The sequence below is a fragment of the Staurois parvus genome, unplaced genomic scaffold (assembly GCF_062004578.1).
Source record: "Staurois parvus isolate SC_StPar_1 unplaced genomic scaffold, SC_StPar_1.0 ptg000287l, whole genome shotgun sequence".
NCBI classification, from domain to species: domain Eukaryota; kingdom Metazoa; phylum Chordata; class Amphibia; order Anura; family Ranidae; genus Staurois; species Staurois parvus.
In genome coordinates this window covers 29,184,827-29,329,005 of record NW_028318083.1, presented here as the reverse complement: position 1 = coordinate 29,329,005, position 144,179 = coordinate 29,184,827, and the positions used below count along the sequence as shown (strand labels likewise).

General features: G+C 41.4%; 1 protein-coding gene across 1 annotated transcript; it reads left to right on the top strand.

Moving 5' to 3' along the window:
* Positions 1-55,371: 55,371 nt before the first annotated feature.
* LOC149458470 (1,25-dihydroxyvitamin D(3) 24-hydroxylase, mitochondrial-like) lies at positions 55,372-108,928 on the top strand. The gene is made up of 11 exons (XM_089682356.1): positions 55,372-55,578; positions 55,840-56,030; positions 72,312-72,405; positions 73,955-74,051; positions 74,131-74,222; positions 76,490-76,601; positions 87,791-87,933; positions 90,960-91,126; positions 93,651-93,729; positions 105,193-105,390; positions 108,818-108,928. The coding sequence occupies exons 1-11, from the start codon at positions 55,372-55,374 to the stop codon at positions 108,926-108,928; spliced, it is 1,491 nt and encodes a 496-aa protein (XP_089538482.1).
* Positions 108,929-144,179: the final 35,251 nt, after the last annotated feature.

Below are 144,179 nucleotides of genomic sequence, written 5' to 3'. Positions count from 1 at the left end.
TCTAAGCATTTCTGGACCATATCATTTTTGAGCTTATTTGGGGCTATGTCAATACTATCTCCATTATGGACTTGAGCTCCCCCATTTTCAAACTTAGGAGAAATGCTGTTATGCGATCTCCACCTTAAATTGTCTCCTTGCTATGCACTGACTTTCTGCAAACTTAGGGTAAATGCTGTTATGTGATCTCCACCTTAAACTGTCTGCCTGCTACGCACTGACTTTCTGCAAAACTCAGGATAATTAGTCCTATATCTTTTTGTCTGTTTGTGGCAATTGATTCTCACCTCCTTTGCCTTTCTGTGATCAGAGAATCAATCATCTTTTATGACTTTGGCCTGTGTCTGTTGCTGGTCTGGTTTTGACCAACCTCCCCCCAAATTCATGTGATCCTTATCAGTTCCTAATTGGGGTGGAGTAGAGAAGAGTTGCTCATTCGATCATCTCCCTATAAACTTAGACCAGCTTATGGAAGAGGTCACAGTCCTGCTTGAGTGCATTTTCTGCTGGAGTGCAAAAAAGCAGTTGAACACAGCAGTTTAACTAAAGCAGGATGAGTCAAGCAGCAGGAAGATACAGCAAAGAACTCTACTGCACACTGGATGGACTGAGAGCAAACACCCTGGGAAACATCTCCTACAAGTTTGATTCCCACTCCATGTACCTTTTTAATATGCCCCCTCTAAGCCTCCTTTTCATATTACTATCCTCATTCTCAAAATATAATTTCTTTACCCCTCTGCTCCACCCCAAAGCTTATACATATCACCCTCACTTCTACCATCTCCCTACTATTGCTCTCATCACCTCCTGCTAATACGTTACTCACCTGCTGAGCCAAACACCAGGACAGGAAGACATGTGCGCTCATATACATCCCGCTCCCATCTTACTTTCCTCATCCTCCTTCTCCTAACCTCTGGGGATATCTCCTCGAACCCTGGTCCTCCAGTATTTCACCCCCACACCAGGCATCATCCTTCCTCCAGGAATAGCCACAATCCACTCAATTTAATCTCAATCCCCATGCTCCTAAAAACTACCCTCCCTTTTTCACGTGCACTCTGGAATGCCCACTCTGTCTGTAATAAGCTCACCTCTGTCCATGACCTTTTGTCTCCCACTCTCTTAACCTACTAGCAATTACAGAAACCTGTCTTCAAGCATCAGATTCTGCTTCTCCCGCAGCACTTTCTTATGGAGGCCTTCTCTGGACTCACCCAAACTCAGTGGTTGGAATGGAGGTGGAGTTGGTTTGCTTCTATCCCCACTGAGCAACTTTCAAGTCCTCCCTAACCCTTCCTCTCTATCCTTCTCTTCTTTTGAGACTCAATGCATTCAGCTGTTTTCTCCCATTTCTCTGAGGGTTGCAGTGATCTACCGGCCTCCTGGACCGCAGTCACGCTTTTTGTATGACTTCTCTGCTTGGCTATCCTACTTTCTCTCCTATGAAATACCCACTATCATTCTTGGAGATTTTAACATCCCCTATTAATGTGAACAACCCAGCTACATCCCAACTCTTCAACTTAACCTTATAATTTGCCTTAACACAATAGCTACAGTCCTCCACCCACTCTGATGGGAATATATTAGACCTTATTTTCTCCCAACTTTGCATTCCCTACAACCTTCCAAACACCCCCTTTCCTCTCTCTGAAAACAATCTCATCACCTTCACAGTGTCCTCATCTTCAAACACTTATCCCTCCAATCAGCAAACAATTACCTGCAGAAACATTCACAACTTAAACCCTTCTCTTTTCCACTCTGCAGCAGACCGCCTCTATGACAGAATCTCTCCCCTGTCCTGCCCTAACGTGGCCACTGCTGTCTACAATAGTTTGCTTTCATCCATACTAGACTCACTTGCGCCTCTAACTACACAAAGTATCAGGCTCTGACCATTACAACCATGGAAGACTGACGACACCAGAAATCTTAAGCGACATAGTCGTGCACTGGAGTGATTGTAGCGTAAAACCAAATCTCAGCAAACATTCACCCTATATAAATCTGCTTTCTTAACATACAATTCCTCCCTCCATGCTGTAAAACAAGCCTATTTTGTCACTCTTATTAATACCTTGTCAACCAGTCCTCATTGTCTCTTCTCTACTTTTAACTCTCAACTTTCTCCACCTCCACGTCCACTCAGTAACTCACTCACTGCTTCCGAGATTGCAAATCATATAAAAAATTAGATTGATGCAATTCGTAGGGGCATCTCCGCTACACAGACATCTATCCCACTTAGCATAGCTTATACTACACCTCCCTCAACACTTTCCTCTTTTGACCTTGCTACTACTGAAGAGGTCACTAAAGTTTTCTCAGAAGCCAGTCTCACAAAGTACGCTCTGGATCCTGTCCCCTCTCAACTACTATGGTCACCCTCTTCTTCTGTCCTATGCTCCCTCACTCACAACTTTAATCCCTCTCTCTCTAATGGTGACTTCCCCACCCCTCTAAAGCATGCACAGATCACTCCCATACTTAAAAATTCCTTGCTGGACCCCATCAACCTGAACAACCTAAGACCCATCTTGTTGCTCCTGTTTACCTCTAAACTCTTAGAGCACCTAGTCTACAATCGCCTGAGCTCCTATCTCACTGACAACAACCTTCTTGACCATTTATAGTCTGGCTTTCACTCACTAGACTAAACTGAAACTGCCCTACTAAAACTCACTAATGATTTACTAACTGCTAAAACCAACGGCCACTACTCAATACTCTTACTACTTGAGCTCTCTGCAGCTTTTGATACTGTTAATCATCCCCTCCTCCTCAAAAAACTCCACTCTCTTGGCCTCCGTGACTCTGGTTCTCCTTCTACCTATTGCAGCGCTCCTTCAGCATTACCTATAACTCTGTCTCCTCTTTCTGTAGGGGTCCCTCAAGGTTCTGTCCTTGGACCCCTTCTCTTCTCCATCTACACCTCCTCCCTTGGTCACTCGATAAACTCCCATGGCTTTAAGTACCAACTCTATGCTGATGACACACAAATCTATCTTTCTACTCCTAACTCACCTCTTCAGTCTCCTCTCACATTACTAACCTACTAAGTGACATATCAGCATGAATGTCACTCCACTTCCTCAAACGAAATATTTCCAAAATGGAGCTCATACTATTCCCTCCAGCCTGTGCCCCCTCCCCTGACTTCTCCATCAATAAAACAACCATCGTTCCCTCCCCTCATGCCAGGGTACTAGGTGCAATCCTAGTCTCCCATCTGTCTTTTCAGATTCAAATCCAATCACTGTCCAAACCTTGTAGACGTCACCTCCGCAACATCTCCAAGATATGCCCATTCTTAAACTCTGAAACCACTAACAACTTATTCACTCCCTTGTTATATCTCGCCTTGACTATTGTAACTCCCTCCTCATTGGCCTACCTAATTGCAGGCTATCCCCTCTTCAGTCTATCATGAATGCTGCTGCCAGACTCATCCACCTTACTAACCATTCTGTATCTGCCACCCCTCTCTGCCAATCCCTCCAGTGGCTTCCCATTACCCAACAAAATATTAACAATAACATATAAAGCCATTTAAAACTCAGCCCCAAATTACAACATGAATCTTGTCTCCAAATATCACCCAAACCATTCTCTCTGCTTCTCTCCTCCTCTCATGCTCATCTCCAGGACTTCTCCAGAGCTTTTCCTATCCGTGGAACACTCTACCACAATCTATCCGACTATTGTCTACTCTGCCCACTTTTATGAGATCTCTGAAAACCTACAGTATCTCTTCAGGGAAGCCTATCCCACCTTCAGCTAATAACGAAATCTTCTATTCTCCTATCAGTTCATCCCCCACAGTTATTACCTTTTATACCACCAGCCCCTCCCTCTTAGATTGTAAGCTCCAAGGAGCAAGGCCCTCCTAACCCTCTTGTATTGAACTGCATCATTGCTGTATTGTCTTCCTTTATGTTGTAAAGCACTGAGGAAACTGTTGGCACTATATAATTCCTGTATAATAATAATTTTCCTTAGCATGCACAGAGCTGAATTTGTTATTCAAGTCCATCTAAATCTTCCAACACTACTCTATCACCAGACTAACAAAGCTACTGTCCAAGGGTGTCTGCTTTGCTACTTCAACAAGGATGCAGACACACTAAGACAGGAAGTGTCACTGGCCAGATCACCAGGTGAAATAAAAGAGAAAAGCAGCCTAAAAAATAAAACTAATGCAGCCACCACATCTAAGGATTGGTTAGCTGCAATATACTGCAATTTTTGTTTTTGAATTCAATACTGCTTTGAGCAAAGTCCATTTAAAACCACATGTCCATCTGAGTCTACAGTGTCACAATGCTGTTTTGTGATTTGAATGCAGAAAAAACAGTGCTGCCTCCCTGATACAGGAATTGGAAAAGTAATGGATCTACTGGTAGGGTCAACAGGTAATAAAACTAAAATTACAGAAAAAAAAAAACTAAAAACAGTATGTATAAACCCCCAAACAAAAATGTAATATATTTCAGCTTACCAGTCCTTGGATGTAGTGGATACATTAATTTTCCTTCAGGATAAGAAATTTTTTTCAATAGTACATCAGATACTTGTTGATCCCACCAGAAATGTGGCATACTTGTAATTTTCTGTGAGCTTAAAATAAAACCCAAAACATCCCTATTTTTCTTATGTAAACTACTAATTTTATCAATACACTATGTAATGGAGATGAACAAAGTGTCAGGAACCATAAACCAGGCGGAGAAAGAAAGTGCAGTTAAAAATCACACCTTTTAATGAAATGGCAAAAATAACAGTTCAGGAGAGTAGTCAAAACAAAAGCCAGGGTTTGGATGCCGGAGCAGGTAATCAGAGGAGCCAAACCAGAAGTCAGCAAAGTTGGGAGCCAAAAATTTGCAACAGGAATCAGTCAGCCAGGCTTAGCTGTAGGCAGGAACACACTGGAGAACATTTTTTTTTTTTAATTCTTTTATTTAAAATATCATAAAAATCAGCCATCAATACATATAACATGAAAAGAAAAATTTTCCAAAGGACACTTTACAAAAAGCCAACAAAAAAAACGGGGCTTCCCCGACATTCAAAACATAAACATATTGCATATAGCGAGGAACACTTCAAAATAAAACAGGATTCCACAATTAAATAAAATGTTCCGTAAATCCATTGTCATCCGGAATTTTCTGTATCATTCCTTTTTCCAAGTGTCTCCAGGCTGTTTCTCTTTGCAAATGTAGAAACACTAAATTGCCATCCTACACACTATACAATAAACACACCTAGCACTAAACCTAATATCCCCAAGACCCCCCCTCCACCATCCACACGCTGCCTAAGGAAGGCAAAGGAACACATGTTAGTATCATCATACATATAAACAAAAAACTTTTTTATTTCTTGTTAAAAAAACAAACTAACTAAGAGTCGCCAATCCCTCACGCTCAAACGCCTGGGCAAGAAAACTAACAACCCATAGCACTCGAGCGCAAAGGAGAGTCACCATTACTAAAAAAAACCCAACAAAAACAAAAACATCAACATAAATTTACTCCATAATCATGAAAAAGGACTCATATGACCACCCATCTCTTCCAAGACCCAAAATGCCAAATCTTCTCCGCATCCTCAGCACCCATTTTTATTATATCACAGTAACCATATGTATACAGCCGTCCGCGGACCATGGCCGTACACTCCCTTACACTCACACATTCCCTCTTAGGAACACACTGGAGAACATAGACCACGCAAGAGTAATAAGGAAATGAGCTAAGCTGCTAAAGTAGAAAAAAGGGCTGGCTTTAGGCTGGACTAATGAGGCAGGTAATCGTATCCAGGTGAGGCACTGAAGAGGCTAGTAATTAACTGACAGCTGAGCAGCTTCTGAGCACTAAAAGAAAAGAGCTGCTTGTTAAGAGCCCAGACCTGACACAAAGGCAGATTTGTTTAAAGTCCAGCCAGTGTGAAAACCATGGCTTCCTCCAGAAGTGAGTGGTAACTGTGAAGGGACAGGAAGTGTATTTATCTTATAATTACCAGTTGATAGTAAATGAAAAAAAAATTAAAAAAGAAAACTAATGTAACCACCAAACTAATGTAACCACAAAACTAATGTAACCAACAAACAGCTGTCACTAGCAGCAATTGAGTATTTCCTTGAAGGATACATCAACTTCTAAAGGTAAAGACATGTATCTGGCCAATCGCTAAGGGCTCCATAGATCAAATTAGTGAATCCATACACTGGGACACCTTCCTCCATTTTGCTCAATTCTTACAGAATTAATTTTAATTTGATCATCCTAGGTAAATAGCATAGCCATCATTTGAGCTTTTTAAATACTTTTTGCTGTTTTGCAGGGAGCTCTGCAGGATCTTTTATTTTAGGGCAGCTTTACAAAGGAAGGGATCAAAATCTGCTCATAGGTCACCCTCCTCTTTTCTCAGAAGAGTCTGAAGAGGGTTGATTTGCCTGAAAAGGATCTGAGACTGATCTACTGTTTCTGGAAGGGAAAATGGACGTAGTCACTGGTTGCTTGAACAAAGCAGAGTGCCTGCAGTTGTGCTCATCCGCATCTTCTTCAGAAGAGTCTACAGATGGATGATTGGCCTGATAAGGTTCTGAGACTAGTTCTGGAAAGGAAACTGGATTTTGCCAGAAGAGATGGCTCCTGCACAAGGGGAATGGGAACAACACCTTTAGAGTGTCTTAACCACATGCTTAGGAAATATGGCAACCTGTTAGTTGTCATCATATTCATCCCTGGCTGCTTGAACAAAGCTGAATTCATACAGGGGTTTGTCTTCCAATGCATGAGTAACACAGACCCAGTTTAGAGTGTGCACAATGCATGCAGATCTGGAGGGGCTAAATGGCAACAAGCTCATTAGCCAACTTCCCATACAACTGAAAGAAAAATCTTACCTGAAAGATGCCTTCACCTTCTTGGCAATGGCTGACTACAAAGATAGAGTGACAAAATCATGGCTCAAGACAGCAGAAAAACAATTCTGTTGCAAATTGACAGTAAGGAAAACAAGGAGGTAAAGAGTAGAAGGTCCACAGAATGACTAACAAAAAATATCAGAAAGGAAGGCAACTGCTCCCACCATCCACTAGACTACATTAAAGCAGACACAGCATACAGCGATTTGTGCATGCTATACAAAGAACTGTCTTGGTAAAAAAAAAAACAAACAAAAACAAATCACTATATAAAGGGATATACTGTATTCCCTTTATAAAGGGAATATAAAGCAAGTTTACTTTCAATCAATTTTATATTGAAAAAAAAGAAGCAAATGTACAAACTTCCAGTAATTCAGCAAATGATATAATGCTTGTTACGTATAGCCTACAACAGGCCTACCCACAGTCCTGATAACAGAGTCTATCTAAACAAAAGAAGCTGTAGAGTCTATCATATCTCCTCAACATTCTACGACTGTAGGACCAGTCTTTTCCCAAGAGTGTCATTAGGAAGTTCTCTAATCAGAATTAACAATATCCATATAAACCATGGAGTCCAAAAAAAAAAGAGTTGAAAGAGAAAAAGGGAGGGGATAGAAAGAGATGAAAAAGAAGAGAAGTGTAGACCAAAACAGAAGGAGGAGCTCCAGAATATAGATCCAAGGACATGTGCATGTATTGTGCCCATGGATCCCAAGTCTTTTTGAACTGAGTCACGGTATCTTGAAAAATGCTAACAATTTGCTCATGGGTCCAAGTAATTCTTATTGCCTGTGAGAGTGATACTGATGGTTGTTTCCATACCCTAGCTAAGGTCATTTTAGTGCCAAAGAGGATAAAGAAGATTACCCACTAGGAATATTTAGGGGTTCTGTCAACGGGTACATTTAACAGTGCGATTTGTCATATTTGTGAGACATGTCTTCCATTAATCCTATGTAGCAGAGCAAAGATGCCATTTCAGAATCCTCAGTTCTTAAGGCATTCCCACCACAGATAAAATTATATTCAAGATTCCCCTAAATGATCATAGATAACAGCCTTACCATTCCTCAAGATCCCTTTCTTCAAAGAAATCCTCCCATTCCAACATATAAGAGAATTTCATTGGGGTACCATGTATCAACTTATAGATTAGAGATATGCCCCCTTCCCCCTTTTGACCTGCATCCTGTTTGCACTATTTTTCAACCTTTGACCATTCTGTCGCCTCTGGTTTAATAGAGTGGAGAAAATGGGTAATTTGGAAAAAGCAGAATTGCTTCAATGGGGGCATTTTCTAAGGATTCCTCACCAATGTAAAAGGGACCCTATGTGTAAATAAATGACCAATTCTATATACCCCCTATATCTAGCTGACACTGGAAGGCTTTAACATCTAGACCTGGCGGAAAAAGTGGTTTATTAAAAATATGGGCTAAATGAAGAGACTAAATTGTGGTTACGTCAGAGCTTGTCCCACAATACAAAAGAATGTAATAAGGTTGGAGCAGGAACTGGGGGGAAAACAATTGGGCGTGCACCATATTAAACAGTCAAAAGTAGGTCTCCTGTCTCTCCATCTGCACCCAAACGGGTTTAGAAGTACTTGAATTGCGCTAACTGACGATTGGTAGTACATCAGGAGATTGGGTAGCCCAAGACCCTGTGTGTCCTGAGAGTAAATAATATCTTTTTTGCTAACTGATAACTCTTACCACCCCACACAGACTGTACAATTTTGGACTGAAGTCGAAGCAGGTCATTACGAAGGATTTCTATGGGCAAGGAATGAAAAAAATATAAGAGACATGGGAATATGGTCATTTTGGAAGTGTTAATCCTGCCTAGCCATGAGAGGGTATATAAAGACCACTGATATACAGGTGAAACTCGATAGGGGCGTTGGTGTGGCTAGCGAAAAGGAACACTGTTGCTGGCTGCATTGGTCTGGTGACATTGTTGCTGGTGTTGCAGTGATCAAGAACACTCTTGCTGACTACACTGGTCCGGCAACACTGTGACTAGAGTGAAGGTAATCACGGACACTGTGACTGGTTGGTCACACTGTCTGCATTTGGGGCCTTGCACCCACACACTGCACCGATGTCAGATTGGGAACAGTCTTTACAGCTGCTGGATCCACTTAGACATCAATGGGACTGCTTGCATGGGGATGCAGAGATGTTTCATGATGGTGACACAGCCCTCACATAGGGTACACATTGATATGCCCCGTGTGAACGAGGCCTTATGGTGATTGTTGTGGCATTGTTAGGGGACACTGTGACTGGTCATGTTTTTAGGCCTTGTTCCCACGTGGTCTATCAATGCATACCCCGTGCGTGGGCTGTTATTATCCATATAGGGATGCACAGGTGTTCCTATTAATGTCTTTTAGAACACAGTGGTTGCATGGATACAGACACTTCTCCCGATATAACATCCATGCAGGTGTGAACAGAACACCTGTGTGGGTAAATATCATCCTCACCCAGGGTACACATTGAAACGCCTCATGTGAATATGGCCTTGTGGTGACACTGGAACTAGTGTGGTGGTGGTAAGGGACACTGACTGGTAGCACTTGTGTGGTAAATGTGTAAAAATTAGAATATCGTGCAAAAGTTAATTTATTTCAGTAATGCAACTTAAAAGGTTATACTAATATATGAGATAGACTCATTACATGCAAAACAAGATAGTTCAAGCCGTGATTTGTCATAAGTGTGATGATTATGGCTTACAGCTCATGAAAACCCCAAATCCACAATCTCAGAAAATTAGAATATTACATGCAATCAATAAAACAAGGATTGTACATAGAACAATATCGGACCTCTGAAAAGTATAAGCATGCATATGTACTCAGTACTTGGTTTGGGCCCCTTTTGCAGCAATTACTGCCTCAATGCGGCGTGGCATGGAAGATATCAGCCTGTGGCACTGCTGAGGTGTTATGGAAGACCAAGATGCTTCAATAGCGGCCTTCAGCTCTTCTGCATTGTTCGGTCTCATGTCTGGTCATCTTTCTCTTGGCCATGCCCCATAGATTCTCTATGGGGTTCAGGTCAGGCGAGTTTGCTGGCCAATCAAGCACAGTAATCCCACGGTCATTGAACTAGGTTTTGGTGCTTTTGGCAGTGTGGGCAGGTGACAAATCCTGCTGGAAAATGAAGTCAGCATCCCCATAAAGCTCGTCTGCGGAAGGAAGCATGAAGTGCTCCAAAATCTCCTGGTAAACGGCTGCATTTACCTGGGACTTAATGAAGCACAGTGGACCAACACCAGCAGATGACATGGCTCCCCAAATCAACACAGACTGTGGAAACTTCACACTGGACTTCAAGCATCTTGCAGTGTGAGCCTCTCCATTCTTCCTCCATACTCTGGGTCCTTGGTTTCCAAATTAGATGCAAAAGTTGCTGTCATCAGAAAAGAGAACTTTGGACCACTGAGCAACAGACCAGGTCTGTTTTTCTGTAGCCCAGGTAAGACGTGTTGTCTGGCGTTGTTTGTTCAGAAGCTACTTGACAAGAGGAATACGACATTTGAAGCCCATGCCCAGGATCCATCTGTGTGTGGTGGCTCTTGATGCACTGACTCCAGCCTCAGTCCACTCCTTGTGAAAATCCCCAACACTTTTGAATGGCCTTTTCCTGACAATCCTCTCAAGGCTGCGGTCATCCCTGCTGCTTGTGCACCTTTTTCTTCCACACTTTTCCCTTCCACATAACTTTCTATTAATGTGCTTTGATACAGCACTTCGGGAACATCCAACTTCTTTTGCAATTACCTTTTGAGGCTTTCCCTCCTTATGGAGGGTGTCAATGATGGTTTTCTGCACAACTGTCAGGTCAGCAGTCTTTCCCATTATTGTGATTCCTACTGAACCAGACTGAGAGACCATTTAAAGGCTCAGGAACCCTTTGCAGGTGTTATGGCTTAATTAGCTGATTAGAGTGGGACACTTTGAGCCGAGAATATTGCACCTTTTCACAATATTCTAATTTTCTGAGATTGTGGATTTGAGGTTTTCATGAGCTGTAAGCCATAATCATCACAATTATGACAAATCACGGCTTGAACTATCTTGCTTTGCATGTAATGAGTCTATCTCATATATTAATTTCACCTTTTAAGTTGCATTACTGAAATAAATGAACTTTTGCACGATATTCTAATTTTTCGAGTTTCACCTGTATATCCGCCTCCGACTTCTTGTATAATGATGGATAATTAAGCTTATAAAAGACTTCAATGGAGGAGGAAAGCTGAATACTTAAATATGGGATATGAGTTTCACTCCACATAAAGGGAAAATATTTTTTGAGGTTATCAAGCAGGGTTGTGGGAACTGACACATTCAGAGCCATAAACTAAGACAAATTAATTTAAAGCCAGGACACTGCTCCAAAATCTCAAAGCAGGTGGAGAATATTAAGGGTGTAAGTTAACAGTGACATTACCAATAACAGGAGGTTGTCCACTAAAAATGCACATTTATGACTCTGTGCCCCACAGCGCACCCCCTAAATATCCGGATCTGTCAGTTAGGGCTGGGGTTCGCTCTTGCGAAAATCAGTGGAGAAAAAGGGGGGAACCCTTGCCATTTACCCGGAGCAGTAGCAATAGGGTGAGATAGTACCCCTGCATTGTAACTTGTGCCTGTGGGTTGGAATACAGGGTGCATACAATCCCCATAAAAAGAGGGCCAAACCCTGAATGTTGAAAAATAGCAAATAAGTAAGGCCAGCGAACCATGTCAAATGCTTTTTGGAGATCAATGGATAACAGAAACCCCTCCTGAGGGGGACCACTATCCCACTTGAACTACAGCAAGGAAATCATGTTAATCATATGCTGAATTTGGTCAGGGCCCTGCCTCCCCATGATGAACCCCACTTGGTCCTGATGAACATAAACACCAATAAACATCAACAGCCAATTAGCTAAAATCTTCATCAACACTTTTAAATTGTTTTCAATCGGACATTGGCCTATAATTGCTTATTTCCCCCAAATCTTTTGAAAGCTTAGGGACCACAGTGATATACACTGTATTCAATGTGGAGTCCAGAGCATCCCCGTCTCACAAAGAACTGAAGAAGCATGTTAAATATGGAGCTAGCATGCCAGCGAACTTCTTATAATATGGAGCTGAAAAACCATCTGGTCCCGGGGCAGACCCCTGCTTCACCTGCTTGAACACCCCAAGAATCTCCTCTGAAGTAATAGGGACCTCTAACCGATTCCTATGTGACAATGTTAGTTTAGGGATGGATGGCAAGGCCATCCACTAATGACTCCACATGCAGATGAGGTCAGACTATAAAGCAGAGAATAGAACTTATAAAATTCTTCCATCATCCGTTGCGGGTTCTGAGTATAGAGCCCAGAGTTAGTATGGATTTTCGGCAGTGCATAAGTACAAATGTTTGGAGTCATCTTAGTTGCTAACATAGGGCCAATCTTATCTCATAAGTAATAACTTGGCGCCAATCAAACATAAATTCTTTGCTGATCTAATAGTCAAGGCTGGATTTAAGGAAATTTCTACCTGGTGTTCTCTTTTAATTTTGGGCTGAGATCTGTAGAAGATGCTTTATGGGCTGCCCACAAGGTACACATAGACACATCATATGAGTCATTCAACTGGAGGTATTCCACAATGGATTTTTCAGTCTCCTGACATCACACTGGATCACTAAGTATCAATTCATTAAGGAAGGGCCCCTTGGGCCCCTGTGCCTGGGACAACACCAAGCAAACTAGAAAATGGTCAGACCAAGCATACAAATAGAACACACCCACTCAATACAAAGATATGATCTATCCTAGCATATATAGTATGAGGTGCAGAGTAGTGCGTGTTGTCCCTAGATATGGGATGTGTTTCCCTCTAGATGACAACTAAATGCATAGTATTTAGTAATTTAGCTATAGTCAAGCTAGATTTAGGAGAGCATTTCAAAGGAGAGGCAGCCTTCTGGGACTTATCTATGTCCAACTCAATGTTGGAATCTCCTCCATAAATTACTGTGCCATCTACATGTATTTATTTATTATTTATTTATCGAGTTTATATAGCGCCAAAGGGTTTGCTCAGCGCTGTACAATAGAGGGGGGACAATACATGAAACAGTACAGTAACATCAAACAGCACACAAGGGGTAAGAGGGCCCTACTCTTTCGAGCTTACAATCTAGGAGGGAGGGGGTAGAGGTACAGGAGGAAATGGCTGTGGGGGATGGAGTGGAAGGAGGAGGGAAGGGCAGCGGCTGTTAGGTGAGGGTGGGGTAGGCTTCCCTGAAGAGGTGGGTTTTCAGGGAGCGCCTGAAGGTGAGGAGGGAAGGTGACAGTCTGATGGGTTGGGGTAGTGAGTTCCAGAGGATGGGGGAGGACCTGGAGAAGTCTTGCAGTCGTGCGTGGGAGGAGGAGACCAGGGAGCAAGATAGAAGGAGGTCCTGTGAAGAGCGAAGGGTACGGGTAGGGTGGTATCTGGGAATCAGGTCGGTGAGGTAGTTAGGGGCAGTGTTGTGAATGGCTTTATAGGTCAGAGTGAGCAGTTTGAATTTAATGCGTTGGGCAATGGGGAGCCAGTGGAGGGAGAGGCAGAGGGGGGTGGCAGAGGTGGAGCGGCTGGTGAGGTGGATGAGTCTGGCAGCTGAGTTCAGGATGGTCTGAAGCGGGGTGAGTTTGCACTGGGGTAGGCCGGTGAGGAGGGAGTTGCAGTAGTCAAGGCGTGAGATAATCAGGGAGTGAACGAGTAGTTTAGTGGTGTCTGGGGTAAGGAAGGAGCGTATCTTGGAGATGTTCCGGAGGTGGAGCCTGCATGAGTTTGTGAGAGATTTGATATGAGGTTGAAAGGAAAGGTTTGAGTCCAGAATGACGCCAAGGACCTTGGCTTGCGGGGCGGGATTGATGGTGGTGTTGTTGGTAGTGATGGAAAGGATGGGGGGGGGGCACGGGAAGGGGGAAAGACGAGAAGCTCGGTTTTGGAGAGGTTGAGTTTGAGGAAATGGAGCGACATCCAGTCAGAGATGTCGTTTAGGAGGTGAGTGATGCGGGCGGAGAATGTGGGGGTGAGGTGGGGGGTGGATAGGTAGATTTGAGTATCATCAGCATAGAGGTGGTAGTTGAAGCCGTGGGAGTGTATGAGTTTGCCAAGGGAGGAGGTGTAGATGGAGAAGAGAAGGGGTCCAAGGACAGAGCCCTGGGGGACCCCAACAGAGAGGGGGAGGGAAGAGGAGGTGGCGCCGTTGTAGCAAACGCTGAAGGAGCGTTGGGATAGGTAGGAGGAGAACCAGGAGAGAGCGGTGTCTCTGATGCCAAGGGAGAGTAGTTTATTAAGGAGGAGGGGGTGGTCGACTGTGTCATGTGGGGCTAGCTAGCGAAAAGATTTGGTTAAAATATAAAGTAAGTTTAATGGAGAACTCCACATTGTTAAGAAGAATTATATAATATACAATTGTTACTAAAGCCATCTAATAATTTAAAACTTCTCCAAACTGCAGCTGCTGAAGTTAAAAAAAGCAGTCTAAAAAAGGATCAGTGCAAAAGGAATTTGCACGTGTTTGGGAAGAAAACCCCTTAAGGGTTAACTACTGCTAAAATTATGCTGATAGTGCAGCTTCCCACACTAGAGCACTGAGATTTCACCAGATGGCTAATGAACCAGATCCTGCCATACAGAATACCAATGATGAAAAAATTCTATTCATAGCAGAAACAAAAAGGTAGTAATTTTTCAATCTTCAGCAATGTAACTAAAAGACCCAAGGGAATTGTCAACAAAACTGAACTTTCACTTTCCACATGGACACAGACAAACAAACAGCTATTTCTTCAGAATAACAAAAGGTAAGACTTTGCAACAAAGTTTGTTAAAATCCTTCCAATGTACATAGATCACCCAGAGGGGGGATTTTTTTTCTTAACAAAAGTGAAGTTACTCTTTAATGCACATAAAGCACTAAGTGATTTCAATTACCACCTTAATCAGCCACAGAACCTGTGTGATTATTATGTGTTCAGTATTAGAGATGAGGTGGCAACTTTAGTTATTTTATTTATTACAGGTACTTATATAGCACCATCAATTTACGCAGCAATTTACATATATTGTACATTAACATCAGTTACACTTTAAATAGCCCCCATGTTTCCAGGCCAGTGTTTTCATTCCACCACAAGCTGCTCTGGAACTCAGAAAGCATTCCGGCTGCCATAAGGGGCTCCAGTAGATCCAGCACAGTACCACTTAGGAAAAATCAAATGCAGAACTTACATTCTTAGAGGCAAACAAAAAGGAATTAAAATCAGGCATAATATATATGCTAGAAAGCTTCACAGCCAAGGGGTAACCCTTGGGAATAGACCTGCATTTAGCAAGATAACAATCCCAAATTCCATCCATACAGCAGGGTCTGCACCTAGGGAGCAAGAGGTGGATGGCCACAAATTGCTTTCAGCCAGGTAAAGGGAGCTCCTTGAACATCTTGCTTGGTCCCACAAGATGAGGAGAAAAAAAAATAGGTACAGATGGACTGGATCAGCCCCAAATGGTCCTATGAGGTAGGAGCAAAGGGGGAGTCTACTCATTCATAGACAGCCATGGAGTTAGAAAACCTTGTATGTCAATTTTGATTTTGCCTACAGTTACACTCGCTATTATTTTTTCATTGTAATTTGTAGGATGGGGTAACTGTAGTTACTTGTAGTTAGTCACCTAAGTTTATGACTTTTATTATGGTCAGTCTTTCTCAGTGTAACACATGTAGAATTTAAAATACACATTTGATGTTAAAGTAAATTAGAATTATGTTATCAATGCTTGGAGCTATCATTTGTCTCGGCAAAAGATAATTACTAGCATAATCATTAAGAAATTCAGAAAGTGTTTTCAGCTTAATTAATCCTCTCAAGTGAGAAAGTAATGAACCGGATTTCTAAGATGAGTGAATATCAAAAACATGCAAATAAACTTTGAGCTATAATTTTATTTTAAACAATATTTTGTAACAATCAAATGCAGCTTTATGCTGGCAGTCAACCATATCCAATGATACTTATTAGGAAATGAACATTTTATCTTGAGTTATACTAAATAAATTCAACACATTAAAAATAATTACTGTAATTTGTTTCAGAGATGAAAGTGATCACTTTTTCAGATGCTTATGGCATTAATCACTTTGGTAAGTCTGTTCATTATTGTTGACACAGAGCTTTTATATTAGAGATATATTTTTTAGGGAAATATGCAAAATACTTCTGCTCTAAGGTACCGATCCTTTTGGGAAGAATTTCTACCAGGTAACCGTCTTCCAAAGAAACACTTGGCCTTGCTGCCCTCTTCAAACTGGGGGATCCATGAACACTAAGCACAAAAAAAACAAAATAGGGTACATTCACCTTGTGCATTAATCAAAATACTATTTATTTATATTTTTAAAAGTGCTATTAGTTGAACTCAATGGACTGTGGACATTACTCTTTTAATTAATGTACATTAGGATGCCTATGCAATATGGAAATTGAAGTTCATTTTCTAAAGGCAAATAAACTCTTCACTTTGCAACATAATTTGCCCTAAACTTAGTGAATGCGGTGAACTCTTAATTTGCAAAGAATACCCGATCAGATGCAAGGAAAATTAAACTAGTATTTTTACTTGCACGTCATTGAATGATGGAAATCAGCATAGCTGCAGCTCAATAAATAAGCAAAGAGAAATCTCTTTGCAGAGTGAAGATCCCTTGAAAGGTAACAGCCTATTTGCCTTTGGTAAATCAACCTCCATGTCTCTGTAGTACAAGTTATCACGATATGAAAATAAATATATATTTACCTCCTTTCAGAACTTCTTTGTTATACAGTTAATACCTTATACAATATCCACATTATTTACAGGTAATGCCAAAACATATTGTAAAATATTTTTTTACATAAGGACCAGTGTCAATACTTCCCACCAAGAATTGCTTGTAGTATTTCAAAGGTGTAGAGGTCAGCTTGAGAGAAAAAATAAGCATGTACAATTATTAAGAGCTCATTAACATGTATACAGATTCCCGGTATCTGTCACCCTAGAAAAAATTGGATATTTAGTGTTTCTCAAGCTGTTTTAGAAGGTCTGGCAATGTAACTATCAAAAACTAAAAACCATATCTTACTATTTTCTTTCAAGAAAGATGATAGCTTGATGATTCATCTTTCAGTCTATGGACATCTTAAGGTTTTCTTTTAAAAAATTGTCCTCAGTTTTAAAATATATCTAGGCAGGCTCAGATCATTAAGTTGGCCATACACTAGTATATTTTTAATCAAATATAGAGAGATGCTGGCTATATCATTGTGCCATTAGGGACATTTATAGTTGAGACTATGGCTAATCCATCTTCCCCTAGAGCCCAGTACTGGGACTGCTACATCAATTCCTTTTAGCAAAGTGGATTCAGTTGTTCTGACAGCAGATGATCTTGGGACCTGTAGTCCTATAGCCAATACATCCTGTTTTCCTGAGTGCTGATTGAACTTCAGCTGCCAGAGAGCTGGGGAACGAGAAAGATTCTTGGAAAGCAGATATATTCTACAGCAAGGAACTGGCTCGCTCTCTTGGCGTGGGATTCAGAGCTGAATACAGGGGGACTGTTCTCCTCCAGAGACAGATTGCTGGTCTACTGCTGCGGGACTCTGCACATCACATCAGCACAGCCGTGATGCCGATTGCCACACCAGGATTGCATCATAGGCTTTTCTACATCAGGACTGTCGCTGTCCGGTCTTCGCACAGACATCTCTGTTCACCACGCTGATGGGCTGTCAGGCTGTAACTTTGCACTTCCCTGAAAACAACCAAGAGCTTGGACAAGAACTCTTATTCCTAGGAGGCCATGCTATCCATAGGATTGGTAAGCGGGTGGATGCTTAACCCCCTTCTGTCATCACACTACAGTATATTCTGTTGCCTTTAAACCTCAGTTACCAGGAGTCCTTTGCTTTGAGCAGTACCACGGCTTATTTTTTTAACTTGATTGAATTACCAGTATTCACTAATGCTTATGGGCCCCACCATATCAGGAACTTTAAACATCGCTGGACTCAAGTTGCAATCTCTAGTTAAAGGGACCTTTTCTCTTCTAAGGCCATTGTTATTCAAGTTAGAGTATTTATATCTATTTATGCCAAAGTATACATTTACATAATTCTCTGCATGCCCTTTTGCAGCATCAGTGGCATGGAGAGAGTTGATAAGTCAACAAGGTTTGAGATGTGCAGGACAAGCAAGGTGGACTAGCTCTCCTGACTCTAACTGACATATTTTGAGAATAACCCTGTCTACCTGGTTGGATTGATCTATAAACCTGAGAAAGTGATATTTGGTAGAGAAGATGGTGGAGAACCCATCCCATTGTCCTTTTTAGGGTGTTCAACATGTTGTGTTAAGAAGCAATGTGATTGGTTTGGTGAAGGATTTTCTTCCTTTATTCATCATTCTCTGACCAGCAGCACCTACTGACCAGCTTACCAAAATTTCCTAGGCGGACATTTTTTCTCTCTTTCAGCTGACCTACGTTATCTGTTCGTTTTGAGGGCCTTTTCACTTTACTGGTTTGCAATTTATTTATTATGTTTGAAATGTTTTATTGCGTCATCTGCTATTACTAGCACTTCATTGTTTGTATTATTGTATCCTGCAATATTGTGCTAGCTGCTTGTCTAGATTTAATATGAAATTGCATAACCTGTTAAACATTGCTAATTAATTATTCCTATTTTACCAGTGTTCTGCTTTTATGCTTTAACTGGGGTTATATATCCTAAATCCATTGTTTTTGTAGCCCACTCTTTTTCAACAAGTCTGGGGCTGAGAACAAGGTGGTTGAGATACCAGGAATTGAGTGGACTGAGAGGGAAATCTGTCAGTTGGTAAGGAATCCAGTGCCAGATCAGGTGGACTATCTCACTGAAATGAGGACTTGCTATAGACTGCACTTGTGTATTACTAAAGTGGAAGGAAGTTATACTTGCTTGTTTCCAGAAGGACAGCATGCATTTGGTAAAAGGGGTTGAGGCCCAAGTGATCCCATTGCTGCCCACAGGTGAATCATTGGGGGATCACCCATGTGCAAGAGCTGAACATTTGGTGTCGGTGGATGCTGACCCAACCCCAACTGGGTTTCCCCCTGCCTTGTTCTACACAGAAATGAGCAAGCTCTTTGAGAACTTAGTAAAAATAATTCTGCTTCTGTCAGTCAAGGATATCAGAAGCTTCACTTATTCTTGGGGTGGATTCCAACCCCCGCAGGAAAAGGAAAAGTTTGAAACCTGGATGGATCAGGTAACTCAGGATGTGGAAGAATGGTATGTCCCAGAAGTAGTCAAAAGAGAGAGATTAAGTGAAAGTCTCAGAGGGCCCACAGCTGGAGTGATTCACAGTCTGAGGACGGTAAAGCAATGAACTATATTGATGCTTTTTATGCTATGTTTGACCGAGTGAAAGAAGTTTCAGACCTTTTGTATAAATTTGAGAACACTCATCAGCATAGGGGTGAGAGGCCTTCTGAGTACGTTACTCAAGTAGATAAAATTCACCATCAGATTATTCTAAAGAAGAGGATCTATCCCCAGGATGCTGTTAAAGTCTGATTAGAGCGGAATCTACAAGGTGGCCGGACTAATCACCTGATTGTACTGAAGCTATTACTCAAGGTATCGCAAGCGACTTTCCCTGAAATAGTGACCAAGGAGGAAGCTTCATTAGAGAAGTATCAAGAATGAAATCCTCAAACTCAAGGCAATACACCCTCAATAGCATCAAACCTTTGGACTGGTGGTTCAGGAGCAGAAAGCACCAACAAGCACCAAGGAGCAGGAAGATTGTGGACAACCAGAGCTTTATTTTGGTGGTATTTAATCAACACTGGGGTTTTTATTTTTTGCTAAATTAACAAAAAAATACCGAAACTTTTGAAAAAAAAAACACGTTTTTCTTTGTTTCTGTTATAAAAATTTGCAAATAAATAATTGTTCTTCATAAATTTAGGCCAAGATGTGTTCTACTACATGTCTTTGGTGAAAATAACCCAAATTAGGATGTATTATTTAGTTTGTAGGAAAGTTATAGAGTTCACAAACTATGGTATATATCTGAATATTGATCAATCCTGAATTACTGATGGCCAATCTAATTTCTTGAGGCCCAAAAATGTCAGAACAGTAAGATATCCCCCAAATGACCCCTTTTTGCAAAGTAGACAGTCCAACGTATTTCATAAGCAGCATGGCGAGTTTTTTGAAGTTGTAATTTTTTTTCTCATAATTTTTCGGAAAATGAAAAAATTAAAAAAATTATTTTCAGTATTTTTTTTTACATACTATCACCAGTGCAGTACAGCATCATCATATAACTGGCATGGCAGTGATCAGGGACACTGACTGGTGACAGTACGAAATTTTTTTTTATAATTTTTAAAAAAATGTTTTAATTTTTTTATTAATTTAAATTTTTTATTAATTTATTTTTTTTTTTTTACACAATTTGCTTATAGCAAAGACTTACTTTGCTATAAGCAAGCATTTACCTGAATGACATCAATTCATTCAGGTTTTTTTTTGTGCTTAGCTGTGATTTGGCCACGGCTAATCACATGACATAGCTGGGCTGTGATTGGCCCAGCTTGTGCATGTGATCGCTGTGACCATTCACAGCTAGACACACTAGTATACAATGGATGGCATGAAAGGAAGTCATCTATTGTATACAACTATCATGTGATTGGTCACAGCAGATCACATGGTACTGGAAACGGGGCCGGTACACAGATCATCGGCCGTGTCCGAGGTACACCGCCGGCAACAGATCGCGCCTCAGAGCGGCCCTGCGGGCAGGCAAACTGCGCATGCCTGAAAGGACGCCATGTGGCGTCCCCCCGGAAGGTACGAGGTGTTTTGCTGGCTGTCATCTGGCTATAGGCCGGGCGGGAACCGGTTAACTAAACCTTTTTCTAGTTTATGGCCATATGTACTAATGCTTGGTATAGTAGAAAGATTATGAGATTGGCAGACAGGCTAAAAGTACCAATTCACATGAAAGGAAAATAAAAACAATATTTTTGCTTGCACGTGATTGAATGATGGCAGTCAGTAGGGCTTCACTTAATTCACTAAGTTATATGAACACTTCTCTAATGAAGGGGACATTGCCCTTGAAACGCATAAGCTACGCCCCTATGGATGAACAGGTACCAGCGATGGAACTGGATTGATATACAGTATGCTCTCTACAGTTTACCTTTTTGTGAGTAAGTTGAATATGTTTTTACAACAGAGGATCCTAAAGCAGAAAAAAACATTCCCTTCTGAGTGATCTATGTATATTGCAAGGGTTTTAACAAACCTTGTTGCAGAGTCCTACTGTTTGCTATTCTGAAGAAAGAGCTGTTTGTTTGTGTCCATGTGGAAAGTGAATCTATTGGGAGTGGTTTCATAATTAAAAAATAGCTGCTGCACCTGCAGGACTCTAATGAGGAAACTTGCAGGGTGTGCATCCCTTTAGAATAGTGTTTTCCTATAGAGAGTATCTCACCAAAAATGACGTATTTGTTGCAGGGGATGCCTGAAATCTGACTTCTGATCTCTCATCTTAGTGCAGACTTCTGGGAAAACCAGTGAGCCAATCACACGAGCAGGAAATGATGTTGCTGGGGGGCGTTCTGTACACCATCTGTGTACAGAACACCTCCAGGTAGCCATTTTGCATTGTATTTTACAGAAAATTACAGCACTGCAGATTGAAAAGGAAAAGTAATTTTTAATAACATTCAATCACAAAATGACTTTTGTCGTAATTGTATATGCTATATATATTTTTATTTGCTATTTTTTTCCATGAAAAATATAACGTACTAAGCTGGTGCCACTTCTTCCTATGCTTTTGTGTTAATTTGGATTATCCCATATCTGAAGTGGGCAGCCAGGCCCGAGCGGTGTTTTGGTTTCTGGCATTAGTGGGCTCCGTCCTCATCTACAAGTTTGAACAGAAGCCTGTTCTGGGATCTGCAATTAGACTCACAGTTTGAGGACCTTCCTCTTGATGCACTGATGTGTGTCTGCAATGTAGGTATGCATATTTCATACCTGAGCGATCACAGTGGAAGCTGCAAACCACTGTAGTAGTCAGTGCCACTATAATGATAGCAGTGATCTTCTGGGTTCTGTGCCACCCAGCTTCCCTTCTGCATAGTAGTCACAAGGGGGATTACTTGTAGGCACTGCCACCATTCACAGAAAAGTAAGGTGGAGAGGTGGAATGAGGACATTATGATCTCCACCTCATCCAATTAGAGAACTCCTTGAATTCATTCATTGTATTCATTGAAAAAATACAAGGCATTCTGTGAATGGCAGCAGTGCTGAGTGAGTGCCCCTCTGTGGGTACAGAAGGGAAACCACTAGCCACAGGATTCTGAAGATCACTACTATTACCATAGTTGTTCTGACTACTAATGTGATCTGCAACTTCCACAGCAATCACTCAGGTATGAGATGTGCCTATTTTACATTGATGCAAGTTGGACCAATGTAACTATGCAATAAAAATCATACCTAGAGCTCAGCTTTAAGATAGTGTAACTGCTTTAATTCCCAATTTTGATATCAATTCTTTAATTTCCATGTTCTAAACGTAACTCTATCAAAAGCAATGGTGATTAGAATAACAATTAGATATACATTTGATTTTTCTATTCATAAGTTATGTATGCTTATGGTATTTCTTTCCAATTTTAAATATAATTTAACTTAAGCTGAATGGAAAAGTATTCTCATAGGTATAAATGTGAGATATAATTCACGTTGCTATAATATATACTCTGTTCTTTTCTGTAAGATTTTAATAGAACATGTCACCATTTACATTTTCTACAACCTCTTTGAAAAGTATTATAATTTGACAGAATGTATTGTGAATATGTATTGCTTACTTAAAGCTGAACTCCAGGCAGAAATAAGAGACACAAAAGAATGGATCCCTTTATTCACTAATACATCCTTCTATGTATTTTATTTAAATTCAAGCAGTATAAGTATCTGAATTTTGTTTGGTATTAGTATCCTGCAGTCGCTGTAGAGCAGTGTCCAGACTGGGAGCAGCACAAGGATCAAATCAGTTAGCTAAAGGACAGGAATGAGAACATCAGTCTACTGCTTCTTCTTTACCAAGGAATTGAAGCGCCACATGACTGTTAAGAGGTCCAAATACAATTTTATTCCATTAAATGTTAAGGGTACAATTCAAAAAGTAGCCAATGTGTATTGGGGGTTCAAGCACCCCCTTCATCAGGGCTTAACTGGCAACAATGTCAACAAGCCAGAAGTAAACTGGACCTACAATGATATTTTTCCAATGTGAAATATAAATGCAGTCTTATCAGCAGCTTGCCAGTCAAGCTCTGATGAAGATGGTGCTTGAACCCCCGAAATGTGTTGGATTTTTTTTTTTGTTTGTACCCCTTAATTTTAATGGAATAAAGGCCAAGGAGACTGTGGAGATCCTCTGGGGTGTAAAAGCTGGCTGCCCGGGAACCAGATCATTTACACCAACAACAACGCCAGTAGGATAACCCTATGAGTCCAACTCTATCTTTCCACTTTCCTCAGCTTTTTCTTTACTGTCCAGCCACAGGCTGGAGGTGGGTAGGATACCTGTCAATATTACTGAACTGCAGCAGAAAAATATCAGGTATCCTCCCCTGCCTTTTCATCTGTATATTTAGTTGTTTTGTTGGAGGTCGGCTTTAAATGTCGTATTACCCATATTTCACTTTCTCTATTTAGGATAAAGGACAGTATTTCACTCATTTAAACATGGGGTAAACATTGACTTGTCTATAAACATTAGTTTGACTGAACATTTTCTGCAAAAAGATCTGTCAATTTTCTGGCAACAATAAAGAAGATAAAAAAAGAAGTAAGATAAAGCCAAGAATCTGACTGGATGTGATAAGCAACATTGTACTTTTCCTTCACTTGTACTTTTATTTATAAAAACCCTCAAATACATTTAAATTAGTTTGTTCTCCCTTTAAACTAAAGTACATTAAATACAATTGATTAATACACAAAGTTATAAAAATGAGTTAAAATCCAGTAACAAATTAAAGTGTCACATTTTTTGACGGATATTTGCACATTAATTTATTAAATCACGTTGTCATTAATATCATCATTTATTGGCTGCACTTATACATGATCAAATACTTTTAAGCCATTTCACCACCAATATTTTATCCACGTAGAACTAAATAAAAAAAAAAAATTGCCTCATCTAGACTTGACATTTCTATAATTTGCTTTCCTTTCATGTCTAAATGGTCTTTAATTTAATTAGGATAACACTAGTTAACACTGACACATTCTGGCTAATGATGAAATGATACTATTGTTCTCTATAATAATCATATTTTCAAAAGAAGCATATCTTTCAGAAACAGATTGTATTCAAACTATCATAATACTGTTTAAATCCTTGCTATATCTTAAAAGGGGGCACAGTGCCACAAACACCAGGTCTCATTCAGATCCATGACTGCATTGTGCCATAAAATGATACATATTTTTATGTTTATTCTTCCTGTAGCTTCATTATAGTCTGAAGCCCAGTTTATGGGTGTTCCCATGGGAGAACCATAGCACAGCACTGAGCCCTAACCCTCTCTTCATTCTCCTCTATAATGAACATGAACACTCACAGTGTTGTTGATCAGCTATATCCACCCAAATAGAGAGACTAAAGACAGGAAGGCAGGCATGTCCACATTACAGTTCTTCATAACATAGAGACACATAAAGCTAATTGCCACTGACTGCATGCTTTTTGGTACAGTGCTTTCATCAACCTTTCTAGGGATGGATTAGCCACTCAGGGGCTCTATATGCGTCTTAAAAGAGATCCAAGGGGAGGGCCACCAGGCAGTTAGGACATCAGAAGACATAGGGACAGTCAGGAATAAAATAGCCATTTTAGGGGGGAAAGTAGTGGATTGTGATATACAGTCCACGTTTTATTAGATGATCAGTAAAATTACAATTTTATAGTCTTGCTACTTTCTGCTTCTTGCTCTTTAAAATTCCTTACTCTCTTAAGTAAACAATCAGATATAGGTTGACAGAACAATGATGATAATTAAGATGGCGCCTTCATCCGGAGTCTCACCCTAGGAGACTCATTAGGAGAAAAGTATCTTTTAATGTAAACAACCCCCATAAAAGGGAATGAGTCTTTTTGGGGAAAATGATTGGAAGATATCAACACGGATGGAAGAACACTCAGAAACCCAGTGGACGGGCGCATGCGCGGCCAGCTCTGAAGGTGGACGTGCAGTGAAACGGCTCCGTCCACCCGCCAGACTCAAAGCGGCACACACCGGCCCTGGGACTCAGTAAGGGCACCGCACCGATCCCATACCTTACCCGATCCTCTGCAGCCATGCCCAGGAGGAAAAAAATGGCGGATCAGCCAGGTAAACTGACCCTATTCTTCCCTGCAGTCAGGCCAGGAATCCAAGATGGCGCCCACGGCTGCAAAGAGGGAGAGGAAGGCAGAGACCAGCAGGAGGACTACAGGTCCCAGCAAAAAGATCCCAGGCTGCAGCACTTGCTCTACCCCGGGGACCCTGGTGAGTTGTCACCCCCACTATCCCCTACATCACGAAGCCCGGCTAAATCCAAGCCGCGGCTAGAGCAGGATCCCAGCACATTATTACAGGCCTCAGAAACCACAACACATATATCAGATATAGACGCATTCCCTGCGTCAGATATACCGCTCACAGAGATATGCATGAGAAATATGCTCACATCCCTGCGCCAAATGCTACATAATGATATCCTCACGTCACTTAGCCAATTGTCAAATATAGTACAACATCAGGAGCGCAGAATAAGCCACATTGAGAAAAACGTAGGAGACATCATCACGGCGCACAACAACTTAATTGACGCTCATGCAGATCACTCAGCTGACATAGAACAAATTAACCAAAAATTGGCCGACCTGGAAGATAGGTCAAGGCGCAATAATATTAAGTTCAGAGGAATACCTGAATTTGTAGCAAACGATGACCTAATCCCATACATACAGCAATTTGTCAAAATCCTCGTGCCATCAGTATCTGACCTGGAACTCGCAATTGACCGCGCGCACCGCCTACCCAAACCCTCTTTTTTACCAGCATCTACACCTAGAGATGTCTTAGCACACATTCATTTCTACCACGTGAAAGACAAAATCATGTCGGCAGCCCGAAATACGCCACCGATCCCGCCGTCACACGCCAATCTCCGCTTATATGCGGATTTATCTAAGACGACCCTCCTTAACAGGAAACGCATGCTGTCAATCACCAAAGCCCTCAGAAACCATGGCATAGCCTACCAATGGGGATTCCCCACCAAGTTAACGGTGCGACAAAATGGCAGGATCTTTACCATCAAAACATTGGAAGCAGGCCTGGATTTGCTAAAATCCTGGAATATCATCCCTGCGGAAACACAGGAACCTACGCATAGTTCTATGGACGCAACATAGCCCTTACAGGGCACACTTTTGTTTACCACTCAACATACTCATTCGCTCTCCCAGGAGCCATTCATACACTTAATTTGTCTGGTGCTTGGCCTAAACCCTTCAACTCTGATCAAAGGTTTTTTCCTTCTTGCAACTAGCCTGACCACCACCCGGCGGTCAAGCTCTCCTGAACCCCCCAGTTTAGAGGTAGCAAAATTGGCTACTCGTGATGTTTGCATTTTTCGCAAATAGTTTTTTATTGTTTCCCTTATCCTCACCCCTTCCTTACCCTGGCACCATTGGACATCCACTCCATACCCTAAGATCATCTACGGCGACACAGATTGGAATACTCTTTTTACCGCTCCAATTGAGTCACACATATGCCACATACATTCGATCACCTACCCTCATGGAAAAATATATACTCATTCGATTCTCCCAAATAACACTCCAATTAACGGAAAATCCTGGAATTACAAATACCAATGATTAACTTTCTGTCCTTAAACGTCCGAGGTCTCAATTCACCTTATAAACGGTCACTACTATCTAAAGAAGCACGGAAGTCACGAGCGGACATACTCTTCATACAGGAAACACACTTCGCTACTAATAAATCACCCAAAATATACCTTCATCGATTTTCTCAAATATTCATGGCGACCAACACCACTAAGAAAAATGGAGTGCTCACAGCCATAAATGACTCTTTCATTCCGTATTATTTCACAGACAGCGGATCCACAAGGACGCTTTCATATATTAGTGTGCCAAATAAATGACAAGACCCACACTCTAGTGAATGTTTATGGCCCAAACTGCAAACAGTTACGCTTCTACCGTAAACTTTTCAAAACCATCTCCCTACATAAACAAGGGAAACTCATTGTTGGTGGCGATTTTAACATTTTGGGGAATTCGGATATAGACTCATCTTCCACTACCACATATACTAAACCTACCTTTAACCAATTTCTTCACGAAAATGACCTCTATGATATTTGGAGATGTCAACATGGCTCTGAACGGGACTATACGTGCTACTCCCCTCCGCATCTTTCCTACTCACGAATAGACATGTTTATAACAGACAAATGGACACTACAACAAGTGACATCATCCAAGATAGGGACCATTACCTGGTCCGACCATGCTCCGATCCAAATATCCTTGGTTGACGATCAAAGAACAGCATTATCACCTATCTGGAGACTCAACTCCGCTCTTTTAGCTACACCGGAAAATTTGAAGCACATCCAAGAAGCTCACGAACTTTTCTTTGATATTAATTCCACCCCTGATATATCCATTACCACGCTCTGGCCGGCTTACAAGGCCTACATGAGAGGTATCCTCATCCAACTAAATTCCCGCATTAAGAGACAACGGTCTCAACAAATTGACCAACTTATGACTTCTATCCGCCTTAACGAAACACTGAATAAACAGCACCCAAATCCAGCCACAATAGCGACACTAAACTCTGATAGAAATAAATTACAAACCATTTTTCTACAGACATATAACGCCAATCTGCAAAGAACAAAAAACAGATTTTATGCACTAGGTAACAAAGCTAACTCACTCCTTAGCAAGACTATTAAACAAAAACGACTTAAAACCAAGATAGCCACAATCCGACACCCTACCTCACAAAACATCCTGACAAACCCACAAGACATTGCCAATGCTTTCACGGCCTACTACCAGACACTGTATAACCTAAAAGATGACCCTGATACAATCCAGCCAACAGCACAATCAATCGAACAGTTTTTGCTTAACACCAATCTTCCGCGCTTAACTCATTCCCAACTTGCATCGATCTCTGTACCGATTGACCCTCCTGAGATAGAGAGAACCATACGCACCCTGCCTTTAAACAAATCACCCAGGATCGATGGCTTCACCAATGAATATTACAAAACACTTGCCCCCAAACTCACTCAACCACTAGCTCTTCTATATAACCACGCCGCTACTTGTGGAGAATTTCCCCAAGAAATGCTGCAATCAATAATTACTACCATTCCGAAGCCTGACAAAGACCCTCAATTAGTACAGAATTACAGGCCAATATCACTTCTCAACACAGACATAAAGATATACGCTAAGATAATAGCCCTGAGACTACTTCCCTACCTACCAACTTTAATTCACCCAGACCAAGTAGGATTTATTCCTGGTAGACAGGCCCCTGACGCCACAAGACGAATCTTATCCCTAATACATCACCTTGAACTAAATCCCCAACCTTCGCTCCTACTATCGCTCGATGCAGAAAAAGCGTTCGATCGCATTCACTGGCAATTTATGATACATACACTGCAAAAAATTGGAATATCAGATTGGATGTTGTCAGCCATAATGTCCCTTTACTCTAGACCTTCAGCCAAAGTATTAACCAACGGCACACTTTCTCAACCTTTCTATATCTCTAACGGAACTAGACAAGGATGCCCATTATCCCCTATAATTTTTGCTCTTCTTATTGAGCCACTAGCAACCAACCTTAGAAATGACCCTAAATTCACAGGATTTAAATTCCTAAAATCCGAACACAAGATTAGTCTCTTTGCGGATGACATTATACTAATGGTCACTAACCCATACAAATCCCTCAACACAATACGAATGCACATCCAAAACTATACATCAGTATCTTACTATAAACTTAATGCACCAAAATCTTCCATACTCAATCTTCACACACCTGCGAACACCCAAAACCTTATTTCTAAACACTTCCCCTTCACTTGGGAAAGACTTAGCGTTCCGTACCTAGGAATTAAACTCACTCCACGGACTAACCAACTGTATAATGCTAACTTTAAACCACTGCTTGAATCTATCCCACAAGAGATTAAAGGCCTACGCACCAATACCCTCTCGACGTTAGGTAGAATAGCTACAGTTAAAATGTGTATCTTACCCAAGATACTCTACATCTTTAGAACACTCCCTATCCCAGTTCCTCATACTTTTTTTACCAAACTTCAGAAAATTTTGAATCAGTTCGTATGGAACTCGAAAAAGCCTAGATGTGTCACAAATCTTCTAATCCGCCTTCCCTCCAGAGGCGGAGCGGGCCTCCCACATGTGAAGTCATATTACCTTGCTGCTCTACTTGACCAGCTTTTCTTCTGGAGGCAGCCCACTGTTAGCAAGACCTGGACCCTGATGGAAACCTCCCTATTCCTACCACACGCCTTACCCAATGTACTATTCATACCACGTGGAGTACACCCCACGAATTTGCACTATAATCCTTGTATACGAGCTTCCCTAGCAGCTTGGGAGGATTTTCTTACTCTTACCCAATTACGCAAAGACAACCTCCAAATTCCCACTCCACTTTCGTCCCTACACTTTCTCTCTCCACATTTAAACCTAAACCTCTGGATAGACCATGGCATACTTCATATACAAGATCTATACGCTAACGATAAACTACATACCTTTCAGGCTATTCGGGACAAATACCGAATTCCGGTTACCGAATATTTCATCTATATATGCTTAACCCATACCCTTCACAAGACAAAAGTACCACTCAACATAAAATTCCCAGTGACAGCACACCACTTCTTACAAAAATCTACCTACCCAAAAAAAGGTATATCGACTTTTTACACAATGCTGGTTGACTCACAGTTCACCACATATACATCATCCCTAGCAAATTGGGAAAACATAACTCAACAACCGATACCTCCTTCCACCTGGGAGAGAACTTTCACCACTACGTTTAAGGCCTCAAAGTGTAGCTCACACTGGGAATCATACTTAAAAATACTCCATCAATGGTACTTAACACCTGTTAAACTGTCTTTATTTTATCCCCACCATCCCCAAACTTGCTGGAGACATTGTGGGGAAAGAGGCTCCCTTCTTCACTTGATGTGGGCGTGTAAATCCCTTACTTCCTACTGGAATCAAGTTTTCCAATTAATCTCCTCAATAGTAAAAACCCCAATTTCCCCAAACCCTGCTTTAGCGCTCCTCCATATTGGCATAGACAACATTCCATTGTCCTCACGCACTATTATTATACATGTCTTATCAGCTGCAAAACTGAACATCACCAGGCTCTGGCGTTCTAATACCACTCCTACTCTGTCCCGCCTATTGACCGATCTTAACTTCTCCTGCGAGATGGAGAGAAACACAGCACTCCGTAATTCCTCGTACTATAAATTCAAGACCCAATGGACTCGATGGTTACAGAATCCCAATTGTTCAATAAAATGATTTTACAACATCCCTTTATACTACAACACCTTGACAACTACGGTGCCTTCACCCCCCCCTCCTCCCCTCTCTCTTCTCTTTCTACTCTCCCTAAATACACCCACTAATGCCCCAACTGGTTCACATAAGGAAGCATACCTCTCATGTACTTTAACCGAAACTTTGCATAGTACCTCGGCCAGATGGCGAGGTGCCGTTAGCTCATTCTCTGAATGCATATTTTGCTTGTATTAATGTGAACTGCTTTATACCACTGTTTTAAAATGTTTTTGTATGTTCAAAAATCTTCTAATTAAAAATATCTGAACAAGAAACCCAGTGGACTTTTCACCCAATCAATGTATATGCTTTGCCTGCATCATAAGCCCTATAAATGATACTGTTAGTTCCTCAATAAAACAGAATTTTAGGAAGTTGACAAACTGCAACAGTGTCAGTGTCTTTCTTCCACGTGCACATAATTCTATATTAATTTGGCTCACTGGTAGATCACGGTAAATGGTCTGTAAGTGACCGTTTCCAAAACACTACTGCAGCACAACATGCGCCTCCTGATTTCCATAGCTAAGTTGCTGTCATCTTTGTCCCAAAACGCTCTTTCTCCCCTTATTGTCTTTTTTTCCTCCCACTTTCTTCTCTTTTTTTCTGCTCTTTTCCTTCACCCATGGCCCAGAAATCTCTCTGTTCCAGCACAGTGGCAGTAGAAAAGTAGAAGAGAGAATGCAAGTGAAAACATGGAGAAAACACAAACCACTAGTAGGCTGAGAAAAAGTATTCAGCTCAGATTGGCCTACTTGCTGCTGTAGGGAAATGGACTGGAGTAGTAGCTGCTGGCTTGTGTTGACTGACCACACTGGTCTACACCTGCCATCATTCACAACACAGGCTGTTACTTTAGTCCTCTCTCTGTAATAACAGGTGTATGCCCCTCTCCTTGTGTGCGTTGTCAATTTCACCTAATTAAAATATCTCCTTGTTAGCAGCATGGTTGGACAGCAGTGGGGGCAAGCTGGCAACCAAGCTAGCTCACTGTCAGGGCCAAAGATCAGAACAGGACCAAGTACTCTATGCACTAAGTCCCCTGGAGAATTCCACACAAAGTTAGACATTATAGTGATATTTCTGTAAGTTATTATTTTTTTCATCCATGGAATTAATAATCTGTTTTGATCGGAAGATTATAGACCAATTTGACATGGTGGGACTTTCAAGGCACAACAAAAATTATATTTAAAATATATAAAATGTATTTATACAAAACACTTTTAAAATCAATTCTGCAGTTATATATTGAATAAAATCATATTTGGGTTAAACATTTTCTGATCATTTTCCCCTAAATTACATTAAGCTCATTTCGACTAGACATTACATATGTGTAAATTAGTATATTCAGATATTGTTTTTCAAAAGCTCAATGAGTTTCCTGGAATGTATCCACTTCATCAGGAGCTATAAATGGAGTAGATAGAACCTCTCCGAATATAAACCAGATTAGGGGGAAAAAACAGCCAGAAACCCGAATGGGGGAGCAAGTCCAAAGGGCGAAGCCCCTCCCAAGGCACCAAGGTCTTCCTAGGCATGTTGCACATATATAATGTCTAGTCGAAATGAGCTTAATGTAATTTAGGTGTAAATTATAAAAAAAATGTTCAACCCAAATATGATTTTATTCAATATGTAACTGAAAAAATGATTTTAAAAGAGTTTTGTATAAATAAACCTATATATTTTAAATATAATTTTTGATGTGCCTTGAAAGTCCCACCATGTCAAACTGGTCTATAATCTTCTGAATAAAATAGGGATGTGGCACATCAAGGCCATAGATTTGTAATCAGTTTTGGTGTTGTTTCTAACAATTGTTTTGGAGAAAAAAATTATTAAAAACGATTGAGTCACTGACAGATATGTGTATGTCCAGAATTATATTCCTGAGCACGTGTTTCTGTAGATAATAGACAAATTGTTTTCATCGGTTGCCACTACACCCACCATTTCAATTCCAGTTTTCAGGATGGTATACTTGTTGTACTTTGGTGGCAATGTGTGGGAGATGTTTGAGTTATGATTTTCTCTCATCAAAAAAGTCACACGCAAGGCGCAAAGCTTTGGGGGTGATATCATCATGCGTACAATCCGGGATGGGTGACATGCTGTATTGCACTAACAACTGAATACATTCTGTTTCTGAGTACATGGTGATTTAATAAATAAGCAGTTTTTATAATGATAATGCACTATGGATCATCTTCTTTTTGTGGTAATACAGGGCTTCTTATAATAATGTGACCTAGATTCAGGTTGCCCTATTGGCAGCAATTAACTATTGCATTCTTGGAAGTGGAGCTCTGTATGTGGTGGCTTGATCTGGTGACCGTTGGGCTGAACCTAATTTTAAGTGCTTTAGACATCTTCAATTTTTGCAGGGTCTAATGTTTGAATAAGCAGAAACAGTTTGTATTTGGTGATGGAGCATGAGCATCACTAAAGATTGCTGGTACTTTTAGTCCAGGTTTCACAAGGACTTACTTATTGCACAGGATATTTCTGCATATTTTGTGTGGCACATATATTGTGTATCACATAATTCACTATTTGTTTGTATTATTTAAAGAGACAGCGCACCCTTTTTACACACAATTATTTTATTTTATGTTGTTTTAGGTATGCAGCATTTCTTGTCTGGAAAGACTGGTTTAAATAGTCAATTTGCACATTTAATATATTTGTTTAATTATACACTAAGCACAGAAGTGGTGTTATTTTATTTACAAAATATGTGTACCTGCAAAAGAAGAGAGGATATACTTACTTTCCCTGCCACTTTCCTGCCACCCAAAAGCTACTTCATTTAGAAGAAATCATCCTCTGAAGTCAGCAGTAAAATCAACACTTTCAAGAGTGTCAATCTTAGGTCACACTCAGCTCTTACTTTTTCCTCCTGCTGACTATACTCCACTGTAGGATACATAATAACAAGAAGGTCAGCAGGAGGTATCAGTGAGAGCTGCAGTGAACCCAGGAGATCAGCACTATGGAAAGCATCAGTTTCCTTGAAGACTTTGAAGAAGGAACCTACGCTGTACTGAACAGCGATAAAGAAATATTAACTCTTTTCTTTGTAGAAGTTTTGGAAAATTCTGTATCATAACAGGGTTACTTTAAGTGAAAGTCTGTATTATGTAAGTCTTCTGCTCTCAACAGAGACATTTTGTGTCAAAGCTCCCCCCCAACCCTCCCAGAGCATTAGTTTCTGATAAGCCTTTGTTTCACACAATATGCCTTTTAGCATTTGTAACCCATCCTAAAGTTAGATAGATGGACAGAGAGATAGATAGTCTTTTTAAGATGGATATTTGGTAGCAGATTTGTCTAAATATTTGTTGCCTTGTTTGTACTTTTAGTCTTACCCATTGGCAACAGGAACCTGGAGAACAAAGTAGAGCAGGACTACATTTCTGAGGTTGGACATTTGCCACATCCACTGATTCAAGCAGGAAGAGAGAGCCAAAGCTTCAAAGCAAAGAGAAGTACATGAGGTTAGAGAGCAGATCAAACAGACTGCTGAGAGGTAGAGTTCCAGGGTACAGAGCTTGGAGAGAGCAGCAGAGGTCTACTGCTCTGAGGTCTGCAGATAGAGGAGATAATTCCATAGATCATGCCTGAGAATTACTGTAAGAAGACTGTAGATAGAAAGCACAGGCTTGAAAGGCGTCTCTTAGTACTGCAAGTAGAGGAGATAATCCCGTAGATCCTGCCTGAGAATTACTATAAGGAGACCGGAGAGAGAAAGCACAAGCTTGAAAGGAGCCTCTTAGTGTGGCATAATCTCTTGCTTGACCATCAGAAAGGATGAGTGGACTGACTTCTGACCTGAGGACACCTATCCAATAACTTTGGTGGGACCTCTGGCCACCCTTATACAGTTTAGTCTTTTTGCCTTGGTGAGGATTTGATTGCTGTGAACTGGATTACTCTAAGGAGGCTGCTACACACAACTCGCATTATTGTGAATTACCATTTCTCTCCCCCAGAGAGTGAGCACACCTGGCACATTCTTTTCCATATTTCCACTGAGCAGTGGTTTAGTTATTCTGAGTCCTTATGGGACTCCTTGAAATTCACCCCCTTGATGATGTCAGTGCATACAAACCAAGTGCACCATATAGGCAGCTCACTGCACAAGTTGGTAGAACAGTAACACTCACAATTCTGCCCTGTTTATGTGGAGAAGCAGAGAAGTTACAACTGAGGACTGAATAAATGGAATTTGGGCAAAAAAATGACCAAACATGATTACAAAGACAATTATATTAGCGAATAATGGTCATTAGACTTTTTCTTTAAGAAGTGAGAGCATTCCCATTTTCATCACAGAACTGAGCATCCTGCTGTTACAGGTGGTGCAGAGGTACACATAATCAGTATTTACTATACATTTGGAAGATTAGGTTGCCACTAACACATAGTTACATATAGTTACATAGTTTGTATGTTTGAAAAAAGACAACAGTCCATCCAGTTTAACCAATGTGGGTATGTGTAAAAAAAAAGAAAAAGCATATCCCTGTATACTGTGTTCACTAAGATACCCATCTAAAAAGCTTTTAAAACTATCAATACTATCCGCTGACACCACCGATTATGGAAGTGAGTTCCACAGCCTTTCCACTCTTACAGTAAAAAACCCCTTACACAGTTTAAACCTCTTCTCCTCCAATTTCATTAAGTGGCCCTGTGTCTTCTTATACTCCATGAAACTGAATAGTTTATTCTTTATGCTAGAATCACCATTGATGTATTTTTATATCTCTATCATATCTCCTCTCAAGCGTCTCTTCTCCAGGGAGAATAAGTTTACTGTTTGTAGTCTTTCCTCATAACTGAGGTCCTCCAAGGTCCTTGCCCTTCTCTGAACTCTGTCTGGTTCCAGCACATCTTTCCCGAGGACTGGTGACCAGAACTGAATGGCATAATCCAGATGTGTCTGAACCAGAGTTTTATGAAGTGGCAGGATTATTGCTTTGTATATAGAAAGTGCAGCGCTGAATCAGATATGTACAGTGTACTCCACTGAAATATGCTATATTCAATATGTTCACAAAATCATATGGATAAGAGAAGTACCACCATAGAATATTAAAAACAATAAATAAATAAATAAATAAATAAAAGGTGACAGTTCGTGTTGAGTGAATTATTCAGGAGTTGCTAGTGACTTTCTGATCCTGTGGTCTGGTGACAAATAGTGAAAATGCACACTCACCAGATGCATATTTTCAATACGCCTGTGATACATAAACCAGAGGTCCCCCTCATAGGATGGGATAGACCAGCTGTGCCGTCTTAGCGGACTCTCCTTCCTCTGGGTGTAGGGCAGCCAAACCATTGTTTCCCTCTAGGAATTGGACTGGGTACTGGGCAGCTTACATCATGGTGTGCATCATCCTTAGGGTGATATCATGTGTCACAGACTCCTGATGCCTGGGCTTTGGAATGGCTGTGAAGCTCACCAGGAAGCCAGCAAAAAAATAGCCCATAGTGTAGTAGTTTAAAATTGGCGTTTATTAATCCACGTGGTAAAATAACTCAAGTATAAATAAAAACAAGTAAAAACAGATTACTGACCAATGTGCAGGCCCCTTTAACGCGTTTTGTGCGATAGCACTTCATCAGAAAGGTATGGCCATGTCTAATTGTGTGGAACATCTGCTGCTCTGAAGTAGAAATGAGATTCAGATTTGAGTCACACATGAGTTCGACATGAACCCAGCCTGTTTTCAGTTTTGCAACATCTGGTCAGTTTGTCTGCCCATATTCCTGGCAGCTAGAATTTACAAAATGAACAGTATATTCCTATAAGTCCCCCTCTCCTCTTGGGCATATGCAAATGGTGGGCTTATTGGAATTATCAGAATCTGGAAGCCGCTTTAGTAATAAGGGGGCCCCCAGATACCATCACCAACCACGTGAATGGGCATGGGGTACATAGCAGCACTACTCATTCACACCCAAAAAAAGTTGTACTGTAGTCTAGAACTAAAGCCACCCAAACATTTGATAAGTCCTCTTTTATTAAAAAAATTTAAATCCGCAGAAAACAACCCTCATAGTAAATTCGTCATTCATGTCATCCAGAGATCCAGATGCAAATGTGATCCATGAATTTATCTAGTAAATTGTACACTTATGTTCAATGTACATGTGTGGTTCAAGTTTGCCACACAAGTTGAATATCTAAGTGATGTTTTTTTCAAGCCTCCTGTTCAAAAAATATGCACTAAAGAACACACATCAATTAGACAACAGAAAATAAACAGGGACATAGTATCACAGACACATAGTAAATACTATAAGGATATGGTCTGGGTATCTGCACATCGATATATTGACACATGAGTATCTGCTTTAGTAAATCAGGCCCAGCATGTCTACCGGTTGTTTTTTTATCTGTATGTATAATCACACTTATGACATTTTGTAATGATAAATATATTTAGCATGTATAAAGCTGCTGCATATTATGGGATAGATAGTAATGTGACTGTGGAATACAGGACAGCAAAACCAACAACAAGCTTGCTGGAAATACAGTATGCTAGACCATCTGTCTGCCTCTTAGCGAGGTTTTAATAACACCATTTTAACCTGTAAATGATTTATATTAAAAATCTTCAGGAAAGATACATAAATATGCTTTAGGAACCAGTAAATATTCTTCGTTAATTAACTTGCAGAGATAAACCGTTTACAGTTCATTAAATCGACTCCTTTATAATAACAATATGAAAAAAACAAATTAAAAAAAAAAAGAAGTGTTGCTTGTACTGTATCTCAGGTGAAGAGGTAAAAGCCGCAGAAAAAAACTTAAACTCATCCCATGTAACTCTAAAAAAAAAGGATTATGGATGCGAAAGTAGAACTATAGGCATTTTGATTAGAGTAAGAGAGGGTTATAACCCCTGTCAGATTTTTTTTTATCATCTGTGCCCCCCCCCTTACAAAAAAATACTTAGGCCCATACCTCCAAATATATGCACACACAAATGTAAATGCATGCGTCGGGGGCACCTACACAATTGTGATACACGTTATATATCACCACGCACGCTGAAATGATAAGTAATAATTCTAGCACCAGACCTCCTCCATAACACTAAACTGATGACCTACAGGGGGCTTTTAAAGCATTGCCTATAGAAAATATAGGGTACTGGAGTTTGTCTGCATTTCACGGATGCAAATTTGGAGTTTGACATGTTAGTTATCTATTTACTTGGTGCAACCTCTGCTTTTATATTTTACCAGAAAATTGGGTAATTGTGTTTTTGTGCCCCCTAAAACTAACTTAAGTGTGTGTTTTACTAAAATTTAGAGTTTCCTTAACTTTGCAGTACAAATTGTGTGACACAAAAAATTGGAACTACCACTATTTTATTCTCTACCGTGTCTGCTTTCAGAAAATATATAATGTTTTGGGGGTTTTATGTAATTTTCAGGCCTAAAATGGCTTTTTTTTTTAAATGTGTGCAAAAAACCCCCGCAAAAACAGCTCTGGCAGTGAAAGGGTTAAAGGATAAGTTCACCTTTCAGAATATGTTACATGTTCCACCCATTTTTGTGAGAGCAGTACAGGAATAAGTTCCCTGTATCAGCTGTCACGTTTTGAAAAGAGCACAGCCGTATGGGGCTCTGCCCACGTTGCCGCTCCATTCATTCAGAGAATCTTTATTTATTTATTTCAGGTACTTATATAGCACCGTCAATTTACGCAGCACTTTACATATATATTATGCATTCACATCAGTCCCTAACCCTCAAGGGGTGTACAATCTAAGGTCCCTAACTCACAGTCATACACACTAGGGCCAATTTAGACAGGAGCCAATTAACCTATCAGCATGTCTTTGGAGTGTGGGAGGAAACTGGAGTACCCGGAGGAAACCCACACAGGCACAGGGAGAACATGCAAACTCCAGGCAGGTGGTGCCGTGGTCGGGATTCAAACCAACAACCCTAGTACTGCCAGGCAGAAGTGCTAACCATTTAGCCACTATGCTGCCCAGTACAGTATAGAATTAATCAACTATCTTTGTGGCTGTCAGCTTGTAGTTCTTAGTGAACTAACACAGCGCTTTTTAGAACTCTGGTAGTTCATTAATTCTTCCTTTCAGTGTGAAACTGCTTGCCCATATAATATATGGGCAGACAGATTACACTGACAGTCTGCAGGAGTCCTGCATGGCACACGCAATCTGCTGATCGCTGCTGCAATGCTTTCCAGGCTCCTAAAAAAAAAAAAAAAAATTGTGAATGCACATTTTTTTCCCTGCAAAAAAAATTAAATGTACATTTGTTTATTATTGTTCTACCACGTTTTTGGTAAAAAAAAATCTTTTTGGTGAGGTGTACAGATAAACGTATAGTCTTTAACAGAAGGTTGCAAGACCTGCCAAGAATCGTAAAGGGAGAGATCTGAGAAGCAGTTTTTAATGTTATGCAGAGCCTTAAAGGGAAGGGATGAGGTGCCGGTAGAGGAATCCAACAAAGGCATGAGAGGCACATTAAAATCGCTCCCCACCACCAGAAGACCTTCTGCAATGTTCGCCAACTCTATGCATAATTCCCAAAAGAAGCCCACCTGGCCTTATTAGGGCAATAAATATTGGCCAGTTAGTGGACGGTGGCCAATTTTGCCTTTAAGAAATAGAAAGAGCCCATTAGGATCCGCTTTTCTAAACCCCTGTTTTTAATGTAAACTGTTAGACAGGACAATTTGGTTGATTTCAGGCTGGTTGGTAAGTTGAGCTGGGAATTTTTCTTTGTGGTTCTCATCAGCTCTCAGCTGGTAGGTCAAACAACAGACAAGAAGAAGCCGCTACAATTCACACTGGCACTAATTATTATCTGTGTGAATGTAGCCCAAGAAGGTTAAACTTCAAAAAACCACAAAAAAGAACAAGGAGAGAGCAAATGGGTGAGCTCATCAGTCTGCTGGAGCACCCTCAATATACAGACAGTCTGGGGACAGGGAAGTGCCCATGTTGTATAGCTAAAATGTAGTAGAGAATAGTCAGGTCACCAATCTGTCTGTGCCTGGCAGGGCTGTGTAAGGGCCAGTTCTCACTACCTGCATTTCAGTGTGCTTTTTTCTGCATCCAAAACACACAGAAAGTAAGTTATATGTTTGTCAATGTCACAGTCATAGTTCACATCAGTACTTGCAGTTCCAGTGCATTCTAGTTGTAGAAACAAAGTTGAATATGCTACATTTGTCTTGCACAGAACTGTACTGGAACACAGTAAAATGCATAAAAAAAAGCACTGGAATGAACCAAAACGCTCTGGAACACACATGTCCCTTTTTAAATTGAAAAAAATAGGGGGAAAAATGAACTGGAAAGATTCAAAAACTCACCAAAAACACATGAAAAACGCACTGGAATGTGCCAAAAGCAAATGTAAAACGCACTGGAACGCGACAAAAACAATGCGCATGCAAAAATGCATCTGGAACGCATCTGGACTGCTTTTCTATGGTGTGAACTGACCCTTAATCTTAGTACTGACTGGACAGAACAGAAAACTAATTTCATCTATGTATTTCAACTGTATATGTAGCCATTTGGAATTTTCTAATTATTACTCATGAATTATAGTCATCACAGAGTCCAAACTCAAGAACCTTTCAAAGTAATTGACACATCTGTCAGATGTGGTATATTATTGCAAAGCTGTAGACATTTTTTTATTGAAATACAAACATCAAATTTGCATTTATTTTATAGTAAAACACCCAAAATTCAAACTGAACATTTGTATAAAATGATAGAGTTCTACCTTGGTTTTTTTTTTAAGTGACACTATATCACTTCTGATTACCGTATTTTACATAAAGGAAAATTGCTGTCATTTCATTGCATGAACTAGACACAGGTATTTTTCCAACACATGAATATTAAATTCTCACTCTTTGCAGTACCATGCTATATAGAGGGAGTACTGAGCAATGGCTGGATCCCTTGCTACAACTGTCTGGTTATAAAAAAAAAAACACATCTGCCTGAAGATGCAGAAGAAATGCAGACTTAACTTTCAATATTTAAAATATAAATGGCATAGGTAGCTAATGATGGGTTTGCCTATAGTTTGCTTCCAGCATTCCATCATATCTTTCAGCGTGATTTTAAAGTGCAATTACCAGATTAAGTTGATGATATCTCTGTGTGGCGTATATTTGGATTACTCATTCTTCAATGACAAGGTGATAAGTCTCAACAATTATCTCTGCACTTAAAATATTATTAATTCTACAGCTGTCAACCCTGGTGACTACTGTTTTTCTTGCTCATTTGTTGTTGATTCCTATAAAGGGCTTGCTGCATTCACATCCTCTGAACACTACACACTACCTGCAAGCTCTAGTGTCCTATTACATTAAATATTTATATGTACCTTCACAGTTTTCTTTGTGTTGTTGTATACTTTCATAAAAACTCAAAAATATTGGTATGGGACATTTTGCATTTTAATGTTGGCATTCACCTCATTCACCTTTCATTCTGGCTGTTTATACCTTTCCCAAATAAGGGGTAGGGTTACCTATCAGTAAAGCTAACCCTAAGCAAAAAATCTAACCTCTAACAGGAATCAACCCCTACATCAATTCTTAACCTGAACCTATACTTCAAGCCAAAGTTTTTTTTTTAAATGTAGTATTAATGTAATAACAACCAAAATGCACACATACAGGTGTGCTGAAACGCAAACACACACACATAACCACACATTCATGGTAGGAAGACTATGGGAGGGGTTTATCATTTAGTATTGCTACAGATTGGAGGTTGGTCCATTTCTTTTGTCTGTCTGCCAAGTCGAAACACATCAATCCATGCTCGCCAAATCATGTAAAACTTTTCAGACAGGACTTGCTGTTGTAAATTAATTTAAATTTAGGTGGGATACCATCAATATATTGTGCCTCACCAGATGGGTAAGTGGAAGAGGAGATGTGGCCCTCCAGTTTAAAAGAATCATTTTCCAAACATAGAATAGTACCAGGTGCAAAAAAGGTTTTTAGGCCTTTAGAGGGTTTATAAACATCTAACAGACTTAGCAGACTAACTTCTGAGGTTTCCCAAAACCTAGATCAGGCTTTATAAAATTAAAGACTTCCAGAGACTTCCAGAGGGCAAACCTCAACCTAGTCCTTAACATAAATGAATCTTAAAATCCACCCCTAACCTGAAAATATCCAAAAATCTAACTCTAAACATGAGCTCTACCCTAAATCCCCCTTTTATCTGAACCTACCTCAAAACCTAATTTCTAAAGTGACTATGTCCATCATTAAATGAGGTACTTACCTCTTCAGTGGCCTATGCCTCCTATTTTCACTCCATTAAATCACTGCAGCTTTAATTGGACAGCTTAATATTTAACAATTTTGGGTGGGTCAGATTTCTGTGTCCCAATGCATGCTGTGGTTTTATCCTCTGGATCCTATGTCACTGCTTTGTTCTGTAGTAACATAAGGATAAGAGGATTGAACTACAGCACATGGCAGGGGATACATGCATCCATCACTTTAGAAAGCTTTTAAATGTTATATCATATTGAAGAATGTTAAATAAATATACAGGTTCTTTGTGAGCATTTTTGTTGATTCAGAGCAACAGACCCAGGTTTTTATAAGTAAACTAATCTTGGGCCGGGATCACACCACTGTACTGTGGAAATGCATGTGTTACCTCAATGATTATTATACAGGATTTATATAGCGCCAACAGTTTGCTCAGCGCTTTGATTGAAAACCTGCATTGTGGTACTGCAGTGCAATTCATTACTACTGGCACCCAGACACATCACAATGCTTAGTATTACACTACCATGCTTTGTGATGTGCTGATTTAAAAAAAAAGTCCATTTAATTTTTTTGGTGTGTTTTGTTTATGAGCTGTTCTAACACATATTAATGTGTGAAGTATCTCATGTCAATGCACTTTATGTTAAAGCGTCGCAAAGGAGTGACTCTAGCCTTAAGGTTAGAGTCTCCTAGGTATTTTTTAAACCATCTCCAAAAAATACTATTTTTTTTTTTTTTGTAGCTTTGAATGGAGAAGGGGAGGGGTTAGACCCTATCTCAGATTTTTTAAGGCTGTCTGTACCACTATGGGGAAAATGATCTCTAACTTAATTTCCCAGTGACAGGGAGTCTGGGAAACAGGAGGGAAAGGGAAATCTCTCCAATGTTGACACAGACCACAATAAAAATATGTTTAGTACAGTGGGGAAAAGTCAGAACCTCATTCAGGTCCTTATATATATACATAGTGTGTACGTATGTGTGCGTATATATATATATATATATATATATATATAAAAAACTTTATAAGGGGAACAAGGACCTGCATGATGTATATATATATATATATATATATATATATATATATATATACACAGTGTATATGTCAGGGGCGGACTGACAACTCATGGGGCCCCCGGGCAATAGGGGATCATGGGGCCCCTGTGTCCTAAAAAAACCTATGAAAAAGGTACCAGGGACATCTCATTGGGCCCCCTACTGTCCCCGGGCCCTTGGGCAGTGCCCGAGTTTCCAAATGGTCAGTCCGCCCCTGGTATATGTATGTGTGTGTATATATATATATATATATATATATATATATATACATAAAATCTTTTTTTTTGTACAATATAGTAGAAAGAAAGTAAGAGACAGAAACCACACCTGCTAAACTGTACAGACCTCAAAAGATATTAGTACAATAATCTATATAAGTAAAACAAAGACAGGTTTCAGCACAACTTTCTTCCTTAATCAAGGAAACAATTGACAACAGCAAACAATCTTTCAAGTCAAACTGGTACATACTTACATCGCATCAAAGGTTTTTTATTTTATTATTATTAGCATGAGTTTACCAGAAATAGAAGAATTTCAAATTAATTAACCTGACACAAACTAAATAATACATTTAACGTTTAATTATATACTCTTAAATTTACAATATGCTGTATATAACAATGTTGCAGTGTTTTTAGAGGAAATTCCTAATGTGTTGCTGCCACCATGTGAGGTTTGCTGGCATTACAGCACAAATATTTTATGTTTTAATCATGTTATTGATCCACAGGGTGATTGCAAAGTCAGATTATAAATCAGTTTTACATTTTTATAACTTTGTATACATGATAAATTCAGCTTGTAAAAATGGTAAGTGAAATATGTATTTACTGTAAGGTTTCCATTAACGTGTTGCTGGCATTGTTTATTCTCAATATATCTGTGATCAATGCATACAAATCAGGACACAATTCTTAAACTAATTTTTCAGTTGATGTCAGCAATACCTTGAATCACATTAATTATCCTAGTCAACAAGAGTAAGAGCAAATTTTGCTGATTAAACAATAGTCTTAATATTGTTTGTCATATTAGTAAGAAATCCAAGGGGTCAACCAGGTGAATGTGGTAGCCACAATTAGTCCACTTCTTCTGCTACATCACAAAACTTTTATTGAGAAAGTGCCTGTCATTTTGCCAAAACATTGTATGGCCTGTAGGTGCTAAGTGCGCTAAATTAGGAATAAAGTAACTCAGCAAGATTTTTAAATAACGCTCATTATTACTAACCCAGCCTTTAAAAAAGAAAGAAAGACTTAGTAATGCAGTCCTTTCCTAGTGCACACCAGAAATCCACCTTAGGAAACTCCTATTTGATGCTCTTCAATATCTTGTGTACTAAAACAGAATACTATTTTACAAAATAACTAGATCACTCTTAGAACATACTAAATGTCACTACCAGACAAATGGATCATGTACTGATAAAAGGTATGCTGATAGGTAAAGAAATCAAAGTTGCAGAAAGATAAGTTCATCACTTCTTCTTTAACTATCCATTCACAGGCTGGTGTGGGTCCAGGACAACCTGGGTTCAGAGAAAGTGGGTTGAATGATGTTGACCATCAAACTCAGGTCATCTAGTGGAAGGAACAAGTAATCACAGATAAATTTAAATTTAAAGCGGAGCTCCACCCAAAAGGGGAAGTTATGCTTTAACCGTTAGCCGCCTGGCCAATGGCCGTTTGGCGGCTTGAAAAGCGCTGCAGCTTTCCGGGTGCACGCCATTTGGCGTGCTCCCGCACATGCGCGGTTTGCGCGGTTGCAGAGCGACGCAGCAGTGCAATCTGTCACCGCCCGTGCACCTCGGACACGGCTGATGACAGATCTGAGTACCGGCTCCCGTTGCCGGTACCATGTGACCTGCTGTGACCAATCACAGCAGGTCACATGACAGTTGTATACAATGGATGGCTTCATTCATGATGCCATCCATTGTATACTAGTGCCTAGCTGTGAATGGTCACAGCTAATCACATGCACATGTCATGTGATTAGCTGTGACCAAATCACAGCTAAGCACAAAAAAAAAAAAAAAAAAAAAAAAGCTGAATGAATCGATTTCATTCAGGTAAATGCTTGCTTATAGCAAAGTAATTCTTTGCTATAAGCAAATTGTGTAAAAAAAAAAAAAAAAAAAATACTGATCACTTCCCCAAAGTAGTACAGTGTTACTATGGTAACATTGTACTATTTTGGTCATAGTAAAATATTAAAAAAAAATCTTAAAAAAAATAAAAAAAATGTAATAAAAAATTAAATATAATAAAAAAATAAAAAAAAATAAAAAAATATATATATATATTTTTTTTTCATACTGTCACCAGTCAGTGTCGCTGTTCACTGCCATGCCAGTTATATGATGACGCTGTACTTCACTGGTGACAGTATGTAAAAAAAAAAATAGTGAAAATAATTTTTTTAATTTTTTAATTTTCCAAAAAATTATGACAAAAAAATACAACTTTAAAAAACTCGCCATGCCTCTTATGAAGTACGTCGGACTGTCTACTCTGCAAAAAGGGGTCATTTGGGGGATATCTGTACTATTCTGACATTCTTGGACCTCAAGATATTAGATTGGCTGTCAGTACTTCAGGATTGATCAATATTCAGATCTATACCATAGTTTGTGAACTCTATAACTTTCCTACAAACTAAAAAATACATCCTAATTTGGGTTATTTTCACCAAAGACATGTAGCAGAATACATCTCGGCATAAATTTATGCAGAACAATTATTTATTTGTAAACTTTTATAACAGAAACAAAGAAAAATGTGTTTTTTTTTCAAAATTTTTGGTCTTTTTTTGTTAATTTAGCAAAAAATAAAAACCCCAGCGGTGATTAAATATCACCAAAAGAAAGTTCTAGTTGTGTGAAGAAAATGATAAAATTTTAGTTTGGGTACAATGTTGTATGACCGCGCAATTGTCATTCAAAGTGTGAGAGCGCTGAAACCTGAAAACTGGCCTGGGCAGGAAGGTGTAAAATTGCACGGTATTGAAACGGTTAAGGTAAACCAACAGGTGCTTATTTTTGCACAACAGGGGTCTATCCTTGCTCCTTTCAAGTTAACATATATCCTGGTTTACGCCATTTCCTTGGGAAATTGCATTGCGTATTTTGACCCGTTTGTAATTTGCGGTCAACTTCTTTTGGTAAGAGGCAGAGTTTTTTGGTGTTGGTGACGGTGGATCCCCTATATTTCCTTGACCAGATTGAAGCATATATGGCATTACAGATGTCCCTATGAAAAGGGGCTTATTACATTCTTATTATATACTAATTGGAATTTTATTTCCATATGTTATAGATATCTTGAGCGCCGTACTCTTTTATGTCATTTATATTTCATGTATTGTTGCTTGCAGTGCTGAGTTGGCTGCTTTATGGATTTATTCCATACCATAGAGCAGTTTTTTTATAATTTTTTATGCTTTAAGGACTGTTCCCCCGCTCCCCGCTAAGGATTGTCACCTTTGGGGAATGGGTACCCAAAATTGACAGGCACCCGATCCCGCTTCCTCTGCAATCGCCTAGGCGATCCGAAATGGAAGTTGTCCTCCCCCTCACTTCCTGCAGTCGTCTGGGACACGTGACAGGTACCAGAAGACTATGGGAGTATTCAGAAAGCATAGCACTATCAACGTATGCACAGAGGGCACTCGGCTGTGAAATCGCAAGCTGTCATGGGTGCCCACACTGAACTGCGGGATCGAGCGACAAGCGAGTGGCTGTTTTTTAAAAAGTCAGCAGCTACAGTTTTTGTAGCTGCTGACTTTTATTTTTTTTTACATTTTCACTGGAACTCCGCTTTAAGCTGACAGTATGTTCCTTGACAGTTTATGAATGTAAAGTGTTTGTGAATTTAACACTGAACATTGTCAGACAAAAGACATTTTCACAGTTCTAGCAACAGGAATGTAATGTATCACTCTGAAATGAGGATATTATTATAATAAATGAGTAATAAATAATGTGCTAAACTTTTCAACACATTTGAACAGAATTAGTAACTGTTGTTTGGAAGTAACATCACTCCACTTTCTTTTGTGCTGAAAAGGTAGGTTGTCCCCTGTGACATTTGGCACGCGAGGGCCCCTCATTTATTAGAGAAATACTGGAGCTGATGGAAGATTGATGGTGCTGGATCCTGTGAGGCAGCCTGAAGGACACTAAGGCTGAAGAACAGTACTTAAACTTGTGTGATAGCCTAGCACAATCCAGGGCACTTGGCAGATATGGGACTATATCAATGTAGGATGAACTCACTGTATATGGTTGTTCTGATTTTTCTGCCGTCAAGAGATACCCTTTTCACACACATGATTATCCAACATGGAGTGTGTGTCCAGCAATTTCCAAATACCACCAAAGAAAATGTATCACAAAATTGTAGCTAATTCCTGTTCATCTTTGCTCTCTCAATAAACAGGCAATGTATTTCAACCTCCTAGATTGCTGGTATCACTACGGTTGCTTATTGTGGTTATTTGCACCAATTAGTAGTGAGATTGCTACATTTCCATTAGACACCCCCTCACCACATCCTGCATCAAAATGTTCTGCTTCTTAGTGACTTATTGGTGGATCCAAGCATTATTAAGTGCGTGTGGAGGAACTTATATTTATGTAAATAGGCAGCACAGTGGCTACGTGGTTAGCACTGCCACCCGGCAGCCCTAGGGTTTTGGTCTTGAATCCCAACCGTGGGCACTACCTTCCTGAAGTGTGCATGTTTTCCTTGTGCCTGTGCGGGTTGGCTTCAGGTACTCTGGTTTCCTCCCACACACTCCAAAGATATGCTGGTAGATTAAAGGATAAGTTCACCTTTTTTAAAAAAAAAAAATAGCAAATGCACATATTTTTGCAGGTAAAAAAATTTGTATTAATTATTTTTTTTACTTGGAGCCGAGAAAGCATTGCACCCGCAATCAGCAGATCAGAGGTGCCATGCAGGACTCCTGCAGACTTGTCAGTGTATCTGTGTGTTTGTACCTCATACAGGGAGGTAGATACACACACACACCAGAAGAGAGAATTAAATACCATAGCTCTCTACAGTGGAGAGACTTGCACAGCCATGTTTTTAAAAAAAATAGTGCTAGCAAGTGGGGGGAGAAGATCCCCCAATAGCTGTCACTAGATGCAGTGGAGAGGGCAGCAGCTCTGGCAGTGGGAACATTATTATTATACATGATTTATATAACGCCAACAGTTTGCTCACCACTTTACAATATAAAGGGAGACAATACAGCAACAATGCAGTTCAATACAAGAGGGTTAGGAGGGCCCTGCTCCTTGGAGCTTACAATCTAAGAGGGAGGGGCTGGTGGTACAAAAGGTAATAACTGTGGGGGATGGACTGGTAGGAGGAATAGAAGATTCCGTTATTATCTGAAGGCAAAATGGGTTGAACATATAACATGTTCCCAAAGATTAACCTATCCTTTAAGTAGCTCCTGTCTAAATTTCCCTAGTATGTATGAATGTGAATTAGGGACTTCAGATTGTAAGCTCCTTGAGGGCAGAGACTGATGCGAATGCAGAGTATGTATGTGTATGCATATAATATATATATATATATATATATATATATATATATATATATAGTACAGAGCTGCACAAATTGCTGATGCCATATAAATGCCTGTAATGAATAAAATAAATAAATGTAAACATTTATTAAACATAGTGAAGTCGTAAGGACTTTAGGTGGTGCTGATAAAATGTGAAAATATAAGGTATGGACTTTAAGCTGTCAACCTTGTGGTGTAGCTGCTACTTTTAAAGATTACATTAGTCATTCACTGAGAGACAGGTTCACTTCAAGTATTTTAAAACATAAAATTTAGCATTTAAAGAATAACCTTGAACTGAAAAAAATTCTTCCAAGCAATATCCTTCATTTTAATATACAGTATATTTTATATATATATAAGGTGATGCTGCCTCAACATTATATTTATACACTGTATGTTCTGTACTGTAGGCATTTGTGAAAAAATGCTTTAAAAACAACATAAGTTATCATAGGCACTCTATGTAGGTTATTCAAACTAACCACAATTCTTAGGTTGCCTAACTTGCTTTTGTCTCTTCATGACATTCCAACATACATAGCTTTTTATGACTATGGCTGTATATTTGCAGTTATTGTCCTGCTGCAGAATTATTTAGGACTGATCAGACACCTCTCCAACTCAATATGTAGAAAAGCAGTCCCAAACCAGCAAGAATCCTTCACTGTTGCCTCCAAATTCTCATCCTTGTACCATTCTTCAGGCCTTCAGCAAACAAACTGCTGTCACAGCCTACTTATTACAAATTTGAATCAGTTTAAAGCATGTGGGTGGGTACAGCGTGGTGTGGCGGCAGTGAACACACTGAGTCCAGTCCGGGTGGTGGTTTTTGGGGTGGGGTGGTTGCATGGCTTATCAGAATCTGGAAGCCCCCCTATGAGAATGAGTGTCAAAAGTAAAATAAACCTCACAAACACGGTTAAAAAAAATAAAAAAAACAAATGTCCCCTGAAGTAGACCCAACATCAATCACAGTGAACACCGACCCACGCGGAAAAAAAAAAACCTGCCCGCTGAACATGACATGTCACATGCTGAATGACAGGTAAACATGGGGGCTGGGTCACCCGGTGACTCTGTCATTAGGCAAGTGTCACATGTGATTTCCAATAAGTACTTCTTCCCCTGTGGATAAACTTTGTTTCTATTGTGGAGTTTTTTTAATTTATATTAATACATATGTTTGTAATTGTGGAACATTATTATTATGAATGCTTTTTTATGTACTGATTTGTTCACCTGTATATATTTGTAGTAAGACATTATATATTGAGTTGTGGTATATTTTGGTTGTTTATTACACTCTTGTTGGTTTATACTGTACATACTTAACCACTTGCCCTCTGGAAGATTTACCCCCCCCCCCCCCCCCCTCCTGACCAGGCCATTTTTTGCAATTTGGAGCTGCGCTCTTTCAATGAGTATTTGTGCGGTCATGCAATGATGTACCCAAACAACATGTATATTCTCTTTTCACACAAATAGAGCTTTCTTTTGGTGGTATTTGATCACCTCTGGGTTTTTTATTTTTGCGCTATAAACAAAAAAAACCAGAATTTTTATTTAAAAAACAATATTTTCTATTGGGACCATAATTAATTTGTGACCTTAGCAATGCCCTTGGTGCTTGGATGATGGCTGGGTGGAGAAACCATATATGTGATATTGCCCCAATGCCACCAAATACACCTCTGTAAATAGCATTATGTTTTAAATCTTTATTCATTAATATGATAAGATAATACATCACATTAAGCTCCCTCATACCGTGCTTTAACAATACAATTTTCTTGTATATAGAAGTGTGAAAAGTAACTGACACTTTAGTATGTGTAATGTACCTTTGTTAGCACATGCAGTCTCTGAATTATAATCAGTGCTAACAACAGTGTCAGTGAGTAGAGACATGCACTCACTGGCCTCTTTATTAGGTACACCTGTTCAATTGCTTGGTAACACAACTTGCTAATCAGCCAATCACATGGCAGCAACTCAATTCATTTAGGCATCTAGATGTGGTGATGACGACTTGCTGAAGTTCAAACTGAGCATCAGAATGGGGAAGAAATTAGATTTAAGTGACTTTGAACATGGCATAGTTGTTGGTTCCAGACAGGCTTGTCTTGAGTATTTCAAAAACTGCTGATCTACTGGGATTTTCACACAAACATCTCTAGGGTTTACAGAGAATGGTCTGAAAAAGAGAAAACATCCAGGTCAGAGGAGAATGGGCAGACTGGTTGCTGCGACATTCAGATGGTAGGGTCACATTATGGCATAAACAACATGAAAGCATGGATCCATCCTGCCTTGTACCAACGGTTCAGGCTGGTGGTGGTGTAATGGTGTGAGGGATATTTTCTTGGCACTAGCATAGTGTACCTAATAAAGTGGCCAGTGAGTGTATACTGTATAAATATATATATATATTAGAGATGTAAAACCATAAACACACTAACACACAGATCTTGCTTTATTTTTCTTCATCTATATTTATAAGTGGAACATTTTTGTACTTTACAAGGTGCCTCAATCAGATGACAACAGATTGAACATGGGTTTATTGTTGACGATTCTAAAAATCATTAATTAACTATCTTTGTATAGAAACATATCCTAAAATAGCCCACCTTACTTTCATGTAATAAATGTAAGGCTTTTAAACATGCTGCTGTTCTTGCCTCAAGGTTTAGAAGCCTAAACTTCTCCTTATCCTCTGGTGAAAAGCATTCCTAGGTTGGGGCTCTAATGTTTCAATGCCTTTTCACTACCTCTGGTTCAAGTGAGTTCAGTAGCACAGCTCTTACATACTGTTTTAGTTCTAAGAACAAAGATACAATCAAGGTTAATGAGTTTGGTAGCTAAAAATGTTAAATAAGTTCTCTGTTTATTCAGAATTCTGATGGAAATAGTTTTAAAGTGTCTTCACCAAGAGTCCTCAACTATTTTTAGCAATTGAAGTAGTGGACTATATACACCTTCAAATAACCAATTCTTTTGGAAAATGTTCTTGTTTAAGGACAAAAATAGACTTCAGAAAGAAGGGCTGATTGTGAGGACAATAAATCAATGGTGATTGTTATGACCGATTGCCAAGTAATAAAAAGACTGGTATTTTAAATGATGGTTTAATTAGATTACAGAGCACAGGATTCCACAGTTTAGCAAGCAAACTACAAAATAGCAGCTTGTATGAACTCTCTTTACACTTTTCAAGCCAGTAATGGCACCAGAATAGATAAAACTAGATTCACCAAGTTCACGTTAATATGAGAAGTACAGGCCACCCACATTTTACTCATTTGTATATTCACTAGTATAGACATACTTGTGTGATAAAAATAATTAAACATATTAGAGTTCTCTTTTTTTCTGGTAACTTTAACCAAGTGAAAACACACCTTAATTTTTATATATTGTACCAAAGGTTTGCAATTCTGTTTCCTATGTAGTTATTGTCAGATGAACTGAGCAATCAATAGTAGTAGAATAGAGGTAATGACATATTGGGGGAGATTTACTAAAACTGGTGCACACAGAATCTGGCACAGTTGTACATAGTAACCAATCAGCTTCTAACTTCATCTTTTCCAATTAAGCTTTGAGAACTAAACCTGAAATCTGGTTACTATGGACAGCTTTACCATATTCGGTGTGCATTGGTTTTAGTAAATCTCCCCTATTGTGTTGGATCACTCATCTCAGTAATGTTTTATCAGTTGTAAAATGTTTTTTTCCTAATTGGTGAAAACTAGTCTGAGATCCATCATGATAATACAAGGGGATTTCAAGTCAAACTGAGACTTTTGAGTTTATATAAAAAAAGAACAAATTTCAAGGAGTAGAAACTGCATTTATTTTTCGACATACTCCCCAGCTACATGTATACAATTATCCCAGTGTTTAATTAATACCTGGAAGCTACAGCATAGAAAGATTTGTCAGTATGCTAGAACCATCCTAGGACAGCCTTCGTCATCATTGTGTTCCCATTCCCCCAGAAAGATTTGCCTCTTGTGCAATTTTGCAACAGACTATGCGTTGATTATCCAGGTTCATGCACTCCATGCACTGAATATTCACAGGAATGACTGCTGTGAGCTGGGAACCACCAAGGCCTGGATCGTCACTGATCGTCACATTTACACCATTCAAATGTCTTACTGCAGTGTACTGTGGTTGAGGTCTTCTGTGGATATCTGTGGGTTTTACACCTTCATTCACAAGAAACGTCATCCCCACATGCTGTTCCATACAACCACTAACACTGTTGTCTGTCATCTTGATTAATGGTCTCTGAACTGGCCCCGATATGTGCGCCGCCTATCAGTAATAGGACACACTTGCCACTTACTACTGCGTGTAGTACCTCCATGCTAGCATCCATTTTTATACCTTTAAAATGAAAAGTCCTGGTTTGACTTGAACACCTTTCATATGATCTTTGTACTTAGAAGTAGTTTTGTCTTATTCACCCCTTCAAGTGTGACATGCCATTCATGTGCTTACTATGATTGGCTGTCACAGTAGTCAAATGATCGGTAGCCCATACCGCCACCTCATAAACAGAGACCAGGAGCTGTCAATGACAGATTGGTAAATGTGCTAGGAGTGTGCAGTGAGCGCACCCTCAGCACAGAACCCTTGACCCCTATGAAAGCATATGTGCAGCATGTGGGGGTTAAGGCTTGCTCTTCCTGCACATATGCGTTTCATGGTCAGCAAAAGGTTAGTGTGGCCATCTAGGCTTAAAGTAATTGTAAAGTCTTACTTTTAATTTTTTTTAATTTAAAACAAACAGGTTCATATTTACCTGCCCTGTACAAAGGAATTGCGCAGAGCAGCCCCAAACCTCCTCTCCTCGGCCCCCCCACTGGTGCTCCTGGCTCCTCCTCTTCTTGGTGTGCCACATAGGAAGTGGTACACCTGCATGCTCGATCCTGAGCCCTACTACCTATATCCTGTGACACAGACTGCGAGGCCTGGCCCTGCCCCCGCTCCCTCGTCACAAGATTTGACTGACAGCAGCAGCAACCAATGTCTCCCACTGGTCTCAGCAAAGCCTGTAGGAGCAGGGGAAGAGGAGAGAGCCAATGCAGATGTGTACAGCGCTGGATCAAGTGAGGACTCGGGTAAGTATTGGGGGGGGGGGGTAGATGAAGGAGCGATACTTTAGCCCCAAACATTTTTCACCTTAATGCAAGGAATGTCTCCCACTGGTCTCAGCAAAGCCTGTAGGAGCAGGGGAAGAGGAGAGAGCCAATGCAGATGTGTACAGCGCTGGATCAAGTGAGGACTCGGGTAAGTATTGGGGGGGGGTAGATGAGGGAGCGATACTTTAGCCCCAAACATTTTTCACCTTAATGCAAGGAATGTCTCCCACTGGTCTCAGCAAAGCCTGTAGGAGCAGGAGAAGAGGAGAGAGCCAATGCAGATGTGTACAGCGCTGGATCAAGTGAGGACTCGGGTAAGTATTGGGGGGGGAGGGTAGATGAGGGAGCGATACTTTAGCCCCAAACATTTTTCACCTTAATGCAAGGAATGCATTAGGGTAAAAAAATGTTTAGGGTTTAGAACCACTTTAAAGCCATGACTCCATCTCACACAATAATATAAACTTCAAAGTATTCATTTTCAGTGGAGTCTCATGATATTTTTTTGGGTGAGTTATTATAGACTACATAACACAGACTGTGCATATAGTAAGTAATTTACTGTAGTGTATTTGGGACAGTTTAAGATGTGATCTTGTTTACTGAAACATCACTAGTTTAAGTGTTTTTATTCATATCATATTAGCCTTAAAAATAAAGTGAATATCATCATAAAATTATATTTGGATATCTTTTTACAATAATACAGATAAAAGAATCAAATATTATATTGAAAAGTAACATGGGTCCATTTGTTTAGTTACTTAATGTGTCTTAGTATAAGAACAATTATGTTGTTCTTCCCTACTATAGTCCAAGAAGTTTAAGAGGTAAAAAAAAAAACCCTGAATACCGTCTGCAGTAACATATTATGAACACTGAATGCTATTATTAGAACTTAACACAGGCTTGTGATGATTTTTAAAGCATTTTGGTAATGGTCTGTTATTGATGAATATACAAAAACTGCATGTAGTTATTATATTTCCCCAAATCAAATACTATTGTGTTCAAAACTCTTTGGTAAATAGGTTTATTGTATGGCTTTGTCAGCTAGACTTTGCTACTGCAGGAAGTGCATGAACTGTAAGAAGTGCACTTGATGGAGTGCACTTGAACATTAGACTATTAAACTGGTCCATCTTTTTAATTAGCAAACTACAAACTAGGTCTTACTTCACTGGTGTAAACATTCTGTTATTTTCAAACACTTTAAAGTTCACCCACTTGAAACTCTAAACCAATGATATCCAAGAGTACTGTATGTCCTTTTCTTAAACTGTCCCATATATAGACAAGATTTTACCTTAGGCTCCCATAAACTTTTCTAATTTATACTCTGCATAAGCCTCTCTAGAATATTTTTCTTATAGAAAATTCATCACTCTAGATAAATTAATGTAATGAAACTTGTTGAGTAATTGCACTTGCAATGAAGACTTTTTCATTTCTGTTGCCTCTTAGTATGCCTGAGATTTTATTACACAAGGCATTTTTTCATACACTACCCAAATGTGTTAGCTTAGCAAAAGCACCTCTGCCTTTTTGCAAAATCCCAGGTCCTGTTGACCTGCCTGGCATTGGAAGCTTCCTTAATATTCTTTGGAATGGAGGATTACAAAATCAACATGAAGTTATGGTAAATATGCTTGCTGTTGTAACCAACACTAAGATTTACTTCTGTAACTAAAATATCATGTATTATTTCTACTGCTATCACTAATTCTACTACTTCTGTTATTACTACTACTACTACTAATAATAATCATCATCATAATAATGCATGAGACAAAATAACATAGTAATTTTCATTATGTTAAATTTAATTTCTGTTATAAATATTAACAATGTGATAATTTGAAGTTTTTTATAAGGAGATCACTGTTTTGTTGCTCTTTAGTTAAAATATCATCAACAGTTTGGAGGTGTTTTCAAGATGAATCTTGGAATTTTTAAGTCAGTGCAAATTGGAGACCCTACTTTAGTAGAAATTCTTCTAAGAAAAGAAGCAATGTATCCGAAGAGAATGGAGATTAAACCTTGGAAAATGTATAGAGAGTATAGAGGAGAAGAGTATGGTCTGCTTACACTGTAAGTGCTCATTTTTTTTAGTGTGGGATTGCATCATGTAAAGATGTATTTTGTGTCATCATGTAAAGATGTATTTTGTGTCATAGCTTTGTCAGCTAGACTTTTCTACTGCAGGAAGTTTCATGAACTGTAGAAAGTGCACTTGATGGAGTATACTTGAACATTAGCATGCCTTGTCTGAAAATGAATTTGCAATTATTCTGCTATTTACACTACATTAATATACGTTATACTAAATATCAGTTTTGCAGTTAGACAGTGCTGTATTACATCAAACTTATTTTGAGAGTAATAGGTATGCTGTAACCAAATCCATTTTAAAAATGATGGCTGCCAGGCTGAACCTCCATCTCCATTGCTCACTGGGTAACTTGTAGGAACAAGTAGGCAGAAGTCAACACTCCCTACAAATATACATGCTGTGTCAGTGACTTATTAAAGTGGAAGTTTTGTTCATGTGTAGGAATTTTTAGCTCTAATTAGGATGCCTTACCTTTTGCATTATTGCTCTTCAGTCAGTATTCTTGGTATACCAGGCTCTGAATCTCAGTTCCAATCTTGGTAACAGTTACCATGGGCTGTAGTTGTGGAATTGCAATAATATGACAGGAATTGCACTGCCATGATTAGAATGTGGATCATCTAGAAACAGTATCTCTTTACCTCTCCTTATATTTAGAGAGGCTTATTAAAAACAGAGTGCTCACCTGTGTTGTGCCTAAAGCACACATCTCCCAGTGTCATGTGATTATATCAAATCATTAGAGATGAGGTTCAGGATTGCAGCAAATCCTGCATGTTCAAGGTTTCGAAACCATATAAACTAATGGAGAACTTCACCAGAAGTTTAACCATAATGTGCTGCATGGCCTTTGAGCTTATGGCAGTTGGCTTAAAGGTGCCAATGCTGATGCCTTTATTATGTGCCAACCTCTCCTCTTTACAGGGATTCAAAGCATCCATTTGTGAGTGTAGTTGGAGTAGTTTGGTAGTTTTAGTAGTGCTATAGTATGCTATATTGTGCTAAATTACTGTGGATTGCACTGTTGTTGGCTACATAGTCTTGTGTACTTCCCCTGTATTTACAGTTCAGAGACTCAACAGTCCTTTTAATGTGCACCATAAAAAACTGTAGTTGCTGGGCCCCCTCTTCACAGTGTTGGGGTTTATTGAGAAGGGTTTATTTTTGAACAGTATATTTTATCTTGCTATTGCCAATTTTTTTAAATGTTTTAGTCAACCAAGTAAAGTAGTGTGCAGCAAAGTCTCACATATGTATTCCCTATATTGTAACGTCACTCTTGAATAAGTGTAGAGGCACAGTCAGTATAAAGGCTCATCACACTTGAGCTTATATTTAAGAGATTCATTGAAGTTGACAATTTACAGGTGATAAGCACCTCATTTCAGGTAAATGCCCTTCATCAGGGCTAGTGTATAGGAGGATATTAAAAACAACTGGTAAGTTTTTCAAATGAAGAAGTTCATTGGTAACTTGTACATTGATATGGAACTCTCATTGGAATGATATAGGCATGTGATACATAGATGAAATAAATTAATAAATAGATAAAATAAATGTATATAGTAAAACACAATAAATGTATATAAGGACAACAAACGTATAACATCAAACTCATAGCATCAAACTCTCAGAAAAAAATCTAAAATCTAAATAAAAACATGGAAACAGAATGCAGCTAGGCATATAGTCCATCTGGTGCCGTGAATGATGGATAAGAGATTAGTTGGTAAAAGAGCACAAAAATGGAGACAAAATACAATAGAGACATTGGAAAAAATAAAATAGAAACATTGGAACAAATAAAGAAAGAGGGTAGTAGGAAGGGGGCTGGAGTGGGCAGCTGAGTTTTGAAACAGTGTTGGAAGGACTTAGAATAAATGGATGGGAACTAGATTATTCTGGCAGGCAGGCCTCGAGGTTGTGTACACGGAGGTAGTAGGGGGTGAACAGGTCCTTCAGGCCAAAACAGTGGGCAGACTACACTATTGAAAGGCATTGAACGTTTGCCAGACAGTTGAACAGCTGACAAAAGGAGGCCTGAGATGGGTACTTTTTTCATGCTGACCCTTCAAAAGAAGTCCGTCAAACGATCGACTTCTGTAAAGCAGGCATAGCCAGACACTGATTGAAATTCAACCAGTCCCTACTAAACCGCCTGATCTATGGCCAACTTAAGTCATCCATTTCTACCTCCTCCTAGATGAAGAGAAATCAGTTATCTGCATCTGATGCTAATGCTCTCTTTGCCTTCTACTGCTCCTCCTACTAGGACCATAGTGGTAAGGGAGCAGCAACAGGCAGTGATGGTCTAGCAGTTAGAGCTTACTGCCAAGTTGGCTCTAGAGATGAGGATGGGGTGGATGATGAGGTGGCAGACCATATGTGGATACCATGGATTGAAGAGTAGGAAAGTTCTGAGAGAGGTAGAACAACAGTGAGGAAGGATTTTTTCCAGGGGTAGAGACAGACTGCAAGAAACGTGAGGGAGCAGCTGGCCTAATCCAACTGGTGGCACTTCCCCACAGGTATGCTGTTATCCCTAGGGCCAGTCCACAGAGCTCTATATTATGGACCTTTCTTAATGTATTTGGTGTGGTGCCAACAGGACCATTGTGGTCTGCAGCCTTTGCCTGCAGTGTGTCAGCTTTGATAAATGCACCAGCCATTTGGATAGTACATGTATGCGTTAACACTGGGCAAAGTTGATTCTGAAACATAGAGCTCAATAAGAAAAGTCAGCAACAAGGAGCACACACTTCTTTTTATTCCTCATTTCTGCTGCATGAACCGCAACATTTTCAACCTCTACTGACAGGGAGGGAATTCTCACAAGCGGTGGTAAAGGCTTACGATATGCCACATCAAGTATTGAAGAGAATAATGAGGCAATGCTAACGAAGGCTTTTATATTTCTAAAAATTTCCTATTCCCACCCCTTCATTTCCAGCAACATCCTTACCGTGACAATTGTCTCTTCTGCAAAAGCTGGAGAATAAGAAGAAAGCATCCCTAAATCACACCTTAGCCCAGTTCCTTAAAGCCAGCTTGGAAAAATGCTTGGTTTGCAGCTGCTATCATTCCATTTATTGAACCAAGTTATTACTGGCAGGGTACTCTTGACCATGACACATGGTCTGGTAAGCATAGACAGCGATGCTTCTATCCTGGACACTGGGTCAATCTGCTGGTGGTTGAAAAGGATGCATTATGGGGCACACTATTGAAGCTAGTGATGCTGCCATGTGCCTTGAATGTTGGTGACAGGGCAGTAACCTGTACCCTTTTATTTTCACTGGCATCATCCTTTGAACCATCAGTCCCTTAAGTGTTGTAGAGCATGACAGCGTTTGTCCAGCATTTGAACAACATCTATTGTGAAAGCATGAGCCATGACAGGTCCTCTTTATGGAGAGATATGTGGTCTACTAGACCCTAAATCACTTCTCTGGCCTCCAATGCAGCCGATCAGAGACAGATTGGTCTGATTGGCTGCTTACCTGGCCACTAACGGCCAGTTAAACAAAGAGCCAAAACTAGAAGTGTCGAAATCCTCATTGCTTCCAGTTTCCTGGGTCACAGAGAGGGAGGAACAACATCAGTTCACCTCTTCCTGTGTAGTGCCACTGTCACTGCTGGTTGCAGTGGGCTGGTGGGAAGGGCGGGGGACACTTTCCGCCACCTGCAGAAGCAAACAAGTGGCTCATGCTGAACAGAGAATTGGCAGAAGAAAATTTTGATACCAGGATGATGCCTGCAGGTGCAGACATCATCCCAGTATAACCACTTCAACCTAAGGATGTTTTACCTGTGGGAAGTGGTTAATATTATAGATTAAGGTATGAGGACAGACTCTAGGGAGCTTGAGTTCTTTTCACTATGATGATGAGTCATGATTCAGGATGAATGCAGTATTTTGGCACCTTTTATAGAGGTGACCAAAATAGTGAACTGCTGGGAGGTGGGGATTAGTGTTGGAGCACACATTCTATGGCCTGATAGACCAGGAACTAGAGACACAGAAGGAGGAGAAAGAAGAGGATTTGCACTGTCCCAGGACCAGCAGAAACTTTTGCCTACTGCTTCCATCGACAGAGGCAACAGGAAGCTGTGAAGGAAAATGTGGAGGAAGGAAAGAGGGCTACTGTTGAAGAGATGGAAAAAATGAGTTAAAGTGAATCTTTAACTACTCCCAGAGCCAAGTAGTTGTTGTTGAGAACAGTGTTTGTTAGTTTGAAAAAAAGACAAAAATATATCACCTAAAACCAATGAAAAAAAAAAGAATAAATACATTGAATACATCCATAAACGGAATCCTATACCCACAGTTGATCCAGGGGATGGTAAAAAAAAAACCTTATAAAGTATGGTTCAATTTGCTCCAACAGGGAAGAAACAAATCCTTCCTGATCCCTAAGGCAACACATATTTCCTGATCCAAAAATTCTGCTGTTATTACTTTATGTGCATTTAGGAATGCATCTAGTCTTTTTTTAACAAGCAACTGAAATAGGTACAACTAGTTGCTGAGTGAGTCTATTTTACAGCTCTTACTATGAAGAAACTTTTTTGTATACAGAGGAACCAGTCTTGGATTATCAATGACAACAAAACCTCTGCTGCTGATTCTAAAAACTAAATTTTTTAGGGTAAACAAGCAAAACAAATTATAAATTATACTTGCAACCACAACCAGCTTTTGCCACCTCTCCTGGTCTCCCTGTTGCACACAATGTTTTCACAGCTAGACCTGGGCTGCCAAATTACTAATGTTTTCTACTGGGTAAATCCTGCATTACACTTCAAGTTTGTTGTCTATTCTGGAGCTTCAGTACTGTAAAGGTGACACACAATGTTACCACAACTATATCTCAGCTGCCAAATTTCAAATGTATGCTGCAGGGTAAACCCTAATTTGTGTCTCAAAGTTTACGGCCTATTGTAGCATTCCAGCACTGTACCTCAACTACCACATTTCATATGTTTCCTGCATGGTAATTCCTGCATTACACCATGAAGTTTGAAGTCTATGCAGCACTGTAAAAGGTGCCATTCAATATTTCTGCTGCTTGACCTTAGATATCAAATATATAAAGTTTGCTGCCAATGAATTCCTGCTTTATATCTCTATGTCTGTAGCTTAGTCCAGTGCTCTAGTACTATAAGGGTGCCACACAATGTTTCCACAGTTGGTCCTCAGCTACAGGGTGTCCTGTACTGAGCTTTAAAGTTTGCAGGGTTCTTGTCACGTACCTGGGTAGTGAGCCTGTTGTGAAGAGGAAGGCCTCTCGTACAGCTCCGGCTTGGGGGCTACTTTGCAGTGAAACAGCAGCAACGGGACCACGGTGAGGTATGAGTGTCTGTGATCAGTCCAGTAATCTGCATGGCAGCAGCAGTCAGCAGGTGAATGTGGCAGCAGAACAGGCTGGGGGTAGATGATATGGCATGGAGCTTGGCTGGCTGCAGACTGTGAGTATGCAACAAGAACCAAGAACAAGATTTAAACTTGCTGGACTGAAGAAGCTGTAGTGTGCTGGATGAGCAGGATATAGGGTCAGAACAGATGGGTCGATAATGGTTGAGCAGATTAGGCATAGATGGCAGACAGCAGGATAGTAACAAGTCAAGTCAGCAATGGGAAGTCAATCAGGCAAGAAGAGGAGACAGAAGCAGAATCCGAAGACAAGCCAAGATCAGGTAGCAGACAAATGGAGGTCAGGAGCAATCTGGGTCAGGATCAGAAGTCAAACAAAGAAATCAAGAACAAGCACACAGAAGCTGTAGACCAAACAGCAATCTGTCAATATTGCAGCCTGTTTAAATAGCCCATTTGGTACCAGCATTGGTGACAGGTGCACCTGGATGTGCATGTCCTTTGCTTAAATCCATGCACATCTGCCCGACCAGTTGCCGGTCTGTGCATGCGCTATGGCCAAGCCTTCCCGGACAGCACTAGCACCTAAAATATTTGTGGCTATTGCCTCTCAGTTAATAGATTCTAATGTTTATTTCAAGATAAAACCTGCCTTGTCTCTCCTTTTTATATTGAACCACAGCCAAGCTGCTTACATACTATCTGTAAAAAAAGGCGAAAGAAGGAGAAGGATGGCACATTCTCATACTTACGTGCATGCTCATAATTCTGAGCAAAAGCTCAATACAAAACAGGCATTGTCACACTTGTACAAACGTATTAACATGTGCAGAAAATAACTGCACATGTGCACGTGCACATGTATGAGCACTAGCACCATATGGTCTATTTAGGCTGCATTCTGACATGGATGAATTGCTTACTGGTCTTCAGCTAGTTCCTGCTTTACCTGAGCCTTGACCTGCAATATGTGCTTACCTGTGCACAGCTGCTCCTGACCTGTCCTCGGATTTCTACCTGCGTACCTTGACTTCGGCTTGTATTCTGACTCTGGTCTTGTCTTGCGTTCCTGTACCTCTCTGCCTAGCTGTTGATGACCTTTTGGGTTGTGTCCTGGCTACATTCCTGTCTTCCAAGCAAGTGTCACCATGTTCCAGTTCCTGGTTCCTGCCTGGTGATCTGCGGTCATCTGCTTCCTGCAAACCCCGGCTGACACTACCTGCTACATCGGCCCTCGTGCCACTATGCATCCCCACACTCCCTGTCATCACTACCAGGGTTATTGGACAAAAGGTGCAAGAGAAGCTCCCTCTTCAGCTTGATCTCCACCAGGTATGGGACACTATCCAGCAACTGAACAATAATTTAGGCTACTGTCTGTAAAATAATACACTGTAATTTTTATTTAGAAATAACCAATCTCGTTTCTCCCTTACATTGCAGCTTTATTAAATTGCTTAGATATTGTCCAACCACTGTACAACATTTGAGGCTATCTTCTGTCAAATGGTACACTCTTATTTCATTTTTATTTCTAGATAAAATCTGCCTTCTATCTGCTTCGTTCTGTGGCTCAAGCGTTCTGCTTTCATACTATCCAGCAACAATGCGTTATTTGTGGTGATTGCCTCTTAAATAATAAACAGGCAATCTCAAGATAAAACCTACCTTATCTCTTCCTCTTATATGGTGGCTATACCAATATGCTTACAGTATATACTGTCCAGCCACTAAACAATATTTGTGGCTATCGTCTCTTATGTAATACAGTCTAAATGTTTACTGCAATATAAACCTGTGTTTCTTTCTATGTGCTGCCTATTTAAGTGTTCATGTACTAACCTGACGCTTTCTAGCAAACACATAGCTGAAGTCTATTTTTATCAGCCTCCTGGACTGGTGTAACTCTTCCTTGATTACTTCTGTGAGGGACCGCCGAGCGGCACCACTAGCACTCCACTGGTCAGGTGTGCCCAGAGCGCGGAGTCTAAGCCCCAGGGTACTTGTTCACCAGGGCCCCTGATGGTGGGGATGGACTTGTAGTACCCCGAGACCAGGTCGCCTCTGCTGAGCACACCTGTCAGTGGTAGTGGTGTTCGCCAGGGGCTCCAACCAGGGAGAGCCAGATGTGAGGAGGTCGGGTGACCCCGATGGGATGGATGGATGGATGGATGGCTGAGCAAGTGCGTAGTCAGACAGGCCGAGTCGGTATTGTAGAGGACGGTAAGGTACAAGGGAGCAGGCAGAGAATCGTCGGGTCACACGCCAGGTCAGCAGCAGGAGGTCAGATCTAATAAGGAGCATCCAGGGAGAGAGGTCAGGCAAGCAAGGGTCTGGGCAGGAGAAATCAGCAAGGTCAAAGGCAATCCGGGTCAATAACTTACTAGGCACAGGTACAGGAACACAGGAAGCAGGTAAGACCAGAAGGCAACGAAATGACAGCTCAGGGACCTTTAAATATCCCGCCCTGCGCTGCCATTGGTGCCCAGCGGGCGGCCGCGGCTTCTACTGCGCATGCGCGAACTCGAACGCCGCGGCCGGCCCGGACCTAGTGCCCGTGCGCTGGGTGGAGCAGTGCGCCTGCGCCGAGCCCATCGCGGCGGGGATCGAGGAGATCCCTGACATTGCCCCCCCCCTACGGGCAACCTCCGGATGCCCACCCGATCTCTCCACCACGGGTGATCACGAAGAAACCCCCGGACAAGCCTAGGTGCATGGACATTATGGGCTGGCTCCCACGAATTGTCCTCAGGGCCGTAGCCCTTCCACTTGATGAGAAATTGGGTCTGGCCCCCCCTTCGTCGGCACTTCAGGATTGCCTCCACCTCGAATTCTTCTTCCTCTTCAACCGTTACGGCCTGGATTCCCGTTCTGGGAAGGCATCAGGGACTACTGGTTTCAACAGGGACACGTGGAAAACAGGGTGGATCTTGAGTGTCTCAGGGAGAACAAGTTCATAGGCCACCTCATTGACCATCCGTTTGATGCAAAAAGGGCCTATAAATTTAGGTCCCAACTTCTTTGACGGGCAGAGCAACCTCAAGTTCGACGTAGCCAGCCAAACCTTCTCTCCGGGCTGCAACACCAGATCCCCTCTTCGCTTCCTATTAAAAGCCCTCTTGTAGTCCTCTTGGGCTTGACGGATGGCTTCCTGTAGTTTCCTATTGTTGGAGGTGAAGAAGGTCAGTGCATCTTGTGTCGCTGGAATCGGGCATTCCGGGACCAAGTCCGGGAGGAAGACAGGATGAAACCCATAGTTGGCGAAGAACGGGGACTGTCCAGTTGCTGAATGGCAAGCGTTGTTGTACGCGAATTCCGCCAAAGGGAGGAGTGGCACCCAGTCGTCCTGAGAGAATGATGTGTAGCATCGAAGGTATTGCTCCAGGGTCTGATTGGTCCTTTCGGTCTGGCCATTGGTCTGAGGGTGAAAAGCCGAGGAAAGGGACAGCTTGATATCCAGGGCTTTGCACAATGCCCTCCAAAACCGCGAGGTAAACTGCACCCCACGGTCCGAGACGATGTCTTCGGGAACCCCATGCAGTCTAACGATCTCTCGGATGAAGACTTGCGCCGTCTCGGCTGCTGATGGGGTTTTCCGTAAAGGGATGAAATGGGCCATCTTGGACAAGCGGTCCACGACCACGAGAATTGCTGTGTGGTTCAGTGAAGGTGGAAGCTCGACTATGAAGTCCATGGAGATTTTCTGCCAGGGTCGTTCAGGGATGGGCAATGGACGTAGCAGGCCCCACGCCTTATTCCTTGAAGGCTTGTTCCGCTGGCAGATGGCACAGGAGCCCACGTAGTTCTTACAATCCTTGGCCATGTCCGGCCACCAGAAGGAACGTCGGAGAAGTTCCAGGGTCTTGACCGGCCCAAAATGTCCTGCCAGTGGATGGTCATGGCAATGTCCCAAGACTAAGGTTCGGGCATCCTCTGGCACCACAATCCGGTCCTCCCTCCATAGGAGTCCCTCCTTGTTCTGGAGGGGGGCCCCATCGGAGGTGGACATTGCTGTGGACGCTCTCAGGATCTCGGAGTGAAGGTTTGTCTGAAGGGCCAAGAAATTTCCTGCAGGAAGAATAGTGTCGGGTACTGGAATCTCCTTGGTGTCCTCGTACATGCGTGACAACGCGTCAGGCTTCGTGTTTTTCGAGCCGGGCCTGTATGTGATGTGGAACTGGAACCTCGAGAAAAACAATGCCCATCTTGCTTGTCGTGGGCGTAGACGTTTGGCCGTCCTCAGATATTCCAGGTTCTTGTGGTCCGTGAATATCAGGATGGGGTGGGAGGCACCTTCCAGCAGGTACCTCCATTCTTCTAAAGCGGTTTTGATAGCCAGTAGCTCGCGATCCCCAATGTCGTAGTTCCTCTCCGCAGGGGTAAGTTTCCGTGAAAAGAATGCTACTGGGTGGAGTAATTCCTTGGCGCCCTTCCGCTGGGAAAGGATGGAGCCAACCGCGTTTTCAGATGCATCTACTTCTAAGATGTAGGGCAGGGAGGCGTCGGGATGGCCCAGAATGGGTGCCGAGGTAAATAACCTTTTTAATGCTTCAAAAGCTTCCTGTGCCTCGGGCGTCCATCTGAATCGCGTCCCAAGCTTGGTTAACTGAGTGATGGGGGAGACCAGACCCGAGAAGTTCTTGATGAACTTCCGGTAAAAATTTGCGAACCCAATAAAACGTTGGACACTTTTCCTGTCCGTGGGTTCAGGCCAATCTAGGATTGCTGAGACCTTCTGAGGGTCCATTGCGACCCCCGTGGTGGAGATGATCAGACCCAGAAATGTAACGCTAGCCTGTTCAAAGCAGCATTTCTCTGCTTTAGCGTACAACCCGTGCTGCCGCAACCGCCCCAACACCTTTGATACATGTACCCTGTGCTCCCCCAGGGAGGATGAAAAAATTAAAATGTCGTCTAAGTAGACGATGACAAAGATGTCCAGGAAGTCCCTAAAGATGTCGTTCACAAAGTGTTGGAAGGTGGCTGGCGCATTGCACAACCCGAAAGGCATGACCAGGTACTCAAAATGGCCGAAACGGGTGCGGAAGGCCGTTTTCCATTCATCCCCCTCCCTTATGCGAACCAAATTGTAGGCTCCCCTTAAGTCCAACTTGGTAAACACTACTGCAGTTTTTAGGCTCTGGAATAATTCAGGTACCAGTGGTAATGGGTAACGATTTTTAACGGTGACCCTATTCAGTTCCCGATAGTCAATGCATGGCCTCAAAGTCTTGTCCTTCTTTTCTACAAAGAAGATCCCTGCACCTGCTGGGGAAGTGGAGGGACGGATAAATCCCTTTCAGAGGCTATCCTCAATATAGTCCTTCAGGGCCCCTAATTCTAGCTCAGAAAGGGGAAAAATTCGCCCGAACGGAATTTCCGAACCGGGCAACAGATCAATAGGACAGTCATATGGGCGGTGGGGGGGTAGAGCATCTGCTCCCCGTTCACTGAACACATCAAGAAACTCATGGTAGGCTGCAGGGATCACTTGTTTTAGGCTGTCATCCCCTTCAGAGCACAGGAGGACCTGGGGGACCTCCGGGCCCGAAGTTCGACACAGTTCCCGACAATATGGGGAAGGGAACGAGACAACCCCAGTCTCCCAGTCAATTTGGGGGTTATGGGCCCGCAACCAAGGGAGCCCCAGAATGACTGGGAAAAGGGGTGATGCAATAGCATCCAGGCGGAGGAGTTCCCGGTGCTGACCGGCAATGGAAGTCACAATGGAAGGGGTCTCCTGGTTAACCACCCCTGACTTTATCCGGGAACCATCAGCCAAAAAGATGTGAAACCCCTTCTCCTTTGGGCGGAGGGGAATACCCTGCTGGTGAGCAAAATTGATATCCACAAAACAGCTGCATGCCCCCGAATCAACTATGGCCGTCACCTCCACGGTCCTTTCTGAAAGCTGAAAGGAGAGGGGAACAACTAAGTACTGGGACGGGTTCATATTGCCAATAGATAAAGAAGATGAGGTGAACTTACTCAGTTTCTGCGGGCAGGAACGCACCATGTGACCAGCTTCGCCGCAGTACAGGCACAGATTCTGGGAGCGTCTGCGCTGGCGTTCCTCAGGCGATAGTTTAGGCCGAGCCAGGCCTAGCTGCATGGGTTCGGGAGCATCTTCAAACGGCAGGTTCTGGGTGCTTGGCCTAGTATGTTGACTGGATCCCTGAAATGACCCCCAGGGATTTCCGCGACCCTGACCAGACCTCTCCAATCTGCGCTCCCGTAGTCTACGGTCAATTTTGATAGTGAGTGCAATCAGGTCCTCTAATGTCTCGGGCACCTCCACCCGGGCGAGCTCGTCTTTCAGAGCCTCTGATAGGCCCATACGAAACTGGTGCAAGAGTGCGAACTCGTTCCAACGAGTGTCACCCATCCAGCGCCTAAAGTCAGAGGCGTATTCCTCAGCCGCCCGCCGACCTTGTCGGAGTGCGTATAATGTGGCCTCGGCCGAGGCTGCCCGTTGTGGGTCATCATATAAGATGGCCATAGCGTTAAAGAAGCTGTCGACCGTAACCAGGTGAGGGTCATTGTTTCCCCTTAGTCGGTGGGCCCAGTCTTGGGGTTCACCCTGCAACAGGGAGACAACAAACCCCACTTTCACTGATTCCGTCAAAAAGGTCCGTGGCTGCAGTTCAAAATAGAGCAGACAGGAGTCACGGAATGACCGAAAGCGTGTGCGATCCCCATGGAAGCGCTCGGGTAAGGGTACTCGGGGTTCCGCCATAGAGAGTGATGTGGGAGGCCCAGGAGCCGGCACATGGACTGCTGCGACCGGTGGTGCAGGAGCCGGGGCCTGTGAAACAGGAACAGAGATGGTGCAGGCCTGAAACCGATTCTCGATCTGCAGACATCTGTCCTGTAATGTGTTTACAGCTTGCGTCAGGGTAGCCAGGTGCCTGCAAACCTCGTCCAACGGGGAGAGTCCTCCTCGAGGCTCAGTCATGGCCTTCTGGTACTGTGAGGGACCGCCGAGCGGCACCACTAGCACTCCACTGGTCAGGCGTGCCCAGAGCGCGGAGTCTAAGCCCCAGGGTACTTGTTCACCAGGGCCCCTGATGGTGGGGATGGACTTGTAGTACCCCGAGACCAGGTCGCCTCTGCTGAGCACACCTGTCAGTGGTAGTGGTGTTCGCCAGGGGCTCCAACCAGGGAGAGCCAGATGTGAGGAGGTCGGGTGACCCCGATGGGATGGATGGATGGATGGCTGAGCAAGTGCGTAGTCAGACAGGCCGAGTCGGTATTGTAGAGGACGGTAAGGTACAAGGGAGCAGGCAGAGAATCGTCGGGTCACACGCCAGGTCAGCAGCAGGAGGTCAGATCTAATAAGGAGCATCCAGGGAGAGAGGTCAGGCAAGCAAGGGTCTGGGCAGGAGAAATCAGCAAGGTCAAAGGCAATCCGGGTCAATAACTTACTAGGCACAGGTACAGGAACACAGGAAGCAGGTAAGACCAGAAGGCAACGAAATGACAGCTCAGGGACCTTTAAATATCCCGCCCTGCGCTGCCATTGGTGCCCAGCGGGCGGCCGCGGCTTCTACTGCGCATGCGCGAACTCGAACGCCGCGGCCGGCCCGGACCTAGTGCCCGTGCGCTGGGTGGAGCAGTGCGCCTGCGCCGAGCCCATCGCGGCGGGGATCGAGGAGATCCCTGACAACTTCTCTTGCTGGCTATCCTAATTTCTTTGCTCTGAAATACTCACTATCATTGTTAGAGATTTTAACATCCCTGTTAAAATTTACAGTCAGGCTACAATTCAGCTTCTCAACTTAACCTCATCTTTTGACCTAACGCAATGGACACCAACCTTTACTCAGTCTGATGATAACACCCATTACCTTGCATTCTCCCATCTTTGCACACCTTTTCAGCTCTCTGATCACATCCTTCTCACCCTGCCCTGACCTGGCCACTTCTGTTTACACCAGTTCACTCTTGTACTCACTGGATGCACTTGCTCTTCTAACTACACATAGAATCAGGCCCCAGCCATTACAACCTTGACAGACGGTGACACCAGAAATCTCAAGAGTCATAGCAGTGCTTGGGGGCGATTGCAACCACATTCCTGCAAACCTTCATCCTATATAATTTTGCCTTCCTAAAATACAATTCATGCCTTCATGCTGCCAAACAAACCTATTTCTTCACTCTCATTTGTACTCTGTCATCCAGTTCTTGTCAGCTCTTCTGCACCTACAGGTATATCTTGCTACTTCGTTCCCCACCACTTCCATCCAGTTATTTCCACCAATTACTTCAAAATCAAGAGTAATCCAATTTGTGAGAACATATCCACTGCCCAGATATCTACCCCACTTACCATATCCTGTCTAACACCACATTCAACACTTTCCTCTTTTTGACCTTTTTACCACAGAAGATGTCACCAAACCCTTCACAGAAGCCTGTCTAAACACCTGTTCTTTGGACCCTGTTCCCTCACAACCCCTATGGTCACTCCGCCCCTATGGTCACAATTATTCTATGCTACCTCACACACATCTTCACTTTCTCCTTCTCTTGTGAGACATTCCTTTCCTCTTTAAAACATACACTGGTCACTCCATACTTAAAAAGCCCTTACTGAACCCCTCCAGCCTGAACATCTTAAGACCCATCTCCTTGCTCCCATTTACATCTAAATGTCTAGAAAGCTTAGTCTACAACTGCTTGAGCTCCTTCTTCACTGATAACAACCTTACAGGCTGGCTTTTACTCACAACACTGCACAGAAAGTGCCTTACTAAAACTCACTAATGATTTACTAACTGCCAAAACCAATAAACACTACTCCATACTCATACTAATAGACCTTTCTGCTGCCTTTGACACTGTTGACCACCCACTCCTCCTAAAAAAAAGATTCCACTCCCTTGGTTTACAAGATTCTGCTTTTTCCTTATTCTGCTACCTATCACAGCGTTCTTTCAGTGATGCCTTCAAATCTATCTTCTTCTCTCCACTCCCATTGGCTTCCAATACCATCTCTATGTTGGTGACACCCAAATCCATCTCTCTACACCTCATCTCACCCCTCCAGTGTCCTTGTGCATTACTAAGTTACTAACTGAAATATCGATATGGATGTCACACCACTTTCTCAAACTCAGTCTTTCTACAATTGAGCTCATAATATTCCCCCACCTGTGCTCCCTTCCCCAACTTCTCCATCACAATCAATGATACAACTATCAGTCTTTCCCCCCACCCCAGGGTGCTAGGTGTAGTCCTAGACTCTGACCCGTCTTTTTTCAGCACCAAATCCAATCATTGCCCAAATCTTGTAGGCTTCATCTCTGTAACATCTCAAAAATATGCCCCTTTTTAACCAATGAAACCACCAAGCAACTCCCTTATTATATCACACTTCGACTTTTGTAACTCCCTCCTCATAGCCTTAACTCTACATAGGCTACCCCCCTTTAGTCTATCATGAATGCTGCTGCCAGACTTATCCACTTTACCAACCACTCAGTGTCTCCTTCCCCTTTCTGCCAATCCCTCCAATGGCTTCTGATTGCCCAACAAATCAAAATACTACTACTAATAATAGTAACATACATGCAATTTACAACTCTGCCTCATGCTACATCACCAATCTTATCTCAATATATCACCCAAACCATCTGCTCCTCCCAAGACCTCCTGCTCTCTAGATCCATGGTCTCCTCCTCCCATGCTTATCTCCAGGACTTCTCCAGAGCTCTTCCATCCTCTGGATCTCTCTATACCAATCTGTCTGGCTATCTCCTGCTTTGTCCACTTTTAGGCAATCCCTGAAAACTCTTCTCTTCAGGGAAGTCTAGCCTGCCTCACAACTAAATCTTTTAATTCTACCACCAGCCCATCCCTCACAGTTATTACCTTTTGTTCCACTTGCTCCTCCCTAATAGATTGAAATCTCTCAGGAGCAGGGCCCTTCTAACCCTCTTGTATTGACTTATATTGTAACTGTACTGTCTTTCTTTAAAATACAAAGCATAGTAATAATAATAAGAATTTAAAAAAGGACTTTTTCTGGTGTTGTTGTTTTTATTTAGTCTTTTATCATCATTTATTTGTGGAATGAGAAAGGAGTTGTACTAATGTATTCCATACTCATTCCTCTATGGGGGCTGATGTCAGAGCATCCTTATACTAAAGGGGGCTTACATATTCTGACAAGTTCAGCAACCCCCCTTGCCTTGTGGTGCCTTGGGGAAGGGTGAGTTTAAACATAATCTAGTACACCTGTTCAGAAAAGGTGTCCCTGCTATTACTGTAAACTGCTTCTAACAATCCTGAGTTAGACAAACAGAAATCCTAAACATATTATCCTTCATATAATGCTTTGCAAACTGTATACAGATATATAGGCTAACTATTTTAAAAATGTAAAAACAATTGCATATGTTATGGTTAAATAGTTTCCACTCTACATAGCTGCAAAGGTTTGGCTATTGTTTTGATTTGAAATACTGGGATTTACAACCTCATTGAAGGGATTATTTGCAGGGACCTATTCAGTACTTGGGACTGCACACTTAATAATTTGTGACTTTGTTCCTATATTTAAAAATCCATCTGATGATCCTGCACCTAGTGATCCAGGAAAACTGCAAATTTCTTTACAATGTGAGTTACATCTTCAAATGTATATCTGCATCACAATAAGGAACAGTTAAGAATTTTTAAAGATTTCTAGCATAGCCAATCTGCCTTTGGACTACTAAATGTTGTGTGAAGGCACTGCAATGGTTTTCATCATAAGTGGTGTTTTCTTTAAAAAATAAGCTGCTGTCCGTTGAAATAATATTAAATGTTTTCTACTATGTGTTAAGTTTGAGGAAGAGCTATGTGTATAATATGTGTATATATGTGTTTTATTTTACAGTGAAGGAGAAGAATGGCATAACATGAGAAAAACTGTGCAAGGTCACCTGATGAGACCTAAAGAAATAGCAAAAATGGATGTAAAGATTAATGAGGTAAATAACCTAAAATATGTAGGTATTAATAGAGAAACAAACCTGGCATTGTTATGATCATTTTCTAAAAGGTCAAAGAAAGCCTAAAATTATGGTTTTAAAAGATAAAATCATGGAAAATACATGATTACTATTCAACGTCACTGGTCTTTGTATCTAGTAAAGTGTGAGAAAGAGGTCAGATAACTTAAAAAAAATCAACCTAATACTTGATTTGAAGACATTTAAAAAGAGTAGGTAAGGGTGAAACCTATGTCATACTATATCTGAACAACACACAGACATAACAGACTTTATTCGCTAGCATGTCTATAGCAAGGTACGACATTGGGGACAGTGATGTGGGTGCAAATTGTGTTTTCTGGTCCACTCACTCCACATGTACTTAGAAATAATTCCATCACTGTAATGCAGAATGTAAACTTTCTTGCAGACAAACCAAATACATGCAGCTCTTCTTACTTCAAATTCTTGTTCCAGCAATAAGAAAGGATGTAATTATAAAATAAAATAAAAAATGCAGAGCTATTCTTTCTGTGACACTATATGTATATTCATTCTGTGTGAATTTTCAGCAAAATTTTATTTTACCAGGGTATTTTCTCTCCAGGTCAGATGCTCTTTATTCATAAGTATAGCACAAATAAAAAAAATGCCACATTATGTCCACAAGGTGAAGCTGATGATCATAAGAAATAAATAATTGTTTACTATGATTATCAGCTCCATCTGGTCAGCTCCCAAAAGATTGTTGGCTCTCCTCAGCTCTCAAAAGAATAACGTAAATCAGGAAAATACCTCCTCATGGGCGCTATGATCGCCAGCTCTGTGCAGTGGCTATTTTGATGAAGAACATCCAAACATAGTGGTAGCATCCTGTGTTTGTGACCACAAAATTAGGAAAAAAGTACCTAGTGGAAGTCTGTCATTTCTTTCTGAAATTGTAGCTGTCGTTCCTGCCAATTTCATGCCTGCCTCTCTGCAAAGATTGTTCCATCCACAGGACTCCCAGCCAATCAATCCAGTCAATTCTCACTGTGCACAGCTACTTCAGCAAGTCACTACTGAATTATGGCTGCCAGCTGGCTGCAACCCACCCTCCAATTACCGCTGATCCTGTTTGGAGCATTGCCAGATAGCGATGTCAATGATTACCCAAGTAAGGACTGTTGGACCACCTGACTTCCTCCTCCCATCATCTCCTTTCAAAGTAAAAAAACAGCTCATGCAGGTATGCCCTGGGAGCTGCTTGAATGTGTGCTGCTGAGCTGGCGACCCTGGGGACAACCATGGGATTTCTTCACTTTAGTGGGATTTTCTCTCACTTCCTTTTTTTGGATATGGAAAATCTCCCCAGTGTGACACAGATAGCAAAAACAAACCTTACAGGAGTTAAATCCAACACTTTTTCTATTCAAAGTGGAAAAAAAAATCCCCCTTAACAGTATGAACTTCTCTTGCACATAAATTACTGTTTCAGGAGAATACAAGCTTGTTTCACTTAATTAAAAATACATTTAAGCAGCTGTTTTTTTATTTCACTATTTAGGTACTGGAAGATTTTATCAAATACATAGGCCAACTAAGTGACCAATATGGGAAAATTGATGATCTGTACCTTGAACTAAACAAACTTTCATATGAAAGTAAGTAAAGTAAACAAAAAAAATTTGTACGCTTTTTACCTTGTAACTCATCTAAGCTTTGGTTATGTCCTTTTTTTAGTAATTTGTTCAGTCCTGTACAATGAGAGATGTGGACTTTTCCAAGAAGCTTGTAACGAAGATGCCTTGACTTTCATAAAATCAGTAAAAAAGGTACAAAACATTAATTCTAATTTCTGATTATTCATCTTTCACCCCAAAATATTCTTGTTTTAAAATGTAAATGATATCAAGCCATCGATTTAAAACTAGGGGTTATTAAATTGATGAGAATTTGTATAGGCAGCATTTTGAAATGGGATTACTAAAGGTTCAAATGTATCTAAACTCAATTGTGAAGATAGTGAGGTCAGGTGAGTCTCAAACCCTCGTTTTCTACAAAATGTGTAAGTTGCTAACACAAATGGTCAGATTTAAATTTCATGCCTAGGCTAGGCATTCCTGGGGGTGGGGTTGACACACAAACAGCCCAAACAGATCACAGCCCAGATTTTGACACAATGCAGGGAAATGTAAATAGAATGCAGACACGTCATAAACTTCCTCTAGTAGACTTTTCCAAAGATTCCTAGTAAGGCCTGTTGTAAATAGTCTAGCAGAGAGTGTAGCCTCCCTGGCGTTATTCCCGAGTGTAGCTTGGGGTAAAGTTACAGTACCACAAGCGGTAACCCCGAGCTACAGTCGGGCTTACCATGCGGCGCTGCTCCAGGATCTGTTCTTCTCTTACCTTGTCCTGCGCTCCCGCGATGTCCCTCCTACAGTGTCCCCTGCAATGTCCTCCAGCGGATGCCAGCATCTGTCTTCTGGGTTCCATCCCCTGCGACGACAATGACAAAAAGTGACATTCACTAAATTGACTAAAATCACATAGTAAAACATTACTGTATCAAACCATTTCACATACATTTTGTCCCTAGTACTTTGTCCCGTGCCCTGCCTGCATTTTTACTGTTCTTTCTGCCTGGAAACTGAGAAATGTCCATGGCATCCAAAAAGCATCCCTTTAGGTCAAAAGTGGTTTTAGATCAGCTAGAGAACAGCGATCGTAAATTAGAACTACTTGCAGAATTGAGTGATAATGATTCGTGGGGAAATTCGTCATCAGACACTGAAAACGATTTTGCGACTTTGCTCAGTGCTATGCGAACTTGGCGCTATATTTCAAATTTCAGTGTTTTTGGTTTGATTATATTATTGAATTAAATGTATTATTATTATTTTATTATTGTTTATGATTATTTATTAAATTATAATTTATGATTTCATGTTTAAAATTTTAACATACCCGGGATGTTTACTAGACTCTTGTTCGGACAGATTTCAGTGAGTTATTCCTAAAAATTACAGGCCTACAATAAAAAAAATACATATTTCCATGCAAAAAATGTACCGCTTTGAGCACAGAAATATGGACATAATCAGACCGCTAGGGAGGTTAAAGCACATTCTAAATCTTTCTTTTTTTTTTAACTATCAGAACCAAACTTTTTACATAATTCATAAGTCCTGTTCTGAAGGAGTAACCATAACAAAATAAGTGGCCATCTTATTGTATGAGAAGATACCAAACAGATAGACACTAGATAGGTTCATACTACAAGGTTCAGAAGGCTAATAAAACACATTAGATCTCCTAAGGGAAATATGCATAAGATCCATTTTTTTTTTTCTAATGATCTCTAAAATCATTCTGTTATATAGTACGTTGGTTGTCACATTGTGAAACCTTGTTATATGAAAATATGGATATATTTAGGATAGCTGGCATTAGGTATGTGCCCGCTGAAGCATAATATAATACTCCAGAACCCCTATTGACACATTTCCCAAGACCCTTGATTAGATCTGGAAAACCCTTTCCACGGACTACAAAAAGCTGTTGCATTTGGCAATAATAGCTCTCATATGACATTAGAACTACTAATAATACTGCAAACCACTTACTCTGCAAGTGAATTGGACTCTGCTTGGAACCCACAAGCAGGCGATTGTACCTAAAGTATATTTAAAGGTAATTTTTTTTTACAGTTTTAGACAGAATTGAGAGGGATTAGAACACCTGTCCCATTGGGTGCCATCTCCCCAATGGGACACTGCTAGTAAAAAAACACCTGACAGGGGTTATATCTCTCCCTTATGCCATCTAAAATGAAAAAAAATTTTTGACTTTAGTTCTACTTTAAGTATTTTTCTTTTTTAATCCTTTTGTACTGTTTCTTATGTCTGTTTTGTATTTTTTGTACCATTTTTATTTCTTTTCATTCAAACAATATTTAAAAATTGTTAGGCAGAATCCCTATACTCTAATTAGAAATTAAACAACTGAAACACAAGGTATAAACTTAAATAGAATATGTACACTTATAACTGTTTAAAAATGACATCAGCTAGCTAAATATGCATGTTGTTTTCTTTCACAGATGATGCAGTACTTAGGCCCTCTGATTGTAACTTCAGCAGATCTTCACAAGCAATTTAACACAAGATCATGGCAAAAACATACAGAAGCTTGGGATTATATATTTTCAACAGGTATTCAGTCATAATAATTTGCATGTGGAGTAACATATGATTGTAGGTACCTATTACTTTGTAATTGACAGTAGGGATGAACTTAGTGTTCAGTCCAAAAGTTTGTTCGGACTAAATATGGACTGTTCAGATGTTCGTCCAAACACACAACATTTTGGGTACTCAGCGTGGATGAATGTAACTGCTTCTGGCTGCCAGTGCCGCTACTATTGCAGCCAATGCATCCTTACCAGCCATGACATCACCCAACCCATTCACTTACATGGCCGAGAATCCGCAGCCATGAAAGCAAATGTGTGGGGAATGAAGCCTTACATTATTGCTTCATGACTATATTTGGACAATAATGTCACCACTATCCTTGTCTCTTCCTTTTATATATAGTTGATGACATCTTGGGGGCTGTTATTCAGCTAGTGTAACCATCTGAGATTAATTGATTGATTGTATGCAGTCATCAGGTTTTTTTTTCGGTGAGCTGGCAGTGGCGTACATGCTGATTGACAATGGATTTTAAATTAGGGACTTTTGGGGGGATATTGTGGATCTAGAAGAAGTTATTTATTTTATTTATTTGCACATGTTTATTGAGCAATATGTTTTAGCACATGGAGTTTGGTTGATCCAAAATTTAAGGCTGATTCACTATATGTATTGATGTATATTTGTTTATTTATATAATTTCTGATACATATTTATATTTTTTGCTTAAATTTGTAAGATAAAGTCTGAATTACATACATTTTATTAGAAGTACTTTGGATTGCACTGGTTTGTGTTTTTGGACAGTACTGCACTTTTTTTCTGAGGAGTTTAGTTTGAGGGTGTGAAACAATTACCAAGTGCTAGCCAGCTGCCCACACAGATACTCTGCATACATTTTGGGGGGTTTACATGTATGCACTCTATAAATGTAAAAATAAAATGATTTGTATTGTATAACACAAATACGAATGTTATGTTTTATACTGTAAATAATAAAGTATAAGAACAAGAGAGATATTTGGCACACTAAGAGGAAAAAGTCCAGATGTATTATATGATGGCTAGTAAATGAACCACATAGGTAAAGTCCTTAGAGTCCAAATGTGGTTAAGGGATAAGAATGCTTGACTCAGTGGCAGCCAATTCAAAAAGAGCTCGGAGAGACTCTGTACGAACTATAAAAAGAGGAGAAGCAATGCCCTCTAAGTGCAGCAAAAAAAAAAAAAATAATAATAATTTACTTCCACTAAATTTTCAACTTACAATAGTAGTTAAATGAGCACTTGTCGGGGGGCGTGGTCTGCCGCAGTCCGGAATGGCCACTTAAGCCAGGAGCTCCCGCCGGCCGAAGACTTCTCCTCACACTGCACCGAGGATCGGGTGAGGCAGGGGCACATAACCATGGGGAAAACGGACCGGAACACACCCGGTTCCCGTTCCCGTTCCCCACAGGTCCTTACTCAGCCGCAATCGCGGCATATACAGAAGCTGTTCCGCTCCCAGCAGAGGGACAGGTCCCATACAGCTTCCCCCTTTCCCCCCCCTCCTCCCTCCTCAACGGCAGCCTGTGCTCACAGTAGTGACACTGAGAATGTCACAGATGCAGTCCCGCAGCATGATCTCTCCTCTGACTCCCAGGCAGTGTCTCTCAGAGATCTTCAGGCGGTGGCTGCAGACATTAAAGTCACACTCACCACCGCCCTCAGTGACCTACGAAATGACCTGCTTTCCTTGGGCACAAGGCTGGAGGGAGTGGAAATTGCTAACCGCACTAATGCAGATGCCATAGCAGACATACAGCAGACAACAGTCTCACACGCATCACATATCCGCGAATTCTACAGACAAATAGAGGATTTGGATAACCGTGGACGCAGACATAACATTCGACTCCGTGGTTTGCCAGAATCTGTGGAACCGAACGACATCTCTACAACGGTTGTGGCGATCTTTAATGACCTACTAGGTCGCCCACCGGCCACACCTATAGAGTTGGAACGGGCACACAGAGCACTCCGTCCCAGGGGCAGAGATTCTGATCCCCCAAGAGATGTAATATGTTGCCTAGTCAGCTTCCCAATTAAAGAGGACATCCTCAGGCGCGCCAGGGACAGACGGCGCCTCTTATATCAGGGGTCAGAAATACATTTATTCCAGGATCTCTCCAATCTTACTCTGCAACAAAGACGGGAACTTCACCCCCTATTGGATGTACTCCGTTCCCATAACATATCATATAGGTGGCGTTTCCCATTTTGTCTTTCCGCACAGGCGCAGGGGCGCACAGCCTACCTACGAGTTCCGGAGGATCTGCCTAATTTCTGTACTTCCCTAGATATCCCACTAATCGACCTCCCCGATTGGTACAGCAATATGCGTCTCCCAGGTGTTCCGGAATCCGGACCGACGTCAAGTGATATGGAATGGCAGGGCCCTGGCTCTCGCCGACGCCGATTGGTTCTACCAATGGCTCTACCAGCATAACCAGCCCGACGGCCTCTCCTGCTCATAGCAGGCCTCGTCATGAAGCTTAGAGACCCTTCTCTAAACTCTGTCCTGATTTCCTTAATTTACTATACACTACCGCTGGTTTCACTGCTCAGGATCCGTTCAGCCACTCTTCGGACTTTGTCTGCAAAATCCTTGTCCCATTTCACCTTACCTATGGAGCTTTCTGATCTATCATCCTGGGATCTTCCCTCCACATGATCTGGACTGGACTCATTGGTACTCTTGCACACAGGCAGCCCTATGCATCTGGGGCCACTGAGATCTCATCCCTACGACTCTTGACCCTTAACGATTGTTTGGCACAGAATATTCCAATAAGTTCCTCCCTTCTACCCGCCCATTTTCTGCACCACCGCTGTCGCTCCGCAACGGGAATATCGGGTCTACAACCAATTTAGTGCCCAACCTCCTCCATGACACCTCTGATAGGTCTATTGCCATCTAGAGACCCCGGGTGGACTCCGGAGGGCTCCGATCCTCTTCCATCTCCTGCACAGCTGACTCCGAGCCTATCCTGGGGACCTCCGAGGATATCGGGTTCGCCACTGAAGGGCTTTATGTCCCTCCACACGTATCGTATTCAACTCGCCTTGCACCGTTTCCAGAAGACCGAGTTAGGAGAGGATGAAGAGAGTTCCCCAGCACCAGTTATCCTTTTTCATGTACTCTGATGAGCGGGTTGCTGAGTTTGGATTGGGAGGGGTGGGGGGTGGGGGAAACCTTTGCTTATAATTTTTTTTTTTTTTTTACCTTCACATTGTTACTGTGCACCTGTGAACGAGCATCACCTCAATAAGCTCTCCGGATGGAGACTCCTAGCAGAAATCGGTCTCTCCCATCCCGCTCTGTATCCTTTTCCACCCTCTGCATACTAATGAGTACCTCTGATGAGGCTCCAATGTAGGTACTCTGCCTGTGCCTTCTTCTTCCCTCCCCACGCATTTCCTCCTATCTGATATGAGGTGCTGCTCGAGTCCAGGAGTACCTTGAGAGTCCAGGCCGGGGGGGGTCGTTCTGTCATATTAGTTGTTTTCAATTTAGTATATTGTGTTTTTTTGATATGCGATATTTGAGCTGTATGTTTTTTTGCACATGTCATGCCTTACTGTTCCTCTGCCAATAATTTGTGACTTCATGTGTTGTGAGACACTGCCTGTTCTCTCCCTGAGGAAAGGGCGGTCTGACCGTTCTATGAAGTCATACCTTTGAGGACGACACTCCTAGTAGTTCCACCACGGTATACTCGTGACACCATATTTCCGCTTTAGAATTCCTACGTAGTGCTCTGTTCATATGTGTATCTCCCAACCATTGATATGGCTTGTTGCCTGTCTCACTTCCCTCACTTCCCTCCTAGCGCAGGCTACCGTTCTGTTCTTGACCCCAATTTCTCGCTAAATCCTGAGCCATACGCCCTACCAGGTGAGGGTTGATACATCTCCCTCGCCGGCTGGGTGTAGTCCCTCTCTGTGCATGCCCTATCCTCGCCCTACCTCTCCATTCCCTGCACCTTTTAAGGTCTTCCGCACGGCGGGCCTCTTTTTTATTTTGGATTTCGACCCACTGCGTTCCCCACACAGTAAGCTCGGAGAGCTTTTACTGACTCTTGCCGGCTGTTTTTACTCCCTCCTTTCTCTTTTCTGTTACCCCTTAACCCCCCCCCATCTTCTCTTCCTTTCTCTTCTCCCCTTTTCTTATATATCTAGGTGGATTAGCTGGTCTACTCCTCCCGCTGGTAGTTCTGTTTTTTTTGGGGGGTTTTTCTTACCTGTATCTACTCTCCTCCTTTCCCCTTTCTTATTTTTCTTTTCTTTTATTTTATTTTTCTTTCATTTATCTCTTTAAATTTTTTTTTTTTTTTTCTCCCCCCCCCCCCTCAATCCTATTCCCATCCTTTTAGTACCCCGTGTTCCTTCTTTTTAGGTTGCTTTCACATACCTCTTTGGACATGTCTTCTCCCAAATCGTTGTCAGGACACTTATCACTAAAAGTTCTATCTCTTAATGTGAAGGGTTTGAACACGCCTGAAAAACGCTCCATTCTGCTCTCCTACTTATCTAAACAAAGAGCGGATATCGTTTTCCTTCAGGAAACGCATTTTAGACAGGATGTCATTCCCAAGCTCTTTAACTCACGTTATCCGACAGTCTATCATGCCCCTAACCCTCATGCCAAATCAAAAGGTGTCGCCATCTTGATTGCGAAACATCTCCCTTTAACTATCACGGAGTCGCTCCCTGACTCAGAAGGTAGGTTCCTGTTTCTAAAAGGCACTTTTGCCAACAGACCCATTACACTGGCAAATTTATATGCGCCCAATACCAAGCAGGTTCCCTTCTTCCGCTCAATCTCCACCTCTCTTTCTTCTTTTCAGTCGGGTGTACTGATCTTGGGGGGAGACCTTAACGTCCCTTTATGCCCCTTACTGGATTCCTCCTCGGGCAGTTCATTTTTACCATACAAATCCCTAAGACAGATCCGCACACAACTCCAGGATTTACAACTTCACGATTCTTGGCGAATCTTACACCCGAACGTTAAAGATTATACGTTCTTTTCTCCTCCACACAATAAGTACTCCAGAATTGACTACATTTTTCTCTCGCAAGTGGATCTGCCATTTCTTCATGACACCTCCATTGAACCAATGGTCCTATCGGATCACCATCCCATAACCATGACGTTGCGTTTTCCTGAAAAACACTCCCGCTCTAAGATTTGGAGATTGGACGCATCTCTTCTTTCCGACCCAACAAACGAAGCCGAGATCCGCTCCCAATTGGTAGATTACTTCGCGACCAACCAGACTTCAGATACCTCCTCCTTGACGCAATGGGAGGCACATAAATGCGTAATTCGCGGGGTTCTCATAGCTATGGCTACAAAGCGTAAAAGGGAGAGACAAGCACATTTGCGACGACTTTTGGAGCGCATCCAGTTTTTGGAAAGAGTTCACAAACACAGTCAAGCGGCTTCTACCTTGACTGAACTCACAAACACTCGCACGCAGCTTTTGACCGAACTTGGCAAGGTGGCTAAACGTAGATATGTCTTGTCTCAAAAATTATTTTATGAGTTTGCGAACAAAAGCGGGAGATTCCTCGCCAGATCCCTTCAATCGAAAAAGTCGAGCTTAACAATCCACAAAATCAGGGGTCCAGACGGTTCTTTTGCCACCACTAATGCTGACATTGCTTCTCATTTTGAGCAGTATTATAAGGCATTATATAACCTCCCTCCAGAACGTCCCCCACCTGAAACCAACAAACTCAGAGCCACGGTGATCTCGGACTTTCTTCATCTTTATAGCCCTTCTGCACTTTCTGAGACATCCGCCCTGGAACTGGAGCAAAATATCACGGCAGAGGAACTGTCGCGGGCCGTCAAACAAATGAAGTCTGGTAAAAGCCCGGGCCCTGATGGCCTGTCTGCAGTATATTACAAGGAGTTTATAACCGTCTTGTCCAACCCCTTCCTCTCGGCTTTCAACACTTTCTCTTCACTCCCTGTGCCGTGTCATCGCCTTCTAGAAGCGCACATCACTGTCATACCCAAAGGAGATAAGGATGCAACTTTGGTTTCCAATTATAGGCCCATCTCCCTTCTGAATGTAGACGTGAAACTTTATGCTAAAATTCTGGCCAACCGTCTCCTCCCCTTACTCCCTTCTTTGATTAACCTCGATCAAGTGGGTTTCATCCCTGGCAGGGAAGCGAGAGACAATACTATCAAGGCCCTCAACCTTATCCATTGGCTTCGCACATCAATGAATCCTGGGTTCCTTCTCTCTTTGGACGCTGAGTAGGCCTTTGACAGAGTGTCCTGGGATTATTTGAGGGCAACCCTTCAGGCGATTGGTTTTAGAGAACACATGCTTAATTTCATCATGACCTTGTATTCTGGACCCACGGCACAGGCTCGGGTGAATGGCCATTTATTGAACCATTTCTCTCTCGGCAATGGCACGCGCCAGGGCTGCCCCCTTTCTCCTCTCCTCTTTGTGCTATCATTAGAGCCACTGCTACGTAAACTCCGTTCCAACCCAGATATTAAGGGCGTTTCCGCACCGGCTCAAAAGTATAAACTCGCCGCCTATGCGGATGACATTTTGCTGTTTCTAACGGAACCTCGGACCACCTTGCCCAATTTGCTTAAAGATTTCTCACTTTTTCAATACATGTCGAACCTTAGAATCAACCATTCAAAGTCATACGCCCTCAATGTCACCCTCCCTTCTGATGTAGTCTCATTTTGCCGATCGCAGTTCCCGTTTAGATGGGACAGTGAGACTCTCACTTACCTGGGCATTCAGCTTACGTGCGACCTCTCTGACCTTTACGTAAAAAACTTTATCCCAGCACTTAAATCCATTCAGGAGGATCTCACTAAATGGCATCGACCATGCTTTTCCTGGTTCGGCAAAGCTGCTATATTAAAAATGAACATTCTCCCCCACCTCCTCTATTTATTTCAAACCTTACCTATCCAATTGCCACCCGCCTTTTTCGCATCATGTAGGAGAATGTGCTCCTTCTTCCTTTGGAACCACAAGCGTCCGCGCATATCTTTCTGCCAATTGGTTCTCCCCAAATCCAGGGGTGGGATTGGGCTCCCAGACCTCAGGCAATATCATTGGGCATGCCATCTTTGCAGAATTATAGATTGGAATATTCATTCGACTACCAAAGACTGGGTGCATCTCAAAAACTCCTTCTCTCCTTCTCCTATAGCTTCGATCCCGTGGCTCTTGACGAAACATACCCCCCAGGCCCTTCTCACTCATCCACTGATTGGTCCTACCTTGAGCATCTTCCGCTTGACATGCAAGTCGGCCTCCATCTCGGATGCCCCCAACCCTTTAACCTCCCTTTGCTTAAACCCGGACTTCCCTCCGGGCATGCACAAGGCCTTCCTGTCGGAACATTGGCCGTATGACCAGGTGAAAGCGGAACACTTTTTTCATAAAGGCCAATTGAAATCCTACTCCTCTTTGGCGAGCACCATGAAAGATCGTACCTTCCCCTTTTGGGCCTACCTTCAAATCAGGCATTTTCTCACATCCTCTGCTCACCGCCACAAATGGACTCGTCCTCTCACCCCCTTTGAATCAATTTGTTCTAAGGCTGAACCCCAGCGGCATCTAATCTCATCCATGTACCTCCTTCTCACCGGTGATGGGAATCCTAACTCGCTCCCCGCTTGCCGAGCTTGGAGGAGAGACCTTGATATAGATTTTTCTTCCTCAGATTGGGACCAAATTTTTACATACTCCCACAAATGTTCGCTGAATGTATCGAGCCAAGAAAACGGATACAAGCTAGCTTCCCGTTGGTACATTACCCCTTCCAGAACTCATCGTTTTAACCCTTCTCTACCCAATAATTGTTGGAGATGTGGAGCACCTGATGGGTCCCTTCTCCATATTTGGTGGTCCTGTCCTATCGTCCTGCCCTTCTGGCAGGAAGTCCACCGTATAACCTCGTCAGTGTCCACTTTACCTCTCGATTTCTCCCCGGCCCAATTTCTCCTCCACCATACACCGCTCCCCAAACATCTATACTTCCGATCGTTAGCTATGCATATGATTAATGCTGCTAGACTCTGTCTTCCTGTGCTTTGGAGATCTACTCAACCCCCCTCAATAAAAGATTGGTTCACTCGTCTAGGAAGAATTGCAGAGATGGAGGAGCTGATTGCTTCCTCCCAAGATAACCCGACTAAATTCTCCCATACTTGGCCGTGTTGGATTCACTTCCGAACGACCCACGAATACCACTCCATCATGGGTCTTTCTACCTGACTCTGAGCCAGACCTGTGGCTTTGTATTACACTCTGTATTGTATTGACTCCTCGACCCTTGCTAGGCTGTCGATAACACTTTTCTATTATATCCCTTTCACTGATCAGGTAGTGAGACACTCCTTTTCCCTGGTGCCCGATTGTCTGCTTTATGTCTCTATCCCCTAGGGGATGAACACACCAGCTCTGTCCTTGGAGCTTCCACCTATATGACATGTCTATCCATACCGCCCCCCCCTTAGTCTCCTTCCCCTTTGACCCTTACCCCCCCCTTTTTTTTTTTTTTCTTCTACACTTTTTTTCTTCCTTCTTTGGCTTTCCAGCTTCTCACCATTTTTTATTTTTTATTTTCTCCTGACTCCTTCCTCATTGTGCCCTGTACCTGCCATTACTGTCTTTGCTGTTTTTCACATCTTCTCCACTTCATTTTTTCCCTTTTTTTTCCTCTACACATACGTTTATTCCTCTGTCCATAGGCAACCTAATCTCACACCCGGATTACACTTGCACATGTGCCTCTCCCATTCCACGGAGTTATTTTCATATGCGTTGGCTACCTTTGAGTGGTACCTTTGCTGCTCCTCATGGATAACACCGAGCTTTCTATATTTTCGTAACTTCTTCCTTGCACCAGAAGCCCAGCACCTTTAGCTTTATCCCCTTCCCCCCTACTCTTCTACTCTACGATAAAAGATATATGGGGGTGCAAATAAATGATCCTGCTCGTTTGGTGATATTTTGTATGCTATGTGGTGATTATGATTGGTGTTTGCCTTCTTTTTTTTTTTTTTTTTTGCTGTGTACTCGTGTTTTTTTTTTTCCAAGTTCAACTTCATTATTGTTACAGGTGACACGAGATGGCTTTATTATTTTGTTCGCCTGCGTATTTCTTATTGTTTGGCATGTGCGATTTGTGTTTTACCGCGTTTTTCTTTTGCACATTGTATTACATTGTACAATTTATACCATTTATATGTTTTGAATTTTTCTCAATAAACTTTGTGGAACTACTGCAGGCGGGTCTCCAACGTGCTGTTCTTGACCAGGGGTGGACTGACCATTTGGAAACTCGGGCACTGCCCGAGGGCCCAGGGTCAGTAGGGGGCCCCATGGGATGCCCCTGGTACCTTTTTCATAGGCTTTTTTGAGTTTGGGCAAGGACACAGGGGCCCCATGATCCCCTATTGCCCGGGGGCCCCATGAGTTGTCAGTCCGCCCCTGTTCTTGACTGTGTTGGTGGCTCCCAGCACTTCTTGGTCTCATCTGTCCATAGAATGTTGTTCCAGAACTGTGAAGGCTTTTTTAGATGTCCTTTGGCAAACTCTAATCTGGCCTTCCTGTTTTTAAGGCTCACCAATGGTTTACATCTTGTGGTGAACCCTCTGTATTCACTCTGGTGAAGTCTTCTCTTGATTGTTGACTTTGACACACATACACCTACCTCCTGGAGAGTGTTTTTGATCTGGCCAACTGTGGTGAAGGGAGTTTTCTTCACCAGGGAAAGAATTCTTCGGTCATCCACCACAGTTGTTTTCCGTGGTCTTCCGGGTCTTTTGGTGTTGCTGAGCTCACCGGTTCGTTCCTTCTTTTTAAGAATGTTCCAAACAGTTTTGGCCACGCCTAATGTTTTTGCTATCTTTCTGATGGGTTTATATTGTTTTTTCAGCCTAATGATGGCTTGCTTCACTGATAGTGACAGCTCTTTGGATCTCATCTTGAGAGTTGACAGCAACAGATTCCAAATGCAAATAGCACACTTGAAATGAACTCTGGACCTTTTATCTGCTCATTGTAATTGGGATAATGAGGGAATAACACACACCTGGCCATGGAACAGCTGAGAAGCCAATTGTCCCATTACTTTTGGTCCCTTAACAAGTGGGAGACACATATGCAAACTGTTGTAATTCCTACACTGTTTACCTGATTTGGATGTTAATACAATCAAATTAAAGCTGACAGTCTGTAGTTAAAGCAAATCTTGTTTGTTTCATTTCAAATCCATTGTGGTAGTGTATAGAGCCAAAAATGTTAGAATTGTGTCGATGTCCCAATATTTATGGACCTGACTGTATACCTCAAAAAAAGAAAATATCACATAGTGCATTACCTTTTATAAACATAAATATTCATTTCATACCATGCAATTTATGCAGTAATTTAATTGTGAAAAAAATAGTGAAAGATCGTGAAAAACGTGAAATAATCTGTGAAAACACTGTGTATGTGAATCACTCTTCAGTGCCACACAAAAAAATGCAAACTGGTGTGCACTTCTACTTATAGTAAGGATACCCTTACCAACAATCCTAATAAAGCATGCCTATAATAATCCAACAGCTGAACAAAACAGTTCTCCTGTAGATCTTTCCCAGGAATAAGTGATCTCCACGATCCTCCCTGGATTCCTTAATTACAGTAATCCCAATATCTCCAAGCGCTTCACTCCATCCAGAGACAAAACATGAGGGACATGATAGTGTAATACCGCCAATCACATGATAAAATGACCTTTATTCAAACTGCTTACATCAAATAGCCTTTTAAAATCGCTTAGTTATAGTAAAGAGACCTCACAGCCATCCAGGAAAACGTCCAGGTACTCCAGATACGATCGTTTCCCTTCTCCAAAATGGCCACCGGTCAACTTCCGGTTCCGGTGTACGTCTTGACGTCATTTCCTTTGACGCGTTTCGTCATCGACTTAATCATAAGGGGTAAGGTTGCCAATTTTGTGGAAATAAATTATTTGTTGTTATTGCTGCACATAGATGGCACTGCTTATTATCTAAAAATATTAAAGTATAAAGCGTATGCATTCCTTTTAAAGATTCAGTTTCACTAAACCCAGATGTGAACTCGTTTAATTCATTCCTCCCCTTTTTTTAACCAGCAAAATGTTTTATTGACAAGAGATTTAAATCCATCCCTACATGGAATCATGATTTGCTTAACACAATCTCTTCTAATCATCCCCTCACCAAGAAACAGCTGGCTGGTCTGTTTACTGAACTGCAGATTGGGGGTGTAGAAACTGTAAGTGTTTTTATCTATCTAAATGTGTATGGTCAGATAATGTTAATATATTTTTTAAATAATATTTTAAAAAATGCAGCCGGTCATGCATAATACACAAAGAAAAGTAAATTTTTTATAGCAGATTGGATATTTTAGAGAAAATATTGGACAATAATTGTCATTAATGTGTGATGAAGCACCAAATGTGCTATATATATGAACAGTTAAAGATTTACAGCCCATAAACTAGAGGAATGTGTGATCTAATGCCCTTACCAGAATTACATATACATCCTGGAACCCTTTTGGGACAACTATACCAATTGCCAAGGATTGTAGGAGGAAACCATAGTGCCTACTGAACAATCATGTAACTACAAAGTCCCTATACATATTGCTATAACTTGATGCAAGACGTTACTGAAAATCAGCAAATCTCAGTTTTGCTCATTAAATTGCTCCATCAAAATCTGTTTTGAAAATTAAAAAATAAGATCTATATATAATTTTTAATCTTGAGGCTGTAATTTTTAGGATTGTAATTAAGTTAGTACATGGACCACACAACTCAGGTGAGCCTGTGTCATAGTAACCTGTTTGTATACCTATGCTGCTGGTTGGTGGGAGTCTCTCAACTGCTAAAGCTTCTTTTCCCCGAGTCTGAACCCTGACTGTGACATAGCCAATGAGAGTTGGGGTAAAGAAAACTTCATCAGGGTTTCAGATAAAATAAGAATCTTGAATGGACTCAAAATAGAGCTTCCCTGTGAGAATCTGTGCAGGGGAGCTATTAACTGGATCAGGAGAGTTACTGGCCAGCAGTATCCGGTCAACAATCAAGGTAGCTTGCACTTTTATCTTTTTGTTTGGTGCTCCTTCCATTTGTGCAAGTTTTCTCTGGTAAACTGCTGGGGTACCCACTGGTAAATATTTTTGCACCCTTCTACTTTATATGAACTCACATAAAAATCCCAGCACCTTTGAATGCTTTTTTTTTCGATGTAATTGTGTTTTTCTTATTTTTTTCTGTGTGTATTTGATTATCGTTTCTGTGCTGTTGATTTTTTTGTTGTTGTTCTTTTTGCTTGTCTGTCACGTACCTTGCTTGTGAGCAGAGGAAGGCCCCTCGTACAGCTCCGGTTCGAGGGCCATGAAAGTGGAACAGCAACCACAAGAGCAGGGTATGAGTGCCTGTTCAGTCCTGTAGTCTGTGCAGGAATTGTTGGCACTGGGATGGCTGGACCGGCTGGCAGCAGAGCAGGCTGGTAGCAGGCAGATGTCACAGCTGGACTGGCTGGTGGCAAAGCAGGTTGGCAGCAGAGGAGACAGCACAGCTGGGCAGGGTGGTTGCAGGGCAGTGTAGCACGCTGTAAGCAGGGTCAGACAGGCCGGGTTGGTAACAGATAAGCGGATCAGGCATAAACGGCAGGCAGAAGAATGGTTGGTTCACAAACCAAGGTCAGTGATGGTGGGAGCAGATCAAGTAGAGACAGAAAGCAGAGGCAGAGTTCAAGAAGCAAGCCGGGGTCAATCACTGGTATCACTCACAGGAACAGGCACAGGAATACAGGAGGGGGAGCTGAAGATCAGACAGCACAGGCTAATAGTCCTGCTGGGTTTAACCCCCCTGGCGGTATTCTCAAGTGTAGCTCGGGGTAAAGTTTCAGTACCAAAAGCGGTAACCCCGAGCTACACTGGGGCTTACCATGCGGCGCTGCTCCGGGATCCCTTAGTCACTTACCTTGTCCTGTGCTCCTGCGATGTCCCTCCTACAGTGTCCCCTGTAATGTACTCCGGCGGATGCCGGCATCTGTCATCTGAGTTCTGTCCCCTGCGAGCGTCGGGACATATGGGGGAATGGAACGGCGGGAAATTTGAAAATGACATATTGTGACATTCACTCAATACACTAAAATAACATAGTAAAACATTACTGTATCAAACCATTTCACATACATTTTGTCCCTAGTGCTTTGTCCTGTGCCCTGCCTGCATTTTTACCATTCTTTCTGCCTGGAAACTGAGAAATGTCCATGGTGTCCAAAAAGCGTCCCTTTACGTCAAAATCGGTTTTAGTCCAGCTAGAGAACAGTGATAGTAAATCAGAACTACTTGCAGAATTGAGTGATAATGATTTGTGGGGAAATTCGCCATCAGACACTGAAAACGATTTTGCGACTTTGCTCAGTGCTGTGCGAACTTGGCGCTATATTTCAAATTTCAGTGTTTTTGGTTTGATTATAATTTTGAAATAAATTTATTTTAATTTATTTATTTAATTTTCAAATTTTAACATACCCGGGATGTTTACTAGACTCTTGCTTGGACAGATTTCAGTGAGTTATTCCTAAAAACTACAGGCCTACAATAAAAAAAATACATATTTCCATGCAAAAAAATTTATCGCTTTGAGCACAGAAATATGGACATAATCAGACCGCTAGGGAGGTTAAATAGTCTTATTGGTGCCAACATTAGCAACAGGCATCCGAGAGTGCGCATGCTCGAACGCAAATGCGCATAACTATGCACAGCAGAACGGGCCCTCGCACATCTGGACCTGCGTCGTTGTGTAAGCCCAGAGGCTTCAGCTGCATTATGGCAAGCATCTTCCTGACATTGTCTGTGAAAGAAATATTAAAAATGGTAATTTTTGACACAGGTGCACTATGGTTGAACAGAGCTTCTGTGACCCTATGGAGACATTTAAAACCCTTAAAAAACACACACACACACACACACACACCTAATATAATCTTCCCCATTAAATCCAATGCATCGTCCTAAAAATGGTGACATTTTTCCCGAATCTGCTCTCTTGATATCTACTGAAATGTTGGGTTTATGGTAACTCTTAATTTCATTCATCCATAATGTTACTAAGTGAATCACCGCACTATGGTAAAATGGGCATGGACATTATTTTTGCACTACAAACACATATTTAAAATCTTCTTGCAAAAAGAAGCAATAATAATCTATACATGGAACTAAGGTTTAGATACAATGTGGCCTGTTTGTCTTATTGTTTCTGTTTAATTTAGACAGCCAATTCTCTATTATGGTTAATATACAATTTATCAAGACACAGTGATGTTCAGGAAAAAGTTCTAGATGAAATCCGAACTGTTCTACCACCAGGCCAGTCACCATCTACTGATGATTTACAAAAGATGCCATATTTGAAGGCTTGCATTAAAGAATCAATGAGGTTATTTTTACTTAATATTACTGTTTGTATTATCATGGCTATTAGTAGGTAGTTGATGAGCAGAGTGATGCAAACAAAAGTGATTTAATTGTGAAATTATTGATTTTACCCTAAAATAGCAACATTTTCACAAAATAATTGTACAAATGAGGGGCCTTTTTATTTTTTATTTGTGTATTTAATTTACAAAAGAAAAGGTCCAGGATAGTTGAATGGATTTCCATGTCCCACAAAAACCTGTTGTACTCTTTAGGGAACAACAAAGTCCACCTAAATTTTGTTTTCTCCACTGACTAAAATACATTTCTCCAAAACTGCAGAATTTCAAAAAATTGTGATTTGCTTTTTTAAATCTTCAAATTTGGCTGACATTTCATGGAAATGAAATATTTTATTTTTTTCTCATAGTATTTGTATTTGAACTGTTCCATACATTTATTACATTTAAGAGTCCCTAGATTACAGGTTCTATATATAAATCTTTTTGTTTTGTTCAAAGTGTAAAATAATGCTCTGTTACATTAAATATTATTTTTATTTACACAAGTAACTAACAATTCAATTTCTATCACACTGAGAATATAATGAATCATTAAAGACATGAGGGGAGGTTAAAGACCGTAAGATGTTTTTCTTCTATAGTTCTCCTTTTGTTATACTACTGTAGGAAGTCATATTGTTAGTAAAATTGTTAGTTGGGAAATTAATTTAAATGCTGTGTAAATGTTTGAATGTGTAAACCACATATTTGAACACATGTAAGTGATTGGTAACCAATTTTATTGAAGGAACACAAATAGAGTAGCTGTGACAATATAAAATATGTGACTTTCATGCATGTAAATGTAAGGTCTATTTTACTCTCAACCAAAACATAGCTGCACAAAAATCATTAAAAATAAAAAAAGGAATAAAAAAGAGATAAAAAAATTCTCACTTTGGTCCTAGCTTATGATGCTTCCTGAAGGCAAGGGTGATATCACTGCACCTCTCTAGTGTTTTTAGACACTTTAAATCACATGAGAATGCACACCTGCAATGACCTGGCTGTCATGAGGTATAGAGATGCCACCAGCAACCCTCCAAAGCTTCAGATGTTGAGACTGAGGTTTTTTTTTCAATATGTTTTGTAACATATGTTTATAAAGTTCTTTTGGCAGCTAATTTTGTTTGGGGGAGCCAAGCAAAAGCAGAATCATACAATTTACAATTTGATTATACTAGTGTATACTATACACATTGCAAAGTGATGGATCTAATTCGCATCTACCATCAACTATGCAGTTTAATGCGGGGTACATACTATACTTTTTTTTGCATTCAGTTCAGTGGGCTGATCAAAAAAAAACCTGACAGATCATTGTACTAAGACAAGTGATGTTAGTACAGCAACCTCCCCAGCTTAATTATTGTGTTCTGACAAGGGGACTGCCTCCCTGCCAGGACACACTGATCAGCACTCACAGTCATTGACTGCGAGCACTGATCGGATGCCAGCTGGCTGCTGATTTTACAGCATGTCCTTTTGACAGAAGCCGGATGTTAGGCTGGCTTCTGTTGGACAGTTGTACACACATGCCGAATGTCTGCTGGTTTCTGTTGAACCAACAGATACCAGCTGATATTTTGCCAGTGTGTACCAGCCTTAAGGGTCTTCCAGACTGCATACACTTTAAATGGCTTGTTTACATAATATAGTTAAATCTATTGTTGATTATACAGAGATTGTATGATAAGGCATTATGGTCAGCTTTACATCTTCCATGACAACAAGATGCTATTTTGGCAAATGACAGCTGTGCAAATCCAAGCTTATAGGGGTATCAGTGACCAAGATGGTAAAAACATTAAAGCAGTAGTAAACTCTAAAAAAAAAAAAAAAAGTTTTCCCCTGCAAGGCAATTTTATAATGTGCTAGTATGCATCACTGGTATGTTGTACTAGCTTGAATGGCTGAGCCGCGATTACATCACTCCCGCGCATGCGTGCAGGAGTCAATTTTACGGCACACAGCTCTGAAGGAACGGCACTAACATGCCATTCCTTCAGAGCACATGAGCCGGTGTTCAACACAAGTAAATATCTCCTAAACAATGCATGTTTAGGAGATATTTACAGTACCTACAGGTAACCCTTATTATAGGCTTACCTGTATGTACAAGTGTGAAAACAAACTTTACTATCACTTTAATTCTCTGATCCCTGGGCAGCACTTCTATTTCCAGGGCACTGATGTTACTTACAGTTGGCTGTCAAAAAAATGCAAAATCTATTTGAGAATTCTAGGATATCTTGGTGACAAATTTACTTTAAAGTGAACCTCCTGGTTAGACCAGTCCTAAAAAGCAGGCACTATGACTATTTTAGTTAAATCTCTTTTAAAACGTTTTGTGGATCAGTGTTACCATTTGGCCTTCTAAAGCAATATAAACATTACATTGAAAAGTAAAATGTGGTTATTTTTTTTACTTAAAGTGTTATAGTTAGGAATCATTTAAGGGTGTTGTGTGTCATTTTATTGTAGACTAACACCTACAGTGCCTTTTACCAGTCGAACAATGGAGGAGGACACAAACCTTGGTGGATATTTGATTCCAAAAGGTGTAAGTATTTTTTATGTAATATAAAAGTTTCAATTATTCATTTAGCCATTACTTACAATAATGTACAAAGGTTTCAGGTACTTTTGGAAATTGCTGTTAATGGAATGCTTTTAGTAAAATATTGTAAAAAGAGTTTATTAATCAAGAACTGTCCAAAAAAAAGTGCAGGTACAGTAAACAGAAAAAAAACAATTAAATCAATGTTTAGTGTGAGAATCCCTTGAATAAAAAAAACAACAATTTGTTTAGCATACAGTTTTTAAAGGTATTTGATTGGTCGGTTGTTCCAAGTATCCAGAAAACCATAACATGCTTTCACTGCAGACCTTGACTGTTATATTTACTTCTGCCTCTGCAAACAATCTCAGACTGAGTCAATGATATTGAAGGCAGGATTTTGTGGAGGTCATGCCATCTGTTGCTGGATTCCATGCTGTTATTTTCACAGCAAATAGCTCTTTATGGTTTTTGACCAGTGATAAGTCAAACCTGTTCGACAAGGAGTTCTGCAAATTTCAGATGCCAAACTCAAACTTTCTTAAAATCAATGGGAGCTGAATCTGTCAAATTAAAGATGTACATTTTCTGGACTAATAGGCAAAGGGTGTAAAAAAAATAGAATGAAGGTGGGGGGGGGGGGGAGGGTAACACAGTGTAACAATGCAAAACAAAATTTAAAAAGTCTATTCAACTAGGAGCTTTGATTTTTAGCACTGACATATACATAGTTTAGTCCTCTTTGGGGAAGGGGGTTATGAGAAATGTCCCTCCCCAAACAGGATATTGCACTAAACCTGTAGGTAAATAAGAGAACCAAACTTTCGCCAAGTGGAAATGTGGGTTGCATAATTAAGTTGACAGTACCTTTGCCCAGTATAAGCAGCATGGATTCCCTTCCAGGGAAATAAAGCAGCAATCTAATCAAGGTAATTGGGAGCAGATTAACTACTGCAACCAGAATATAACATTAACCAAAAATATATACTGTAGATCAGGGCTTGAAAAAGCCGCTCGCCTGCTCGCCAAATGCGAGGAGGAATTCTTGTTTGGTGAGCGGCGAGCACAGATGATGGATGGAGCGGCTGCACCTGCGCTCCAAGCTTCATTGTGAAGTCGAGTTCCTGTTTCCAACTTCCGGTTTCCAGCTTCTTCGGCACCGCCATTACACTGGCAGCGCCGCTGAGGGGACAGGTGCAGGAGAGTTCTGCTCTCCTCCTCTGAGAGGAGACACCCTCTCCACCGCCACGGGGGACTTGAGGAGAGGTCCATTCTCCCCCATCGCGGGGGACACGAGGAGAGGCCCGCTCTCCACCGCCTTGGGGGATCACTGTAGAGAAACCACTGTACTGCCCTCACACAGAGCTCAGTGGCCTTAGTATACTGCAGTATACCTCTGAGCATAGGGCTACAAAATAAACTGTAAGACACTTGTTATTTACTGTTCCAAAACACATTGATTTTCTTTGTATAATTTTCTGCTAAAATATGACTGGACTTTAATAAATGAATAATAAAAATATAAAAAGTATTATACAAAAATCAGTTTAAGTAAAAACTGCAATAATAACTGAAAATATGTGCTCACTAACAAAAATCATATCGTCATATTAAAAAGTCTCTTTTTAAAGATGCAGGAGATAAACAAAAAAAATACAAAATGTTCACTAGGTTTAAAGGTGTAAAACTTGATATTTTGATTGCACCCTATTGCTATTAAGATATTTCTGTTATGTTTAAATTGACATAATAAAGCTATGTTATAATTGCAGTTTTTTTATATTTTAGACTCTTTATTTTAAAGAAAAATGTAATTTCATAAGCTTTAAGGGGGACGTGATTGGGGGCAGGGATGGGGGCGTGATTGGGGGCAGGGCTGGGGGCGGGTTGGGGGCTCGGGCTTGGGGTGGGGTTGGAGGCAGACCTGGGCAAGAATCGGTGGGGCAACTGGTGGAGAATAAGGTTTATGCCTGGCTAGTAGGTCTAGACTCGAAAATTTAAGCCCTGCTGTAGATGATCACCAGTATGGAAATAATGTGAGCTTTATACAAGAAAATAATAGTAATAGTAAATGCATACAATGTAAAAACAGGTATTATCAGCAAAGGGCCCAAGAGTCCTAATGGAATTATGCACATGTACCCCAATATATAGTTCTTAATAGATATACCTCCAGATGAATATTGCAGAGGATCCTGAGCAGGGGCGGACTGACCATTTGGAAACTCGGCAGTGCCCAAGGGCCCGGGGTCAGTAGGGGGCCCCATGAGATGCCCCTGGTACCTTTTTCATAGGATTTTTTGAGTTTGGGCAAGGACACAGGGACCCCATGATCCCCTATTGCCCCATGAGTTGTCAGTCCACCCCTGATCCTGAGGATGATTGCAATTTTGCATTATTCTTTTTGTTGGAGATCTTAAGACAATATCTGGGTTGATAGAGAGATGCTACAGCCGTTGTCCAACCAGCCTGGAATACAGCATCTCACATGTAGAGACCGTGGCACTGGAACTCAGAGTCACCTATATATTCTGCTTCTCAGTCTCTAGTAGTTTCTAATCTGTCATGCAACTAGACATCTAACTAGCAGAGCCATCAAATGCCTAACCTGGCTCTAGCCTATGCTGGTTACCAGAAGGGACAGGGTTAAATAAAATAACTTGATCTGCATATAAACTCTATTGCAATAAAAAGGTTTACCTACTAATATACTAAAAGGTGACCACTACACACATACAGTAGCACAAACCTAGCTATCTGGCACTATGCATGTGTGATAATAACAATAGGACAGAGATACTCTGTCTGTTACAAGGATTCAGATGCACACTCAAGAAGCTTTAGACAGCTGCAGTCAAACTACTAGAAATGAATACCTGCACAATAGCCCTTTCTAACCTAGAATTTAGCACCATGGACGGAATATGTGGCTCTTTATCTCTGCTTGCTCCTTCTGGGGTTTTTAAAGCCAGCCTCCCAGAGAGAGGAAGTGCTAATACATAAGTATACACAAGACTGATATGAGAAGCTACCAGTAGAGGGCAGCTGACCCTACAAAGGAAAAACATTTTTAAATGGCAAGAAAATGACTTTAAAAAAAAAAAAAGGGGGCGTGATCTGCCGCGGCTGGAAGATGGCCGCATAGAGAGGGAGCTCCCGCCGGCCGGATCCCTCTGCATCGCCATACAACGGAGCGGGGTGAGAGGGAGCTGCCACATCATGGGGAAGGCTGACCAGACCTCATCCGGTGCCCGATCGCGCTCCCCACGGAGCCAGGGTGTGCAGGGGAGACACATACAGGAGCTCTTCCGCTCCCAGCAGCAAAGGGAAGGGCCGCAGCCATCTCCTTCTCCTGCTGCATCCCCCCCCTCTCTACGGCTGCTGACACACTTAACCCTCCCTGCTCTAACATGCAGGCAGCTCCAGACACAGTGCCTCAGCATGATGTCCCCTCTGCCTCTCTGTCCCTAAGTAATCTTCAGGCTGTGGCCGCTGACATTAAGGCCACCGTGACAGCCACACTCACTGCAGCATTAGGGGATCTGCGTAATGATTTAAGGGCCATGGGTTCGCGATTGGACCACGTGGAATCCGCATCCAGGCAAACTGGACCCGCCATTCTTGATTTACAACATCAGTCAACGATACACGCTTCAACTATCAGAGAACTCCACAGGCATATTGAGGATTTAGATAACCGTGGCCGCAGGCATAATATCAGAATCTGCAGTCTCCCAGAATCAGTAGAAAATACCGATATTCCCAAGTCAGCGATGGCCATATTCAATAACCTCCTTGGTCGCCCGCTAGCAACCCCGATTGACATCGAACGTGTGCACAGAGCGATCCGCCCCAGGAGGGGTGATGCGTACCCACCCAGTGATATTGTCTGCTGCCTAGTAAGTTTTCCGCTCAAAGAAGATGTCCTCCGATGTGCTAGAGACAGAGGGCGCCTTCTATATGAGGGGACAGAAATACAACTGTTTCAGGACTTATCCAGCACCACCCTGCGCCAACGGCGCGCTTTACGCTCTCTTCTGGATACGCTCCGATCGCGTAACATTCCGTACAGATGGAGGTTCCCCTTCTGTCTCTCTGTACAAGTTAGTGGTCGTTCTTACAACCTGCGAACCCCTGAAGAACTGCCCTCTTTCTGTGCCTCCATAGACATCCCACTGATTGACCTGCCTGATTGGTTCAGCTCCATGAGACTACCGCTATCCCAGGATTTGGTAGCCGAGGATAGTGCTATGGATTGGCGCGGTCAGTCTTATCGTAGAGGGCGGATGGCCCCATCGACCCCTCCGAGACGCCTCATAGGGGACGCCACGACTACCTTCAGCCCGACGGCCTCTCCAGCGCACAGGAGGCCAAGATGCGAAACCTAATGATCCCTGTTCTTCCCTCAACACTGCTACTTCGATGCATACCCTGCTGAGTGTTTACGTTCTACTGTTACTGCACACCTTTTTTCGTCCACCCGCCCCAAATGTTCCAGTTGCGCACTTGCGCTCTCTGATCAATGCTCGTCGGACTCCTACTTTACTGCCTTTACTACTTATCCGTCAAGATTGCAGCCTGTGATCCATGGGACTCTGTCATTGCCCTATACGCAAATATTGGGCCTCCACAGTTCCTTCCTGCCTTACAAGGGGTCGGGCGTTGGCCTCATTCTAGCTGACTCGTCCGCCTACAAGGGGGAACAGTTTCTGGGCTCTGCCTTGCTAATCGTCACCTAGTTCTCCGCATCCCACGGCGAGTCCTCCGCCCCCAGTTGATTATCGATTTGTGCCTTCTCCCAGCCTTCTATCTCCTATTACCATCCGGATGCATCCTGGGCGATGAAAGTCCTCCAGCCTCGTCTTCCTGGCAAGCTCTGAACTTCGCCCTCACGTCTTCGCCCTCACGTCCTGCTGCTCGCTTGGGGCTGTTCAGTGTTGAATTGTTCGCCCCCCCACCCTCTCCGTGGACATTGGAACGCTTGGCCTTCCCGATCCTTCGGAAGTGATCCCTGCTCAATTTGTAACGTATATTTTCTGTGTGAATATGTTAGTGTCTCTAAATTTCCACCGGGGGGTGGTTTGAGGGGAGGTGGTTATTGTATGCGGGGACGGATAACTGCTTTTTTAGGGGAGTGTAACTGTTCGTATAGTCCGTGGAATCTGATTGTGTGGACAAGCATCACCTCTCCCCGCTACTGGTTAGACATTTCAGAATGGAACCATGTCATTCTCTCCAGCCCGGCTTTCACTTGGCCGAAATGGCATACCTGAGGGCCTGCGTGCCTTTGATCACCCCCATGCTCACTTCCCTCCGCCTCCTCCTCCCCACTCCTGCGCCATTCCGAGAGAGGTGATGCTCGTCCCCTTTGTTTCCCTGGGGGCGCCAGCTACTATATTTGTGTGGGGGGGAAGGGGGAGGGGGGTTTCCTGTGTCTTATTTAGTCCCCTTGATACTTATATATTTATGGGATTGATGACGGGCCTTGATCTTAGGGGGCTTCATTGGTAACTGCTGAACAGGGGCTTATTGACGTTTTATCTGTTTTTGTCATGCTCATTCATGTTTTGATATTGTTGACTTGTTATGTTTTTGCCTTGTGATGCGGTTTGCCTGTAATATGTGCAGGGGTCTTTCGCTATTCTCCGTTCAGTGAGGTGCCCCTTTACTGTCTCGCGCTCACCTTGGCTTAGGCTGTCCTTCCCAATGCGTTCACTCTGTATGTGCCTTTACACTTCTTTAATACTAAGTGTAGCTAGACCCCTCGCTCGGCAACATTTCACTTGTGATACACCTACTAAATTTGCCCAGGTCTTCTTCCTCTGCATGTTACATAACACTTCATCCCCCACGGAAGACCGGTACCCAAACCTTCTATGTGCTGCACCCCTGCGGATTTCTGACACCACTTACCTCTCCCGAACCCTGCCCCCTTGTTCTTGCCTTTTGTTTTATAATTTCGGCCGGCCGGCCGGCGGATGCGCACTTCCTGGTTTTACGCCGACCTCGTTCCCCACACAATGAGCTCGGTGAGCTTCCACTGACCCTTTTCTTTCGGCTTCTATCTTTATCTTTTTTCTGAGCTTCTCTTCTATCTTTGTGCTCCTCTTCCTTTTCCCCGACCTTTTCCCCTCTTCCTGTTTTTCTTTCTCTCACGTGGAACAGTGGGTCTGTTCCTCAAGCCGTATACTATCTATAATCTTCTTTTTCACCCCCCCTTTTTTTTTTTCTCTTTCCCCTCCCCCCTTCTTTTTCCCATCCCCCGGATCCTCGGCATATCGAAGCTTCGGACTCAGGCTTCGCCTTCCAGCAGCCATGCTTTCTTCCGCCTCACAGACGGGACAATCGTCTCTGAAACTCTTTTCCCTTAATGTCAAAGGCTTGAACATACCCGAAAAGCGCTCCATGCTCCTCTCTTACTTACACAAACAGAAAGCAGATGTGGTCTTTTTACAAGAAACGCATTTTCACCAAGACTCCATTCCAAAGCTTTACAATTTCTGCTTCTCCACGGTCCTCCACGCCACCAACCCCCTGGCTAAGTCTAAGGGGGTTGCGATACTGTTCGCCAGACACCTCCAGTTTCATATAACAGATTCCATGGTGGATCCTGAGGGTAGATACCTGTTTATAAAGGGAGTATTCGCTAACAGACCTTTCACATTCGCCAATGTCTATGCCCCTAATGTTCAACAGGTCTCCTTCATGCGCTCAATCGTCTCTGCCCTAGCCGCTTTCCAGGAAGGGTTACTGGTACTTGGAGGCGATCTGAATGCCCCTTTGAGCCCTCTGCTAGACTCCTCCTCGGGAAGTTCTTTTTTACCCTACAAAGCTCTCAGGCAAATACATATACAATTACAGCTTCTACAATTACATGACACCTGGCGTACACTTTACCCCACTGTTGAAGATTATACTTTTTTTTCCCCACCACACAATAAGTATTCTAGGATAGACTATTTTTTTTTGTCGCAACCAGATCTCCCTCTCCTCCATGCTGCTACCAATCATCCCATCACCATGACGCTACGGTTCCCCATCTCGCACCCGCGGTCCAAATACTGGCGTTTGGACGCTTCCCTTCTCGCGGATGCAGCTATTGTTCAAGAGCTCCGCTCTAATATGGCTGAATATTTTTCCTTGAATAGCTCGTCAGACACCTCACCCATCACACAATGGGAGGCCCACAAGTGTGTCATTCGGGGCAGCCTTATAGCCATTGCGACGAGACGTAAGAAAGCCAAACAGGAGCGTCTGAAGCTCCTCTCAGATAGGATCCGCTCTTTGGAAAGAGTACACAAACAGACTCTGGCTGCGTCGACCCTTTCGGAACTCACGCATACACGCACACAGCTTCTCACGGAACTGGGTAAGGTGGTTAGAAAAAGATACATTCTTTCACATAAGCTGTATTACGAGTTCGCAAATAAGAGCGGGAAATTTCTAGCCAGAGCTCTTCGTGAGAAACGGGCTAGTATGACAGTACATAAAATCAGAGGCTCTGATGGCATTGAGGCTACATCCAACCCCGATATTGCCGCCCATTTTGAACGCTACTATAAATCTTTGTACAACCTCCCTCCGGAACGTCCCCCTATACATTCGGACAAATCTAGAACTGCCTTGATCTCTGAATTTCTCCATCTCTACGGTTCACCCGCCCTCTCCGAGGATCTGGTGCACGCTTTGGAAAATGATCTCACCTTACTTGAACTGCAATCCGCAGTAAAACAGATGAAACCGGGGAAGAGCCCGAGCCCTGATGGTTTTTCAGTAGCCTATTACAAATCTTTTTTAGATATACTGGGTATTCCATTTCTTGCTGCTTTTAACACTCTCGCTCAACCTTCAGGGCCGCCTAACCACCTGTTGGAGGCTCACATCACAGTTATCCCCAAAGACGGGAAGGACAACACCCAGGTCTCCAATTATAGACCCATTTCCTTGCTGAACGTGGACGTCAAACTATTCGCGAAGATCATTGCTAATCGTCTTCTTCCCTTGCTTCCCTCCCTGGTCGATTTGGACCAAGCTGGATTTATCCCTGGTAGAGAAGCAAGGGACAACACTATCAAGGCCCTTAATCTCCACCACTGGCTTCGCAGGTCTAACACTCCGGGTTTTTTCCTCTCCTTGGATGCAGAAAAGGCCTTTGACAGGATTGCCTGGGATTACTTGAATGCGTCTTTAGTGGCACTGGGTCTGGGTGAGAAGATGCTCAACTTTATAATGGCCCTCTTCTCTGCCCCTACTGCCCGGGTCCGGGTGAACGGCCATCTGTCAAACTCCTTTCATCTACGGAATGGCACACGTCAGGGATGCCCCCTCTCCCCGCTTTTGTTTGTCCTATCCCTTGAGCCCCTGTTGCGGAAAATTCGTTTAAACCCTGATGTTAAAGGAATCACGGTGGCAGACAAGGAATATAAGCTTGCAGCTTATGCGGATGATATTCTCTTGTTCCTGGCGGACCCACATCACCCTTCTGAACCTACTGAAAGACTTTGCCCTTTTCAGATATTTGTCGAATTTTAAAATAAATTTTTCCAAATCTGCCGCCCTTAACATTACCTTGTCTGCTGAGCTAGTCTCTGCTTGTGAGGCCCAATTCCCATTTCACTGGGAAAGGGATTCCCTAACTTATCTCGGTATCCAGCTCACCAGTAACCTTGATGACCTTTATGTGAAAAACTTTCTTCCCGCTCTTCGCTCTATGCAAGAGGACCTCAATAAATGGCACCGTCCTTGTTTCTCGTGGTTTGGAAGGGCAGCGATCATTAAAATGAATGTACTTCCCCGTCTCCTGTATCTCTTCCAAACATTACCAATCCACTTACCTCTTGCTTTCTTTGCTTCTTGCAAAAGACTGTGTTCACAGTTCCTTTGGAGCCACAAACGTCCGCGTATTGCCTACTCCCAATTAACCCTCTCTAAACTTAAAGGGGGTATAGGATTTCCTGATCTTTACCGCTACTATTGGGCTTGTCATCTTTCCCGGATAGTTGATTGGCACGTTCACACTGCCTCTAAAGACTGGATATCTATAGAGAATGCTTGCTCGCCCTTCCCCCTGGCATCGATTCCTTGGCTTTCGCCGAAACACATGCCACAAGCTCTTCTCACCCATCCTTTGGTGGGACCTACGTTAAAAATTTTCCGTTCGGCTTGTAGATCTGCAGCCATTTCTGGCACACCCAACCCCCTGACCCCCATACGCCTCAACCCTGACTTCCCCCCTGGAATGCATAAAGACTTTTTAATGAAACACTGGCCACACAAACAGATCTTAGTGACACATTTTCTCCACAAGGGCAAGGTGAAAACACTCCGAGAATTGCAGGAAAGCCTGGGTATTAGCGAATTCCCTTTCTGGGTATATTTCCAGATCAGACATTATCTGCTCTCTCATAAACCCCCTCATAACTGGCATCGCTCTCTTACCCCATTTGAATCTGCATGCGCGAAGGCTGAACCGCGGAAACATCTGATCTCGGAGATCTACCCACTTCTAGTGGAGAGCCGGTCTTATGACTCCCTCCCCGCATGTCGGGCTTGGAAGAGAGATCTTAATTCTGAGCTGTCGGACTCAGATTGGGACCTGGTCTTCCAATACTCTCATAAATGTTCCCTCAATGTCTCGACACAAGAAAACAGCTACAAATTAGCCTCTAGATGGTACCGAACTCCCTCAAGAATTCATCATTTTAACCCCGCCTTCCCCAACAGCCAGACTCTGTACCCTCAACGCAGCCAGACTCTGTATTCCGGTTCTGTGGGGCTCCACACGCTCTCCCTCTATACGTGAATGGCTCACCCGAGTGGGTAAAACGGCGGATATGGAAGAACTGGTTGCGACTGCCCTCGACACTCCTACAAAATTCTCTCACGTATGGGCCTGCTGGACCCATTTTCTGACTACCCCGGAGTATCAATCCCTCATGGACCAATCTGTCTGAACCTGATTTGGACTTCCTGATAGTGTTATTTAGTGGTATTTGACCTGAGGGTGCCATCATACTCCCCCCTGTGTTACACACGCATTCTTTGATGCCGATGATAGCGTAGGTTCCACCCGCACCCGCTACTGTTTGTATTGAGGATAAGATATTTTTGATGGTTGTCCTCTCTCTTATTTTACCCTCCCCATTTGCTTCCCTTCCCCCCCCCCTCCCCCCCCCCTTTTTTTTTTTTTTTTCTCTCTCTTCCTCTTCCTCTTTCTTTCCCTTTTTTCTCGCCTTCTCTTTTCTTTTCTTTTCATATGCTTACACACGTTTCGGACAATTTTTCCAATAGAACACTGAGTATGCTGTCAGCATCACCTCCCGCAATTCGTTAGCGGTTCCCATGACAATTACTCCTACATTCGCACAATTCCACCATCGTATTCTGTAGTATTGACTCTTACCTAGGCATCGTATTTGCTCTTCTCCCCCCTACAGATTTTTACCGCAAGACAATATGATAGGAGGCCAAACGTCTCTTTATTTTTAGCACTTGACAAGCATACCTAAATATTACAGGCACAACCCTCTCGTGGCCTAGTTAATCCACACTGTTTGGTCTTGCGTTGGACCTCATTTGCCTTTGTATGATTTATGCTTTTCTGTATGTCCTATGTGCACTTCATCTGTACATTTTCGTGTGATAATTTGTATCTTGTTTTCAATAAACTTTGTTTTTTGGAATAAAAAAAAAAACAAAAAAACCAAAGCAGCTGATAATGACAGCTTTAAAACAGCACACAGACTCCGTCAAGAGTCTTCTATATATTTTTGAATGACCTTAGGAGGGGTTTATGTACTTTTTTTCTTAAATAAGCTGAGAATGAATGTAATTTGCCAGCAATTTAAACTTTATGATTTTTTTCCTTGCAAATATCATTTGTGTTGTATTTTGTTTAGTCTGGCATAGATTTTAAGAGGGTACCTTATTCCAAAAAATTCATGAAGTTCCCTAGGAAATCCATACCAGACCGATTTGGGTCTGGTATTAATTTTAGGGGGAACCAATGCAAAAAAAGTGTGAAGCACCCCTAAACATCCATACCAAACCCTTAATCTGAGCATGCACCTGGCTGGCCAGGAAAAGGGGGTGACCCCCCTCCAAACCATACTAGACCACATGTCCTCAAGATGTGAAGGTGCTTTGCCAGGGGGAACCTGTAATAGAACATAGCTACAGTTGCTTGAAAAGAACTGGGGAAGACAGCTTGCTTACTACAGGTTCCTGTCAATGCCTACAGGGTACCTTTTTCAAAGTTGTTTGTCTGTATCAGTGCTCTATATCCTCAGCAAACACTGCTGAGGAGGGGGGTTGACATGTTTTTCTGGGTTCTATTGAAATGTGCATGTTTTTTGAAAAATGTACGTGTCTGACTACTTACTTAAATTGGATTTTGGTTTGCACTGTTTGTCTCACTTTAAAGTTTGTTATTTAATCACATTTGTTTTCATTTGTATTTGTTTATAGGTTATAGCAATGATTAATTTTCATGCAATGATATGGAATGAAGATTATTTTCCTGATGCTCGAGAATACAAACCTGAGAGGTGGTTGAAGCCACGGGCTTCAGCTAACCCATTCACAAGCACTCCTTTTGGAGTTGGAAAAAGAATGTGTGTTGGAAGACGTTTGGCAGAGTTGCAGCTTCAGTTAGCTTTGTGTTGGGTAATATTAACATATGCACCTTTGTGATTGGAATGATTATGATGCTGAAAATGTTTTTTAAATTAATTAAATATTTGTGTATATCAATTTAGCCACCATTGCATTTCTCTCCTCTAAAGGAAAGGGTGTATGTATCTTTGGGACATATTTATAAATCTCTGGTGAAATCATTCACATCATGATGGATTCACTGACATTCATTGCGCATTTTATATAAAGTAGGATCATATTTGAGAAAATGTGGGCTGTCTGTTCAGTGAATGCACAGTTGATCTTTTTAAATAGCACAGGATGTAGAAATATTGGATTTATTATACAGTCCAATTGTCTGTTCATGAAAGTAGTCTTCCCCAACAGTATCAGCTTGGCATGTGGACTGGTAACCTCATGTCAAGCAGGTAGCCATAGTCATAATAGTCCTTCAGCTTTTGGGAATGCTTGAAAATTAGTTTTTCAAAAAGAAGGTGCCTTTACTATCACCTAAGTTTACAAGGTAGTGAACACCTGCCCCAATTACAAATGTTTTCTGTTACCCTGTCACAGGGGTGGACTGACCATTTGGAAACTAGGGCAGTGCCCGAGGGCCCAGAGTCAGTAGGGGGCCCCATGAGATGCCCCTGGTACCTTTTTCATAGACTTTTTTGAGTTTTGGCAAGCACACAGGGGCCCCATGATCCCCTATTGCCCGGGGGCCCCATGAGATGTCAGTCCGCCCCTGCCCTTTCATCACAGGGTCATTTGTACTCAAAGATCACCCAGTAAAAGAACAGGCTTTATACTTCTCTTTCTTGTGGCCATTGTGTTGAATTACTATCACTTTGCTTCTCCCCAGTCATGGCAGGCATTCATCACTTCCCATGCTATGGTTTCTGTAGGGGCACATTAGCTGTTGGGAGAAACCATGGCATGAAGCAGGTATTATGCACAAACTGAAATAAGGAATACCTTTTCCAGCTAGGGGAGAAGTGAAATGGTCTCATTTTTAACACAAAGGCCACTGGAAAGGTAAGTATAGATCCTGTTATATTACAGGGGTCCTGTAATGAAATGGTCTCTTTATACTGTAGAGACTACTGAAAATTCAGTCTGTGCATGACTGACTTATTGACTTCTCTCTGTCTTCACTACTGCCTTGATTCTGCACTTGTCTGCTATTTCCTTGGACCATGCCCCTGTGCACTTCGCCCCCTTTTTTACATCACTTCAGCATCTGTACTGCCTGTTAGTTTGCTATCACTCCTTTTGACACAGTGGCCCTATCAAACTCCATAATAGTACCTCCCTTAATGCATTATTATGCCAGCATACGTAGGGGTTCTTCGGTACTCACGGATCCTAGGAGAAGTTTTGAGTAATAGGCAAGAGGGCTTACAGTATGTGTCTCAACCTTCTCCCCTGAACAGTTACAGTTTTAAAAATGTGTTCATTAAATCTAGGATTTACTTTCCATGTCTTAGTAGCATCTAAAAATGTGCCCTGGAGGGTTTCCTCCATCTCAGAATTTGAAAAAGAGGTGGCAAAAGTTCCATTATTCTGCAAGAATATAATTACAAAAATTTGGATTATTAAGAAACATGGATTTGCAGTCACTGATGTTACACAAAGCTCCATAGAGATTCCTACTCTGAATTCACCATGACCATAAAAAATGTCTTTGTCTGGATTCCCACTTTTGAGAAAAGTTTAGAGGTTCACAAAGAGGAGGTTGTGCTCCCTGTTTTGGGACCTTGCATTAGAGAATGAAACTTGAACCTGAAAGGTAAATATTAATATAATTAAGAACAATAGTTTTTAACTGTATGTACAGTATATTTTTTTACCCACTGATTTACTTGTCCTTATTGAGAGTTTCTTTGACACCGCTGGTACTGAAAAACTCACATCAGCAATGGGCATGGAACTTCTGACAGGAGTACACCTTTTTTGGGAGGGGACACACTTACTGTTCTCTTGCCATGGATTAGACATGTGCGGTTCACTTCGTTCCAAATCAAAGTTTGGACATATTTTTTATTATTCGGAGATTCAGATGTAACTGAATTTCCAGACTGCAATAGTAATGAATCCAAAATAACAAAACAAAATTTGGATGGAGCTCAGATGAAATTTGAATTTAAATAGAATTCTACTTGAATTCTAATATGAAAAAATATATTAGAACATAAAAGAATAGAATAGATTAGAATAAAGGAGAAAATATAAGAATAGAAGAGAATAGTAAAACAATAGAGAACAATACAATATAAAATAAAAGAATAGATTAGTATAGAATGGAAAAGAATAGAATAGAAAAAAACAATAGAATAGGATAAAATAAAAAGAATATAACTGTCTCCTAAATTCTGAATTTCGAATAGAATAAATTCAAATCAGAACAAAATAGAAAAGAATGGAATAGACTAGAAAAGCCTATAAAAAAACAATAGAATAGATTAGAATAAAATAGAATATAACTATCTTCCAAAATTCGAATTTCAAATAGTATAAATTTGAATGCCAATTCAAATTCAAATGCCGTTTTGAATTTTCCAAATTCGATCAATTTGAATTTGAATTGAATTTGGAAACAAAACTAATTCTGAAAACAAATTAAACTAATTTAATTAAACTAAAACAATGAATCAAAATGAAACACATTTTTTATAATTTTTTATTTTAAGGGATGTCCAACCAATATGCAGAGCATGCGACATTCATTCTTTTAAAATAAAGTGAATGTTGCATTTTTGGCCCACTGAACAGACAATATTTTCGAGTAAATAAAGTGGGTCAATGTAAAGTGAATGTGTAGCAAATGTACCGAATTCTTTATGACCCATTCACAACAAACTGTATGAAAATGTGTGTGTTGTGGCACACTGCATTGTTCTGTGCTAGGCAACTCATTCAAAATAAATCATAATGCACGTCAATGCATGAAACAATAGTGCAGGCTTCATTTTTTCACAGCACAGCACAGCACACTGCATTATGTTTTCTGACGCACAGCAGTGCATTGTGGAGGTGTGTTAGGGTGCCATTCAAAATGAATGGACTTGTAATGCACTCCCAGTACTATCTGTCAAATTTGAAAACAGCTCTGCCCACACAGCTGCATCATTCATTCACGGACGTCTGTGAATGAATGAACTGCAAGTCCCGACAGCCTTAGTGGCTGTTGGTTTGTAGTTTTCAATTAACTAAAAAAGGTGCTGTGAGAGCTCCGTGGTAGTTCATTGAAGCTTCCTGTCAGAATATCTGCTTGACCGTACATCCCGTACAGCAAGCAGATATTCTGACAGGTCTGCAGGAGACCTGTATGGCATCAGCCATGTGCATTTATTATTTTTGTCTAAAAGGTGAACTTATTCTTTAAAGACTTATATTTAACATGGCATCCATTTTAAGGTAAAGTTATTAACTTTTAATTTTATACTTGTTTTTCTAGATAATCCAAAACTTTTACATATGTGCAACTGACAATGAACCTTGCAAAGGCATTATCTCAGGGCTCATGATTCCATCACGTCAACTGCCTGTATCTTTGAAGAAGCGATAGATACCCCTACAGTACATATTTTAGAAATGTATCTTATACTATTCTTGTTATTTCTTATAAAATGTGTAATAATTCAATCTTTTTATCATTCTGATTTTTTTTAGATACAATTATGCTAAAATGTTTGAGATACTGTAACTCTGCTTGCATTTAACATTTTATTTTGTTTGATAGATACTTTTCTAAATATTTCCAAAACATTTACTGTATTATGCTATCTTATAGATTGGACAAAATTGAAACACCACATGATTTGCAGGTGTGAAAGTGACAACATGTTTCGTGTTAATGAGACACCTAGCTAACAGGTGGGAAGCCTCACTTTCGTCATTCACCATGTGCATTGATAGTAATATGGAGTCATGTCAGAGCTTACTGAGCTTCAAAGATGGCAAATTGTTGGTGCCGCTTACCTGGTGCTTCTGTGACTGAAACTGTCAATTTATTTGCCATATCAAAGGTTATGATGGCATATATAGTTTCTGGGAAAACGTAGTCTGATAAGCATAACTGCGACTGACATGGTAAACTGACTGAAAGAAACAAAAAGACATTGCCCAGGATTGTGACCTGGAATAAGAAAATAACTGCTGCAAAAGTGACTGCAGAGCTCAATCTCAGTCTTCACGTGCTGTCATAACCTTTGATTCTGTACCTCGCAACACAGCAAATAAATTGGCAACTACAGAGGCACCTGCTATACAGCACCAACAATTTGACCTCTTTGATGCTCAGTAATCTCTGACATGACTCTGTATTACTAGCAGCGGACGCAGTGAATGACAAAAGTGAGGTTTCCCACAGAATAGATAGGTGTCTCATCACACAGCAGAAGCAAAAGAATCTTTCATCACTTCCGCTTTCAATGCAAAACATCACTTTCACACTTGCAAATCATATAGTGTTTCCATTTTTTGTCTAACCCCTGTATGTGTTATATGTATTTGAATTGAACTTATTAACTTTTTTTGTAGTATAAACACACAGGTCCATGTGTAATTTTTTTAAAAAGATATGTATTTATTGTGTTACAGTTATACCTATTATTTTACTTCATAATTAACACAAAGGAACACAACTGTAAAGCGTTCTTGTCCTTACAAAAATATTGCATATCTAACACTGGAAAAAACATATTTCATAACAATCCCTGATTTAAAAAAGAAGAACTTTTATAAAACATATTTTTATTTTGAGCATAATAAATAAATACAGCATATGAAAAATCACTGTCTGTTACCTTTGAAGTGACACTGTTAATCAATTCAAATTGGCCACAAAGCTGTTCCTGAAAAAGAAGAAGGTAAATGCTTACATCTCTCACGCCTCTTCATTTATAATTTTTTTCTGTGAAGTCTGCAGGGCAACCAACACTTCCAGGGGTTTCAAACTCCTCTGCCCCACAGTGCACTTTAAAATGCGGAACTGCACAGCCACCAACTAAGAGCCTTCACTAGGTACAATTATGGATAGACTCAAGAAAATCAGCAAATCAAAAATGTTTTGTTTTTTGATATACCAAATTTGAAGGTTTGTCTGATTTGAACTTTGATTTGCTTAGACCTACTCACTCTAAAGTGGTATTAAACTCAAAAGCAAACATTTATTATATTGCAGCTTGCCAATTCTTAGATGTGGTGGGTGCATTTTTTTTCTTTTTTAAGCTTTCTATATTTTGTTTTTACCTGGTGATCCAACCAGCTAGTCTGTTCTTTTTTATTTTTGTTTTAATTCAGATTTTATTGATATCTTTTTCCATTTTACACAAAAAATAAAACATAGTAACAACCCACCTTGCGAGGTGGAACAATCAAACAAACAAACAACAACCAACAAAAGAATACAATATTCAACAAATAATCCCTACTAAAAATTAAGATACTTACACTCCATCCACTGGGACCATAATGCTTCAAACTTCCATATAGAGTTATTAAGATAATAGGTAAGTTTTTCATAAAAAATATATTTATTGAGCTCCATTATATACTCAGGGAGAAAAGGAGGTTGAGGGGAAGTCCATTTAAGTATAAATGATCTACGGGCTATAAATAACGCTCTAGAAACAGTGAGCTGTAAATTTTAATCAATTAAAGATGAGTCAGTATAGCCAAGCAAACAGGTAATTGGGTCAACCAATAAGTTGATCTCTAAAAGCCCGTTAAGAGTCCCTACCACCACAGCACAATATCTTCTCAATTTGGGACAACGCCGCAAAAGATCAATGAGGGATCCAGATGAATGGCTACACCTGACACACCAGGGATCGTCTCTTATACCAAATTTTGACTAAAATTCGGGAGTTCTATAAACTTCATGTAAAATAAATATTTGTCTGAAGGGACTATAGGATATCCTCCCAAGTATCGCCAGAAAAAGTGCCTATATCTCTCCCCAATTGAGATTTACATAACAAAGGGAATTTCAAAAGAAACCGATCTAATAGTACATGGTAGGTATCTGAAATCATTCCCTTAGTTGATAAAGTAGATTACTTTATAAAGCAGTTTACAATAGACGTGGAGGAAAAAGGAAAAAAAACAAGGCTGAGCTTGGATATCATGTCTAATTTGGAGATATTGATAAAACCACTTGGGAATAAGTTTAAATTCCACCATTAATTGTGAAGGACTTTGACAAACCACTTTCATATAGGTGTTCCAAACTAAGTAATCCCACCCTCTCTCATCTCCGACAGCCCTAAAGCTAACAAATTTTGCATAAGAGGGGATTATCCCAAATGGGGGTATAATTGGTGAAAGAGGAAATCCCCATCAATTTGTTAGTCGCGCTGCAGATTTTACACATTAAAAAAGAGTAGGCACAGATACCTGCAGAACACTACAAGCTGGCATCTCAAGAGGTTGGTGACCTTGACTCATAAAGGAAAATAACTGATACGTGGAGGTGGAGGAACTTCCACAGTTCCACCCTGCTAGATGTTGTAACTGAGAAACTATAAAATATATCCATGGATTAGGAACAGCTAATCCTCCTGTTTTATCCTTGGTGGCCTCTTCCTCCAAATCAGGTCCCTAAATATAGCACTGACCCTTGCAAAGAATCTCATGGTTATCCATGTAGGAGAGTTGCAAAGAACATACAGGAGCTGTGCATCAAAATCAAGTTAAACTACCCAAAAACAGAAAAAGATAACTTGTACCATACTTTACATTGCATTTGGAATTTAGAAAGTTAAGGCAGGATATTATCTGAAACGTAGGCTCAAGGACAGCTATACATAATAACACCCAGATATTTAACTAAAGAGACTACTTTAAGGTGCACTAATGAAAATGGCAATTGTCCAGGTAGTGGATCTATAGGAAACACCGTAGGTTTCTCCCAACTAATGGTAAGCCCCATCTTCCAAAAGCATCCACATGTTGCATCACCTCTGGGAGAGAAGTTTGAGTGTTCGAAAGAAATAAAAGTACATAATCGATGTACAAAGCAACTTTCTCCTCTAGCAAGCCTCTAACCAACCCAGAGATATCTGAGGAATGATATCTCCTTCACTCATCATAAAAACCAAGAGAAAACTGATATAAAAATAAATTAAATTTAATTCATAAATACATTTACTGCACTATATTAAGTTCACTATATTTCACCATTGGCATGGAGTCACAATTTATTAAAGCTAATGGCTCTATGGCAAAATGAGGGGAGACAAAGTAACCCCTGCCTAGTTCCTCTATATAAATTTAAAAAAGGGAGACTGCAAGCCATTAACTTTAATACAAGCTCTTGGGGAATCATAAAGTACTTCCACGCATTTGGAGAAGGTAGGGCCAGCTTAAAATCTCTCTAAGACAGCCCACAAGTAAATCCATTCCACACTGTCAAATGCTTTTATGGCATCTAGTGCATAAAACAGGTTGGTCAGCAGGATCTGCATGTTTATATAGACACACCTAATATTCACTGCAGTGGACATATCAGGCATAAAGCCCACCAGGTCAGAATGTATAACATGATGAATCATTTTATTGAGTCTATTTGCAAGCACCTACAGGGTGCAGCAACATAACTTCCTTTTTTCAAAATGCAATAAAACCCATTTTATGAATCAGAATTGTTTTTATTGTCTTTAATAATGTAGGTACATATCTAAAGTTCTGTTTTACACAGTTTTGAAAATCATATCAGGTAGGTGACGCCCCCCATTGTCCATACACTGAATAAGCCGATTTCTGGCGTTTTTCATGACCCTTACCAGCATAGCAGCGGGTATGTTGGCAATTTCTGCGCGGATGTTGGCCTTCAGGTCTTGTAGGGTCCTTGGACGGTTTACATAAACGCGGGATTTCAAAAAACCCCACAAAAAAAAGTCGCAAGGGGTTAAATCGGGGGAGCGGGCTGGCCACTCCAAATTTCCCCTTATTGAGATGAGGCGCTCCGGGAAGTGTTCCCTTAAAACAGCCATTGATGCTCTTGAAGTGTGAGCCGTTGCTCCGTCCTGTTGGAACCAAATGTCCCCTAAGTCCAATTCATCAAGTCGTGGAAAAACAAATTCCTCCAACATGTTCACATACTGGTCTGAATTCACTTATTCAGTGTATGGACAATGGGGGGCGTCACCTACCTGATATGATTTTCAAAACTGTGTAAAACAGAACTTTTGATATGTACCTACATTATTAAAGACAATAAAAACAATTCTGATTCATAAAATGGGTTTTATTGCGTTTTGAAAAAAGGAAGTTATGTTGCTGCACTCTGTATATGAATCAGGATAAAGTGGATCTTTTATGCTTCTTAGGAATAACATTGCTGCTTCATACATGGTTTCAGGGAGCTTCCCAGCAATAAAGCCCTATTCAATGTAAGCAGTAAATTAGGCAACAGCACTTCCCCATATTTCTTGTAGATATCTATGGAAAGCCCATCTGTACCAGGAGTCTTACAATTAGAAAAGCTCTCCACCACCTCTTCTATTTCCCTCAGGGTACTAGGAGCATTTAACCGCCTTTGATTATCTGAAGAAAACCCTGCTAAGGGAATCTCATCAAGATAAGTTTGAAGATCTGTATTTGTATAAGTGACTCTACTAGAGGATAACGATTGATAGAGACTTAAAAAAACAAAACAAAATAGACTCTATCTGGTTATAGATCCAGCCAATCTCATCCTTTTATGCAGTGACAAAAGCTGTATCTACCTGAGCAGGGGTGGACTGATAACTCATGGGGCCCCCAGACAATAGGGGATCATGGGGCCCCTGTGTCCTTGCCCATACTCAAAAAAGCCTATGAAAAAGGTACCAGGGGCATCTCATGGGGCCCCCTACTGACCCTGGACCCTCGGGCAGTGCCCGAGTTTCCAAATGGTCAGTCCGCCCCTGTACCTGAGAAAGGGCAATCTGAGCCAATAACTTGCCTGCCATTTTACACTCAGCCCAGGTTAGCCATTAAAAAAAAACTGCTCATGACAGGCTCTATCCAACAAAAGAGTGGACAGGTGAGCTTGCTGAGATAACCACTCTGCCTGATTTTTAGGCAATGGATCCAGGATAACTCTTGCCTCTACTGTTGAAGTCTTTAGCTTAACGTGTTTCAACTTTTTCTGAAAATAAGATTTGAAGGATAAGTTTACCTACAGATACACCAGCCCCCACTTCCCCCCGCCCCCTCATTTTGACAACAAGTGGGGGATCCTCTCCCCTCTCCTGCTTGCTGTCACAATTTAAAAAAACACACAGCTGTATGTAGCTGCCAGCTGTGTCATTCATTCACAGTGTCCTGTGAATGGGAAACTAAAGCCTCTATGGCTGTCAGCTTGTACTTCTCAATGAACTACTAGGATGCTGTTGAGCAGTCTAGTATTTCATTGAGTCTTTCTGTCAGGGTGTAAGTGCCCGCTCGTATGAGGTGTGAACAGACAGGTACACTGACAAGTCCATTGCAGGCTCACAGTAAAAAAAAAATAACAAATGCATATTTTTTTATTTGCAAAAAATGTGCATTTATTATTTTTTTTTTACAAATTTCAACCTATCCTTTAAAACCATTAACCTGTTTAATAAAAATTCCCCTGAGATAAACCTTAAGACCATCTCAAACAGCTGAATCTGTATTATAACTAATGAAGGTCATGAGAACACCATCTATTGGTGGGAAAAGCTCTAGCCAAAAAGGATTTAAGTGCCAAGATGCCCTCAAACCTATACAACCCAATGCCATGGAGATAATGGAGGGCGAATGGTCAGAAATTCCTCTGGCTCAATTGTAATATCCAGAAATGTTGTCATGAGCTCTGCACATGACAGGGCCAAATCAATCTTGGACAACATATTGAGTTTTAGAATGACATGTATAACATACTTCTCTGGAGGTAGTTTCCTCCAAATATCCTGTAATCCCATTTCTCTACATAACCACCCTAGTTGAGATAGGTTATCACCTGGAAGAGACTAGGAGGGGGTAAATCTGCCCCTATCTGACCCTAGGGTCAATTACATTAAAATCATCCACAGTTTTTTTCAAAATTAGGTTTTCTTTATTATGTGGTCATACAAAGATGTTAGTTAAATATCTTTGTTACAAAATATTCATAGTCATATCATCTCAAACAGTAAGATTAACAGGTTACAAGGGAATATTCTGACACATTTAGTGGAATTACAGTTTTAATTATAGATATAGGTAAAATATCTTTAACAAAAGAAGAAAACTGTTGCAGTACATCAGACTTATACAAAGGTGGAATATACACTGCAGCAAGCATCATTTAAATATCACTTAGAGGAAAATGAAGAAAAACATCTACCCCATTCTTCGACCAAGACTCGCCTGCAGGAGAATGCCACTCCCTGACAAACCAAAATATAATATCCCCTGCTTGCTGTCACTATAGGCAGTGGAGCAAGAAGAGGATGCAGGAGAGGGAACGTGTTACATGTTTCACCCTAAAAATGGGTGAATCATGTGTAGCGCTACCCTCGTGAGGGCCACTGTGTAATAGGTACCCCTACGCCTATACGTGCACAGCCAGGCAACAGTTATTTCTCACACAGACTTGCATCCAAAGACAATGAACTGTCCACATGCTTGGTTTTGTTGTTTTATTAGGGGAAATCAACTTGGATAGTGAATTAAGGATTATGGGATGCCCAGTTTGGCTTGAATCAATGGAAGGGGTACACTTCCTTCCTATGTACAAAAAAAGATCATGGACTGTTCTGTTCCTGAAAGCCATCAGTTGTTGAGGATCAGTAGCAGCTGCCCTTTGTGGGCAAGGAACTAGCAGCCCCTCAAAAATCAGCTTACTTCTCCTAGTTCACAGCTTGCAAACACTACCAGCCCTCCTGGCTTTTTGAAGATCCCAGGACATGGATAAAGGATTGAGCCCAGCTCTGTCCTTGGAAAGCTGGCTACATGTGGTAGTCTTTCCCCTTGTAGACCCTAGATAGTGCTGCTGTACTCACACTGTTCCCTTTGCACCCTGCTGCTAGACCTAGGGGACCTCTCCCAGGCACGGACAGTCTCTTCAGCACTCCATCTTCCACCCAACTCTTCTGTCAACCTGACTCCCCCATATTTAGGGACCACATTGGTATTGGCCAATTGGTATTCCCATGAACATGCAGATTAGGTCTCCACCCCTTCCTGCTTACTGAGCTCTGGAAGGTTCTATGGTCCTCCAGAGTCAGGAGGAGACGATAGAGCCACAACTTGCTGAGTTATCCAGCTGACCTACAATAACCTGACCTCAATGACAGACTCACACACAATCATACACAGTCATACACAATGATTTTGCCTATAATTCACTGCATTATTCTTGTAGCACACTAGAGGGTGCTACCCATGTAACATGTTCCCAGAGGTGTAATTATCATTTAAAAGGCAAACTAATGCAGCCACCACATCTAATGCTTGGTAATGTGCAATATATTACATTTTTAGCTTTGGGTTTAATACTGCATTATGGTTTAGGTTCCTCCATCACTCTGTTGTTCTATTGGAGAAGGGAAATTCCTGGTTCTTTTGGGTATAGAGGATCATGTGACCCCCTACACTTCACAGTGCTTGGGCCTGAGTGACCAATAAAGGCCCTGAAGGAGGGGAAGAAGTAATCAAACATGTGTAAGCTCCAACACTATATGACATGGAGCTTACTTAGGATTTGGACTTACAGGTCAGAAGAAAAACAGGAGGGGGGGGGGGGGCGGTCGGGCAAAGGTAAGGTGAGTACTGACAGGTGGTGGATTGTTCTTTTAAGAAAACATGTCACTGTACCCTTAATGGTTAAATTGACAAAATCTTTTAAAGTAGTTCTGTCCCAATGTGAATTAACACATTTTTGCGACAGAACTGTTGCATAACTTAACCACATTTTTTAAAGCATTGTGTAAAGAAAGTAATTACTTGTAGTGTCATTAAAGAACCTGCATTTGAATATTGCATTATTGAAAGTTTGAATATCTAAAGGCAAACTACTTTTTTTTTTAGATTTGAAGAGCAGTGAGAGGTTAGAACCACTGTCAGGTTTTTATTAGTGTCTGTGTCCTTATGATTCACTTGCTCTTTCACACCCTCATTCATATGAGGTGTGCTGAGCTGTGATGATCTGCATTGTTCAACACATTCTCAATGCAAAGACCTTCATTCCACCATACAAGTGTGTTAGTGTGTGTTGCTAAAAATGCATTTGTAATAATGCATACAAATGTGTTACAACACACAGCAGTATAGTGCAATGATCTGTTGTGTATAGAATTAAATGAATTTTTTTCTGTTAATTTTTAATGAAGTCAAAATGCATTGTTACACTGCACTTAAGTGTGGGTGCACAACCTAAATGAGTGCATGTGTGTTATATGCACCATATTGCTCATTCGCTGGTATACATGGGTCCTAATAATCCTAATCACCAATGGAATAAAAGAGAGGTCAAATCCAAAATTCTGCGTTTTCATCAGAACAGGAATAGAAGGGAAATCTTCCAATGGAAACTATTGTTCCCATAGCAGGGGGCATCCCTCACATTAAAAAGTTATCCTTCCCTAGCTCTTAAGTATGCAGGACAGGAGGCGAAGGCAAATATCCCTAATAACACACAAATTGCATAAAAAAATAAATACAAAAATTGGCTTCAGGTGTTTGTTAAATTAAAATGTTTGTGTCACTGAGAATAATATGCCTTTTTTTTTTACTAAATGTGATTTTAGAAGACAGGTATTAATGAAAGTCCCTAAAGCCTTATATTTTGCAATTATGGTGTCTTATATGTTGTATATACAGCAAATGTTTGTAAATACTGTATGTCCATGATGAAGGGGGGAAATTATCCCTGTGGCATCATAACATGTAACTTTATTATAAATAAAATGTTACCAACATTTTGTATATGATTTTTCAAAAATGTGCTTCAGTATAAAAATCATTTGTCATGTTTTAGGGTCACTTTTGCTGAATGTTGACAGTGTCATGTCTGTAGTTACTGCATACATGTTTGTCAAGTTTCATTAAAATCCACTAGATGGCAGAGCTACTTTAAGAATAAAACAGGATGCTTGAAATGTAATATTATTGTAGAGTATTCAGTATATCTTTACCTTGGTACACTGCAGTATTATCAAACACAGTTCTATAGGAAATCGCAAACACAAGTGTTTGTTACAAAAGCATTTCTTGTTTAATTTTGTTTAAAATTCTCATTACCTGTGGAACTTTGAATATACAGGTGAAACTCGAAAAATTAGAATATTGTGCAAAAGTTCATTTATTTCAGTAATGCAACTCAAAAGGTGAAACTAATATATGAGATAGACTCATTACATGCACAGCAAGATAGTTCGAGCCGTGATTTGTCATAAGTGTGATGAATATGGCTTACAGCTCATGAAAACCCCAAATCCACAATCTCAGAAAATTAGAATATTGTGAAAAGGTGCAATATTCTCTGCTCAAAGTGTCCCACTCTAATCAGCTAATTAAGCCATAACACCTGCAAAGGGTTCCGGAGCAGGTGGTCTCTCAGTCTGGTTCAGTAGGAATCACAATCATGGGAAAGACTGCTGACCTGACAGTTGTGCAGAAACCCATCATTGACACCCTCCATAAGGAGGAAAAGCCTCAAAAGGTAATTGCAAAAGAAGTTGGATGTTCTCAAAGCGCTGTATCAAAGCACATTAATAGAACGTTATGTGGCAGGGAAAAGTGTGGAAGAAAAAGGTGCACAAGCAGCAGGGATGATCGCAGCCTTGAGAGCATTGTCAGCTAAAGGCCATTCAAAATTGTTGGGGACTTTCACAAGGAGTGGACTGAGGCTGGAGTCAGTGCATCAAGAGCCACCACACACAGACGGATCCTGGACATGGGCTTCAAATGTCGTATTCCTCTTGTCAAGCCACTCCTGAACAACAAACAACGTTAGAAGAGTCTTACCTGGGCTAAAGAAAAACAGACCTGGTCTGTTGCTCAGTAGTCCAAAGTCCTCTTTTCTGATGAGAGCAACTTTTGCATCTCATTTGGAAACCAAGGACCCAGAGTATGGAGGAAGAATGGAGAGGCACACACTACAAGATGCTTGAATTCCAGTGTGAAGTTTCCACAGTCTGTGTTGGGGAGCCATGTCATCTGCTGGTGTTGGTCCACTGTGCTTCATTAAGTCCAGGGTCAACACAGCCGTCTACCAGGAGATTTTGGAGCACTTCATGCTTCCTTCTGCAGACGAGCTTTATGGGGATGCTGACCTCATTTTCCAGCAGGACTTGGCACCTGCCCACACTGCCAAAAGCACCAAAATCTGGTTCAATGACCATGGGATTACTGTGCTTGATTGGCCAGCAAACTCGCCTGACCTGAACTCCATAGAGAATCTATGGGGCATTGCAAAGAGAAAGATGAGAGACATGAGACTGAACAATGCAGAAGAGCTGAAGGCCGCTATTGAAGCATCCTGGTCTTCCATAACACCTCAGCAGTGCCACAGGCTGATAGCTTCCATGCCACGCTGCATTAAGGCAGTAAATGCTGCAAAAAGGGCCCAAAACAAGTACTGAGTACATATGCATGCTTATACTTTTCAGAGGTCCGATATTGTTCTATGTACAATCCTTGTTTTATTGATTGCATGTAATATTCTAATTTTCTGAGATTGTGGATTTGGGGTTTTCATGAGCTGTAAGCCATAATCATCACAATTATGACAAATTACGGCTTGAACTATCTTGCTTTGCATATAATGAGTCTATCTCATATATTAGTTTCACCTTTTAAGTTGCATTACTGAAATAAATGAACTTTTGCACGATAGTCTAATTTTTCAAGTTTCACCTGTATATTTAATACGATTTTATAAGCTGACTAGATAGTGTTTTTCTGGTTCTCTCTGCTCGCCTGTAGGTTATTCTGCGTCCTTTAGAGTCTACTATTAGATTTTACATTTGAGACACACATTTTTGAATGAATATGTCCCTAAATGCAAGTACCACTGAGAATAGTGTCCAGCTGCATACAGTCACCATGTAGTTTAGCTGGTCATTGCTTTTGCCAGACTGTTAGAATAGAAGGGAACTGGAGACAAAATTGGTGATATAGCTCAGAGCAGAGTTGTGGGTGGCTATGTATGTTTTTGTTAGTATTTTGAATTTAATTAGTTGGGCAATCGGAAGCCAATGGAGGGAATGGAAGAGAGGGTTGGCAGACACTGTTCAGTTGGTAAGGTAGAAAAGTCTGGTAGCAGCAAACAAGTTTGGAGATCTTCAGCTTTCGAGTCTGCAGACAGTTGGCGACTTCTGTGCACTGTGCGCTTCAGCATGCGCTTACCTTGCTCTGTCATTTTAAGTGGCCTACTACTTCGTGGCTGAGTTGCTGTTGTTTCCAGTTGCTTCCACTTTGTTATAATATCACTAACAGTTGATCATGGAATATTTAGTAGCAAGGAAATTTCATGGATGACTTTTTGCACAGGTGGCAACCTATCACGGTATACACTTGAATTCACTGAGCTCCTGAGAGTGACCCATTCTTTCACAAATATTTGTAGATGCAGTCTGCATGTCTAGGTGCTTGATTTTATATACCTGTGGCCATGGAGGTGATTGGAACACCTGAATCCAAAGATTTGGAGGGGTGTCCCAATACTTTTGGCAATATAGTGTATACACTGTATATATATATATATATATATATATATATATATATACACATATATACAATCAAGAAACTTTAGGAAAAGTTGTATTGTCTATAGAGACGTTGTGGCTATATAGAGACATTTGCTGGTCCTTTTTTGGACCACTGTTGTTGTATGTTGATGTTTTAGCAACTACGTACGTACTGTATGTATTTTTTTTACAAGATAATTATAATTAATGAAAAAAAATCTTTTTGATAAAAAATAAATTAGTATATGTGTGATAAATGTGTCTAGCACCTATAAAGTACAAACTGATATATTTGACATTTAAAAACAGCATCAGATTAACAAGAAACAAAAGGGAAGTATAGGATAGCCATAAAAAAGTAACTCCACTTTCGTTAGGACCAAAAAATTGAAAATAACAAAAAAAATAATATAGCATACACAATTGCTACACAAGCCATATTGTAATTTAATGTTAATAAAAATGGCCTTTCCTCTTCAAGATTTACCACTGTAGTTTTCTGTAAATTTGACGCAATATGGCAACCTGAAGGCATTCCGTACACCGCTGGTGTATGGATCGACCCCAGAAATGTAATTTCCTGCTTATGTGGTTGACTAACTGATTTTAGCATAAGTTTTCACTTACATAAGATTTTTGGTATTCTCTTCAATAAAAAAAATTAATCTTTGGTTAGACGCGCCAAAAATTATTCACTGTTGAAGGAATGCAGACCCTGCATTTTCCTCATTAGAAGACTGCAAGTGCATTAGCTGATTAATAATAAAAAAGTCACTCCCGTTCTTATTCACTCTGCAGACAACAAACAGAGTAGAAACAGGTAGGGGTCTGCAACAAAGTTTGTTAAAATCCTTGCAATGTACATTGATCACCCAGATGGGATTGTTGTTTTTTCTCAATAAAAGTAATTAGTTTGTACCACTGACACTGTGCCATTCCTTTTAACCACTGGCCCTTTTGGCATTCTTTTATTTAAATCATATTAAAAGCAGTAAACACATTTTCTCCTTTTGTCCAGTACAAAGTTTTGAGCATTCAAACATGGTGAAAGTTCTGGTGAATGTCTAAAACATCACACTAGACAAGAGGAACGGGTCTTTTTACTGTTAAAATAGAATTCCAGGCTTTAATTAACTAATCCTTATAACTTTCGGCCGGCCGCGTTGATATATGCTGCTCCTTGGCGCATATAGGTAAACAGTTTACTGTGCTGAGAGTGCACTCACTGTGAGCTCCCAGCACAATAATTAAATTGTCATAGATGGGAGGGGGGCTGTCCTAGATGGCAACCTGAGCAGATGCTATTGCTGGAGCTCTGCGGGTCAGGCCTTGCATTCCCATGATTTCTGAGGCCACTAAATTTTTGGAGATGGATCCTTGTGGCCCTGATGAGGCACAGATCATCGGGGAATGCCGAGCGGCAAAGGTTGGAAGCACCAGTTCCTGCCACTAGTGGATGAAGTGTCTCTGGCCTCTGCAGCCCCACGCAAGGCAAGTGGCAAACATGGCGTCACAGACCGAGAAAGAGGAGATGGGGGCTGCTGCTCCACTGGGTATCCTTGATGTTATGCCGGCCATGGCGACTTGCCAAGATGCTCTGACCACTAAAATAGAAGCTGTTCAGATGGCTGTGTGACTGCTGAGGTAGGACATGGACAAGATCCATTCCTGGCTGTCCATGGCAGAACAAAGACTGGGTCAGGCAGAAGACACTGTCTCTGAGCATATGCTCTCGACTTGCTCCAAGCTAAAATCTAGATGCTGGAGTACAGAAGATGCAGAGAATCGGAACAGGAGGAACAACCTCAGGATTGTGGGGTTGTCTGAAGGCATGTGATGGTCTTCGTAGAAGGCCTAATGTGTGACCTGCTGCTAGTGGCCCAAATTTCCTCCTACTATACAGTGGAGGGGGCTCACCAGTGACCTGGGCCACCTGGATCCGTGCCACGCACCTTCATCCTGAGGTTTCTTAACTTCCTTGATCAAGATGAGGTCCTCCATGCAGCTCGGCTGAGGGAGAGCTCCATTATCAGAATGGCAAATTGCTAATTTTTCCTGACTACTCAGTTGAAACACAGACACTCAGGAAATCATTTTATCATATGAAAGTGGCCATGTGGATACAAGGTATCTGGTACAGTGTCCTTTTTCCAGTTCGACTTCGGGTCCAGGATGGGGAGATGGTCTGGTTCTTCACTTCACCCCATGAGGCCTCCTCCTGGGTTGAACTGCTTCCACCTCATTGTTGAGCAGGCTTGTGTGAGTGATCCTACTGGAACATTTTCTTACCTGTGGCCTCCTGGTGTTTGCTTATGGACTGGTATGATGCTACCCAGGTGATCCTTGGTCCTTGTTGTAGAGGGGAGGTGATATGTACCCTTCCCTTCAATATTATCTTGCACCTGTTGTGCCTGTCTACCGGTTTACTTTACAACTAAGTGTGTGCGGTTACTCCAGGAGAACTCCCTGAGCTTCTGCCTTCATTTGCTGTGAATGACTAAGCTTTACAGTTTTCCACGGTGCATAGCAAACGGATACTATACATTCACTAATGTACTGCAGTATTTCCCAGATTACAATCCCCAGTGGTTCACATTGGTTCCTCCACACGGGGGAGCTCCTACTCCACAAAAGGCTTGCTTTTACCTTGAAAGTGCTGATTGCTATTACTCCACAGAATGTTATACCTTTAAATTTGACCTGCTGCCCTCTATCTGGGCTCCATGATCAGGTCTGGTATGGATTTTGAGGAAAACCCCCCATGCCAAATTTTTAAACAAAATTGAGTGGGGGTCCCCAAAATGCATACCAGACCCTTATCCAAGCATGCTGCCGGTAGGTCAGGCCTCTTTCTCGCCCACCCCTCCTGAACCACCCATGGCCACATGCCCTCAACATGGGGGGGTTGCTTTGGGGAAAAGTTGATAGGAGCAAGTTGGGGTATGTTGATGGGGACAAGGGCCTCTTCCCCACAACCCCACCCTCTTGTGACATCATCATTTGCTGTGATTGGCCAAAGCATTGCACCTGACCTTTGGTCAGGTGCATTGCTTTGGCTAATCACAATGCACTGTCAGGGTGCAGTGCATTGTGGGGCACGGCGGGTGAACAGCGAACACACGTATAGCCAATTTTCAAGTCGAACTTAAATTTGAGTCGAACATAAAGCCCATCACTATTGACCAAATAGTTTATGTAGTTTACATTACTGTCTTACCACTCTCTCCTAAGTTTACCATAGTGTCCTGGCATGCTAGGGACCTGAAATCTGCGGTAAAATGCTCCTTGGTCTTCCGGTTTTTGTAGAAGCTTAGTCCCCACGTTTGTATACTCCAGGAAACCCATCTTCAAGGATCCAGGATTCTTGGTTTAAAGAAACCTTCGGTGGCCTCGCACTACCATACCACATATTCCACTTGCGGGGTCAGTATCCTCAACAGGAAGTCCTTACAATTCCGGGTCTTAGATGTTCGTATTGACCCGGAGGGCTGATATGTTCTTTTGCATGCATGTGTATATGATAAGAGGATAGTGATTGTAGGGCTGTACTCAACTCCTGGTAGCTCTTATGCAGGTGGTGGTTCAATATGACACAGTTTTAAAGGGGCCTGCACGCTGTGACGTCCATTGCACATTGCACATTGGTCAGTAATTGTTTTTATTTGCTTTTATCTATTTAAATTGATTACCACGTGGATTAATAAATGCTAATTTTTTTAAAACTACTACACTATGGGCTATTTCTTGCTGGCTCCTTGGTGAGCCAAACATCCGTTCCAGAGCCCAAGCATCAGGAGTCTGTGATACGTGACACCATTCCTAAGGATGACGCACGCCCTGATGTAAGCTGCCCAGTACCTTGTCCAGCTCCCAGAGGGAGACAACGTTGTGCCTGTCCTATACCCAGAGAAAGGAGAGCCCGCTAAGACGGTCCAGCTCGTCCATCCCATCCCATGAGGGGGACTCTGGTTTATTTATTACATGCGTATTATAAATACGCATCTGGTGAGTGCGTATTTCTTCTATTTATCACCAGACCACTGGATCAAGAAGTCACAAACAACTCCTGTATTGAATCACTTGTCACCAATTGTCACCATTTTATTAATACATCAATTTTACTTATATTACTTTTATCCAGACTGGAGTATACATTGATTATAACATCCTTGGCTGATCTCCGGAATTTGGTTTTACAGGGGTCCCAAAACTGCCCATTTTAATTTTTTAATCCAAATCAATGGTTCCCTGCACAACAGCTTTGGTGCAATCCTTTTCTTTCCCAGCTTTGTACTATTCTATATCCTCAAATTTTGGCATGCAAGGGCATAAAAACCCTGGCAAATATCATGCCCTCTGGGGTCCTACTATCCTTTATGCAACTCTCCAGTAAATTCCACCTGCCAGCTTGGATGCAATTCTGATACTGCCAACTGCGGCACTCTATTAAGGCCCAGTTCCCACAGCTGCCCCTCCAGGCTAATTTGATTGAAGAGCTGCTAGCTCAGGAGGATATTGACAATCCTCTTTCCACACCAGGGGAGGACTGACAACTCATGGGGCCCCCGGGCAATAGGGGATCATGGGGCCCCTGTGTCCTTGCCCAAACTCAAAAAAGCCTATGAAAAAGGTACCAGGGGCATCTCATGGGGCCCCCTACTGACCCCGGGCCCAAATGGTCAGTTCGCCCCTGTTCCACACTATATGGGGCTCTCCTTACTATTGACTCCCCTATGCTTGAGCGTGTACAGGAGATGTGGAGAAATTATATTCCACCCCTGGATAAGGAAAGCTGGGAATACTGTTTGGAGGGTGGTCCTACACTAGTAATTTCAGCTAGAGATAAATAGATTCCTTAATAGGGTATACAACACTTCCATGAGGCTCCATAGGATATACCCAGCATGTGAGCCAACATGTCCCCGGTGCTGTGTTCACCCAGGGTCCTATTACCATATGTCTTGGGAATGTCCAAATATCGCAGGCTTCTGGTCTGCAGGTTTTGAATGATTAATCTTAGGCTGCAGTTGTCGCTCCCTACTTCCCAGGAGCTGGCTCTTTTGGAGATTCATGAAGATGATCAGTGCTCCCATCATGCTAAATTACTGATCTCCCTTCCCTTATTCTTTGCTAAAAAAGAGATCCTCTAAAAAGGACCTCTTCGACACCCCCCCCCCCTCCTTATGGTGTCCTCCTGGGAAGCCATTGTTAATGCGTACTACCAATGCATAAAATCTCATATCAATAGGGGCTGCCCCTGGAAGTATGATAAAATGACCTCGATCTTACCTCTACTCCTTCATTTTCTTTTCCATTCCCTCTCTCCTCCCCCTCCTTTTTCTCTTCTCCCACTTTTCTGTATTTTTTCTTTCTTTTTTGTTCACCTTGCATTTCTATTCCCACCTTTTTTTGTTCCTGTGCTTATATGGTCACCACTGTCGAGAGGACCAATGCTTCCTCAGGTCTCACCTAAGGTTGTCTATATTCGAGCCAAGACTCACTGTCTTCTTTGTGAATGTGCATGGTTTGTGCTATACTGTATTGTATGGTTGGGTTTGTTCTAGCCTGTTTCTATCTGGCATTATGTATTGAACTGTATATTCTACATGGAATTGGTATTCTGTACTGTCTTTGTTAGCAATAAAGCACTCCTGATTTGTTAAAAAAAACATTGTCGCAGATTACTCCACATGCACACTTACGATCAGGAGTTTTCAGTCATGTTGTGCTGTGACAGCCAATTACAAGGGTCATATGACTGAAATAGCCACCTCCCAGCATTTCAATATTCTGAAGGGGCTGGGAGGCATCAGCAGGAAGGGGTTAATACAGCTCTCACTCCCTTCTAGCTTCTATGCAAACTACCCTATAGAAGGAAGATGCTTATACTTATACAGGGGAGAGGAGAAAGTGCTAACAACAGATCGAATGCCTAGGTGTTGACATCATCCATAGGCTTACTATGGGGCATTTATTGTGAGCTATCCCTCCGCCCCCCTTAAAAGAGACAATGGGAGCCAATCACATGACTGGACTAGATCACTCTGAGAATAGGTAAGTATATGCATTTTCTTTCTACAGGGTAGTTAATATAGGAATTAGAAGGTGAGTGGGAGCCTTTTTTAAACTTAGTTGGAGCCTGAAATGCTCTTTAAATTTAGGTGGATCTAGTGTTTTATGTTAGAGAAGAACAAAGATTACCAAAAGACCGTATACAGTGACACCTTGGTTCACGAATGCTTCTGTTCATGAACAACTCGGTTTGCAAACCGAAGAGTTCACAAAAATTTGCTTTGGTTCACAAACTCCACTTCGGTTAATGAACATGAGCCACAGGCATCTTCCCTGCTCTGACACGTCGTCCTGACTTCCTGTAGACGAGATCACAGTCACAGACAGACACTGAAATTATACTGTGAAGACACTTATAGTACTTAGAAGCTTTTTTTTTATTATATCTTTGTTAAATTTTTTATACAAAATCCACTTTCATTAAACATCATAAAACACAAATTCTGCATAAGTTTGTCTATTCCCTTCTATTCATCTTCTCAACCCTTTCATTTACTTCTGGTTCTTCTAATATTCTTCTCTCTGATTTCTCCCTTTTATCCTTTTCTTTCTCTCTTTTTTTTAATTCATATTTTATTAGTTTTAACATTACAATAAATAAATCATCACTTTACTTGATCATTACAAAACACATTTTTCTCTATATATTGTCCCCAATACCTACCCTCCATACACCCATTTCTTTTCCTATGTCCTCTCCTAGACTCTCTGTAACTTCCATTTCCTCCTTCCATTCTTCAATGTTCTCTTTTCCCTATTTTTTTTTTCTCATTGTTTTTTTTACTCTTTTTCTTTCCTTTTCCTTCCCTCTCCTTCTCCCTTTTTTCCTTCTTTTTCCTCTTTCTTTCCTTTTCCTTTTAGATATTATTTCTTCTCTTCAATCTCTATCCCTACTAGCTCAGTATATCTATTTGAACTTTTAAACTCATTCCATTTTTCCCATGTTCTTTTAAATTTCTCAATTTTATCTTTTGTAATATGGTACAATTCCTCCATCCTACAGTTGTGCTCAAAAGTTTGCATACCCTGGCAGATATTGTGAAATTTTGGCATTGATATTGAAAATATGATCATGCCAAAAAATACTCTTTTATTGAAGGATGATGATCTTTAATGGAACTTTATAAAGATGGAAAAAGGACATAAAAAGATGTCCAAAGCCTTGAATATGCCAATCAGTACTGTTAAATCACCTATCAAGAAGTGGAAAGTTCGGGGATCTCTTGGTACCAAGCCAAGGTCAGGTAGACCAAGAAAGATTGCAGCCATAACGGACAGAAGAATTGTCCGGGATTCAAAGAAAACCCACAGGCAACCTCAAAAGAAATACAGGCTGCTCTGGAAAAAGATGGTGTGGTTGTTTTTAAGGAGTACAATATGGTGATACTTGAACAAAAATGAGCTGTTTGGTTGAGGTGCAAGAAAGAAGCTTTTACTGCACCAATGCCACAAAACAGCCCACTTACAATATGCCTGACAACACCTTGACATGCCTAACCAGGCCTTTTTGTGTCATCCGCATCTTACTTGCTCTAAACAATTGTTCAAATGGGTTCAAATCCTCCATTGTTCTAACTGGCTGTGGGAGCATTGCGACAAAATGTTTTAATTGAAAATATTGCCATTCATCTATCATCTATCCTTTTTCCAGTATATCTTTTAATTGTGCCTCCCCGTTTTTAATCCATTTGCCAAAAATATCCACATTCCCTGGCAGGAAAAAAATTTGTTACCACCAGCGGTATTAACAGTGAATTATAATCCCCTCCCATTTGTTTGTAAATTACTTCCCATATCTTAATTACATTTCGTGTGAAATTGCTTGTGTTTTCAGCCAACTTACGGTGCTGATGTGGAAGCCAAATAATCCTATCTAATTGTGTCTCACTTAATGTGTTTTCTATTTTAACTCAACTTTTCCCTTGTGCGTTATATATCCAATCAAATATTCGTGATAGCAATACGGAATGTTAATATCTCTTAAAATCCGGTACATTTAGACCCCCCTTTTCTTTATCTCTACTCAGCACTTCATATTTTATTCTTGTTTTTTTATTTCCCCATATATATCGCAATATAATTTTTTGGACTGTTTTAAAATACATTCCCGGTAGATATATTGGTAATATATGTAGTTTTTAAAGGATTTTCGGTAATATTAACATCTTTACCATATTTATATGTCCTAGCCTAGAAAGTGATCCTATGGAGATTCTCCTCAATTCATCTTTTATCTCATTTATTAATGGAATACAGTTTATTTTATATACGTTTTTGAGGGACGAGGTCAATTTTATTCCCAGGTACTTTAGTTCTTTTTCCCTCCATGTAAAAGGAAATTCCCTCTGTAAGGCCTTTTTTTCTGATATTTAAGATCTTAGATTTTGACAATTTAATTTTTAAATTTGATAGGTCTCTATAATACTTTAATATTTTCATTAAATTGGGTAGTGTCAGCCTAGGATTTACCACATAGAATAACATTTTGTCAGCATATGCTGCAACTTTATGTTCTATTTTTCCTATTTTTATTTCTCTTACATCCTGGCTGTTTCGCACCATCGCAAGAAGAGGTTCTAAAGATAATACAAACAACAGCGGCGAAAGCGAGCATCCCTGTCCTGTCCAATTGTGCATTTTTAAAAACTTTACTGAGCCATTTACCTTTACCGCTTGGCAATAAAGCCTTCCTATCCATTTTCTCATTTTTGGTCCGACTCCCAATGCCTATAATGAATCTATTATCAACAGCCAATCTACAGTGTCAAAAGCTTTCTCAGCACCTATCGATAGGACCAATACAGGTGATTTTTCTCTCTTACTCTTTTGTATAAGAAGTAATGATCTTAGCCCATTATCTCCTCCTTTTCTCCCAGGAATAAGCCCCACTTGATCTAAATTAATCCACTCCAACATAAAGTCTTTCATCCTAGTTGCTAAGACCTTCGCATATAATTTCATATCAATATTTAGTAGCGATATTGGCCTATAACTAGTACATTGAGACTTATCTTTCACCTCTTTCAGTATGACTGTAATATATGCTTGTAAAGACTCCTCCCTCATTTCCATCTCCTCTCCCAATGCATTCATATATACCGTCAACTTAGGGACTAATTGTTCTCTATATTTCTTATAATATCTCAATGTATAGCCATCTGGCCCAGGACATTTCCCTGCCACTGTACTCAATGCCTCTTGGATTTCCTCTTGCGTTGTTGGTCTTTCTAAAAATGTGAGACTTTCCTATTCCAATCGTGGCAAGCCCGTTTCCTTTAGTTACATCTGTCTTTTCTAGATCTTTCCATGTCACCGTCTTTTAGATTTTTCGGTTTTATATTACACAACTTCCTATAGTATTTTTGAAATACTCAAGCAATATCAGTGGATCAGTATACCAAGTTTCCATTCTCATCTTCAATATTTTCTATAAAGTTCCTAGATTTCTTATTTCTCAATGTTATCATTAAATATTTACTGGGTCTATTCCCCCACCGATATCTTTCTCTTGCCACCATAATAAATGTTGTCCTCATTTCTTGTTCCATTAAGTTATTTAAGTAATCTTAAATTTAAATAAATCTTAATTAATTTTTAAATTATTTTCTGCTGGATATCTTTTATTGATCCCTTTTTATGTGATTGCTCTAGGTCATATAATTCTCCTATTAACATATTTATTTTCTTATGCCGTTTTCTTTTTTTCCTCTCCTATCGCAATCAGAATCCCCCTGATATATGACTTATTCGCTTCCCACACCATGGCAATTGAGTCAGTCTCATTTGTTTTAAAATATTGTTCTATTTCTTTTTTTACTCTCAATTCCGTCTCATGATCCTGAAGGAGTGTCTCATTCAATTTCCATATATTTATCTTATTCTGTTCTCTTCTCCAATGTAACTTCATTATGACAGGTGCATGGTTCGATATTGATAGGACATCTATGTCCACTTTAATCAGGGACTCCAAGAGTCTATGTGTCAAGGTCCTACCTTTTTCCTGTGGTTGTTACTTCATGTGCTGGTGTCCATCTTGGATTCTGCTGTGCATGATGGGAGCCCTTTTATGCCTTCAGGTTTCTGTGGTCCATCCTCCAGAGGGGTGTGGCTGATGACATATAAGCCTGTGGCCCGCACATGCTCTTTGCACTTGTGTCTTGTGTCTTTGTGTTGCTGTTACTCTGTTCTGACTCTCGTGACTCTCCTGGTATCTGATTCGGCTTGTCTTGACTATTCTTTGTATCCTCCTTTGATCTGACCCTCTGTTGCTGAACCCGGCTCGTGACCTGTGATTCTCGTCTGCTGTCCTGTACTGTTCTGTCCTGTTGTTGTTGACCCCGGCTTGTCTGACTACTCTTTTGTCTCTTCCACCAGCTACACGCCATTGGCGGCGGCCATTACCGCAGCTGAGGTGTCTCGGGGGCCGCGACCTGGTTCCTGGCTGCGTCAAGTCCATCCCCACCATCAGGGGCCCTGGTGAAGGGCAGCCTGGGACTTAGACTCCGCGCCCTGAGGGACTTTGGTCTGTGGGTGGTGGTTGTCGTCAGCCAGTGCGTTACATTGTTAGGCCTGCCTGTCCGTTCCTCAGCTCCTGCCCTGACACTATGTTCTATCATTATATAATCCAATCTGGAATACATCGCATGTGCAGGGGAATAAAATGTATAGTCTTTCTCTAGGGTGTTTAATTTCCAAGATTCCACAAGTTGACATTGATATAACACCCTGTTGATAGATTTCATATTCTTATCTCCCCTCGCTGCACCTGTGACGATGTATCCATTTGGGAGTCCATGCAAAAGTTAAATTCTGCTGCCATAATTAGTTTGCCCTTCTAATAAAAATCCAATGGCTTATTTGAAGAGATATTTGCTAATGTACATTCTATTTCCTGTAATTTCCCCCTCAAAAACAAAAATCGACCTTCAGGATCCATCATCCTATCTTCTATATAAAATCTTAAATTCTTAGCTATCTCAATTGCTACCCCTATAGACGTTTAGATGATGAATCTGCATAATACCAGGTAGGATATTTAGAGTATAACTTAACATTTGTTTCCTGAGATAAATGAGTCTCTTGCAAAAACACTACATCAATAGATCGTCGTTGTAATTCTCTAAGGATCTTATGTCTCTTTACTGGGGAGTTCATTCCTTTTACATTATAGGTCATAAAATTCACCTCTTCCATATCCTATATTTTCTTTTTTCTCCTTCTTTCACCCTGAGGGAATTTAGTTAACTATCAACAGGATCACCAAAATATTGCCACGATATTGCTTACTCCCCAACCCTCCCCTCCTCCCACCCATCCCCTTCCTACCTCCCTATCCTACCCCCATCCCCAACCCTTCAACCACCGCTAGCAACCCCTTGGCCCTTTATTTTGCCTTGAATTGCTTGTGGTCCTAATCCCACTGTCGATTCCAATCTGTGGTGAAACTCTGACCACATACGTCAAACCAAACCCATGACCCCACTCTCTGGGTCATGAGTCTAGTTGCATGAGTGACCTCCCTATTCCCGGCACTCCTCTAGAATTCTCCACATGCCTAGGTGGGAGAAGAAGAAAAAAAAAACAAAAAGCGGAAGGATAGAAGTCCTTGCATGACTTCATGACTCCCCCCCGTACATCTTCTGCCCTACTTATTTTCTCTCTAATGCACTCTCCTTTTGGGGGTTATTTACCAACCCTCCTTTTCTATTCCTATATTTTCCTTTACCCCTTCTTCCCATCCTGGAATATCTATTTTCTGTAGTTCAAGTTTCTCACATAAGTCCCATAGTTCTTCTAGCAGTCTCAATCTTGCCGAACGACCGTCTTTCCATCCAATTAAACATTGTGGAAACCCCCCAAATGTATTGAACGTTTTGTTTTTTCATCTGTTCCAGTAAAGGTTTCAAAGTTCTCCTTGTACTTAATGTTTCCGGTGTTATATAGGCAAAAATTTGTAGATATATTTCTTCTTATATTATTACTGGAATCCCTCTTATCTTCTTCCATAGATCTGCTTTATCTCTGTAGTAATGAAATCGTACAATCACATCTCTGGGCTTTTCCCTCGCTGTTCCTTGAGGTCTTCCAATTCTGTGTATTCTGTCAATTTTCAACTGGTCTGTTGCTGATCTATTCATACTGTAATTGTGTTGAACACTTTCCTCATAGTCTCCATCACATCACATCTCGGGTAAACCTCTTATCCTCAGATTGTTTCTCCTATCTGTTTTCATGATCTTCCATTTTGTAGAACAATCTCCTTTGCTCTTTTTGCATATCCTCCATTTGTTTTTCCAAGTTGGTTATTACTTGGACATGTTTATTCAATGTTTCCTCCATTTCTTCTACTTGAGATAAGACTTGCCTCAGATCCTTATGTATTATTGCCATTTCATTTTTTATTGATCTTTCTAATCTCAAAAACATTTCTGCTATTTCCATTTTAGTAGGCAATTGTGAGCTTGTTTTTTGTTCTTCAGTGTTCTCTATGTCTAGTTCTTTTTCCATATCAAGAATTTCTTCAATTTGATTCAGATTGGATACTCCCAGAGAAAATCTAGAGCGATCACCAATATATTATTTCCATCTCCCATTTTCCACTTGCTCCATGTTGTCTCTCTGGGGTTTGACCCTCTGGACTATTCTCTTGTGAGGGCATATATTTTTTAATTGTACTTATACTCATTTGAGATGTTTTGGATCATCCCCCTTTCGCAGATTTACTCTTCATAGTGTTCGTGTAATATCACTATCTTTTTAATTCACGGGGCAAAAAAAGAATACTTCCACAGGATAGATTAGATTGGGGTTATATTTCAGATGTACTCTCCAGCGCTTCAGGAAATGGACAGCCAAAGGGAAGCCAAGGGAACCAGGACAGAGATAACCAAAAGAAGATGCTTCAGGGGTGCAGCCCTTCTCAGACGGGGAGATCAGCCACTGGATAAAGGATAAACAGGTGGCGCATACACCTAGTGCATTATCCAAAGTTTATTCAAAAGGTATAAAAGACAAAAACATACTCATAGATGAAGCATGTATGCGTTTGCATTAAAAAGATGGCCACAACGGCAAGCAAGGTGTTGCAACTGTCAATGCGGTCAAATGGCTGATGCGTCCCCGAAACCGCACCATGGGGTTATATTTCACCATAGATATTCTTATTCCTTTTATTTTTCCTATAGGAGATATATCACTTGGCTCTCCAATTTATCCTCACCTCAGTTTCCTCCCTTGGGGTTCTTTGTACCACTTTTCCTTTTCTTACACGATTCTTCTGTCCCCTTAGGACCCACTAGGTGATCCCCCCCTTCCCATAGTTCCTTTGTAAATATTAGTCAGATTAGATTCTGGACTCACCACTTCCAGGAGCCCTTCTTACACCACCTCCATTTTGTCTTCATCCATTTTGCTGGTTCTTTGCTGTTTGTACATATCAAGCACTGCTCCAATTCTTACTCCTTTTTCTCAGGTGATTCCAGGGCACTCTGGGGTGGTCTGCTGTGGTCTGTATAAGGGGGATCACCCTTTGTGGTATCCAGGGGGTCCTTCTCACAAATCTGGGCACAGCAACTCCTTTCCGGTTGGTGGCTTCCCAGCACTCCTCTGCGGCGGCCACATGACCTCCCAACAGTCACCGCTCCACACTCCGGTGGAATCCGCCTCCCATCTGGATGGGGATGTTCCCCCACTCACGCCACCACCTCGGACGGCTGGGACAAGGGAGCAGGACACCCCACAAACAGACAGGTAACTGGCACTTCAAGCTATCAAATCACTCCTAGGCATAGTTTTCTGCTGGTGGTTCTCAGGAGCTTGGTGGCTCTCACCTTATGGCACCATGTTTAGACTCCTCCCCATTTTTTCTTTAACTTCTGTCTTATCCTACTACATACTCTTATTTATTTATCTTTTACTTTCTTTATTCATTACACTCCAACCACTTCTAAATATATTTTTGATTTTTTAAAGTCATACCATTCTCCCCAGGATTTTTTAAACTTTCTGATTTTATCATCATCTATGTGCTATGGTTCTTCCATCTTGTATATGTACTCAACTCTAGTTATCCAATATTTTATTTTAGAGGGCTCTACTACTTGCTAGAATTTAGAGATGAGACTTTTGGCTGCATTTATTAAATGAAACAGTATCGCATTCTTGTATTACTTCACAGAGGTCTCAGATTTGTGGAATAAACAGGCCCACAGGTCTAATGGTATACTAATCCTCAGTGTCTCCTGTATAAATGTAATTATCACCCACCAGTACTCCTGTATTTAGGGCAACCAAACATGTGCCATTATTCCCTTAATCCCACACCCGCTCCAGCACAAAAGTGAGGCCTCTGGTCTTTTTTGTGTGCTGAATTGGGTGTAATATACCATCTTACTAGACATTTATAATTAATTTCAACTATAGTCATATTCAGTGCCTCATGTGTTAATCTAAACATTTTATTTTTTTGTTGCAATTTTGTTCCAAGCTCCTTTTCTCACTTATCTAAAAACATTTGGGAACCCGAGCCAGCTAATTCAGTAAGGATTTTATAAATCGTATAGGTAGCATGTTTTTGTATTATGTTTGAACTAAACATTTGCTCTAAAGGATACATATCTTCCTCTGTCCTTAGTGGCTATGAGAGCGTTGCAACAAAATGTCTTATTTGATAGTACCCCCATTTATCCAGTGTAGAAAATATTTCCTTCTTATTTATTAAATCATGTAAAGAACATAATACCCCCTTATCTACAATGTCTTTTAAACGTGCATTACTATTCTTTATCCATTTTCCTAAACTATTATCATTCTCGGGTGGGAAAAACGTTGTTTCCACCAAAGGAATAGTGAATTATACTTCCACTCCATCTGCTTGTCCATTATATTCCAAATCCTCAATACATTCCAACTACTGAGTACTGAGAAGCTTTTTGGTGTGCTTTTTAGCACATACTGTACAGTACTGTACTGTACATTCCTGTGCACACTTGCTGTAAAACTTTTTTGTGTGCTATTTAGCACATACTGTACCAGACATCCAGTATGGCTCCAAAGAAAATGCAAAGCAAGCATGGTGGTAAGAAAAAAGTGCGGAGCGGTAATGAAGCTGATAAGAATGTGCAGAGCAAGAATGCTGTTGAAAAGAAAGTGCAGAGTGGTAATGAAGGTGACCAGAACGTGCAGAGCGGTAATGAAGGTGACAAGAATGTGCAGAGCAAGCATGTTGTTAAAAAGAAAGTGCAGAGTGGTACTGAAGGTGAACATCCCAACAAAACTGTAACAAGCAGGGTGTTGAATCTGATGAACAATAACGTGGTCTCTCATTCTCAGAGGGTTATGCAGCGCAGGGAAACACAAATTATATTAGACAGATTTTTCACCAAAACTGAGCTTGCAGCAACAAAGAAGAGAGGAAACCCCTGAAGGCGATCTCCCCAATGTCCTTATGGAGTGAAACTTTCCCTCCAAACAATAACTGCCTCCCACCTGCCTTCCTGTCCTCCACACCAGAAGTCGACTCAAGCAAGGTTAGTGTTCTCTCTCTTCATACTGTACTGTACTTTGTTTAATATTTTGTGGTTCAAAAACAAAAACAAAAAAGTCCTGAAAGGATTAACCTTATTTACATTGAACCTTATGAGAAAATTTGATTCAGTTGGCGACCAAATTCAGTTTGCGACCACGTTTGTAGGGGTCAGAATGGATTAACCTGATTTACATTGAACCCTATGGGAAAATTTGCCTTGGTTTGCGACCTATTCGGTGCGTGACCTGAGTAGAGGAATGAATTAAGTTCGTGAACCGAGGTATTACTGTACTTTTTCTGCATTGACTACAGCAAAGCGTTTGATTGTGTGGATCATGATAAATTATGGAGGACTCTGTTGCAAATGGTAATACCTAAACACATAACACAGTTGATAAAGAGCCTCTACGAAAATAAAGAAGCTGCCTCGAGAACTGAAAACGGCAACACTGACTGGTTTCTAATAAAATGTGGTGTCAGGCAGGGATGTATCTTGCCACCTTACCTGTTCAACCTATATTGTAAGCCACCTTCAGAAAAGTAAATTTGTTGAGTCTGTGGGTATTAAAGTTGGTGGCCGAAACATAAACAACCTGCGCTATGCAGATGGCACAACGCTCTTTACCAGCAGCAAAGAAGATATGCTGTATCCACTGAAAAAAGTCAAAGCTGAAAGTCATAACATGGGATTAAAACTGAATATAAACAAGACAAAGACCAAAAAATACATAAAATGAAGAAAATCTTGCACTTGACAGTGACTGAATAGAAGTTGTAAAGCATTTTAATTTTTTGGGCTCTCTTAAACAAGGACACAACTAGCAATGGGTAAATATTCCGCAGAATAGCACTTGATAGCTACTCAATGAAGATTATCAACAAAGTTTTCAAATGCAAAGAAATTACACTGAAAATAAAGATCAGAATTTTCCATGCACTCATCTCAGTTGTCAATTACGGCTGTAAAAGCTGGACACTCAGCTGAGGTTTGGTGATGGAGAAGAATTTTTTGTGTGCCAAGGACAGCCTATAGAACCAATAGATTGATTTTGGAAGAGATACAATAGATTATGTCACTAGAAGCCCAAATGATGAAGTTGTGACTGTCATATTTTGGACACACAGTTAGAAGCAAGAGATCATTGCAGAAGGAAATAATGTTTTGGGAAGATTGAAGGAACCAGATGAAGAGGGAGGTGGACTACTAGGTGGTTGGGCACATTGACTATAGCTGAGGGGATGACACTGGAGGATCTCACCAGACAAAGCGGACTTCTTATTAGAGTTCTTATTCATCATACCACTATGACTAAGACTCAAGTTGATGGCTCTTAATAATAATAATAGTGTTTCATGTATGTGTCTATGGACTAACATTTCTTATTAATTCATGATCCCAAGACTAAATGTAAGTTTTTTTTCTGAGATTTTCATGGTATCAAACAACATATATATCAATTACCATAAAATAGCCATTTTACTGCACAAACATTAATGATAAAACAGAAAAATACATGCTAAAAGCTATCAAGTTTAGTCCCACTTCCTAGCTCATCCACCAACATGTGTCTCATGTTAACCTTGTCTCAAAAAGAATCCTTTTTTTACATTGTCATGTTTAAGACATCATATGATAGAGTTAAAGTGAATTAGGAACTTGAACTTTCTGTCAACTTCTTCAGGAATTTATTCATGGTGGTTACTAAAAGCAGTGTATCATTCATAGAGCAACAAACCCAAAGGATGTCGGTGTAGGACACCCCTCAAAAAAGGAGGAGATGTCAGGCCAAAAGTTCACAATCTTGAGGTTATGTAAGTTATCCCTACACACTTGAAGGAATGTTCAGAAAAAAGTTGTCTCCAGTAATTTTAAAAGATATCAATCTCAATAGGTTCTAATTCCAAGGTGATGCATAGATCACTGATGTAGATTTTTTTTGTCCTAATTTGTCCTCCAATGGCATATTTTTACACAATTGCATTGGTCCAGCTTGAACCAACATACTGTAGCTATGTATATAACATACCTGGCCAATGATCCTGGAAACTGGAAATCACTGTAGTAGATACCACGTTTTCAGTGGTCTCCACCAGCTTCAGGGTCCTGTGCTGAGCAGCCAGCTTGATGAATTCTGAACATAGGAAGTCAACAACTCAGCACAGACATCGCTCAAAGGAAGCTTTGGATTTTCTGAATGAACGCAAAGCATTCTTTGATTACATGAGGTGTGGAGGCAAAGTGGTGATGCCATTATTATTATTATACAGGATTTATATAGCGCCAACAGTGTGCGCAGCGCTTTACAATATAAGGGAGACAGTACAATTACAATACTTTCAGTACAGAAGAAATGTGAGGGCCCTGCTCGTGGAGCTTACAATCTAAAGGAAGGGGGAAGTGATAGCTGCGGGGGATGATCTGGTGGAGGTGATTCAAGTACAGTTCTTAGGTGGAGGTGGGGTAGGCTTCCCTGAAGAAGTGAGTTTTTAAAGATCGCCTAAAGGCAGACAGGGTGGGGGAGGACTGGACATGCTGTGGTAGGGAGTTCCAGAGGATGGGAGAGGCTCTGGAGAAGTCCTGGAGGTGAGCGTGGGAGGAGGTGATGAGGGAGCAAGAGAGGAGGATATCATGGGAGGAGCAGAGTGGGCGATTTGGGCAGTATCTGTGGATGAGGTTGGCGATGTAGCTAGGGGCAGTGTTGTGGATGGCTTTGTAAGCTGTGGTTAGTATTTTGAATTTTATACGCTGGGTTAGTGGAAGCCAGTGAAGGGATTGGCAGAGAGGGGCAGCAGTTGCTGATTGGTTGGTAAGGTGTATGAGTCTAGCAGCAGCATTCATAATAGACTGGAGGGGGGATAGCCTGTGTAGCGGTAGACCAGTGAGGAGGGAGTTGCAGTAATCGAGGCAGGATATAACCAAGGCGTGGATAAGTTGCTTTGTGGTGTCATTGGTCAGGAAGGAGCGGATTTTGGAAATGTTTCGAAGGTTGAGGCGGCAGGATTTAGCCAGTGAGTGTGGGGCCCAAAAGAGAGGTCAGAGTCTAGGATTATGCCTAGCACCCTGGCATGAGGGAAAGGACTAATGGTTGTGCTGTTGATCTTAATGGTAAAGTCATGAGTGGAGGACTGGGGAGGAGGAAATATCACAAGCTCAGTTTTGGAAAGATTGAGTTTAAGGTAGTGATGTGACATCCATGCTGATATGTCGCTTAGTAGATTTGTGATACACGAGGAGATTGAGGGGGTGAGCTGGGGAGTGGAGAGATAGATCTGAGTGTCATCAGCATAGAGGTGGTATTGGAAGCCATGGGAGGTTATCAGTTGGCCCAGGGAGGAGGTATAGAGAGAGAAAAGGAGGGGCCCAAGAACAGAACCTTGGGGTACCCCAACAGAAAGAGGACGTGGAGCGGAGGAGGAGGAGTTGTATGTGACACTGAAAGTGCGATGAGAAAGGTAAGAGGAAAACCAGGAGAGAGCAGAGTCACAGAGGCCGATGGAGTGGAGTTTAGCGAGGAGGAGCGGGTGGTCGACTGTGTCAAAGGCAGCGGAAAGGTCAAGGAGTATGAGATGGAGTAATGGCCATTGGTTTTAGCAGTTAGTAGGTCATTAGTGAGTTTTAGTAGGGCAGTTTCTGTGGCATGTTGTGGGCAGAAGCCAGACTGTCAGGGATCAAGAAGGTTGTTGTCGGTGAGGTAGCAGTTCATACGATTGCAGGGAGATGGGTCTTAAGTTATTCAAACAGGTGGGGTCCAGCGAGGGTTTTTTGAGGATGGGGGTAACCAGTGAATGTTTGAGTGGGGAGGGAAAAGTGCCCATGGAGAGTGACAGGTTGAAGATGTGGGTTAGAGAGTTTAGGATAGAGCAGGAAGGAGGTTGCAACAGTCGTGAGGGGACAGGATCCAGGGGACAGGTGGTGAAGTGGGCCTTGGAAAGGAGTATCTTCCTTGGTGGTAACAGGGCCAAAGGAGGAGAGTGAAGAGTTTGGTTTGGGGCCTGCTATGTTGGTTAGAGGAGGAAGCTTGACACTGGAGATCTCATCACGAATTGTGTCGATATTCCTCTTGAAGTGGCTGGCAATCTCCTGTGCAGTAAGTAAGTTGGTGGGTGGAGGCAGTGGGATGTGGAGTAAGGAATTAAGGGTAGAGAAGAGTTTACGAGGATTGGATGAGAGGGTCTTGATGAGAGTGTTATAGTAGGTTTGCTTAGCAGCATGGAGGCTGGAGTTGTATTTGATAAGAGCAGATTTGTAGAGAGTAAAGTCTTTCAGGGATTAATTTTATGCCATGCTCGCTCAAGAGTGCGGCTGCGTCTCTTGAGACTTCTGGTGTCATCTGTTTGCCAGGGTTGTGACAGGCGAGGCCTGGTTCTGCGTGTAGAAAGAGGAGCAAAAGCATCCAGGGAAGATGATAGATAGTTGTTGTAGGCAGATGTGGTCAGCTCTGGGCAGGACAGGGTGCAATTTCATCATAGAGGCGCTCAGTAGCCGAGTGGAGAAGGTCAGGGCTGAGGTGATGGAGGTTTCTACAGGTAACGGTTTGCTGGTTGGAGGCAAGGGAGGTAGGAGGCAGGGAGAGTGTGAAGCTGATAAAGTTGTGATCAGAGAGAGGAAAAGGGGTGTTAGAGAGGTTACAGGGAGTGCATAGGTGGGTAAATACAAGGTCAAGGGTGTTGCCATTGGAGTGGGTGGTGGATTGTGACCATTGTGTTAGGCTAAAAGAGGAAGTTAGGTTGAGTAGTTGAGAGGTGGTAGGAGTGTGAACATTGACTGGGATGTTAAAGTCACCAAGGATGATGGCAGGCACCTCAGAGGAGAGAAAGTACGGTAGCAATGCTGAAAAGTCATCGAGAAAGTGTGAAACTGGGCCCGGGGGCAGGTAGATGACAGCGATCCTCAGACAAACAGGAGAAAATAGACGAATACAGTGCATTTCAAAAGAGCGGAGGGACAGAGACAGAGGGGCAGGAAGAACCTGGAACGTGCTTTGTGGGGAAAGAAGAAGCCAGACTCCGCCCCCTTTTCGTCCGCTGGGTCTGGGCGAGTGAGTCCAGAGGAGGCCGCCATGGGAGAGTGCAGTTGAGGAGACAGAGTCAGAATCCTGTAGCCAGGTTTCAGTAATAGCAAGAAGGTTGAGGGAGTGGGAGAGGTCATTGATAGTAGAGAGTTTGTTAGAGGCCAAGCAGGCATTCCAGAGAGCACATAGGAGGGAGGGGTTGCTGCATGGAAGCAGGGGAATTGAGATGAGAGAGTGAGGGTTGTGGCTGCGGCCAGAGAGGGGAGGCTGCTGCTTCTGTGGGTTGGAGTTTGATGGTGGAGGGCCAGGGTTTGGGGCAATGTCACCAGAAGTTAGTAGTAATAGGAGGGTGAGGGAGGTGAGGTGGGAGAGGGATTTATATGAGGACAGATGCTGCAGTGCTTTTGTAGCAGTGACATTATGTGGACCAAGAGAGAGCAGGAGTTAAGTGCAGTGATATTGAGAGGGCAGTAGTGAGGGTGATATGTACAGGTTGTGTAGTGGGGAGGAGGGGAAAGCAAGAGAGAGTTTGAGAAGAGAGGGCATTATAACAACAAAAAGAGTTAGCAAGAGCATGCTGGAGAGAGGAGAAATAACAAAGGAAGGCAGACGGAAAGAGGGGAGCACATGCAATCTACTTGAGGTAGAGCACTAATGTTTGTACTTGCCTTAGTTAAAGTGCAGTGTTGAAAGTGCCAGGTACTCAGCGCCGTAAGGCGTACTTTGCACAAGGAATGCCAACCTGACCCTCGCCAGCCGTCCCATGGACTGTACTGAATTTATAATTGGATGGACAGGGGGGGAGATTAGGCAATCCTTCAATTAAGAGCTAATAACTGACACATGGGGGATGTGTTCTGCCCTTAACAAATTGCAAGCAGGATGGACACAAGATAAGGCAAGGTGTTTGATATCAGCTAAGGCACTATGAGGCTAAGGTCACTTCGTACAGGCAAGTATACACAATAGTTACAAAGAAAACAGAAAAAATCTAACAAAGCAGATAATTTCAGGCATGCAAAGTAGCTTAGCGATTGAGAGAGCAGTGGAAGCAGTGGTTACCAGGGGCAACAGGAGACAGTTGTCAGTTGCAGGAAGAGCAGGAAGTTTCAGAGGGCGATGGAAACAGTGGTTACCAGGGGCAACAGGAGGCAGTTGTCAGTTGCAGGAAGGGCGATGGAAGCAGTGGTTACCTGGAGATTAGAGGAGAGATGATGAGAGGATATTGAGATGTTCCCTTGTTGCCATGTTGAAAGTGCCAGGTACTTAGCGCCGTAATGCGTACTTTGCACAAGGAATGCCAACCTGACCCTGCCATGCTTCTTACTTCACCCAAAGAGTGCTCTTCATACCATATCTAGAATTCATCTTTATTATGGCTAAATAAAAACATGCTTCAGATAGTATAAGAGTAGCATGTGCAGAAAGCTTTTAGAAAATATTTGCAAAGATTTCAGCAAGCTTTCGGCATCTTTGATAACATAATAAAAGCAACCTTCAGCTCCATTTTGAGGATGTTAAACACAGAAAGGCTTTAATAGAGAGTTTCAGGAAAAGCTGGAGCTTTCTGAAGCCCACTTGTGAAAAGTGACAGTTTTTCCTAATAACTCCAAACTCGATCTGAGGATTGCTTTAACATTTTCAACAAAAGGTGCTTAAAGTTGACTGAAGGCTTTGTTATACTTTTTTGTGCACACTGCTCTTATTTTTCCTTAAGGTCATGTGAACAATCTATTGCTATTTTTTCATTTTGAATACAGCTTTTTTTTTCTTTATGTGTCACTTTAGGAAAATTAATTTTCTCTTCCTGTCCTGTGAACTCAGCAGGAAATAAAGTTAATCTTTCCAATGCGAGATATATCCCTTGTTAGACATCTGTAATAGGAAGTACCCCCATGGAAGAGTTCCTCTCTATCCCTGTTCTAGTGGCAACTTATTTTTTATTGCCAATGGCATTGGTGATCAATTAAGGTAATTCTACTAGTTGTAATTTTTAACATAATGACAAACATTTTATACTTACCTGCTCTGTATAATGGTTTTGCACAGAGCAGCCCCAATCTTCTATTTGGGTCCTCTGCTGGTGGTCCTGGCTCCTCCCCCCTGCCGATTGCTCCCAATAGCAAGATTCTTGCTTTGGGGGCACTCGAGCAGGCTTGCTCCTGAGCCATGCTCCTGTGAATAGACTGTGTCTATTCACACACTGAGCAAAGCTTGGCCCCACACCCCACTCTCTCCTCATTGACTCACTGGCTGTGATTGACAGCAGCAGGAGCCAATGGCTCCCGCTGCTGTGTGAGCCAATAAGGAGATAAAGTTACTGCTCTTGTGCACAGTGCTGGATCGCAATCAAGCTCAGGTAACTATAAGGGGGGGCTGTACCCAGAATGTTTTTTACGTTAATGCACAGAATGCATTAAAATAAAAAAAACCTTCTGCCTTTAGAACCATTTTAAAGAGAGTGACTCTCTTAATGGGGACACATACAGCAATAATAACCAAATAAGGAGTCTAACTCCTCAC

Bases quoted from the DNA above. Each gene is read 5' to 3' on its own strand.
- LOC149458470 (XM_089682356.1), top strand. From the start codon at position 55,372: ATGAAGACTTTTTCATTTCTGTTGCCTCTTAGTATGCCTGAGATTTTA. The intron at 76,602-87,790 runs GTATTCAGTCAT...TTTTTTAACCAG, and splicing joins GGATTATATATTTTCAACAG to CAAAATGTTTTATTGACAAG. The intron at 93,730-105,192 runs GTAAGTATTTTT...ATTTGTTTATAG, and splicing joins GATATTTGATTCCAAAAGGT to GTTATAGCAATGATTAATTT.